Here is a 144,179-nt window from a genome sequence, read left to right as displayed (position 1 = left end):
ATGTTGTTTGCGACACTGATGATCTCAGCCTCAGATTATTCAGTCCTTGACTGACATTACTGCAAATGCTTATTAGCTGCAGCAGCACATAAACAACGCTGAATTCATGAGTATCTCTGCATTATTGGACAAAATATCTGACCTTGCCCAATGCAGTGATTGCCAGATCAATTCCCAACTGATCTGTACTTTGTGTGCCTAGTCCCCTAGTTTATCCCCACTTTCCTATTTCTCTCTATATCCTGTCAAGTAAAGGCAAAAATGTTCCAAAAATTAGCTTAAAAAAAGAATTATATATATATATATATACAGCACGCGTGCTGACGAGGACCAGAGGGCGGGAGCACATTACACCTGTTTTAAAATCGCTGCATTGGCTCCCCGTGCGTTTCAGGATTGATTTTAAGGTTCTTTTACTAGTTTTTAAGTGTCTTAATGGTCTTGGGCCTTCTTATTTATCTGCATTACTTTTACCCTATCAACCCTCGCGGACCCTGAGGTCCTCCGGCGCTGGCCTTTTAACAATACCACAAGTTAGAACTAGAACACACGGGGAGGCGGCATTCAGTTATTATGGCCCCCGACTGTGGAACAGCCTCCCGGAGAACCTCAGGGCCGCAGAGAATGTTGATGTTTTTAAAAAGAGGCTCAAGACCTCAAGATCTTTTTAATCAGGCTTTTAATTGACTCGTTTAACTCTTTATAATTTTTAAGCTCACCCCTATTCTTACATTTTTTATTATTATTCTATTTTATATTAATTTTTAGTTTAGTTTATCCTGTTTTATTATTTTATTGTTTTATTTCAATGTTTTAGTCATTATTTATGGTCTATTTTATACATTCTATTGTTTTATTCCTTCAGTTTGAGCTTCTATACCTTTTATCTTATTTGACTGTTTTAGCCCCTCGATTTTCCAGTGTTTCCTCCCGGGGCCTATACCACACCGGGAGTTGTTTCTGGTCCACCGATGGGGGTGCTGTCCCGTGGACGGCCCTGGCCCAGGTGGCTAGAGAGCTCTACACCTTGGGGTATGTATGTCCGTATGTCTATGTATGTGCGTGAGTGTGTATGTAATTGTGTATCTGTGTGTATATTTGTGGGGGTGGGAGGTTTGGGGGTTTTCACGGTGTTTTGTATTGTTTTGTTTTGTTTTGTTTTTTTTGTTTTTATCCTCTGTGAGGCACTTGAATTTGAATTGAATTTGAATTTTTATTTTTGCACAAGTTAAAAGAATACAACATAAAACTTTGTGTTACAATGTATGAAAAGTGCCATATAAATAAAGTTGATTTGATTTGATTTGATTTGATATATGTGGCTGATCTCAATAACTGACACAGCAGTCACCTGTCAAACATTAATCACTGTGGACATCCTGAGACGTAATGTCATCTACTGCAACCCTGCCCCGTCTCTTAACTCAGGAGTTCCCCCCCAGAATAAATTCTTATATTGTGTCTCATATGGTGTACTACTAACTCACATTGCTACTTTATTTTATTAATTTAAAGGTTTAATAATAAACATGCCAGAATTTTACATCTGCTGTCCCAGGACTGATGTTAAGTAGTCACCCTAAAAGAGAATAAAATGATTTAGTTATAAATGATTTAGTTATAAACATACAGATAATACATTAAAGGATTTGAAGGCTAAATCTGAATAAAGATTAAAGGGTAGAAAACTAGGCAAATGAGTTCACACTGACATGCAGGGCAGTATCAGTACAAACCAGTAAAAAGCCAAACACTTCTCACTTTCAGTTGCAATCTATAGGCGACATAGCGAGGGGACACGTAGGTAAAACCAATGTGTTTCTGGTGAAAAGAGAAACAGTGGAAGGAGGACATGTTGTAACTGGTGCAGCGAGTTCAACCTGCCAAAACAACCACAGAAGTGTCTTCTTAAACACCACGCCGAGAGCGTCACATAAAATGGACTATACCTGTGTCATGGTTGTCATAATAAACACACGATTGTGCTGGCATAGGTATCAGCAACATGGTTACTAAAATAACAGTGATGATGGCTCATCATGATGAGGCACTAACAGTTCTTTGTTAGGGTCAGATCATGATTTTGTTTCACCCCTAACCCACTGGCCTGCCGACAGGCACAACATGCATTAGGAGCAATGGGACCCACATGCAGGTGGGTTTTAAGGGATAAAATATTTATTTCCTCAATATTTTATCTATTTATTGTAGAGGGACCATGTACAATATTGCATATAATGCATTGTACCAGAGATATGATAATGAAGTGATCACATTGTTTATATTAAGAGTCTTCCATAAACAAAGATAATGCAGCTTGTGGGAACTGCAAACTTTTAAGTCCTGTGTTTCATTGGCTAACAACAACCAACTCCTTTTGTGGAATTTATTACCTAATTTGCAACTTCACTTTTTAAGCAACATCACTGCTCCTGTTGTAATGATTACATCCATTTCAAAACAAAATGTAAAGATGGGTCATAATTTCCTTCATATCGGCTGATGGCCTTATTTTTTAACTGTTGGTCACAGTGTCAGTCGGTGGTGTCACTTCCACATCACATGACACGGTGCCGGTCATTTCCTTTAATGGTTCAAACCTGTTGAAATACACGATGGAAATTTACTATGTGAAGAACACTGTGATCTGTATGTGTGAGCACTGAGTGAAGTGTGTGAGACGACACAGTGTCACAGTGTGGTAAAGATGAGACACTTTTCTTATTCAGGATCACTACAACAAGACAATTAGAGTTTTGTAGCTAACTAACATATCTGCATATATTTCAGGATGCTGCTCCCAACAAACAAGCAGAATGAGTGTAAACATAACTGTTTTGAAAATATAGCATGTCTAGGTGGTCTCGTCTCCCCCCTCCTTCCCTTCCATCCATTCCTACCTCCCCCTTTATTTAATATTCCACCTGTCCAGGTTACAGGTGAATACAAACTGCAGGGACTTCCTGCTGAGCCATTAACTCACTGAGGTATGGGGATTTTTGTGATTGCATCACATCTTGGGAAGAATCCCTCATCTTTCTCCTAGAAAGTAAAGTTTGGCCTCACCATAAACAGCTTTTGCTGTTTTCAGGAACGTACTTACTGTAATCATAAACATCCAGAATCCTGATTTAATAATTAAGACATTAACAGCCAAAATACATTCAAAGTGTGTAGGGCGGGTGGCTCGACTTACCCCACAGCTTCCTTATTGACTTTATTAGTCCCCACAGCTAAAATGGTGCACTTTCATGCTAAGTTTACTACCTCGTGTTGTAGCTCATAGATACCACAACTGACGTATAAAACTAATTTATAATTATCTCTTTTGGTCTAAACATAATTCTCATTAACTTATGATAAACCAAATTCACTTTTGAGAGTGAAAAATGTTTTTTTTTGGACATAAATGTCAAACCACTTTACCCATGTGGTTCTTACCTAAATATTTGGTCATATGCTCAATTTCTCTTATGGTTTCCTAGAACCAAGGCGTGTATCAACTAACCCTGCATCTCATCTTACCCCGTTCTCCCCTACAGCTCCTGCCATGGTCCACTGTCCACAACCAGGACACAATCTGCCCTGGGAAGGCTATGCAATAATACCCACTGATAATATTGCAAATTGCTTTTTAATTACAGGACAACAGAAGCTGCTGCTGTCTTAATGTCAAAGGCCCATGAGGCCTCCTTCACAGACCTCCACCTCTCTAGTCCAGCCCCCAGAGTGCAGGAGAGAGAGGGAGGGTGGAGATTGTGTAAGTCAGGGGTCTCTCAGATGTCCCCAGAGTGTTTTATTAGCAGCGTGTGCACAATTTTGACATCGTCATTCCTCAGCGCATTAGTAAGCATGTGAACATCAACAAACGCATCCCCCTGTCATTTTCACACATCACAAACACAGGACGTTTGCTTGATTTCAGCTCTGCAGCTCTGGTAAACCACAAGCTATGGAAAGACAAATGTGTGAATACTGTGATAAGACAGGAAGCAGTGTCTGTGTTTGAGATGTGCAACATGTTTGTAATGCTTCCCCTTCTGTTCTCACAAACTCGAGATCAATAAACAACAGTGTTTCATGTTAAGTCAGTGCTGCCAGCAAACTGAGACGGAAACTATTACAATGCAAATGTACTGAGACGCTCAGCGTTACACTAACAACTTAGAATGACCTCATTTATGATGTTGCACATTATAACAGATTTGAAATAGAAATGTAAGCTTGATCAGGTTGAGAATGGTCTCTTTAAACATGAATGTATTCAAGTTTAACAGGATCTGTCATCTCATCTGCATCTGAAAGTGTGTCCAGGCGGCTACAGACGGTCTCTCAACACAGACTAAATAAAGACAGAAGAAGGGGAAGTGGTACCAACAGCAAAACTACTTCTTCTGTTTGTGATATTTCTTTCCAAAGTCTTGTTTCGTTAAAAAAACACAAAAAAACAAATTATCTTCTAAGTTGAGACATCACCATAAAAACTCCTTATTCCCTGAAAACATGACTAGGCGTTTGACTCTTGACCTGGTAAAGGCTTCACATTCCTTTCATGTTGCTCATTTTAAACATGTCATGTATAGTGTTAAAACCTTGCAGTCTTACCCAGAATTGACCTCAGCATGTGACCTTGTAAAAGTGACTTTGGGGAAATCCAACTCCTCCATTATTTTACACAACCTCAGAATTCCTGAGATAATTTTGGTTGAGAGACAAGGATTGAAAAATGTAAATATGGGCCTATTTTATCTCTTTTTTAAGTGGGGAAACTTTAGGTATCTAAGTAAAAATCTGTCTACTCCGTGTGTAAAACCCAGACAAAAGACCCCTTGTGTTGCAACTGAGAATGAGAAGTTGGGTGAAAGGAAAGTAGGAAGGAAGTTTGATTTATTTTAGTCTCCAACACTGACAGGCGATGGAACTGAACCTTGTGGTGTCTCATGTGGTCAATGAGAGTTACATACTGTATGTGTATATGCAAAAATGAAAAAGTGTTCTTCACAAACAACATTTCCATGAACTTATTTGACTGATAATTAAAACTGCTCACCAGAAATGAGTGATGGAAACACATTCCTTGGAAAAACACTCAAACCTACATGCTCTCTTGTTTCAGACTATTTCATATTTTAAAAAAGTGAAATGAGCAAACTTCCAACCATAGTGACGACCCTCCATTTGCCTCAGATTTCTTGACTCTTCTTCATTTTTCACACACATATATACATATATCAAGATGTTAACCAAGATATAAATAAAAGAAGCAAAAACAAACCAAAACCAAAATGGACGGACATAAATGTTGTGACATTGCAGAAGCTTATTGAAACGATGACACAGCAAATGTATTCCGTAATCAAAGCTAAAGGCAGCCCAACGAAATGTTAGAGTGTGTGACTTTATTTTTGGACAGGTAGTGTATAACTCCAACTATTAGTGAAAATTCATATCATTACTGTATATGATTGTCAGACATGAGTCCTAACTAAAACGATAAAAGATATCAGAAAAATAACACAAAACATCTGCATGTAGTATAGCTCCTTAACCCTAACCACCCCCCACCCCCATTTCACAACATGCTGGATATTTCAGATAATAAAATACAAAATAAAAGTAAAGAGTTAAATCATAGTTTGAGCTATGCTAGTGCAGTGCTTCCTTCCCAGCTTTGAGTACAAGCTGGCCTCCATTCATCCTGCCAACAGAGAGCTCCAGAGATAGCAAAGCGTAAATCCACTGATGCATAGAGAGATGCCACCTCACCGCAGTTGTGGCCCTAAACAACCACATGGAGTGTTTATGCCAGCAGCTGGCCCTGGTTCTGGACACTACAATATGTCTTTTAAAAGAACTTGATGTTTGGAAACGCAGGTTAACTATATGAGCAACTTGGTCTTTTTGTTACAGTAAACTCTTTAATACTAGGCCTAGTAATGGTATAAGAAATGAAAAGAAAAAATGAAATGTTAAATATTACAAAAATGTATTACAGGATACAGTTAACTTTCCTTTAGGGGTGTAGTGGTAGGAAGTCTTGACACCTATGGGGTCACGTAAAATAACTTTTCTATTTTACACAAACAGCAAGTTTATTTTTATTTTTTAGAGGTTAAACACGTTACACATCAACTTCATACTACAGATTTCTATCAATGCACAAATCAAACCTATTCATTTTAATCTAAAATAGCAAACCTCAGATAGACCTACACCTGCTGTTAACTACTCAGATAAGTGCAATGACATCGTGACTCAGAGTAAACGATGATGACAGTTTCCTCAAAATATCTTTCGAAAGAAAAGTATATGCAGCTAATTACTAATCACCAACCAATAAATCACCCTTAAACAACCACCCAAAACGTTATGAGGAAGGGCTTGGCGCCATTTGGACTGCTCAGACCCACTAACCAGTTCCTCTTCTTATGGACAAAATACCAATGAAATATTAAAACAGCCTAGAGGAATAAAAGTCAAGAAGTGACTTGGTTTCAATCTCATAGCTCAAACTGATTCACTGTGAATGGATTCTATCAAAACTCAAGAGTCTTTAAAAAGTTTTTTTAAAGTTTGCATTAACATTCTTAAGTTTTGTTTTCTGGTAAAATGTGCACAGTGCACACAGATACTTTTGGTTTCAAAATCAAAACTTACAAGAAAACATAAAAGTGACTCTGCAGAGAGCAGAGGCCTGTTTTTTTGTGTGTTTTTTTTTTAACCCTGATGCAATCGCTTAGTCAGTTCCTGTCTCCTTTCTTTTAGTGTGTGTGTGTGTGTTAGGGAATGGCATTTCCCTGCCCAGCCTCACATCTGTGATTTCTGGATTTCCCAGTGTCAGAGTCAAACACACACGACAGTAAACACAGACAGCTGTGGGGTTTGTTTTGGTGCAGATGTTTGCATACCTGCTCTGCATAGTCATAGTTCAGCAGCCAGTCTGTGGTGGTTTCTGTTTCACTTTTGTTCATCTCACGATTTACTCTAACAAAAGCATCTATCAGACAAACTTGTTTACACTCCAATATATAGATAAGAGTACTGACTGTTAAATGAAAATGTCTGTCTGTAGATCACCAGTGATGTGTCAGTTCACTTGTGCAGCTTCACACCGACTGACAGTATTAACTTTCAGGAGGGGCTGACTGTTCTCTGCACTGTAAACAGCCAGGGAATAAAATAAATAATAATTCTGTTTGTTCGTCAACAAACAGTATCCGTATCTTTGGTGTAACGTTTAATTACTATTAAATGTACAACAAATAGGAGCGACATCACTGTTTAGACTGGAGCACACAGTGGGTCTCATTCATGAAACGTGAGTAAATCTGTGTGTAGATTTGCACATAAAAGCTCACTCTACTAAAACTCTACTCCGGATTCATGAACGGTGCGGGAAACTCAGATTTGATCGTAAACACGTGTGTAACTTCATGAATGCCAACCCATCGTAAACTAACAACACACCCCCGGTGATCAGCAATTAGCATAGATCTCCATACATGAATAGCCATATAAGGAGATCCTGACCACCATATAAGGAGGTAGGTGCATCCTGCTCACCTGCCGCCATGACGCAAATGAGGAAAGAGGGAGAGAGAGAAAAAAAGAGAGATCACGGATCAAAGTCATTTTGGGTGAAGTGGAGTCCAGAAAAAATATTTAATTCTCTTCTGTTAGTGGTGGTGTGACTGGGACAGGTCAAAGGCGTGGAGGGAAGAAACAGATTTAGTGAATTAAGTAGGCCTATCCTTGGTTGATTAAAGAACCGTTTAAGAAGTAAAGCCAGAATAGTTCGATATGAAACATGAAAAAAAATTAAATAAAATTACACACAACTCCAGAGCTACAGCAGCGACGGGAGGAGGAGGCTCTTCACAGCCTCAGCTGTAGAGGAGCATGGTTGTATCAACACATGAAGTTATATAGGCAGGTTATATTGTTACAGAAGCACCAGCCGTCTGTCACAGCTCCATCCAAACCGGTGCCGACTGCGCTGCTGTGCAGGGTGAAGTGTGCGCCCACCAAGCGTGTAGCAACACAAAAAAGTTTTTTCCGATTTTATATCAGATTATTATCATCATTAGATGGAGCCTTGACGTGTTTGTGCGTGTCCGATCCCTAAAACGTCTCTCTCTCCAAATATTTCTAATTGTTTGTCATGTTTAAATTACGTGTTTCAAAGGTGTCGGCGTATTTTGAACATGATTGAGAGTAATACGGATTAAAATTGTAATTTTCAACAGTGACAAGCAGTATTTATTTGCATTCCTACATTTACACAAGCGCTACACACAGTCCGGAGCAGGTGTAGATTTTGTGAGTAGCTACGAAAAAATCAGCACTACTAAAAGAATGATGAATGCGGAAATCCACGTAAATTTGCGCTGCTCAGGGTTTACACAAAAATCCGCGCTGCTCACGTTTCATGAATGAGACCCAGTGAAGGCATCTCACAGCAAAGCAATGCAAGATGCACTCAGTGTGCAGTTGGGTAAAACAGATTTCTTGAGAAGCTGATGTAGAGAGGAAAATAACAGGGTCATGAGTTGACAACCTCTGCCCTTCTGCTCTTCCCAGCTGCACACAACTGCATGGCCACTTGCTGCTTGACGGAAGATGTGGTTGTGAAAGATGGATTTCAGAAACGTACAGAAAGAGTCTGATGCAACAAACCCCACCAATCCAAGTGAAATTAGGGGAGAAAGTTTTGAAACCACAAATGGGATTGGATGGATGGATGGATGGATGGATGGATGGATGGATAGATAGATGCATGGATGGATGATGGATGGAAAAGGTTCTTTAAGCTATTTGACCCTCCAACAAGCACACTTCTATGTGCTTGTTGTGCACATTGTGCAAGACCATAAGCTTGAATACTATGTATATGTACAGTATATGTACGTATTATGTAGGTAATTGTATATGTATAGGCAGAATGTCATACTGTAGCTACACTCTAAATGGAATTTTACCAGCACTTCATTAAGGGATAACATCTAAAAATCATTGGTTTACATTGCAATTGCAAACATAAAATAACTCTAATGATAATAATAAATCATGTGATAATTCCAGCAACTTACTTGTAACTGACTTCAACTGTGATGTGTCTGTAATAATAATACCTCTCGGTGTATTAGAAACACCATCAGCATGTTATTGCAGACTTTCCAGCATGCATTTTGTTCAGACCCCGACCCATGTTACATATGGGTGGGGGCTCATGCTGTGACGTGTGTGTGTGTCACTGGGCTGGAGTACACTGTGACTGCATGTCATAACATGTCCTGCCCAGAGCGATTGCCCAACACTGTGACAAAAATGCTGCAAACTTCCTTAAATGTTCTCGTTCCATTTTGAACAACAAAAAAAACATAATGTATTTTTTATTTTTACATATTTCATCTTTAATTAATTACTTATGAGAAAAAAAATGTATTCCAGTGAAATGAGGCCAGTTTTCACTGAACTGTGACCAGTTTGCATTTCATGTGATGACTGGCTCATAACTGTCTGCATACTGAAACAAACTGATAAGACCAGTTCTAACTTGAACCCGACCTCAGGCCATCCAGGGCTCAGTGCCCCAAATAATTAGGAAAAACCCCTGACTTCATTTTCCAAACGAAACCCCGATGAAAGTGTTTCCTGCCGGTGAGAGGTTGACCATTTCATGGAAACCCCCTGTAAATTAGCCGGCCATTCACAAAGATGAAGAAAGATGATGGAAAAAAGGAAAAAAAAAAAAAAGAGGAAGAATGATGACTAACCGGAGGCGTTACTTCTGCTTTTCAGACCTTAAATATCTGGACCCTTCAGACACTTGTCAGTTCAGCAAGCTCTCTGGAGAGGACAGCAGAAGAAACCCCAACAAGAGACTACTCTACTCGGTCAAAGCTCTTATCTCTTATCCTTTCTGAAAAATGGCCAACTGTGGATCTCTGCTTAAATGTGCGCTGGTCGCCATTGTCCTGGTGGCTCTCACTAAGTCTGGATCAGCAGGTAAGATCAAGATTTAAACAAGCCAGCAACAAGTATACAAAGTCTGAAGAGGTGTTAAGATAATCATTATTATCATGATTGTAAATTAACTTGTGCATTTTTCTTCCCACCTTCAGCTGAGAAGCTGGCGTCCTGCTGTCAGACAGTCACCACCCAGGAGATCACTGAACCAGTCTTGGGATACTTGATCCAGAGACACAACCCACCCTGTGTCAGAGCTGTGATGTAAGTAAAAGGATTGTTACAGTAAGCGCTGAAACAACGCTGCAGCATCGGCTATTTATGTACTGGTCTTTTAGTACCAAACTAAAGTTGCATTTCATTCCTGCAGCTTCCAGACAAAGTCGGGTCTGTACTGCGCTGCGGTCAAAGCTCCCTGGGTGCTCAACAAGATCAAGGAGTTCAGGTGAGTCTCACGTCACGTCAGAGTTCATCACACACTCACTTTGTTCCGTATTCATTCAGTCACGTCTGTAAGCTTGAGGTCTCACACATGTTTTTGTTCTCCATCTCACAGGCAGTCACAGACTACCACGGCCCCTCCATCCTCCACCTCCCTCCTCTCCCTCATCACGTCCTCTGCTCCCCTTCCTTCATCCACTGCCCCCCTTTCGACCTCTGCCCCCCTTCCTTCATCCTCTGCCCCCTTTCCTTCATCCACTGCCCCCCTTCCTTCATCCTCCACATCACAAGAGGACAGCGAGTAGACCGGCACCACTTCCACAACACCTGAATTTTAATAGGAAGTTCACTATTTATGATCCAAAACATGTTTAAGAGAGCACTTGCAGAATAGAATTCTGTTCAATCTTTTATTTATACTGAATATTTAGTTTCTTTCAATGAGTGAAAAATATTTATTAGTTTAATTTAATTGACCTGCTGTGAGAGGCGTATTAGTTTATTTATTGGAAACTTTATCTTTTTTTTTTTTTTTTTAAATGTTTACATCTCTGTGAAACCTTATGAACAGTGTCATGTTAAAGAGTTCATTTGTGAAATTGTAACGGGTAAAATGTTAAGAGTTATTTATTTATTTTAAATCTTTGTAACGATGGAAATATTGCTCAGAAATAAAAGTTGCACCTTCGATCTCACAACCAGTGTTTTTCTCTTCTTCTTTATCTGTGTATCTGTATCCGACCTGACTTCCTTCCACCCTTAAGGGGTTTTTTTTCTTCTTTTTTAAAAATGTTATCGAGCTAAAGATCAAACATGAAACATATCATGTGGCTGCTGTGGTTAAAGCAGAAGTGAGTGATATATTTGTGTTAATATAAGTCTTAAATAGTTATATCTTCCGACAGCAATCACTTACATAGAGTGTTTGGACTGAAACACGGGTCTCTCAGTCCCTCTGCTCTGCTCTGAGCCGAAGAGAAAACATTTATCGTATCCTACAGTTTTTATCCAATGAGGAGAGAGAACAGCATGCAGGGCTGTGTGTGCAGCCAAGGGACGCCGTGAATGTGGTGACGTAGCGACGAGGACTGTTATGGTGCGTTCAAGGAAACTCGTATTTTTCCGACCGTGAAGTGGTACCAGTTCGATCTGGTACGAGTTCACCGGTCGGAAGTTACGAGTGGCCGTTATAGTGACTTTCACCGGTAAAACAGGTCGGAAAAACACCAGTGGGTTGCCTGGAACGCTACAAAGTCGTAAGTTGTGACTTGAAGCTGTAATTTACGATTTCAAAAGCCTGCCTGGAACGCAGCATTAGCGAAAACGACCGGATCACTCACTTCTGCTTTAACGGTTAGGGCGTTAACTCTCCCAATGTGAACATTTCACCTCCAAATATTTCAGTGCAGAGGAAACAAAAATAAGTTCAATTCAAACTCAAACTCAGTAACAGGTTTCCACCCCTAATAATTCACACACTGATTGTTGTTGGGTATGTATGTATGAGAGCACGCCAAATTAAAAGCAACTTAGGACAAATATTGTTTCGCTGCACAGGAGCGATGCTGATCAGCCTATGTATAATACCTGTGCGGGTTTATCATGCTCTTGGCTTAAAGGCAGCAGGGTGTCTGTTTTTACAACAGTGGGAACTTGGCAACATTGGAGCTGGGAAGGCCCCAAAACTACCGTGATCTCACACAACCAACCATGTGACTGGCCCCTCCACTTTAAATGTGTGTGTGAAGATGAGAAAGCAAACAAGTGCAGCATTGTGTCTGACTGACACTGTCTATGTATCCTGAGTAAAAAAACTCTACTCTTGAAAAGTGTTGAAACTAGCACAAAAGAAAACAAAAAGTATTTAAACCTCGGGTTCAAGACACAGTGATCTATCAGGTGTCAAACGCTGCCTCTCTTGCATGTGAAGAGGAAACTGAGATGTAGACATTTTCCTGTTGCATGTGTGGTCTTTGTGGTTGGTGAACCTATCTGAAAACGTGTTAACACTCAAGTAATGAATGTCTGCTCAGTGTTGAGGACATAGCTACTGAACGCCCCTCCACCGGTCTGTAAAATTTCATTCAGACTGACAAAGTACCAAAGTCAAGGATCAGAAGATAACGACAAGTCCTGATAAGAAAAAGCCTCATTATGACTAAAAAGTTCGATGTACCGCTGGTTGGAATAAACATACAACTTAAGCCATTTTTAACTCAAGGGTAAAAACATTCATCGACATTAATTCCTGTGATGTTTCCAGGAGCAGAAATTCCTTTGATTTTCACATTTCTATTTTTATCCTAATGACTGAGAACCTTGCTCGCCCCCGCCTCTGTTTCAGTGTTAAAACATCACGCTGCCTCTGAACTCACCACCATCCTGCTACACTGGCCCACTCAGTTTGACACCTGAGTCAGACCCAGAGCATGTCTTACATACATCTTGTACCGTAAATCATGTGACACGTACGGCCTTCATACGAACCAGGAGGTGGCTCCTGTTTGAGTGAGAGCGTCCCACCCCGTCTGGTATAGTCACCCACCAAAACAAGCAAACATTCTCCTCTTTTATGTCTCTCAGGTTTAACCATGGTGTGACCACTGCTTGTCTTTTGTTCACCAGTCAACACTCACAAACCGATGCCATGAAACCACAGTGTAAGGTGCAGGCCTGATGCCCCATGACGGTTTACTGTCTTATCTGATTCAATTCATTCTCCTGTCCAAACTAGAGCCATAAGGACCCTCCTCACAGACCCTGAGGACAGATGCTCTGATGGCCTTGACATCATGAGAAAGGAGAGAAGACAGTTCGAATTTATCGGCGGGTGAAATGCTGCAAGAACTCATCCAGTCATAGATCACATCCTGACCACATCCTAAAAGTTCCTGAACCTTTGAGGAAGTACTACCGCTACTACCAGGAATTAAATTTATGTTCTGTTTCCTGTGGTCGAAACGTGTGTAGAAACTACTAAGGTTTCTGTGGTGGACATGCGCGTTCCCGTCGGGGGCAGTTTTCCAACAAGCAGTCTCTGCGTTTGACTCTGTCTCATAACGTTCCGTTATTATCTCATAGCGTGGTGAATGTGCAGGTCACAACTTGTCCATAAGAACGTTTTGGAGTTGTTGGATTGTGTATTTGATGAGTTTGATGAGGGAAACCAAGAAATCCCATCAGCCTCCGTAGCGTAGCTCTGAGCAGCTCCCGGCTCTGCTCCGCCGTTCTAAAAAAGCTTGCACCGACAATTAAACCTAACGAACCTACTGCTATGACTATAGGGATTATGGCAATGGGCCAATTTGCCAAAATGTTGAACCTCAGTTTTTTTTATTATTATTATTAAAGGGATGCAGATACAAGACAAGTGGAAAGCAACAGAAACCAACAAAGATGAAGAACAACCGAAATTCAAAAATAAACCACCGCACACTGAAATTACAATTAATTACTGAAGTTTTATTGAGTGAGCAAACGGTGTGTTTCGCATCAGGTTCACCGAGTTAAGAGTTAACTGGATGAACTTCAGTAAGTATAATTTCAGTGTGCTCTGTGCTGTAGTTTATTTTTGATTTATGATTCATATACTCCTGTAACTGACCAGACAAAAAATGAAGACAAATGCTATATTGGTGCAAACAGTGCTGTACACTGATGTTGTGGTGGAAGGTGGTCTGTGCGTATGTTGATGAACTTCTACAGAACCATAAAAATGAAACCTGAGGTCAGTGTTTGTGGACAAAAAACAGTGACTGTGCCGAGAGCATTAAAGCCTGAGTGGGTTTATGTTCCTGTTAGAGGTTAGTAGAGAGAGAGCAAAGGTTTGACACATTTTACAACATTCATATTACATGGTTAAATGACAGGCAACTGGTTCAAATACCTCGTCATACATGCTCGCGGTTCTGCAGGTTGAAGGGGTTTTGGTGGGTGGTTTACTTGTTTGTTTGTTTTTTTTATCTTATTTATAGTAACTATGAGCAAAGTTCATGTTTCATCCTTCATATTTTCATTGAGTGGATAACCTTTTATAAAACACAACCATTCTCTTTAATCCCTTCTCATCTTTCTTGTTTTCCATGTCACCCCCTCTCTCTCTCCCTCCCTCCCTCTCTGTGTAGATGTGTACTGATCAACAGAGATCCTGCCCTCAAAAACAGACCTGGTTAAACACATAAAATCACAATGTGGAAGTTTTATATCAAAAATCAGTGTTTCTCTGACAGAAAGGGGGAATCCTAGTCCGGCCCGGCCGTCATGGGTTTGGGCAGAAAATCCAAATTATGCTCTATGAAAACCAACTCTATGTGGTTTATGAAAGAAGTCATCTAAGTAACAGATGGCGTTATCTCAGTGTGTACATCTGGTTGTTCATTGAGTTCAAATAAAATCTAAGATTCATTTTCTCAGGGTCCTTTAAATCATGAGGCAGGTTGCCCCTTATGCAACAGTCTGCACAGAAGCTGTGTGAGCCGGTAGTAGTGAAACCATCATCTTATGACTAAACCGTCTCTCTGACTGCAAACCTCTGCCATCAGGAAGACGACTTACGGTGCCAAAGTGCAAATGAAACTGCCTCAAGCTACTGTTTGTTCCCTCTAACATCAAGTTACTCAACGCTGATGGTAAACCTCAGGACCGAAAGAGCAATATAGCACACGGGAAAAACTGAATTTTATAACTGTAATGCAACTAATGATGTAACTGCATAAGAAACATTCAGGCCTCGTGGTTAAGTCCACTGGCGAAGAGGCTTAAAACATTTTACATGAGGGTCAAATTCCCTCAGATTCAAGAGACCAACACAGCGCAGGACTTCTATAATAACAGAAACCAAGCCTTGAGAGAAAAGTGAGAGACGCTTCAAAGTGTCAGCACTTCTCAGCTGTTGTGTTGTGTTACTTTCATGATGGACTGTGGTCGCACACATGCACACAGCGGCATGTGGCTCAAATAAGAAACACTGAATATAATACAGTAAATTCACCCACTCTCAAAGACCCATGCCTTTTTCTTTTTGTGCAAAAACATCCAAGAGTTAGTTTTTTCTCTCTCTAATTCACAAACGATGTCAAGAACCCCACAAGATGGTGAAAATATCACAGATGCAAATCACTGAATTAAAACAAACTAATTCAACCTTGAGGTCACAAAGGCAAATAAAAAATAATTTCCAGTGACGCAGAGTCCAGTTATGGCCTTAATGTGGTTTTGTTGCTAATTACTAAAGAAAAGCAGTCATGACACCCATGTGTGTGTGTGTGTGTATGTGTGTGCACTTGTATGTTGGGTTTGTTTCCAAGAAAGATGCTACGTGGTTTAAATTTGCGCAGAGAGCAGAAAAAGATCTAATGATGGGTGGAGGTGTGATAACCACACACACACTATACATACATATAGAAGTGCGTCATCAGCGCCAACAGTCAAAGCCAGCCCCCAGATGATCTTGGTGGCACCAATAAATAAACCCATATGTCTATCAGCTTCTGCAGACGCAGCCTGATCAGTGAACCAGTCAACAGGTCGACCAGTCAAGCAGCCAGTCCATCGTCCAAGATGTCCATCAAGATCATGTCCATCGCTCTCCTGCTGCTCTCAGTGTGTCTGTGCACACAAGGTAAGCACCACTACAACATATTATATATGACATATTCTGTGTATCGCTGTCATATATATTCACTGCATTTTACAGGAGAAATACTGTATGTACATAATTCTGTGCATAAGTGGAAATACAATCATACTACATTTTATTTCCTCAGTTTTCCCAAGATAAAGAGATAAATATCTAGAGCGCTCAAGAAAAAGAAAACTTTATTTTTGGGATTTAACAACATAAAAGCTGTCTCAACTAAAATAATCAGAGCCAGAGTCAAATCTACAGATGATATGGAGCCCAGAGAGCAGCGACATGACCTCTGGTTGCCCGGGTGATGAGGCCTTGATCAAGGCCTCATCACTGATCATCACTGATCCACATCAGCACCAGCACAGCAGGCCAGTGTGATCTGCTTACACCTGTTGTATTTACAGTCTGCCCTCTCTGTTTGTGTCTCTCAGGGCGATTCCCAACTGATTCAATAGTCTCCCCGTGCTGCACAAAGGTTTCGCCCACTGACATTAGTGCAATTGCGAAAGAGAATCCGGTGTATCAACCTGCCCGTGGTAGATGTGTGGAGGCTTTAATGTAAGAGCAAACACAGTCTCTTCTACACTCACACATACAGATTCATCATCATTTTCAACATGTCTTTTATCTTTTCTTCTTTAGTTTCCGCACAAGCAAGGGAAAAGCTTGTGTTGACCCTAAAGCTGAATGGACCAAGAAATGTAAGTTCCCTGAGTGTTGTTTGGACCAAAAGAGCAATGTACTGTAGCACTCACTGTTATACTATAGGAAAAACTAAAGTTTATAACTGTAATACAACTAATGATGTAAGAAACATTTAGGCCTCATGGTTAAAGCAGAAGTGAGTGATATATTTGTGTTAATATAAGTCTTAAATAGTTATATCTTCCGACAGCAATCACTTACATAGAGTGTTTGGACTGAAACACGGGTCTGTCAGTCACTCTGCTCTGCTCTGAGCCGAAGAGAAAACATTTATCGTATCCTACAGTTTTTATCCAATGAGGAGAGAGAACGGCATGCAGGGCTGTGTGTGCAGCGAAGGAACGCTGTGAATGTGGTGACGTAGCGACGAGGACTGTTATGGTGCGTTCAAGGAAACTCGTATTTTTCCGACCGTGAAGTGGTACCAGTTCGATCTGGTACGAGTTCACCGGTCGGAAGTTACGAGTGGCCGTTATAGTGACTTTCACCGGTAAAACAGGTCGGAAAAACACGAGTGGGTTGCCTGGAACGCTACAAAGTCGTAAGTTGTGACTTGAAGCTGTAATTTACGATTTCAAAAGCCTGCCTGGAACGCAGCATTAGCGAAAACGACCGGATCACTCACTTCTGCTTTAAGTCCACTGAAGAAAGATCTGAAAATACATTTATACATCAAAATTCAAATTCAAGAGACCAACACAGCCACGCTTCCCCCAACCATTTGGCCACAAATAAATTAATGAATAAGTTAAAGCAGAAGTAAGCGGAATGTTTGTGTTAATATAAGTCTTAAATATTTATATCTTCCGACGGCAATCACTTACATAGAGTGTTTGGTCTGAAACACGGGTCTGTCAGTCACTCTGCTCTGCTCTGAGCCGAGGAGAAAACTTTCCTTGTATCCTACAACCTTTATCCAATGAGGAGAGAGAACGGTATAAAGGGGCGGTCCTCTCTGTGTGTGCAGCCAAGGGATGCGCGTAAATGTGGTGACGTAGGGACGAGGGCGGGGACTGCTAACTCCATCAGCTGACAAGAAGTTAGCCAAAACGACCGGATCGCTTACTTCTGCTTTAATTAGCCCATCTATAAAGATTTGCTGAAATTATGAATTCTCTAAAATTCAAGCAGGTCATGTCCTGTAGAAACGTTTCTGCTCTGTTTCACAAAACAGAGGAAACCAGTGAGATGCAGATGCCGAAACCATGAGCAGTAACATCTGGAGGTGTTACTACTCCCTAGATCAGAGCTTCTGTGGTGTGTGAACCGTAGCACTGATCTGGGAGCGCTACTTGTGGAAAACCACATTATAGTAACACAGGAAATGCTGCAGCATAGTTAAAGATGAAGAAATAAAGGATTCATTCAAATAATAATGATTAAAACTAATGAAGTGTTAATTCTCATTTTCTCTCTGTTTCTACCCTCTAGTCAACTGAAGCAGCTCTGCCTGTCTGAGCAACACTGACCTGCTGCTCTCCAAGAAACTCCACAACACACAGAATATTGAACCACATTTCTCTCTTTCACATTTTTCCACTGTAACAATCTCCTTGAAATACTTATCATGTCTATGTTAACTTACTTAAACATATCCTGTATTTAAATGTGTATGTGCATTAATTATATAAATATAAATATAAATACATATGAATATAAATATATATTGCTTCTCTTTACTGACTGAACTCCTTTTGATTACTAAGGACTAACCTTTGAATTCAGGGGATAAACACAACAACACTGATGTGACAGTGGAGTTTCTCTTTCTGTGGTTGTTAGTTGAGACTCTGAATCCTTGATCCTGTAATAAATCCTCCTTTCATGGTTTCAAGGTTACATGTGTTCAGTTTTTATTGAAACCATCATGGTCTGCTGACACAACCACCTCTCTGAGGATGCGGTGCAACTGGATTAATAACCACTTTCCTCAATGTTATGTAGGTTTAAATTAGTTTGGTGGTTATTTCCCTCTAGTGGCAGATGTATGAAATAACACTGGTGGTTTGTCAGTACTGGATTTACGACTTATGAACATTAACTTCTGTTTAATTGAGATTTTCTTTGTTGAACGTAACATGTTTTTAAACTCAATCAATATACCAACAAATCAGTGTGTATTGTTTGAAGCTGTCCTGTTTAAAAGTTTGAGGAACTGGATCATGGCGATAATCATTAGTCGCAGTCAACCAGCTCAAAACCAGTGTAGGCAGGTGGAAGACATGTTAACTAAACCCATGAACTCTATTCATTTCTTTATCGAACAAAACATTTAAAGACTTTCAAGAAGGAAAAAAATCAACTCTGATCAATAAAGAAACAGAACAGTGCTTAATCTCAATTATTCATATGTAATACTTCATGGTATGCGGCAGTATGGCTGTATTCAAACGCAAGCTAGGACACTTTTCATCTCCATTATGCTATGTTCTCCCACATTTGCCATATTTCTTTTCAATTGCCCCCATTTTCTGTCCTTTGACTTTGTTGTCATTGTGGTTTCCAGTTCATTTAAACTGCACCCCCTGTACTGGACCCGCAGTGTCCTCTTGCAGACTCACTTGTGCCGCGACCTCCACTGATTATAATAAATAACATGATCATTCCTGCAACTTTCAACTATCTTGTAACTAACTTCAATTTTGGTGTATTAGAAACACCATCAGCATGTTATTGCAGACTTCCCAGCATGCATTTTGTACAGACCCCGACCCACCAATGTTACGTAATGTTGGGGGCTCACGCCGTGACGTGTATGTGTGTCACTGGGCTGGAATACACTGTGACTGCATGTCATAACATGTCCTGCCCAGAGCGATTGCCCAACACTCTGACATAAACGTCACAAACTTCCTTAAAATTTTCTCATTCCATCTTAAACACAAAAAAACTGTTTTCACATATTTTATCTATAATAAATTAATGAGAAAAACTTTTTTTTTTCCAGTAAAGTGAGGCCGGTTTGCACTGAGCTGTGACCAGTTTGCATTCCATGTGATGACTGGCTCATAACTGTCTGTACTGTATACTGAAACAAACTGATAAGACCCCCGTCACCCTTCCAGGGCTCAGTAGCCTACCCCTAATAATTAGGAAAACCCTGACTTGATTTTCCAAACGAAACCCCGGTGAAAGTGTTTCCTGTCAGTGAAAGGTTGACCATTTCATTGGAAACCCCCTGTAAATTAGCTGGCCATTCACAGAAATGAAGAAAGAAGATGGAAAAAAGAAATAAGAGGAAGAATGATGACTAACCGGAGGCGTTACTTCTGCTTTTAAGACCTTAAATATCTGGACCCTTCAGACACTTTTCAGTTCAGCAAGCTCTCTGGAGAGGACAGCAGAAGACACCCCAACAAGAGACTACTCTACTCAGTCGAAGCTTAACCTTTCTGAAAAATGGCCAACTGTGGATCTCTGCTTAAATGTGCGCTGGTCGCCATTGTCCTGGTGGCTCTCACTGAGACTGCATCAATAAGTAAGATCAAGATTTATTTGAATAAACGAACTACAAGGATTCAAAGTCTGAAGAACTGTTAAAATCATTATTATCATGATTGTAAATTAACTCGTGCATTTTTCTTCCCACCTTCAGATGAGAAGCTGGCGTCCTGCTGTCAGACAGTCACCACCCAGGAGATCACTGAACCAGTCTTGGGATTCTTGATCCAGAGACACAACCCACCCTGTGTCAGAGCTGTGATGTAAGTAAAAGGATTGTTAAGTGTTGAAACAGCTCTGCAGCATCGGCTATTTAAAACTATAGGAATTCATGCACTGGTCTTTTAATACTGAACTCACACCAGCTTGTTGCATTTCATTCCTGCAGCTTCCAGACAGAGTCGGGTCTGTACTGTGTTGCGGTCAAAGCTCCCTGGGTCCCCAACAAGATCAAGGAGTTCAGGTGAGTCTCACGTCAGAGTTCATCACACACTCACTCCTTCCTTATTTATTCAGGTAACTTCTGTAAGCTTGAGGTCTCACACATGTTTTTGTTCTCCATCTCACGCAGGCAGTCACAGACGACCACAGCCCCTCCATCCTCCACCTCCCTCCTCTCCCTCATCACGTCCTCTGCTCCCCTTCCTTCATCCTCTGCTCCCCTTCCTTCATCCTCCACATCACAAGAGGACAGCGAGTAGACCGGCACCACTTCCACAACACCTGAATTTTGACAGGAAGTTCACTATTTACGATCCGAAACATGTTTAAGAGAGCACTTGCCGAATAGAATTCTGTTCAATCTTTTATTTATACTGAATATTTAGTTTCTTTCAATGAGTGAAAAATATTTATTAGTTTAATTTAATTGACCTGCTGTGAGAGGCGTATTAGTTTATTTATTGTAAACTTTATCTTTATCAAATGTTTACATCTAACTTTATGAACAGTGTCCTGTTAAAAGTCAGCGAGTACATTTGTGAAATTGTAACGGGTAAAAGATTTAGAGTTATTTATTTATTTTAAATCTTTGTAACGTTGAAAATATTTGTCAAAAATAAAAGTTGCACCTTCGATCTCACAACCAGTGTTTTTCTCTTTTTCTTTGTCTGTGTATCTGTATCTGATCTGACTTCCTTCCACCCTTTGTCTGTGTGGTGCAATTGGGAATAACGGCAAAGTTTAAAGGAACTTTACTGAATGTGCTCAACAGGAAGAACGAGCATCACAACACCACTTCTTCATATGTATATGGCCCTGTATTATTCAGTGGTGCCTCCTAGTGGCACTCGTAATAGACGTAATAACATAACGTAATAGAATTACAGAACACAACATCTCCTCTCTCTGTAAACAATACAGCTTTACATCTTAACATCTGCTGTCATGGCACTGTGGGAGAAGGTAAGCTCAGGCCATTTAGTGTGGTAGTCCATTAGTGTTATGGCGTAACAGCAGAGGGAGCTGTTTTAACATGATGTATCAACATGATGTATGGCTGTGCAACCCCCATCAGAGATCGCTTACAAAATGTCCTATTAGCATCCTCTCAGTGTTTTATCAGCATCATCCAACTTGTAGAGTATTATTTTCTATTGATGTATAGACTCATGCAGTTGTTCACTGAGTTCAAATAAAATTTAAGATTGCTTATTTAGTACAATGTATGTACACAAGTACTCAATTGTATAGTTTGGAGAAATCATACAATACATTTTATTAGCTCCTTTCCAGCATCTGTTCACTGTTCTCAAACAAACTCAGGGTCCTTTAAATCATCAGGCAGGGGGCGGTGTTTGGCTCGGTTGGTGGAGCACCCGCCCCATGTGTTGAGGCTGTGGTCATCACTGCAGACGGCCCCGTCTCTCTCTGAACTGTCCTGTCAATTAAAGGCCAAAAATATACTTTAAAAAAAAAGAAAAGAAGGAGGAAATCATGAGGCAGGTTGCCCCTTGTGCAACAGTCTACACGGAAGCTGTGTGAGCCGGTAGTAGTGAAACCATCATCTTATGACTAAACTGTCTCTCTGACTGCAAACCTCTCAGGAAGACCACGGTGCCAAAGTGCAAATGAAACTGCCTCAAGCTACTGTTTGTGCCCTCTAACATCAAGTTACTCAACTCTGATTGTAAACCTCAGGATCGAAAGAGGAATGTAACAAGGGCTGTATAGTACTGTATATGCAAGGAAAAACTGGATTTTGTAACTGTGATGCAACTAATGATGTAACTGCATAAGAAACATTCAGGCCTCATGGTGAAGTCCACTGAAGAAGAGGCTTAAAACATTTTACATCAGGGTCAAATTCCCTCAGATTCAAGAGACCAACACAGCGCAGGACTTCTATAATAACAGAAACCAAGCCTTGAGAGAAAAGTGAGAGACGCTTCAAAGTGTCAGCACTTCTCAGCTGTTGTGTTGTGTTACTTTCATGATGGACTGAGGTCAAACATATGCACACAGCGGCACGTGGCTCATATAAGAAACACTGAATTCACACACTCTCAAAAAAAGAATCATGACACCCATGTGTGAGTGTTGGGTTTGTTTCCAAGAAAGATGCGACTTCTTGTTGGTGGTCTAAATTTGCGCGGAGAGCAGAAAAAGATTGTCCGAGGGGTGGAGGTGATAACCACACACACACACACACACACACACACACACACACACACACACACTATACATAGAAGTGCATCATCACCGCCAACAGTCAAAGCCAGCCCCCAGATGATCTTGGTGGCACCGATAAATAAACCCATATGTCTATCAGCTTCTGCAGACGCAGCCTGATCAGTGAACCAGTCAACAGGTCGACCAGTCAAGCAGCCAGTCCATCGTCCAAGATGTCCATCAAGACCATGTCCATCGCTCTCCTGCTCTCAGTGTGTCTGTGCACACAAGGTAAGCACCACATAATTACTACAACATATTATATATGACATCTTCTGTGTATCGCTGTTATTCACTGCATTTTACAGGAAGAAATATTAAAAAACTGCATGTGCATTAATTCTGAGAGGCAGCTAGTGCTGAGATGCAAAGAATACCACTGTAATGATTTTTTTAAGTAGTAAGTATTTTTTTTTTTTTTTTTAACTTTTTGCGTTATGTTGACAGGAAAGTAGAGGTAGGCAGGATATGGGGAGACTGGGCGGCTTGCAGCAAAGAGCGCACTTTGGGATTCAAACCGGGGCTGGCTGCAGCGAGGATTGTAGCCTCTGTACAGTATAAGGGAATTCTGATCAAATAAATAAGGTCTGCTTTTAGAAAAATGAATCACAACAGAATAATTCAGTTTTGTCATTCCATGGGAAATAATGCAAAATAAATCATAAAAATACTTTAACTTAAATGTATCTACATCAGCACCACGGCACAGCAGTGTGATCTTACAGTACATCTGTTGTATTTACAGTCTGCCCTCTCTGTTAGTGTCTCCCTCAGCGCGATTACCAGTCAAAAAAATATTCCCCCCGTGCTGCACGAAGGTTTCGGCTGCTGACCTCAGTGCAGATGTGACAGGGGGGCAGGAGCCCAGGGTGCAACATGCCCGTGGTCCATGTGTGGAGGCTTTAATGTAAGTGCAAACACAGTCACATACTGTACATACAGATTCATCATCATTTTCAACACATCTTTTTTCTTTTCTTTTTTAGTTTCCACACAAGTAGGGGAAACATCTGTGTTGACCCTGAAGCTGAATGGACCAAGAAATGTAAGTTCCCTGAGGGTTTTTTTTTAGGCCTCTTAAGTCCACTGAAGAAGGGGCTGAAAACACATTTTACATCAAAATTCAAATTCCCTCAAATTCAAGAGACCAACACAGCCATGCTTCCACTAACCATTTGGCCACAAATAAATTAATGAATAAGTTAATTAGCCCATCTATAAAGATTTGCTGAAATTATGCACAGCAAGTAAAGAAAAAAAGTCACTTTATTAAAGGTTGAATATGTAGAATATTTATTAAAAGCTATATTTTTTCAAAAATAATACATCCATGGGGCCTTTAGAGGGGTACAGAATGAAAGTATTGCTTTTCCATAAAAAAATGTTTTTTAGTCTGAATTATTATTTTTAATTTTTTTGACGGGCTTGACAATGACTTTCTGTCAACGTTCTGTTTACATTCGTACCTGCCTGTAGCCGACACGTGACTCAGTTCTCCGCTGTTTCCTGCCTCCTCCCGGTCCTATGCGTTTGTTTCCAACCAAGCCTTTTTAATAATCAATCGGTGGATCAATGGATTATCATATACTTGTTAGGATGGGTGTATTTGTGTAGTCTTATCTGTCATAAACACGTTTATCGGACTTTCGGTGCCACGGAGCTCCTTCTTGTTTTTTTGTTTTTTTCCAACTTGACGAGAGCAGTGACAGCGGAGGCTCTGAGCAGCAGCGCTGTGGAAGGCAGAGAGCCTCCACTGTCCCTGTAACAAGCTACAAGTCATTTATTATGCTGTTAATGACGGTAAAAATGAAACATAAGGTAAATATCCTGCTTAGCTCTCCTCCTCTGCTGTCCTCTGTTCAGAGCGGAGTCCCTAGCAACAGCCCGTTTTACCGTTTGTTTTTCTTGTAATTCTACATAGTCAACCTTTAAGTTTTAATATTTTTTCATGTGAGAAAGTTAGATCTCCAAAATCTCACCTGAGTAACTTGCCAACAGATTTTCAGAGGTTTACCGCCGGCTGGTTAAATTCTTTTTAGGAGATAAATGCTGGTCTCATTGATGAAATATAACAACTGTGGCAGTCACATTAGTTTGTTTGAATGTACAGTGAAGCTTTAGGTGTGTATTGGACAGAAGAGCAGCGCTGCCTCGGGGCTCTGTACTGTACTGTATCCCACAGTGCAGACCTCTTACCCCTAACCAAAGACGCTTTAGAGTTGTGAAGTATCTTTGCCGTGTACCGTAATCATAAATAAAATGATCGGTTCATTGTAAAACATTTACCGGTATTGATTTATTGATGTAAATGTGATGCTTTCTGTACATAACTACATATTTTAGACTGGTCAGATCGGGGTCAGATGCACACTGGGTATATTTTGCTACATTTTGGCCAAATCAGTAGGCTACGTATTTGCAGTATAGTATGCGGTGTCTGCAGCCAGTGTCACAGCGGCTGCACTGCTGTGAAAAGTTCATGCACGCTCCCGCAATGGTTCGGTTGATGGCAAGCTGCAACGGTCATCGTGTCAATAATGAGTCTTATTTCTTGATCCTGCCCCAAGTTCCTTTAAGTCACAAAGGTTTCATTCAAATAATGATTGAATTAAAACTAATGTCATGTTAATTCTCATTTTCTCTTTCTGTTTCTACTCTCTAGTCATCTGAAGCAGCTCCGCCTGTCTGAGCAACACATCTCCTCAAAGTACTTCTCATGCCTGTGCTAACTTACTCAAACATATCCTTATGTGTGTATGTGCATTAATTATATAAATATAAATGTAAGGGATAATGTAGAGTGAGGAGGTTGTTATTGATTCAATGTTGTTTCTTATCTGTAATTCAGGATGTATGAATCCATATTGTACATCCTGTCGGGGTTTATTTCTCCATAACAACCGGCTAACTCTACATTATCTCACTTATTACAGTACACGGCTTACGAGTGCATAATATTGATCAAAATACGACTTTTATCGCTTTTTAAATTGCATCATTTATTATTAGCGCATCTGCAAGTCCGGTCACTTCTCTGCTGTTTTGCTAACCCTCCTTCCGGTCGTGTGCATTTGTTTTCAACAAAGCCTTTGATAATCAAGCAGTGGATCGATGGATTACCATATGTTACCATGTGTGTATTCGTGTAGTCTGTGTAGACTTTCAAGACAAAAAAAACAAACTCTGATGAATAAAGAAACAAAACTGTGGTTAATCTCAATTATTCAGATGCAACGCTTCATGGTTTGCAGCATGTGTGTATTCAAACAAGAACTAGGAACAAGGCTGAAGTGGAGAAGGGTTCAATGTGAACAGCATGGGTCGGTACTAATAATAATATTCATAATAATAATAATTCCTCCACAAAGGCAGGCTGTATAACTCTGCCTATCAGCTGTTTGGATCAGCAGGCTGTGGTAGAGGCGGTGTGATTTTTTTTTCCTTTTTTTTTTTACTTACTACCATTATTATTATTATCATTACAATTAAAAGAGATAAAGACATGAAATATTTCAGCCTGTGTGTAATGAATCTATTTAATGAGTGTCACTATTTGAATTGAACTACTACTACTTTTCCAAGATATTCAAATTTATTGAGATGTACCTGTATGTCTTTGTATTAATGAATGAATATTGCAAAGATTCCAACCTGACGTAGCAGCTAATCGCTGCGTTGTCCTGCAAAAGCGGTTGGCTTTTAGTCAGAGATTAACCAGTAACTGTAACCATAAACACTCAAAGACTTTAGCCTGGGTACAGTTATTAAAGAAATGTCGTTTGATGATGTTTTTCTTATTTCATTTATATTTAAATATTTTTGTGTTCAGTTCAAGAGCTGGAGCTGTGATCTCAGTACAAAATATTTATGAATGTTGACCCGATAATGAAATTGTTTTTAAATGTTATTTATGATGTTTTTCTTTGCAGCATTTCCTCCTAAATCAAAGGGATTCCAGGACTATATGTTTCTTTTTTAACAGACTGCAGTGCAGGGGCGTCAAAACCGGCCTGGCATAGGGTCCATCCGACCCTCAGGATGAATTTGCTAATGTGAAAATTACATAGAAGACAGAAGAGGCATAAGATTGTTGAAACTGCACATGTGTTTTATCCAGAAATTTCAGGTTGTTCATAATATCCTGTGTAAAAGGATAGCTCATTAACTGTAAACATCTTAATAATACTAATACAAAGGGAAAAAATCAAAGTTCTTTTTATTTATAGGTAATTATGTTATTATTTACTGGTCCGGCCCACATGAGATCAAATTGTGCTGTTTGTGGCTCCTGAACTAAAATGAGTTTGACACTGATGCTCTAGTGTGAAACCCATTTTCACGACTGTTCCCTCTGTGTCAACTCACAAATAAATTCATAATCATAATCCAGGCTCTGGTTATATCTACTTTTCTTTTATAAAGAAGCATCTTATAGAGCTAATTCATTCCCTCATTCTGGGGAAGATAACTGGTGTGGGCGGAGTTGTGTTTTGTTTAAGATGTTAAGATGTTTGTGTTAAGATGTTCTGCACAGGTTATCCCACCATCATAAGTAGATACTATTAAAACCTAAGCACTCACAAGTCCTAGGGAGCTCCCTTCACCTTTATTCACTGAGCTCACCTTAAGGTGCGTTTCCAGACTTCACTCTGGGTTTAGTCTTTGCTGCTTGTTTTTTCTCCTTTGCTGGTGTGTCTGAGCCTCTGCTGATGCTTCCTTTACTGGAAGTCACAGGAGTGTGGAGCCTCCCGGTGGCCAGAGCTGCCTGCTGCAGTTTGAGCTGCAAGATGTCACTGAGCAGGGAGGCCTCTTGCTTCAGGCTCTCCACCATCTGGCCTTCACTGGCCCTCAGAGCTCCACGAACTAGCTCCAACACACCCTGCAGAGAGCGGCGGACACAATATAAGACAGAGATATTGACTTTTTCTGCTCATGCAAACACATTTCCCGGTGTTTACCTCTTTGTCCAGTTGCACATCCTCAGGAATATCCCCTATAGAAACCCTTGAGCCATTTCGGAGACTCGTCAGCTCTTCCTCCTTGTGCTGCAAGGTAGAGGTGAGCTGGGCTCGACGGCACTGACGCTCCCACTCGTGCACTTCTGTGCCCTGCGACACAAGTACAGGGCAAAGATGAAATAAATGCGGCAGCTGAAATCATCACGCTTTGTTAACTGGTTCTTACCTGTGCAAGAGGGCAGGGTGTAGGTGGCAACTGCACCTCCAAGTGCAGCTGAGCGATGGACACGGGAGCAGCTCCACTCACCACAGCCTGGAAAAGTCTCCGCCGGGTGGAGCAGGTGTCTGAGAGGAACTGGGTGAGTTTGTGTCGGTGCACAGAGGTGAGGTGAGGTAAACATTCAGATAGTGAATCTCTCAGCAAGACCAGGAGGTTGGGTGTGTCGAGACCTGATGGATAGATGATAATAAAGACTGAGAGGAGGTTTATTCACTCAAACCTCAGTAAAACATCAGATTTGAGATAGCAAGCAAAAGCTTAAACGCTAAACAACGCCCAAATCTCATAACACATGTCTTCTCACCATCCAGCTGTGGGAAAATGCGTTTAGCAATCCCAGCGGTCTGGATTACAGCAGGCCAGGGGAGGCCACAGTCTGTGGCAAACATAGCGACGTCGTACACAAACTCTTGATGGAAGCAGCACCGTTCATCGCAGAACTCAGGCCATGAGAAGTGACAGCTGAGCCTCTGCACTCCAGTATCCCTCTGAACAGAGGCACAGAAAAGAGCATGTGCATGTTTTGTGTCAAATCTGACAATTTGATAGAAAGTACACTGCTCTGCACAAATCAGTGTATTGGGATGAAATGAATAGCCAGAGACCCTTAGAAGTGGTAGCACTATAATACTGTATTGCATTTAAAACTTCCCTTCAGTAAAGAAGGTATTTGTTTTTGTTGATACAGGCAAATTAACTCATAATTCATGTTTGGTGCATGAACTAGTAAGCTTTATTTTTTGTGTGTGTTATTTTTATTTTTCATCTGTTATTTTATGTAGGTTATTTCATAGCTGGGTCATTCCGCCAAAAGAGTGCCATTTAACTCTTAAAAATTAAACTTCATTTTTCATTCCATTTCAGTATAGAAAATGTTATATAAGTGTAGATATAATATGAAGTCACACTAATATGCAAAAAAAATGAGATTTTAGAGGGATTTTAATCATTATGCATTGTGGTAAACTATAGCGTTTGGCTCTGGGGACATGCAACAAAGGCTATGTTTTCAGTGTTTTGAAAGCCTTTTATATATATAATATAATAATATTATATAATATATAATAATATATAATATAATATATATATTTATATTATATTATTACATGTTTTTATAAATTTAATATGGTGGGGACAGAAATGGCACTCTTTTGGTGGAATCGCCCAGCTACTAATATAACAATATAGCCTATCTGATTAATGCATTATAATGAGTCTGCGAAGTGTAGGCTAGCTATCAGATAAAGCTACAAAAGTAGTGTACACTGGCACGTGAATACAGTGGTTCAATGCTTTATTAATTCAATTAGTTGTTTTTCATTTTAAAAGTTTATATTGAAAAACAGCCATTATAATCTCGATAATGCACCTGAAAGCGAAGGTATTGTGCAAATAATTTTAAATAGGACGTGAACCTCCGGTTACGTCGTGTTTGGTTTGTCTGTGTTCTCTAGTTCCTGAACGCACCATCAGATCTCCAGCTGTTTGTTTACTCCGCGCCTGCCTGTCTACCCATGTGTCTACATTTTTTTTTACAGTCTATGGTCTACCTACCTGGAGTCTCGCTATCTGCGCCATCTCCCTCTCTGGAAGACAATCCATCTTCTTCTATCCTTGTTGAGTATCGACCATGCATGTATAATCGACCTACAGGCAGCGAGTTCACCCGGTTGCCATTGGAGACGGACGCTGCTGTTACGTCGTGACGTCGCGTACGTAGCACAACCAAGAACGACGTAGATGGTGGAGTCTCCTGTCCCACAAGCTCCACGATGTCTGTGAGGGGACAGACAGACCATAATCTAAACAGAGATGATCCAGCTCATCCACCTGTAGCATCCACTCTCCAGCAGTTCATCCTCCATGTGCCACACACATGCAGGGAGAGCGGGTGGTGGTGTGACAGAAAGACCTGCCTGTAGTAATTTGTTCAGCATATATTTTTTGTCACTATGCGTATTCACATTCAGCTGAATACTATTACTGAATACTACTCAGAAGAATAATTTCACTGACATTATAATGGAAAAGTCAACCAGAGATCCGATCATTCCACATTAACCCAGGTGGGAGGCGACCGCCATTCCGACATCCCTCCAGGCCTCTAGGCTGGATTGCACCAACAGGGTTTAACTTTAAAACCAGATTAAATCATGGTTTAAGTTTAAATTCTGTTGAACTTTCAACGTAGTTCAAAATTCAGACAGATTAGATTTAAACCTCCCTTTAAACCTCAGTTTAACCAGAACTTTAAACTCCAGTTTAAACTGTGATCTAGGGCAGGGGTCTTCAACGTTTTCCAGGCCAAGGACCCCCAAACTGATGGAGAGATGGAACGGGGACCCCCTACTTATATAAAACTGTGTTTTATAGCCTATTTAACTGGTCCTAATTGTCTATGGCAATTGGCAACACTTAATTTTCTATAAAACGTCCCATCATTCTGACAATTCTTGCCTCCTATGGTCGGAATGACAGTATTCTTTTTCTTTTTTTAAACATCCTGCCTTTCCGACAATTCCTTTAATAGCTTATTTTTTCCCAAAAAGATTTTGCACTGGTTGGGCTTAGGCAATTGTGGAGTTGGATAAGTTAAGTAAAAAAGACCAGGTAGAGGCTAGACAGGCCAGATAGATAAAGTCCAGAAGTAGAGAGTCTAGATAAGTAGGAGGGAGTCACCTGTTGAGTAATGCACATTTCCTTATATTGAAAGCCTTTCGGAATGGTGGGATGTCGGAATGACAGCATATAACCATTCCAGGTGAACCAGGTTGTCACTGCTTTACCCTCCTTTACCTTGCCAGTATTTGTTTTCTAATTTTGTTCCTTGCCATTCAAATTTTCCAGACATCAGTCTTGATTTTCTTTGGCTCTGCTGAGTGAGTTTTATCCCTAACCATTTACCATTGAAAACTATGCAAGCATATCAGTGCCTGCAATCCGCTGAAATGCTCCACAATCCAAAGTAAATACACCCACTCCATGGAGGAAAATAAAGTCTTTCTTCAGTAAATGGGTTTCACTCTCAGGTTTTTGTTTTTCTATTTACCAATGGAACAACATGCTATCTTCCTCATTGACCTCTGACCTTTGACAGCATGGGTCAGTGTGAACTGTCAAGAGCAGATAAACACACATGGCAAAAATGGGCCAATGGAAAAAGACATAAGAGCAGGGACGTGTCGGTAGACATGGTTAAAACTAGTGCCTTTTAGGTTTGTGGCACAATCACAAGCAATCAGGTAAAATGCAACAAGAATGCACTCTTTCTAAAAACCATTGCTACAGAAACCCTTGAAATTTTCACTGCTTTAAATATCCTGTATGTTAAATACCTACTTAGACCCACACAGGCCACCATTACCTCACTCATTAGCTGCACTCATTTTGAGATGTGTTCAAATTTAGATGTCCTATAAGAAAAAATAATATGGCAGTGTTTCTTTATATGGCAGAATGACATTTTTTTTTAACATTTATTTATTTTCCTGTCACCAATCACATTAGTATAAGGTGAACCACTCCATGTACCACCCTGAAGTAAACACAGCTGAGATATGATGCTGCTGCAAGGGGCAAGGGTGCGCTAATGATCACCAATCCCCTTTGTTGCATGTCTATGTCTACTTTAACTTATCTATTTTAACCAGTTTTTCAAATTTCTATTTTTGAACATCCTGTTTTTAAAAGTGTTGTGAAGCCATGTTTAAAACCTCATGGAGCAGAGTCCATAAGACTTTCCGACAAAGACCAGTGGCTGTTGAGGAGGACTAACTGGTTACATGAAGGCTGTGTTGTCAGATGTTCTCCCCTCTGTGTCACATTCAAAGCAGCACACAGAGATCAGTGAAGCCAGCACATGACACGGAGAGACCAGCCAGATCCCAGATCATTCTTCAAACACAGCAGTCTCCACATTTCAAATAGTTGCATCATGGTACACACACCAGCAGTGTTCAAATCCACCATGAATTGAACAGCCTATGAAATTCTAATCAAAGGGTAGGCGTTTCATGGATTACATGGTATATGAAGTAAATAACACAAATAGCACCAGCAGAAATCTTGGTAACTTTAATTTACAGGCCGTTAATTACGTGATAATGTCAAGAAATAATTGCATATTGTCCAAAAATAACCTATAACAGCCATTTTAATAGTAGGCTAATGTCTTTCTGGGCTATTTCTACACAATCAATCGTTTCTCGACATTACTATGAAATTGACGCTTTTTCTAGGCTATTTCTAGACATGACACAATTGTTATGTCTTGACTATTTCTTGACATTATCACATAATTAAAGGCCTGTAAATTAAAGGGTTACTGAAACACACTCATGTGAATGCGATCAATTAACAGAAAAATGAATGCAGGGAAGCTATTTGGTATAATCCCAGACATTTTAAACCTGCTAGAAAAGATTACAACATACAAGATTACAAATGACCAGAAATCTTACATGACAGATTTAGCTGTAATAAAATACCGTTCAACCTATGTCACATACGGTATAATATAAAGTAATACGGTATAGTTATATACACTGTGCTTTTGTACATATTTGTATGGGCTTATTATGTTGTCTCGTTGAGTTTTCACGTCATTGCGTGGATGCATTTAAGGGTCTTGTTATTCTTTTTTGTTGACCATCATTATCATTATTTTATTCATCATTATTGATCACATCTAGTATTATTTTGATATTCCTTTTACTGCTTGTTGGTCCTTTTTGACTTTTGTTGCAACACACACCTTTAAACTGCAAATGCACTTTGGATTTTTGGTGATGAAGATGAGCACTAACTCTTTCAGCAGCTTATATTTTGAGAAATAGCGGCTACAGTACTTGATGTTTGACTTGCCTGTTGGTCTGCTGGCTCTCATACACATCTGGAATGAACCGAGATCTGTGAATATAATCAAACCAAACCCATCAGCATCGTGTTAGGGTGTTTTACTGTTTATTCCCCTAAAGAGCAAACGGTGAATGGTATTATCTCTGACATCAGTGCTGTTGGAATAGGTTTTCAATCATAAAACTAAATTGGAATGATATGTTTACCTAGAACAGCTGCTGACAGGAATTCCTCTCCCGCCTCCATGTTAGTTTGAAAGATGTCGTTACTGTTGTCGAGTTCATATTAAAACTGAAGAGGCTGAACTGACATTTTCATTTTGTTGCGTCAACACTTGTGATGTCTCTACCCAGACTGCATTGCGACATATGTTGAGTTTTCCTCATAGAATGTTTGTTTCAAACTACAGCCTGCTATTGAAATGAATTAATAGCTAGCTACCAATACATTCAGGTGTGTCTGAAAAGTATTTAATAACCACTGTAAATATACATGAATAAAAACTGGTGCAGTTGCATTGTATTTTATCTCAACAGTCTGAAAGTCTGAAATAAAAGACAGAAATAAAAACTCGTTATTGTTGGAGGATCCAGCAGGTTCTGCTCCATGCGATGGCTGTGAGGTTGAAAAAACGCTGAGGACCACTGCAAAGACGGACTTGACAGTGATAATAGAAAGGTCCAAGAGACATGTCCTCTACAGTGTCCACAGGAGCAGATGATATGTCTATAAAAGAGTACTTGAGTATGATATCCTGTGTTCGGAGGCGCTGCAAAAAGAAGCAGAAGTTCTGAACGTCTTTACAAGAACCAAGCGACTGTGCCCGGTCACAGCATGAGGGTCTCCGTCTGCAGGATGGACGGGGCTCGGGAGTTCCTGGGAAACTGGGAAGAGTTTTCGGTGCCGTTGCGGCTGATGGACATGGCGTGAAGCCTGTAGTCCCGCCCTACGTAACGCTTGAGCGATAAACTCCTCCACGTCCTCCTCAGCTCGCTCTGAACCTGTTTGCACACGAAGCAAAGCAGTCTGTGAATTCAATGACTACTGTAGAATTATATGTAGAAGCACATGTCATTGTAATTGTTGTTCTTAAAGATTTTAAACTATTGTTTCTGCATTTTAAATATTTATTGACAATTTTTTCTTTTCTTTAAAGGGACTACGAGGAGTTTCGGAAAGCAAAGTGTTTTCACACTACATTTCCCATGAGCCTCCACGCACATGGTGAATTAATCAAGAATGAAAGTCGTGGGTTTGAAGGGCGAGTCGACCACTAAATAATAATGTCAAAATAACTATAAAGACAAAACAATATATTTATCGAAAATGGACGCATTAACGAGTGTGGGTAACGTAGATTCATCCACTTTAATAGGAGACCAAACAAAACCAAACTCCTCGGGGAATGTTAATGTTAATGTAAAATTCTGGACTTTTCAGTGGATCCTTCTGGTACCACTGCTAGCAAGAATTAAATAAATCAAATCATATGTGTGTGTGAAGACGCACCTCGCTGTTGAGGAAACAGTACAGCACAGCCACAATGAGACCCTGAAACACAACACACAACTGTTACTGATGGATTTAGAGGAGGCTCTGTGGACACACTCCGCACTGCTCAGAAGAGTATCACACAAATCAAGCACATGGCTCCTACAGCTTTCCATGAAAAGATTTTATCAAAATAAATATCTGTCAGGGTCATTCTCTGGTCATCAAATCTCACATCAAGGCTGAAGTTAAACGTTAATCAAGTCTCAAGACTAAGTTGCGTCAAGATCTGAGTAAATCAAGAAGAAATCAAAGACTCTTCAACAAGATCAAAACAGGCAACAAACTGTTCATGTCTTTCCAACGTGAATATGTATTTTTCCAAACATCCCATCAATCAATGCAGCAAAAACATTTTTAGTTCTTACATTTAAAATAAATTTCAAAGACGCTTTCCTCCACTGTCTTTCTCCTCTTGGCACAACAAATCAGTTGAGATGTTTTATTTATTTGTTTGTATACGATATAATGTGTGGTCACTGTCATGCGGTACCTGGAAGGATCCAAGGCCCAGATCAAAGAAAATCTTGATGCGATGCATGTTTTTATTAGTCGGCTCCATGTCCAGGTAGATGAACACCATGTAGTTCACCCCGAACAGAGGGATCAGCAGGAGAGTGGACTTCGCCAGACGTCTGGTGAGAAACACACAGGCACAGGGGTGAAGAAAAAAAGAGCAACATAAAATATGGGACCAGAAAGACTAGAAAGCACTCTGAGATTGTATCAGTCAAATAAAGAATAAACACCTCAGCTACCACAGGTCAGAGGTGAAACAAGATGCCTCAGCGTACCTGTACTGGGATTGTTCGTTTCCTCCCACATCAGTGCAGCGCAGTTTCTGCACCAGGATGCGAATGATGCTGATGAAAAGAATGAAGTTGATCTTAAAGTGGAGAAACACAAAAGTATTAAGACAGAGCCAAAACAGGGATTTTATTTGAGAATAAGAACATTTCTGTTCTTTCTTAATTTCTGTTTTTACAGCTTCATCAAAGAACATGTTAAATTGGGCTTTTTACAGTGTTACAAGTCTTTGCTAAGTGCATTCAAGCTCCACAGAATGGTAGACGAGCTGTAAACACATCATCTGCAGTGAGCCACACAGTAAACATGCCGCTCAAATCAGAAAAGTAAAGTTCAGAGCAACAGCTTGTTGTGATGGATCATCTGTCGGACGACATGTTTAGAAATAAATGGCTGAATGATTGAACCTTATCTGAGACTTATCTCTGTAGCCTTTACATGATTTATACTCTGAACTGATAAAACATGTTCCCAAGTGTTTTTTTGCAAATACATAGTAGGCTACAGTTGTGTGGAAACAACAGTGAGGATGTTAAAGGTCGAGAAAAAACAGAATCCAGCATCTGTAAAACATGACGTCAAAAATACTCCAAAGAATTCAAAATTATTTAAGTTAAAAATAAATACTGTGCAAACAAACAAAGTCAATTGTGAATAAGGCACAGCTGCATTATGATACAGAGTTCAGAGCAGGAGGAAACTCACGATGACAGACACCATGATGGGCCAGTTGATCAGTCTGTTGGGGATCGGCTTTTCATTCATCTCCCAACACCTGGAAATGAGTCAGAGAGGATTTTTATTGGTTCTCAGCATTTTTAAAATCAGAGCTAAGAAAACTAACCAGCAGCAAATGAGAGGCTTCAGTGGTGCACATGAAACTGGGAAATCTCTTGTCAAATCTTGATACCAGTGGGCTTTAATGGTTAAAGTAATGGACTGTGAAGCGTTGGAAGATTCAGATTTCATGAGAAACAACAAAGAGACAAAGAAATGGGGAAACTAGTGTTTTCATGCAAGGATCAAATTAGAAAGACAAAAAACATCTAAAGCTGAAGCAGAGAGAAGCCTCAGGCCAGGGGAGCAAGAAATAAATCATGACATTAATGTTGTTAGGAATATTTGACAGTAGCATTTCAATTAACCTGACTCCATTTGTAAATCAGCTTATTAATAAAGATTAAATGCAAAAAGGGTTGTAGAAAATGCAATGGAGAGATCTGTAGACAAACATATGGACAGAACATGATGTTCTATGTATCACAGTGTATTACTGCAAACTATACTGTTTTATATTTTGTTCCTTGTTCATTTCATATGACATTTGTTTTGTAGCTCTTGCTGCAGGGAGGAGTGGAGGCCACTAGAGGTCAGTCAGTCAGTCAGTCAGTCTGCCTGTTTAGTGAAACATCAGAGGAGCAGACTCACCATGTGTTCTCCAGGTTTATCCTACATCCAATCCATGCCACCAGGAAAACAAAAGGGATTCCTGAAAGAGAGAGGGAGAGAGGGAGAGAGGGACGAGCACAGTAGAAAGTATGTTTAGATTCCCAGTCTGCCAGACACAGAACATCCTCACAAGCTGCTGTGCAGGAAATGTGACGTCTACGCAGACACACACACACACACACACACACACACACACACACACACACACACACACACACACACACACACACACACACACACACACACACACACACACACACACACACACACACACACACACACACTGATGTACATTAACCAGCTGGGGCTGAAAGGTGATGCAGTGGAGGAGGAAGTGTTGGTGAAGTGGTGATGGATGGTGGAGACTGGACCGACCGGACTGAGCTAAGGCAGAGGCTGAACCAGACCAGTGTTTACAACCAGACCCCCACCATGACACCCTGTCTGTGGGCCTGTCTGTGCCTCGGTGTGTGTATATACTATATGTGAGCGCCCATAGCCCAGCTCCTGCCTCTGCAGCTCATTAACGACATGTTACATGTTCACGTCTGTGCAGTAATGAGCGGTGAGAAAAGCCTGGGGAGAAGTGCTGCCATACATGTGTTTCTTGTCAGTCCATTCACCTACAGTATGCTTCTTCTTCCTTTTCTATTTAACAAGAGCCTGGGCCAATAACAACAAACAATAACAGACATGATCAACTGTATTACCTCCATGATTTAACACCTCCTCCCTTTTCGTTTCTCTAACTCTGTTTAAGGTTGAAAAAATCTTGTTCTGCTCATCATTCACATCAATTCCCCAGAGTTCAGCCTGCAGGGATCTACAGTATGTTGGCCCTGAGAGCTCTATTCACTGGAGTTTAAGAAAACACACGCAAACACATCCATTGTGTTATGAGTATTTTGCAGCACACGAGTCGTAAAAAATAATGTTTCCTGAATTTATATGTGTTTGAGCAGTTGGTACCACTGATGATGGTGATGTTAAAGGGATGTTTCAACATTTTGGCAAATTCGCCCATTGCCATAATCCCTATAGTCATAAGAGTAGGTAATTTACCTTTAATTGTCGGTTTAAGCTGTTTTTAGATCGGCGGGGCAGAGACGTGAACTCTGCACTACGCGCAGTACTTTCGCCTTTTCCAAATCAAACTCATCAAATACACAATCCAACAACTCCAAAAGATTACTGTGGAGAAGTTGTGACCTGCACATTCACCACGCTATGAAATAATAATGGGATGTTACGAGACAGAGTTGTTTTTCGAGGCAAATGCAAAGCCAGACATACATCCCAGACACGGCTGCTCGGCAGAGTGCCTTCAAAAGCACAAGTAGTTCAGAGTAATTGCTTCGTGTGTCGTAATGTTACATAATACGTTATTATTTCATAACGCGGCGAATGTGCAGGTCACAACTTGTCCACCAGAGCGTTTTGGAGTTGTTGGATTGTGTATTTGATGAGTTTGATGAGGGAAACCAAGAAATCTCATTAGCATCTGTAGCGTAGCTCTGTGCAGCTAGCATCTCTGCTCCGCCATTCTAAAAATGGCTTGCACTGACAATTAAAGGTAATGAACCTACTCCTAAAACTATAAGGATTATGGGAATAGGCCAATTTGCCAAAATGTTGAAATATCCCTTTAAACTGGCAATGGAAGACCTAAAACTAGAAGAACACGTCTCAGTATGTGAAAACAAAAAGCAAAGAAAATCAGAGTTTGGTGCAGCCAACCCCAGCCGATGAACATGTAGATGGAGAGGGGGGTGGAGTGGGCGCGGATGACCAGCAGCAGCATGTGCAGGTAGAGACCCTCCACCAGCAGCCAGAAGAAGTTTGCCATGATGAAGTAGTTGAAGAACACCAGGCTGGCTCTGCAGCCCACCTACAACAACAACAACAACAACATCACAGTTTATTTCATGTATGTTCCAACAGTTCATACAATACAACTGGATGTGATGACATGTGATGGAGTATCGGTTCTGACAGTGAATCAGATACAACTGATTGATTCACTTGAATCGGTGGTGATGATAAAGTTTGAACTCTGGGTCTTCTACACCACACGCTCACACAGACTCACGGGCCTATTACTGTAGGTGCTTTTCTTTTTAGTTCCTAGAACTAAAAGGTTCCTGTGGTCCATCGTTGTCTGTGTTTCCACCAGGGCCTAAAGTCCTGGGGAAATTATGCAAATCACTACTGAAGTAAATGTAGCCTATAGTCTTTAAATTACACATACAAAAACAAAGAATTTGTCTCAAACAATAATTATTTTGGTTAAAAAAAACAATAAGGATCTAGACGCAGTATTGGGCAAATTACTGATTAGTCCTTTAAGAAGTAGCCTAATCATGTAACTGTACTGAATACTTTATTTCAGAAGTTGATTTTTTTGTGTGTTACTGTCTTATATTGTCTTATACTCCTATCCCCCAACAAAAGAAACAAACAAAACAAAAAACAGAATAACCTCCTGAACCTTTCAGAAAGTACCACCCCGCAACCAGAGCTGTTTTTGGGGGAACTATTCTACCCGGGAAATACAATTTAGTTCCTGGTTCCTCTGGTTGAAACAGACATAGTTCCTTGAAAGTTCCTGCGGTGGAAACGTGGCTATAGATGTCAGGTCTGTCTCGTTTGCATATCACAACAGCAGCTTAACCTAGATCACCGTGAACCTGCTTCATGAAACTGCCTGCAAGCAGCGCACCGACAGCTCAGATGTCAGGTTCTTACCACATGTGTGCAAATACCCTGAAGTCAAAGATCCCCCTGCTCTCTGCCTCCATGTTTCCTGTCTGTCTTCTCTGTCCAATCAATAAAGGCACTAAAAGGCTCCAAAAATAACTTAACAAAACTGCATGCACAATAATCCAGGTTTACTGAAAATAAACCTTTATTATTGATGATTAAATCCAGAAAACTCCCACAGACTGGGCCTGAAAAGCCTGCAGATTATTGTATATGTAGATTAACAGGGATTTGTATACCAGTGCACATACCACACAGTCAATCAGTTGGCACTCACTGTTCTGCCTGCAGGACTTCACCACTACATGAAAATACATAGTAGTAATGTAATGTAGTGATAGATTAGGTTCATCTTTTGGATTATTGTGGTACATTATTGTAAAAAAAAAAAAATCCATCATACAGATGCAATTGAAAACCTAAAATATATGGTCTCTATGGAGACGGTTGCTCCAGGAGAAATCTGGTGCAGATTCAGGGAAATAAGGGCTTATAGTAGATTTGAACTTGCAGTTGCAAATGTAATAGAAAAGATGGCAGTGAAGGATCTCTTCAGTGTGTGTGTGTGTGTGTGTGTGTGTGTGTGTGTGTGTGTGTGTGTGTGTGTGTGTGTGTGTGTGTGTGTGTGTGTGTGTGTGTGTGTGTGTGGTCACCAGCGAGGGCTGCGTGCTGCAGTCAGTGTTCTCGTCGTCTGAGAAGAGCAGAGTGTCTTTGGTCAGCACGGCCACGGCTCGCAGCATGAACGACACAAACAAGTTCAGATGGATGTAGTTCCTCATGCAGTGGAGCCTCCTGCATGCACACACACACACACACACACACACCAAACACAAACACACACACACACACACACACAGACACAAACCCAGACAGAAGAACGTTGAGAAGTGTGTTTACAGACGCTGTCAGGGTGTGAACCCAGTGAGCGATGAGGTATCTAAACACGCCGATAGCAGCCGAGTGAACAGCTGGAGCGCGTCCAGGCCGAGCTGCAGACGTTTCATCAGTCTCACACGTTTCTGCAGCAAACTGTTCATGTGCGCGAGGAAGCGTGTGTGTGAAGTGCGCGTCTACACTTAAGTGTGTATATACAGATTTATGTTATATATCCTGAGTTAGTATATCCTAGCTGCAGTTGGGTTTTCAGGGTCATGTTTAAACACTTGAGGCCGACGCTTTCGCACGACAAATCTTCTGTCTATAGCTGTTGGAGCACAGCACACATTTAAATCTAAAATAACAACCTCTTTCTATCTGAAATAATAACAATCATTTTCCCTTCTTTCATTTTTTTTCACATAGTGAACTGTATTTATGAATTAGCCTCACCTGCAGAGAAACTCAGCTCTGGGAGATGATTTATAGGAAACTAAATGATAATAAATAGATTAGACTGGTTATTTTTCCAAATCTTGATTTTCTGTGACATTCCTGACACTTTCCTTTCCCATCAGGAGTGACATAATTATCAGAGCCAGAGGAGGAGGAGGAGGCTGCATGTAACCAAAGGAAAAGTTCACATAGTTTTTCAAAAGACGGATTAAAAGAAAACGTTAACTCCATCATTCCTAAAATGACGCAGGAGGAGTTATATCTACTTTTTGCTGTGTTTTTTTTTGTTATTATTCTGACTTCAGGGTCAATATGTGAGAGGAGAAGATGTAACACTCTTCCATATAAGGAAGAGTCAGGGAGAGAGGGCAAACGGACGAGGAGATGGACGAGGACGCCGGGACAGAGGCGGGACAAGTGACGTCAGACAGAGCAGATGGGCGGCAGAGCGCTGTGTTGTTCTCTCTGCAGGTTCAAACTAATGATAAAGTTTGAACCTGCAGCCTTCAGGCCAGAAAGAGAGCACACATTACTCCAATTTTAACATTTTAATTGTATGAAAAGTGCTATAGAAATCAAGTTTGATTGATTGATTGATTGATTGAGGTGTTGGTGGTGGTGGGGTTGACTTTGTTTACTTGAGACTGACCTCAGCTCTTCAGCCTTCTGGTCATTCCTGCTTCTACAAGTTATTCCTGATATCACGTTAAGAAACATGTCCGTCTGTGCAAACACCATTGTGCAGTGTGACACCTAAAGATGCATGAGGCAATTTGGTGGACGTCAGTGTGTCAGTGTGTGAGTGAGTGTGTGAGTGTGTTTACCTGAACAAGCAGATGATGATGGTGCTGGTGAGCAAAGCGATGAGCGACAGGCTGTGGCCCAGCGTGGACAGGATCCTCACCACTCTGTAGAAAACCAGCTGGACACAGAAAATACATATACGGTGCATTAAAAAAAATATATATATATATTAAAAAATTATATGACTATGAAATAAAGGAGAAAGTAAATCATCTCATAAATGTCCCTGCTTATATTACGGCCACTTAACTATCAAAACATTCATAAGAGAAGCAGTAAAATCCCTGTGTTGGATTTCATCACTGCACAAATAAAGCTAAGCTTAGGCAGGATGGAAAGATGATTCAGTAAAACATATGACTGTAAGCTATAGATAATAAATAGATTAAGAATAAATTAAACTCAGCTTAGACTGAGTTTGCCCCAGGGAGGTGGTTTCTGTAAAGACAGGAAATAAACGCCACTAGAGGGAGCTGCTCTCTGTTCCTTTATCACACATCACATGCAGGAATTTAGTGAAAGCTATTGTTTGTTCATATGAGAGGCTGCTAACAGTGAAGATTAGGAGTCATGATAATTAAGACCCACGGAAATAAAATCTAAATATAATTCAGGCTTTCTGAGGCATTAATGAAAAATGAACAGGCACTGCAGCTTCTTAAATATTTGATGACACACAGGAGGATTCATAAAACTAATGAAACTTCTTCACACCTTTCAAAAAAAAAAAAAAGATGAATGACTGAGTTCAAGTGTATTTATATTTTTAATAATATAATCTGATCAAACAGAGGAGCTTTTTATTCCAGTAGCTCCCACATCCTCCTCAGGCGTTTCTTAGAGATGCTCCTGCTGTGATCGGCAGCCTCGCTAAGCTGTGGCTCCTTTTTCCACAGCGGAGAGGCTCTTTCACAATAAGAGCGGGGTCAGGAACAGGATGAGCGTCTGGTCCATCTCAAGACCGCGCTCCACTCACTCTCCACGAACTCCTCGAGTCGGCACATTACACACACACACACACACACACACACACACACACACACACACACACACACACACACACACACACACACACACACACACACACACACACACACACACACACACACACAGGGGTGGCTCTGCTGTGGAGCTGTGTTATACTGCCCACCGCTCGCGGGTGTGTGTGTGTGTGTGTGTGTGTAATGTGCCTGGCGTTCATCGCTCTCTCATCATCTATAAACAACATTCCCCATGTCTGACACACCATCTGGCTATTAACCAAACACACACACACTATCTCTTTTTCGGTATGTACTATATGAAGACATACAGTATGATCACATACATCAAATACATTACTGTAATACACACTCATTTGTACCATTCAGTAGACAGACAGACAAAACGAACAAACAAACGAACGAACGAGAGATCGATCAATAGATAGATGCTCTTGGTGATGTGAAAGCTCAGTGTCGTCTCACCGCCCCGTCTGTCCACTGTACACATATGGACAAATATCCAGCTGTGTATCTGACGCTGGCAGCCTGGCATCAGCGTCTCATTCCTGAGTTTGATTCTCAGGCCTTCTGGCTGGGAGCTGATGACCTGCTGGCTCTGGTCTGCAGCAGCCACACTGCCTTCTATATCCAAACACATCTCCATCTCCAAACTCTGGCGCGCTCGCCCTCTCCTCCGTCTTCCTCCCTGACACCGGGGGAATTAGAGCGATGCTGAACTTCAGGCTGAGCTGCTTCCTGGCCCTGACAGAAGTCTAACGCTGGTGGAGCAGCTCTGTCTTCTGCTCCTGTAAGGTCGCTGGGGTTTTACATCAAGATCAAGTCATGACAGAGACCTGCATCTGCAGACTGTAACCGTATTCATTTTAGACTTAGGATTTGTGTCAGTAAAACCTGGACCTAGATCATCCACTGTGCACGATACCAGCTCCACAAAGAATGGTTTTCTTCAACCTGGTGGAAAGACTGAAACCAGCAGAGAGCAGCAGATTATGACAGATATGACGATCAGGAGTACAAGTTACCTGACATCATCAAGATGCAACCTACAGTACAAACATCCCATTACCTCAATAACTGACACATCTGCAATAAGCCACACAGGCTGGAGATAAGTCTTCTAAATGAAGAGTCAAAAAAGACTCCAAGTGATCACAAGAAACAACAAACTGCATCCACTGTGTTTCATCCTGTTTGTCACAAAAGTTGCACAAAAATGTGCTGCTTCCAATTTTTTTTTTTTTGCAATAATCTTGAAAGTGAAAAACTCCCATGATGGTACATCTTTCACAACACAATCAAAGTATATTTTCTATTATTGTTTTGTTATTGTATATTATCGTTGATGGTGGTTTTCTTTGAAGCAGATCATTGTAATGTAGTCAGTGTCAGGCTTTTTGAAGGATTTAAAAATATTTAAATTCAAATGGATTTGGGGGGAGGAGTCAATCAATAATCAATTAGATAATACATTTCAATTTAATTTAAATTTAAATTTCCTCTCCCAGCTCAGCTGAGCTGAAGTCAAAGTATTTTACACCCTGACTGGAAACTGGATGTTTGGACACAAGATGTGACCTGAGAGTCATCACTGAGGTCACATGGCATCAAGGAGTAATACCATTGGAAATGTTCAAGGTGAACAATACAATTTTGAAGTCAATTTAAAAAAAGGTGGAGGGTGGAGGAGGAGGAGGGTCCCAGCTGATACCTGAGTAAAGGTGTCAGATTTTAACATTGATTCAACAACTTAATGCCCACTGTGCACCGTTTCAAAATCAAATCACGTCATAGGCAATCTGTATTTATCTTAACCATTTAGTAACCACGGTGACACATGAGCATCAGCGTGTGACGTCTGGTCTCGGCCGAATGTTTTCCAGACGGAAAACCTCTGTCTCTTCAGCAGGAAACAAATAGAAGCTTCAGTGAGAGTCGGAGCGCGGGAGACCCACACCTGAGGGCTCTGGACAGGATCAGCCAGCTGTGTGTGTGTGTGTGTGTGTGTGTGTGTGTGTGTGTGTGTGTGTGTGTGTGTGTGTGTGTGTGTGTGTGTGTGTGTGTTCTCAAAATTCACCTTTACGCTCTGCTGTTTTCTTTCACGCTGCTCAGCTGGTTGTGTTGTTCTCTGCTGTGTTGTCTATGTGCAGGGTTCCTCACTCACTCAGCTCCTCATGTTTGTGTGTGTGTGTGTTTAACTGGTTTCATCTGTTTGTTTCTCTGGTTCAGACTTTATAAGCAACAACATTCACAATTACCCCGTTCACCACAGGCTGAAACACACCATCACTGTGGTGTCTACTGTCACTGCTTATATTCACAGGAGTCAAATGTTCCTGGTGTAGCCTCTTATAAAGAAAATCATTACTATACTATAGTTTTTTCATGGAGAGAGAGACGGGGGGAAGACAGGCAGCAAAGCACCATGGGTCGGATTCACAGCCATGACTGATGAAAGCCAACATGGTGAAACTGTTTCAGTAGAATCCTCTTGAAACTGTTTTCTCTCAAAATTCACTCTTGTGAGTTAAAAACTATCCATCTACAACACTGCACGTGTCCATCTTGTTCTTAGATGCACAAAATATGTTGCACTGCTGTTTTAACTTTAAAGCGCCTCATCATGATCATGCAGCATCTTGCTGTTATCACGGGAAAATCAATAATCTGTTTTCTCACTGTTGAGGGATCTTCTATAATGTAACGTGTGTGCTGCAGACTAAGTGCAGTGTGCCTGCAATGGAAAACTTTTTATAACACTTTTTTTTTGGATTTGTGCTGAGCACCATATGTGAACATGTTTACACACAGAGACGGAAGAAAAACAGAGCAGCGATGAGAAAAAGTTACTGTAAACAGAGAAATAGAGGGAGGTGACAGAGACTCTAGAGGGAGAGGGAGAGAGAGAGGAAAAATATACAGAAAGAGACTGAAACTCTTTCTGCAGAGAAACTGATGGATGCTCTCACTGAGGAGGAGAGGTGTTAAAGGTTTGGTTTCGCCTGCACAGGATCTAACATGTTGTTTAACAGTTTAGTTTTCCAGTGTTTGCAGCCGTTCATCCTTCAAAACACCTTCTCACTCTCAGTGAGAATAAACCTCGTGAAGTGGTTTGGAGACCCTGTGACTTTATTCTTAGCTGAGATCAAGTTCAAATATGTCACTGTATTTCTGTAATAATTATATTAATCACAATATAATTAAACACTAGTGTATATTCTCCTTGGCATGGTTAGATACATTTCTCATGCTCACACATGTACATTGTTTTTGTGGAAGCAACTGCAGTGCAACAGGTTTCTGTTTCTGTGGTTGGTAGATATGATATGAATGTTTCCAAATATATTTCTAAAAGATATTCCATCCATATTAAATCATCATACTGCAAGTATGGTGACATTTAAAGGGATAGTTCAACATTTTGGCAAATTGGCACATTGCCATAGTTTTAGGTTCGTTACCTTTAATTGCCGGTGCAAACTGTTTTTAGAATGGCGGAGCAGAGCTGCGAGCTGCTCAGAGCTACGCTACGGAGGCTAATGGGATTTCTTGGTTTCCCTGGGCCAATTTGCCAAAATGTTGAACTATCCCTTTAACATTTTTTCATGAGCTGATTCTCAAACATTTGTGATTTTCATAAAAATAACAATATTTTATATTATGAATGAACTTGACTGTCTTTATACACACTGTACAATGAAATTAGGTATGATGGCGGATTTGTCCTTGACACTTGTCTAATAAAAGGCCACTAATGAGTCACTCTGACTTCCCTCTGATTGTGAGAGCTGAGTGTGATCTCTGCTGCAGCGTGGACACAGTAATAGCTCCGGATATTCTCTCCGTGCTGGATGTTACTCGCTTATTTAAAGCTCAGTATGAACCACAGGGTCCTGGAATGCAGCCGCAGCCACAAGCAATATCTGGGAAGGTCAAAGAATAAGCTGCATGGCATCACAAAGGATGCCTGGGGTGGGGGGGGTGCGAAGGTGGGAGTGGACCCACACAGCCACCTGCATCACTCGCAGGGGTCAGATACTCAGCTGTGTCATTCTGCTTCATAAGCCTCTAAAGAGTTTATCTGAAGAGAGGAAGAAGAAAACATTTCCTCCAGTTCTCGTCCGTCCTGTGAGGAGGCAGATCTGGGAACAGACGGAGGAGGATTAGAGGGCAGCGAGCGCAGAGACCCAGAGCTGAACTCCACACGTCTGCTGCAGGAGCTGCAGGTCTAAGCCGGTGTCTCGCCACAGGTCCACACAGCAGACACCGAGCAGCTCCCCGAACACACTGTCACTGTGCAGCTGAACAACCTCACTGATGTTTACTATCGCAGCAGTTTTATCTCAGATAGATTTTGTGGTTTTGTGTTAATAAAAAGGAAGAAGGAAGGTCTCCAGGTTACTTGGCATGTCTCTGTCTCTGGAAGACTGCCAGGAGACGCAGTAAACAAAGTCAAGAGACAGACAGTTGTTGAGGGGATAGAGGAGTGAGGAGCACAGAAGGTTGAATGTGAGTTATTCTTGAACCTGTACCCTGGTGTGGGTGTGATCTCTGTCAACATGGGAATCTGGAGATCAGCAGTCACAGATTGTACAGACAGAGATAATCAGACCTTTTTTCCACCGAGCTGGTTCCAGTGCTGGTTCGGGGCCAGAGCCCGACTTAGCACCGGTACTTTGCTTTTCGACCGCCTAAGTGTTACAATTGGCTATATATTATGTACTCTGTTTTTATACTTGAATGCACATAACTTGATGTATGTTTTGAGATATCATGTAACTATGAACTGAAGACTTCTCCGGTTTGTTCTTGGGCTTCCAATAAAAGAATCGGGTTAACATTTAAGCACCGGCTCCTGGCTCTCTAAACTGGTTCCAGACAAGCACCAACTCCTGGGGGCGGGGTTACCCAGGACCAGCGCAAAGATATACACTGATGTTATCAATATCTTATTACGTTTGTTTAACTGCTACAGGGTTTCTGCAGGTACCAGCAAATCTAATTTAATGCTTTTTAATGCCCTTTTTAATGCCATTTCAAACATTTTTAATGCCCGTGACTGCAAATACTATACGTGTGCGTACATTTAAGTTTAATTTTACTGTAGATTAACTGTATAATCTCCCTATTTTTCTGCCCTTTGTGCTCTATAGGGATGTAATGATATCACAGACATGAAAACAGGTCATGGGTGAAAAAGGTGAGAAGGATACGACCCCTCTGGGGGGGTCCGGGGGCATGCTCCCCCGGAAGAAAAATTTGAATATTTCATATTTGAAAGCATTAATCTGATGCATTTTGAGAAGAAATTCAAGAAGAAGTACAAGACAGTATGAGTGTATGATATGACATTATGCTATATAACGTTATTAGTGTTGTCACGATACCAACATGTTGGTACTGGTATTGGTACCAACATGTTTTTTGATACTTTTCCAAATACAAAGAGAACACAAAAAATGTCATTATTGACTTTACTTTAATAGAAAATCTTAGAACTATTATGCATCAGTAAATAATCAATTCCTGCTGCTGCAGGATCAAAATTGAAATTTCCATCTATATTAATCTGAACTCTTCCTAAATTAAAACATTAGTGGTCTGTTTAAAAATGAATATCAACTTGTTCTCTTTGCATTATTTGAGGTCTGAAAACACTGCATCTTTTTTTGTTATTTTGACCAGTTGTAATTTTGGGGGGAAATTGTTATCAGTAGTTTATAGAATGAAACACAAACGTTCATTTTACTCAAACACACACCTATTGTTTCCCATACGTAGACCAATGTGGTGCAGCGCCACAGAATCAAGACCAAGCCACAAATTGACTCTGCTTTTTTTTTTTTCATCAACGCAATATCGTTGAAGAAGTGAGTGAGTGATCCGGTCGTTTTCGCTAATGCTGCGTTCCAGGCAGGCTTTTGAAATCGTAAATTACAGCTTCAAGTCACAACTTACGACTTTGTAGCGTTCCAGGCAACCCACTCGTGTTTTTCCGACCTGTTTTACCGGTGAAAGTCACTATAACGGCCACTCGTAACTTCCGACCGGTGAACTTGTACCAGATCGAACTGGTACCACTTCACGGTCGGAAAAATACGAGTTTCCTTGAACGCACCATAACAGTCCTCGTCCCTACGTCGCCACATTCACGGCGTTCCTTGGCTGCACACACAGCCCTGCATGCCGTTCTCTCTCCTCATTGGATAAAAACTGTAGGATACGATAAATGTTTTCTCCTCGGCTCAGAGCAGAGCAGAGGGACTGAGAGACCCGTGTTTCAGTCCAAACACTCTATGTAAGTGATTGCTGTCGGAAGATATAACTATTTAAGACTTATATTAACACAAATATATCACTCACTTCTGCTTTAATTCATCTCCGCATAGCGCTCCTTCGCTGTGTTCACTCACTCAGTCACTCACTCACAGAGAGAGAGAGAGACGTGTGCATGCATGCTAGTGGTGGTAAAAACGAAACTTGTCAACCAACTTGCATTAATTAACGAGTCTGTGGTGGCCCGTCTCTCTCTAGCGCGCTGGTGCACAGTCACACACACAAACGCAGGCACATGGACAGGTCGCGCTGTAACGGCTCAAATTACAATGTGGCGACTTCACGCAGCGGCGTCACCGCTGCCGCCGCTCTGGACTGCACAGTACAATTCACAACCACAACCCAATCAGGTGCTCTCGCGCTTGTGGGTGTTTTCCTCTTCTTCTACTTTTTTTCTCTTCTCAATTCAAGGCTCTTGTAATCTATATCCAAATCCCGATCACTTGTCACTTGACCCCCCCCCCAAAAAAAATATTTTCTCATCGGATCTGCACGATTCACGTAGGTCATCTATTTTGGTTTCAAAACGGCGAATTTCGCCGAAAGGTTAGTGATTCTCATGCCTGATATCAAAATCTCACTGTATGAATCAATCAATTTTTTAAATCAATTTTTTAATGCCTTTGAGAATCGAATTTAATTCCTTTTAATGCCATTTAAGGCCTTAATTTCAGCAAAATATATTTAATGACTTTTAATGCTTTTTAATGACCCGCGGAAACCCTGTGCTATGTAATCAATGCAAGCACAGTCAAAGCTGAGTGGCCGAGCTACAGGCCGTGGCTAACAACGGCTAGTGGCCATTTGCTGCGATAACAATGAAGACGGGTAGCCAGTAGGCCTAACAGTCTAGATCGCAAAATAGGCTTGCTCGATGTTGTGCTTTTGAACGTAACCGAGTAAGCAGAGACGTATACAGTTATGTACTTATGATTAACACTGACATAATGACGTGGCTCTGACTTGGCTCCTTGCCAGTGGAAAAGCAAACCGGTTCTTTGGAGGCACGGGAGTTGTGTTTGACAAACACAATATAAATGTATGGGAGACAGGAGTCAGCAGCAGATTAACAGCAGAGATATCAGAGTCCCTGATTAATGAATTGGTCTCAGCTGTGGCCTTTGTTTAATGTAACATTTCAAGTTGCCACACTCGTGTTGACATAATATCTCAGTGACACATAAACAGAACTTCTTTAAATTCAACAACAACATTCATTTGGACTTAGGAATGATCTGATTATATTTTGGTGGTTAAAGGTCGAAGGTCACAGGCAGTGTGAACACACACAAAAGATTTAACTCTAAGACTTCACGCAATAATCACGGGCAAACACAGATTGTTCATATGACTCTATATAAACAGGAAGTAACCTGAGTTGCAAGTTTTGTGTGCTTTTCCTATCCGAGTCTAATTAATTTGCAAAAAATAGTTTTTTTACTTCTACTTCTAATTTTATTTGTTTGTATTTGTATTCTGGAGAGTACTGCGATAAAACCATTTCATAATTTATTATTGTCATCCTCATAATGTTAAAGGAGTATTATCGCAAATCCAAATCCTTAATTCGGCCACTAGATGGAGCCAGGCGGAGCTTATCAGATATAAACAAGTGGGCAGCTGTCAGAGAGAGAGCGAGAGCAGCCTCGTTTAGTCCCCCCCCCCCCTCCTCCTCCTCCCCTCTCCCCCCTCCTCCTCCCTCACCAGGCTGAATGAACGTGCAATCGCGGGAAAAAGAAAACTCGCTAGTGGAAGCGGCAGCTCTACGTCGCTCACAACCACAACAACGACAACAACAGCAACTGAAACGTCCTCCTCCTTAATAACGCTGAGAGGACAGCTGAAGAAAGACACAGGGACGTGGAGAAAAAGTGTTCTACCAGCGATTCAGTGACTGTAAGCAGCCTAACACTGCTACGTTGCATATTTGTCCGGTTCGGGGGTCGGATTTGCGAGTTCCAAGTGCATTTGCTTGGATCATAACAAAGACAAATGCTGCATTTGCCCCACGGACACTATACTGTTGGCGATTTTTTTTGTAAATTTAGTTATGGCTCCCCCCGACCCATCTTTTGCATATTTCAGCTTATTTTATGCTGCTGTATTTGCGATAATGCTCCTTTAAAGGTTTAGTTTTGCATATTTTTTGTTTGTCTGTTGCAGTGCACATCATGTCAATGTTGGTCTTGGGAGGGTTGTGTGTACTTTTAAAGTATTCTCTCTCTCTCTTTTAGTATCTTCTCTATGTGCTTTTCAGATTGCTAGATACATCAGAGACTAGATAACATGGTGTGTGTTGTGATAAAAAGATGTTTGTCGGATGCAGTTCTTCTACATGGGGACAGTTTCTGGACAAATTTAATGGACTTGGTGCAGAACAACACCTAGGGATGAGGGGGTTCCAGAGTAACAGTGTGGACCAGTGTGCTACATATTAGATGTTATAAAAGTGATAGCAGCTCACACACACCAGGCTCCTTCAGCTTCTATTACACTTTGTCATTCACAAACACGCACCAACCTGCTCACCCATCTGTCTGTGTGCAGAGAAACACACACATCATCTACACACACAAACAGAGCGAGGAGCCGATGAGGGACCCGTCAGGTTTCACGGTGGCCTGACCCTGGCCTTCCTCTGTGTTTATCTGTGTCGCCCTCCAACAGATAAACACAGACAGAGATGCTGAACCTGCTGAGCTGACACGGGATCAGCCTTTTCTCCACCTCAGTGTGCAGGCGCTGAAACAAAGGCTGCTGATCTTCTAACCCATTTGAAACCAGGTCAGTGAGAGGATGTGCAGCAGGAACTGCTGAGACAGATGTTCATTATGTAGGTTTGTTAATTAACCTAAAAGCCGAACAACAAAGTGGTGGACTCAGTGAGAGAGATTACTGTGTTGCTTTTGTTGAACTTTTTTTTTCTGCACATCTTTGAATGATCTCTACAGATTCTTTTGTTTTCCTATTTTGTCCTCTGCTCGTCTTCAGCCGGAGCCGGTCCTGCTTCCCTGCTGCATTTTTACACCCTCAATAAAACCTACAGATTTAAATCAGTACAAACTAAGGAGACAGACTGGAGCTAAAGTCTACTGAGAGTTTTCTTGGTCGTAATAAGCTGCTGCACAAACGAGCAGTGGCCTTGTTCTTTACAGTCTGTCATCTTTCCCCCTGTTGGTTACAGCCATTAAAATTCCTACTGTGTTTCCAGTGTTAAGTGATGAAGCCAAACTCTACAGATGATTTAGCACAAAATTTCCTCTCAGTGTTTCTATGCCGAGCTGCAGTAGAGGGACAGTGACACAAAGGGAGAGTTCCCTACTAAAACTCATCATCATCATCTCACTCTTTAAAGGTCTAAAGTCAGCAGCTCTGTTTCTTTAACATTTTCAGCTTTATTCTACAGCTCATTGTTTTCTAATGAGCTCCAACACTGTTGCATGCACTTTCATGGAAACATTTTAGCTTGGATTTCATAAAAACCGGTCATCTGGTACCGCTGTATCGATGGATAGTCATCTGGTACGTTGGTAAATGCAGTTTTATCTTCTTTTAATGAATTTAGTTCACGTTTTATCCAATGCACAGCGGCTCATCTGATCATGTGGTTGTTGACCACACACGAGCAACAAAAAAAGAGTTCTCAAAGTTCAGTTTCGATGTTTCATTTTTCTGATTATGTGATATGACCAAAACAAAAGCTCTAGAAATTGAGCAATAAAATTTCCAGTAACAAATGACCTGAATTTAGTTCAGCTATGAGCACTGCACTGGAAATTCCGGTATGCACCTTTAGATAAGATAAAGTGTGCGAGCTGTTAGTGGTTAACACTGTTACAGCTTCTATATCTGTGGGATCATCTGTGATCATAGAGTGGTTTTTAATCTCATAGTTTCATGTCTCAGGATTGTTTATTTGAGTGATTGTCAGATAAAACTGTCACATTTCAACACAAGAAGAAAAAAATAAAAGAAAAATTGAGGTTGTGCATCACAGCATTTCTTATTCTTTTGAGTCTGTCCTGTAGGCCTATTAAACGAGCCCACTGCGGGTTGTTATGGTCCACTCCACAGTCCGTGGGTGCAGCAGTTATGAGGTGGAGGTGAAGGGACACAGTTTAAAGAGAGGCAAAGTCCATGTCAGGAGGACGCAGGGTTAGTATGACAGCGCAGAACAGTAGCCATGGCAACAAAGACTATGTAATGTCAAAGAAGTACTAATTTCAACCAAAATGTAACATTTTCTTAAAGCTAAACAAGCCATGATCATTATGAGAGTAACCACGGCAACAAAGGTAGGTGAAGCCTGGTAGCCTACACAAGATTTTATAAATCTCAACCGATTTTGTATCTGTGAGACCCCACACATGAAGATAAAAAATCTTTGAACAGTTTTGATCGTGTTGTGTGTGGTGTGCTCCGATATTCCAAATACAGTACACCACACACATAAAGATTTGTCTGATGACACACTAAATCTCCTCCCCCATGCCAGAAATCTCGCGTGATCAAACGTGATCTGACGTACTTTGTTGGTGGTAGCCATGGTGCCGTTAGCCACACTGGTTTGTTATGCTACGTGTGCTGCAGTCAGCTCGCTTCTTTATTGGTTACATTTAATTTCACGTCAAATTCTACGGATTCGGTGACTCGGAATCGTCGGGTTCCCCCACACACAAGCCGACTTTTGATCCATACGTTTACGAGCCGATTGTCGGGAGAATTTGACTCGTAACACACCACACACCACAGGAGAATCTCATAAGATAATCTTAAGAGCCTAAGATAATCGGCAGATTTTCGTCCGTGGTCGGAAGGGGGAAAATCGGGGCAAAATCAGCCAGATTATCTTGATGTGTGTGGTAGGCTTAACCCACATTGTAGTTGCAGCATCTCATTGAAGTGTGGTGCCCTCCAAGTGAGCTCACACAGACACACTGAATATGACTCGTGACCCCATTTTGACATCACAAATTTCTGGCGACCCCTGATCACGTGCAGTCATGTAATCACAGTTGTCAATCAAGATGCGTCAGCTCAGATATTTTTCTGCATTTTATTTGAACTGGATTTATATTTGAGAAAGTGAAATTATAGAAAACAGTGGTTTAAGATTGTGTGTATCAGTATTTTTTTTTTATCAATTACTAGACATTCCAGGCGACCCCATGTGGGGTCCCGACCCCAAGGTTGAAAAACACTGGTTTATATGTACTGTATGGTGTATTATGTATATGAATGTTAGCCTGCATGTGTGAGTGTTTAGACTCAGTGTACATGTTGCTATGTGTCAGTTCTGCTTCTCATACTTTTCACCACTTGTGATAAAACTTGTTTGAAAGGTTTTGTGGCTGATATCACTTGAGGTCTGATCTGCAATCAGCGGCACAGAGAATGTGAAACTGAGCATAAAGAGGTCAGACCAGATAGCAAACACACAGCCGCTCCAAAGTGGAGCTGGAGAGAGGTTTCTGTGCAGGTGGACTCACCTCATGGGGTTCTCCTGTGTTGTTGGACCAACAGGCGGTGGTGATGACGGGGTAGACTTCCGACCAGCCTCCCTCTGTACAGTTCCTGCTCAGGTTTCCTGAGACACACACACATGTGGTTTGTCATTTTCAGATCTGAAAACTTTGATTAATTAGTTTTTAAGTAAAAAAAAAAAAAGTCCTTTGATTTGATTATTAGTCAAATATTGAGACAACAACATGATCATTCACTTGTTCCTTTCTCTGTATATACAGTACAGTATATACACACACACTGTATATTATTTTTTAGAAAAGTTAATCATTTTGATGAATACGTTGTAGCTATAACCTTTAAACAATGTTTGGATCTAGTTTGGAACTGTACAATTCACAATTACATAACATAACATCTTCATGGGTATTTTATAGGCTGGTTTTCAGTGATTTCAGCGTCTGTGGTTTTTCCCAGCAGAGTGAACACATTTGTGTTTGATACAGAATAAATTAGGAGGTGACCGGTCCACTGTAGAACAATATGAGATGTGGTTGGTGTCATTGGGTCACTTCATGGGAAGATGGTGCTGACACTACTACGTGGGAATCTCAGTGTAAATACAGCGGAAGACGCCTGGAGAGGGTCGGCCATGTTGACTGCATGTTGGCAGCAGATTGTGTTTCTACGCGGCCTCACTGTAAATACACTTGATGTTGTTGTCCTCCACAGTCCACAGTGTGTTAATGAGGCTGCTGGCCGGATGACTGTCTTTTCAAATGAACTGAGCATCCAACGACCTGAACTACAGCTGACACTGAAGGTCACATCCACATTTCTTTGTTTGTTCTTCATTGTGTCTGTTGTGAAGAAAGAAAGTGCCTGTCTTCAGTGTGTCAATACATTTAAATAAAGTTTTAATGCGATTGGTGTCTCGGGATGCAGCAATATACAGTATATGTTTTTTGTTTTTTTTGTATCAATCTACTGAATGAGAGACGGCTGTAAGAGGTCATATATTATTGTATGTCCAACCAGAAACAAGAATGATGTTACTCATACTGCACACAGGCTCAGTTAGGAGGCCAGACGACACATCCAACATCTCCTGCTACATTTATTGAGTCTGTTTATCATTGACTTGTACTAGAGCCCTATATTCTGTATTTCTGTCACGTATTGCCTTTGTTTAAATTAATCATTATTAGTTTGAATCATTGCTTTGTTGACTTTTACAGTCAATGACGTAGTTATCATGTGTCAAGGTCAGTGTGGCCATGCAGACAAGGCAGCTTTATTTGTACAGCACAGTTCATTCACAAGGGCAATTCACAGTACTTTACCGAACACTAAAATATACGTAAGCCTACATAAGGCTACAGATTATATATAAATAAATAAGGATAAAAAGTATAAAGGTCAAATCAATCTCTCTAGGTTTACAATACATAACAACAGCAGAGGTGCAGACAAGAGATGCAAAGATACAGTAAAAAAAAAAAAAAAAATTAAAATTTAGACGTTCGTTTCATATATATAATGTGATGTTGCATGCTGAATGTCACGTTGTGTAATTTGTGGAAATTTTGAGTGATTTCTCTGAGTGACAGGAAGCCAGTGTAATAACTGGGGTTATGTGGTCATGCTGTAATTGCAAAGTTTTGTCAGGACCTGAGAAGCAGCAGCACCAGATGCATCAAGAAAAACACAATTCACTGTTCTTTAATAAATATAATTACATTTAAAAAATGATCTTATGGGTTTAAGTTGTGACTATGTATTATGAATCCTGAATCCTGTGCGTATTAAGGCACAAATCAAACACTGTTTCATGAAATTTTATGTATTTTAATATGTTGCACCCGTCCCCAGGGTTGGGGTCGGGGGCTGCATCTGAATGAAGTGATTTATTATGTGTAATCATCTTTAAATTGTGTTTGTAATGAGTAGATAGATGTAAATTTGATATGTAGACCTTGAATTTGTCTAGTTGGTAAAAACATAACACATTTTATAATAATAAAAAACAAACATCCCCAGTCCTTCTTACAGATGGTGTTTCTGTTTTTAACAAGTTTATCAGTAAATAAATTAAAAGTTAACTTCCCTCTATAAGCAGAGTGTCTGTTAGATTTATTTGATGCAGTCAGCAAAACAATTTGTAATAAATCACAGATTAAAATTTTGAATTCATACCACGATTCACTTAACTTTTATGACATTAACTTAAAGTGTTGTTACGATTTAAACTGTTACTTTACATGCTGATAATTTAGCTTTCTACATCCAAACAACTCATGGGTTATCAGTCGTCCACATTCAGAGGCCGACGTGTTGACGGACAGGAGAGACAGGATGTTTAATAGTCACAGTCTCAGTCAGTGACTTCCAATGTTGTGCCGATTACACGGCTCATCTGTTAACCGGGGGGTGGGGGCAGTGAGTAGATGAACCAGCTGCCGACAGATGCTGCCGCTGACGGAGAAACAGGCGAGAAAGTCGGCCGGCCCAGATGCTGTCAGCCGCCCCGTGAATAATTTGACTCATTAACAGGAAGAGGCAGACAGAGGAGAGATCAAAACACAGCGATGGAGGGATGGAGAGGGTGGTGACGGAGGAGAGATCAAACACAGATGGAGGGAAGGTGAGGGAGGGGGGCAGAGAGAGAGAAGATGAGATGAGCACATTCACAGCTTTTGCACCTGAAGCTGGTTTAGTTTAGTTTAGTTTAGTTTTTAGAATGTGGTCAAACGAGGAGAAATGAATGAGACAATGAGATAAAAAAGTAATCACCATTATTTCTCTTTAGAAAATAAAACAACTTGATTTCTCTTTTTCATTCTTTTTTTAGTCTCATGTTGTATATTGTTATTCTCTGTGTCATTCTTGGGATATTATGAGCTAAGCTTGTGTTACAGGTTTATGCCTGTGGCCTGTACACTCAAACTGAGTCATGTCAATGTAAACACTGTGGTTTTATTGTGAGTCTGTCTGTGCTCTGTGTGTGTCAGACAGTACACACACAGCTCATTCCTACTAATGGTTTATTTCACAATCAACAGGTGGTGATAATAACGCCACAAGAAATACAACAACAAGCCATTAAAAAGACAGAAGATGAAGAAAACTGCCAGGCACTACATGTGTTTTCCACGTTTTGTTTGTATTTTGTGTGTAAATCAAATTGTAGGAAATACAAATGTATGAACTTGAAGGTTTGATGTCGTGTGGCTGTTAAACACGGTGGTTGTGATGAGAAAATGACACACAGCACCTTTAACGTAGAGTGTAAATCCATCTTCTTCTGTATCAAGATGTTTGATTATTCATCTGTTCTCCCTCACTGTGTAGACCAGTGATGTGCTGAGCTCAATTCAAATTAAAAAGGACAAAACTCACTCAGCACATTTCAACATCCTGTTGCTCTATTTTCTGGCCAAATTGGCACAAATGCACCTCGCACCGCAACATTTTACATTTACAAGACGATCTCAGGGTTTGTTTACAGTGATTTCTCAAACTAAACCTCACACAGACACTTTTCAGCTGTTGCATCACCACCAAACCACTTGTTGAGCCAAGTTTTTATCTTTGTTCTTGTCAATTCCAAGAAATTCTGTCTTGATAAAAACATTTCAGAGATCTCTTCTAGGAAACTGTTGATTACGACTGAAATGTAATAAGTGAAGGGAGAGAGATGAAATCAGAATTGAAGACAGGAACTAGGAGAGAAAGTGAGTGATGCACAGAGCGACAGTGAGGAAGGTTAAGATGGCAGCAGGGTCAGAGCAGGAAAGGGAAGGAGGTGGGGGGATGAAAGAGTTGGCGGGCTGCAGCGTGCACCGACGACAGAGGACGGAGAGGATCAAAGGCAGAGCGACAAGAAGTAATCAACGTGATGGATGAAGCAAAACGAGTCGACTGAAAGACGAGAGTTTTGTGGAATTAACTGTGAGAGGAAGCGGCGGGGAGAAGGAAGCGGACACGAGCGCAGACACACACTCAGCTGGTTCAGTCCAGGACGAACCATCGCTGGTCGTTATCACTGCGCTTCAGTCTGGACTGAAAAACAAATACACAGGAAGTGGACACCAGACACTAAAAGTCACACTGTCATCACATCAGCTTCAGAGCAGATCACTGATCACTGATCCACCTCTGTTTCTAAACTATTACTTTTGTTTTGGTTTTAAACTATTTAAAGGGATAATTCACCCAAAATTCAAATTTCACTAATTTTCTATTCACCCTCATGTCAACTAAGTTTCAGAGTCATCCGTGCATTTTTGGAGTTACAGGGGGGGTCCGTGCAGCACTGCACTGCCATATGACGGTGGCGAACGGAGCTCACTTTTCTTCGTCCAAAAAGTCACACCAAAAAACATTCAAATACCTCCATAGTGCTCGTCTGTAACTGTCACTGCTCTGCCAGTGTCTTGCACTGACACTGAACTGAGACACTGGGAGCTTCCGCTACAAACAAGCTTAAAATATAGACTATTTAATTTTTTTTGGAACAATTTCTAATGTTGGGGCTTCAATACAAGAGGGACATTACAGACGAGCAGTATGGAGGTATTTGGATGTTTTTTGATGTGTCTTTTTGGACGAAGAAAAGTGAGCCCCGTTCGCTACCGTCATATGGACATGCAGTGCTGCACGGAGCCCTGCTGTAACTCAGAGAAGGCACGGAGGACTCTGAAACTTCTCCCAGCAATGAAATTTGAATTTTGGGTGAACTATCCCTTTAATCCAAGATCTATCAATGAATTTATGTATGTAATTTTTTTTTAATTGATTGCTTCGCAGTCTGAAAAATAGACTGGCACACATTAGAAAACCCATAGCAACCATCATAAACACCATAGTAACCACCTACTGTAGCATCCAGCAGGATACCACTAAGCAGGAGCATCCACACATCACTTCAACACAGTTTCCTCACAGAATTAAAACAGAAGAAGAAGAACACACTTTATTTACATATTAGGTAGGCTACGTTTCCGTTTGCTAAAGTGCTGCAGTGACCAAAAGACAGTGCTAATTTACATAAATAAAAGTGATAAATGAACCATAAGGCTACTCAGAGAAAATATGTGCAAATTGCAGCTCATCGTTAACAACAGTGCAAAAACTGTTGTCATGACACCAAATATTTTTAAAACTGTCCAAATCGTGGATCATCTTATAAAACCTGAACTCCAGCCTCAGTCTGCACTTCACACTGCAGCGCCAGACTGAGGCTCCTGACCCGCTCCGTTCTCTAGCTTACTTTTTCTGGACAACATTCGTCAAAAGAGTGAAGAGCTCAGTGAGTCTTGTACACTCGCTAAAAGCATGAAACACTGGAGGTTGGCCGTGCGTTTTCTGAGGGGGAGGTTTATATAAAACCCACTCCCCCCAGTCAGAGGGCGCTCTGCCACTCACTCCTCTCTTGTTCAGCACTTTAACACAGTTCCTGTAGAAAGCTTTCCTATCTGCTGCCTGCAGGATGAGTGTGTTCAGTTTTTTGAGGAGCCATAGAGTCTGATTTAGTTCACCACCAGTCAATCATGTGTTCACTCCTCAATATTAAAGTTTCAAAAATCAAATTTCATCAAATAATTAGACACAATATCACCCCTCAGTTCTTCAGACCAATGGATTAATCCACAGTGTTGGGACGCCCTGCTGGTCTGTGACTCTGTCTGTCAGCCATTCAACATCACACTGTATCTTACCTGATGGGTGACACAATTCCAGATGTGTGAATGTGTGTGCGTGTGAATGTGTGTGTTTGTGTGTGAGAGAGAGTTAAAGCTCACCATTTTTTCCAAAAAGCTTCAGAATGGGGGAGGGGCAGGGGAGGGTTTTCACCTCGCCAACCACTGCGTTCTGCCAACAGGACACGTGGCTCCATTCACCATGACATCCTGCACACACACACACACACACACACACACACACACACACACACACACACACACACACACACACACACACACACAGGGCACAGTTATTCATGTTGGGACGTTACACTGACTTCCCCTCTCTGTGGGCAGTTGAACACAATCTGAGACCATAACTAGACATGATGTTGAGCTTCATTAGGGCTTTGGGCCCCATGAGGACCACTACACTGGTGTTTACTAGGGGTGGGGGAAAAAATCAATTCACATAAGTATCGCGATATTTTTTTGATGATTTTTAAATCTTTTTTTTTTATTATTGATTTTTTATTTGAATTTTTTTTATTTTTTTTATTTTTTGTGCAATGTGCATTTGTTTGCCTTTTTTACATACAGAGGTTTTGAAAAGGGTTTAAGTTCACTTTCCAAATCCAGTTTAACAAAGCCAGACTAGTAATTCAAGTTCTTTGTTTGTCAAATGTATAGGCTCCTACAGTCTTTGTGTGCAGATAAATGTTAAAATGTAGCAGTTTACCTCAGTCTATATCTCATTTGGTCAGGAGGTTTCAGAAGCCTGTTTTTTCTATACTCTTTTATTTTTGCCTCTTTTATGCAGTCCAGGCTTTTGAAAAGAGAGTAAACATACAGTATTGCTGCTGAATAAATCTTAAAAACGGACTTACATGTGATGTGTATTTTTGGGGGGAAATATGGTTCCTGGAATAGTCTGTAGACAATCATAATCATTCAACTGTTTCACTGGTGTTAGAAAAGAGAAAATCTGCAATATCGTAGATGATTTAAAATCAAAATCGACATCCAAAAAATCGTAGAAGAATCGAATCATGGGAAAAGCATATCGTCCCAGCCCTAGTGTTTACACTATGACACACACACGCACACACACACACACACACACACAGCAGCTCTGTTTTTCCTAAGAGGCTGTGCTGTGTTTCACCACAGTGATCATTAAAAGCCTTTGTTATCTGTGTAGTTTACAGCCTGTAGACTATGGGTTCTTTCTCACGCCTGTCTATTGACATGTACGTGTTTCTGTGTGTGTGTATGAGTGTACAAGAGTGTAAGTGTGTGTGTACATTTCCTGTACTCCTCGTGAATATGGAGCACTTGGCCCGAAAGGTAAATAAATGATTGATTGTGAGTGTGTTACAACACAGGTTGAAACAGCGTCCAGACACACCCTCCTCACATAGCTGACCTCAGTCAACACACACACACACACACATCTGTGTTTTTGGCATTTTTGTTACTGCACATGCCAACATTGTTAAAGTTTTCATGATGAATTTGTCTGTGTGTGTGTGTGTGTGTGTGTGTGTGTGTGTGTGTGTGTGTGTGTGTGTGTGTGTGTGTGTGTGTGTGTGTGTGTGTGTGTGTGTGTGTGTGTGTGTGTGTGTGTGTGTGTGTGTGTGTGTGTGTACCTGTGCTGGGGGGCGTGTTCTGCTGCAGCTGTGTGCGACACTCTCTCTCTGCTCTCTGGATCTCCCACTGGAACTTGCAGTTGGGAAACTTTCCATCAACCTGTCGGAACCAGAGGAAATAAATATTATGAATATTATCTCCAACGTGAACAAACCTCCTGCGTCAGTCAAAAGTTCAGCGTCTGGTTTCTCCGAGTCTCGGCCCGACTCTCCGCTGTTTGATTAACATACAACCTCTGAATTTCTGGACTAAAGTTCATTTTTCCTCAGTCTGACAGTGTGAGATAAGTCGCCTGGAAACACAAAGAAAAGCCTGAGCAGTTAAACAGGGTCCAGGGTTTAGTACCACACAACTCCTTAGTTTCTACAGTGCAGCCTGACTTATCACTGTTGGACTGATTATGCAATTGGAGTCGTTATTATGAGAGGAAAGTTTGTTCTTGTGTGTTTATATTAATACTGAGAGCTTATATTTGTGCAGTCGTAGCAGCATCCTGAGAAAAGTCCAACATGAAAGTGTGAACATGATACACATGATACATGAGTTTGTATTTCTAATTAAAAGAAATAAATTCAAATTAATTTGGAGGACAAATGTTTAATTTGTTAAGAGCCACAAGCTGTACTATTTCTCCTTTCTATAAACACTATCACTATAATCTTGATTAGATTTTTATTTTATTGTCAATAATTCATATCTTTAACTGGATCATTACTCAGTTCATAACCTCCAATAAGGGCAACACAATATATAATAAGCATCTTATTATCGGATCAGATCACCCAGGTTCTCACGTCTTTACTGGTCTACAAATCACTGAATGGTTTAGGTCCTGAACACATGAATGACATGTTAGTAGAGTATAAACCCAGTAGAGCTCTGAGATCTACTGACTCAGGTCAGATAGTGGAGCACAGAGTTCAAACTAGACATGGTGAAGCAGCATTTAGCTGTGATGCTGCACACAACTGGAACAAACTACCAGCAGAACTTTTTTATTCTTTTTTTAATGCTGTTCTCTTTAAATGTTTTGTCTTTATGTAAAGCACATTGAGTTGCCTTGGTACAGTATAAGGTGCGCTATATAAATAAAGATGCCTTGCCTTGCCTATTATGATTACAATACTGTGACTGATCATCTCCAACTGAATTTCCATGTTACATCTTATACAAATAAACAGTGGAGTTTATGATTAGTTGTCCAGGGAGTCTCTGTAGCAACACAACACTTATGGTGCTGACAACACACAACAATCTTGAGTCACTAAACACCTGCAGCTCCTGTGATTTGGATATTGAACTTCACCATACAGACATTTTGAATGACACTGTGATTCATGGTGCAGCCCTGCCTTCATATCTACATCATATCACATCACATTATACCATTATCATTATCATTATGTGAACCCATAGAGTGACAATAACTCTGAGTAGTGGAAAAAGAGGGTGTGTTATTAAAAGAGTGATAAATTAATTCCTGTTTACAGTTACACATCTGGAAAGACAGGAGAAAATATGATTCTGCACAAATCTATATGAACTATGGAGTTGTTTTCGAGGCAAATGCAGAGACTGCTGCCGAAAAACTGCCCCCGACGGAAACGCACATCAGCGGTTTTGCATGAATTTACCTCGACAACAACTCTGTCTCATAACGTTCTGTTATTATCTCATAGCGTGGTGAATGTGCAGGTCACAACTTGTCCACCAGAGCGTTTTGGAGTTGTTGGATTGTGTATTTCATGAGTTTGATGAGGGAAGCCAAGAAATCCCATTAGCGTAGCTTTGAGCAGCTCGCGGCTCTGCTCTGCCGTTCTAAAAATAGCTTGCACCGACAATTAAAGGTAACGAACCTCCTCCTAAGATTCCCTTTAACTGCAGATCCAGTCAGCCTGTACTCAGCAGCCGGAGCACAGCCAGACTTGAGCCGACACTGAGCCTCAACTGGCTCAACTCTGCATGAAAAAAGGCAAAGGAAGAAGAATAACGATCTTCTGTTGGAGCAGGTATTTATAGCTGTGCTTCATCTATTTCATTATCCTGGGCTCATTAAAGTCGACTGTGCCGCCTCCTCCACTGAGCACCGCACGTGTCCACCAAACTTTTTTGCGCTGCTGTCTGATAAATGATAAGTTTCCCAGCGGCGGACCAGCGCCGGTGCATACGTGTGCCCTGGTACAGCTGACGGTAACCAAGGACACACACTCAAACAGAGTGTACACAAAGGGCAGCACGAACAATCTACACAAAAAGGAACACACTCAAACAGAACGAGTCCCATGTGTCAACTTGACTTCATTGATATACTGTACTGAGAGTGTGTGTGTGTGTGTGTGTGTGTGTGTGTGTGTGTGTGTGTGTGTGTGTGTGTGTGTGTGTGTGTGTGTGTGTGTGTGTGTGTGTGTGTGTGTGTGTGTGTGTGTGTGTGTGTGTGTGTGTGTGCTGGGAGGTCTGTTTACATTGAGATATACTGCGGCGCTCAGCAGCATTTCAGACCTGTCAGTGTGTTTATATCCCTCACTCTCTCTCTCTCTCTCTCTCACACACACACACACACACACACACACACACACTTCAAGCTTTCCTCACTTCCTGCTGCTCGTCCCGACACTGAGCCGTCGTTTTCAGCCAAACGCTCCATCACCACGTCGAGAAATCAAACATCACCTCGCTTCTGTCTTCAGCTGACTCTCTTAAAGTTTCTCAAAGTAAACAACAACTTCACACCTTGCAGAGGCTGGACACTTGACAGACAGACACAGCTAAATGTGTTTCTGTCCCACAATAAGACCAAAGCCAAAACAACCCATCACACACACCTCACAGATCTATAAAGACTCACTGTTAAACACCGGTCACTGTTCTATTACAGATTAATCCACATGTGGTGAGGTGGGACAGCAGCACCGTTGTGATTTAATATGTTCAGAAATATAAATCAGGTTCTATCAGGATCAGTTCTTTGCTGGTTTTCGTGTTTTCATGGCGACTGTTGACTATAAGAGAGAAATAAAATACAATCCATCTCCCAGTATCTTTACAGTTTTAGACTGATGGCTGCTATACTGAAACCAGCAGTTACTGAGTTTCTGGTCAGTTGTTCACAAATTGAAAGTTTTGAGGATGAGTTTGTGAGCAAAATGTAACTTGATTATTAACGTCTAATCTGTCATCTGATTGATTATGTTATACAATCACATTTTACTTGTTTACATGTACATATTTTCTACTGGTCTACTTGGTCTCAATTAATGGTTTTCAGTTATGTGCTATAATACGAATAAAGATTTCCTTTTTTTGCATAGAGTCCACTGTTCCTGCTCTTTTAGCTCTGTGTTTGGCCTCCACCAGCTCCAGAGGGAAACAACTGGCTCCTCAGTGCTTCTGAGTGCTAAGTGAGTCTGTTTGCTGTTTGTTGCAGAGCAGGAAGTGGACAGTGGATTCTTTTTTTCTTTTTTCTTTTTTTTTTTTTACAGCTGCTGGAAACTTGATGAAACTGATGAAACTCAAACCAAACAATTCAAAAACAAAACAACAAGTTAAAAGAGGCTGAAAAACTCAGCTGAGCTGCAAAGGATGACATCTGAGTGAAGACTGTCTTCATTTTTTTTTTTTAAATAAAAAAACAATCCTGATTAGCAGATTTTTTTTTTAAATTGTGCATTCATGTGCAGGCTGGAGACAACAACATAGGAAGTGTAGGAGCAATAATTTATAGATGTAGAAAGAGATTGAGATTTAGATTGAATTTCATTATTTCATAGTTAGTATTTTTGATCTATGTGTTGTGTATCTACAGTATAGGGCAGAGTTTGAGGGATATTACGTCACCGACAGCCTCAGTTGGACGTTAGAGCAGTGATAGGGAGCACATAGTTTTTCTATTGTTATGGATGTAAATTGATTTTTCTTCAAATAAACTTTTGTTTTTGAAACGGATGCATCTCGTCGTTCATTCTTGCACGAAACCCTGCCTTTATGCCTCTCACGTGGCTTTGACACCACGAAGGAAAGCCACAACAGGAAGCTTTAATATGAACTGAGAGCAAACAAAACAGAAACAACTTAATCTGCTTCTTTCATAAAAGGTGAAGTTTTAAAACAGGAAACAGATTCATCTTTTGTCTGTGGGCGACTCATTCATTAAATAAAACAGAAGTGTTCTGCAGTTGTTTGGCTCCATCACACTTTAGCTACAGGAGCTGTTTCCTGAACATCTGATGAATATTTCATCCTGCTGTGTTTTTGGACAAAGACGTTTGGGTTGGAACTATAAATGTAAACTCGCCGTGTGTTTGGTTTCGTGCCGACTGTAATGAAGCCTGCGCTGACATTTGGCTGAGATGATGACAAAAGTGGATTTTCATTTCACAGCAAACAACTTGGCTCAGACTGACATGAAACAATAACTTTTCATTTTCCCTCAGCGTCAGTAGGTAAACAGCTGCTCCTCACGGGGGCGCTGCAAATTTCAGCCTCTGATTCCAGTTCACATCTTTCCTGTTTCCATTTTCTGCTTCTCAAAACAAGAGACTATAAACAGAAAGCAGCAAAGGGCAAAGGATAAACCATTTGACCTCATTTAATCCACCACCAAACAACATAATCTCTGACATCTAATAAGCTCCAACACACACAAACACACAGAGAAACACACAGATCCATTATGAGGTAGAGGATAAAATGTTCTCAACTAAACTAAACATCGATCTTTTTTCTCTTTTTTTTCTTTTGCAGTTTGTAATCCTGGACCTGGTCTGACCTGCACTCGGATCACACTGGCCCAGCTCTAGAGCTTGACTCCATCACTTCCTTTCTGTGGCAGCATCATCCTGCATTTATGTTTCATGCATGTCAATTATTGGATTATTGTTGTACTTCAGGACAGGGAAGTGTCTTTAAATTAATTTCACTCAAAGCAAAACAAATAAATTCGGATCTGAAACTGAAGCCCAAGAGCTTTTGATTTGCACAGAAAATTATTTTTTAAAGACGTGACATTGGGAATTATGGGGGATGTTGTTTGTTTGTTGTGACATTTTATGGAGGGAGCAGCTGATGGATTCACTGAGAAAACAAACAGCAGATCTATTCTGGTTTGTTTAGTCTTCATGTCACTTATCAATAAACATTGGACATGTTTTAGTGATGAATCTTACTACAGTATACCTGCAGATCACAAAACCAGAGTCTGAAGAGAGCACTGAAACAAAGAGCACATCTGGCCAGAGGTGATTTAAGGGGGGACACTACAGGCAAATAATGTAAATATTTAACTTGTTATATATAACAGATATCACCATGAAACTTCCCAAGTGTATCACTTACATAAGGCAATTATTTTTTGTATTACAAGTTTTGTCAAGTTTTATGTTTAAATATGCAAATGAGGTAATATCTAATGAAATATGTCCTAGTTTGCATACATTTCCAGAGCCAAAATCTGAACAATGGATAAAGCCCCTTTCAAAATTCTTGTTTTATTTTATTGACGTATTAGAGTCAGAAGTTTTTACAGAGGAAAATCTCTTTTTATCACACGTAATAAAATTAAAAAAAAAAAAAATACTGTCACCAGCCCTAAAAAAAAATCTAATTTTGCCATGTTTTTAGGAATAAAATGTTGTATAAATCAGGCTGTGAATGATATATCAACAATCCCCTCTGTAAAAACCTTCAGAATATAGAAAGGGATCAAACTGGAAGGTTTGGTGTCTCTAAGTGCTGCTGAAGTGGAGATTTCTAGCTCAAGAGTCTGAGGAAAAACTCATTTTGAGAAAACAAAGACTTGTACTGTTAAATTCCATAGATTGTTAATGTAAATCATACTTTTGCGATTGGTTGCCGATACAGAGGAAATGACCATTTCTGGAGCCTACATCATTGTTCAGGAGAGAGAGAACTTTACAATGACACCTGACATGACATTGGTCAGACAACAGGCACAGCAGTATGTCACAGTACCTGCTAACTTTTGGTGAATTTAGGAGAAATCTACTGATGAAAGAGACAAAATGAAGTAAAATAACCACCTCAATGTGGATTTTCTACCATTTCTTTCAACCTTCCTGAAAGAATACATTTTAAGGAAGAAAAATAGCCCAATATCTCAAAATTGAACAGTGCATAAAACAACAGTAGTGTCTGTAGTGTCTCGCCTTAAAAAAAACAAGGAGTTTTCCTCAGGTGGAAAAACAGCTTCACATTCTCATATACAGCTCATTTGCAAAAGTAACATATACAGCACTGTCCAAAAGTTTGAGGCACTTCAGATGTGTAGATTCTTATACTTTATCCGATACCATCTGAGAACCCTCTGATTGGCCCCATATTTATTCTGCAGCATGACAACGACCCAAAAATTACAGCCAGTATTAAAAATAACTATTTTAATTCACAAGAACACTGAGTCCTGCAACAGATGGTAGAGCCCCCCCACAGGGATCACTTCACATGAAGAGACAGAAGACACTGAGACAGCCTCAATCCACAGAAGGGTTAGGGGATGACCAACCTGCCACTCAAGTACCCTGAAACACTGCTGCTGAACTTTGGATGAAGTTAATCAATGAATAAAGACTGTTCATGGCATTATTTTGGAAAGCATTTCTGCACAGTACTGTACTGTATACTGTATAGTATATTAGATTTCACTCAACAGGATGAGAACATGTTAATTGAGATGAGTTGATAAAAATCAGTGTCATATCTAGGACAGAGCTGCTCTGTCTTATCAGATGAACTCATGATTACAGTAAGGCTGCAAAGAGCAGAAATGAGCTGCAGCATTTCCACAATTTCAGCAAATACAAGTCCACACACACACAGACAGATGAGGTGAAGCTTCAGACTGACCCTCCTCCTCCTCTTCCTCCTCCTCCTCCTCCTCCTCCTCCTCCTCCTCCTCCTCACAGAGCAGCTGGTTTGTTGACATGTTGTCAGACGGCAGCAGGAGGATTTTCATGCTCAGGTTCAACAGTTAGCTGCGCGGCCGACTCCAGTCAGTGTGGACGATGAAACCGGTTCAGTTCATCGCAGCATCACACACTCACTGAGGCGTCACACATGCAGCTCTGATGCTTCTGTCTCAATACTCTTGTTTGTTTTTCCACAGTCGTGTACAGTCAAACCTGAGCCGTGTAACTGTCCCTGTCTCTGCAGCTTCCTGATATTAACACACACACAGCAGGACTCTGGTCTCCAGTCAGATCAATAGAGGAAGCAGAAGTCATTAACCTTTAGTGTAAGTTACACACACACACAGAGACTGTGAGAAAAAAAAATGCAGAACTGAAACTATCAACAGGAAACCAGTGGAAAAAAGCAAATTTTCCAATGAAGACGTTTCAGTTCAGATGAAGCTTTGGCACCAGAATCCGGCCTCGATGGATCAGAACTTCTTACAAGCTGCATCAGGGACTTTTCCCTCAGAGAAACGTCTGAGCGGAGCCACTTCTGCTCTTTATTCAGAACATTCTTGCAGCACTGACGTCACCTGGACTCAGACTCTGGAGTAAATCACCCTCTTCATTTATCTGCTGTTGCGATCAAAAACCCCACTCCAGCTTTTCTAAGAGATGATAATAATTTATATAAACTAGGTGACGGCCCAGGCTGAGGGGGTCTATATATAGAGCCCCAGCTTAATGTGTGAATATTAAAAATTAACCAGCAGCAGGAGCAAGAAAGTGAATCTATAATTAACGTTTTCACACGGTTGGACAAAAACAAGAGGAAGCAGCAGCACAAAATCACCCACAATGTGAAGATGCTGCTGCTGTTTGAGCTGCTTCACTCTGAGTCCCTGGAAGCAGCAGGTTGGAAATTCAGATATGTGATCATCAAACAATCCATCAGCAAGATTGAAATGAAATAAATTTAAAAAAGCATAAATATAAATGTCCCAGGAGGAATATTCACTAGAATAAACATAAATCAAGCAGCATATGGTTCCTGTGGGGCTGTTTGGAATATTGTGGCCAGATTAAACCATAAAAACATGAGATAAACAAGCAGAGTGAAACTGAAAGAACACTTTAAAAGTTATTCAAACACCTTCACACTTTCTTTTTACACTTTATTTTAAAAGAACACGCAGCAGTCAAACAGCTGGTGGAGGAGACGAGGCACTGACCGTGTGGAAGCCGCTGAACCCGAGCAGGAGCAGAAGGAGCCGGTGTGTGGAGGACATGGTGGCATCTCATCCAGTGGAGGGTCAGACCCACCTGAACGGACTGCTCATCCTCAGCAGGAAGCACGTGCGTTCAGGCGCTGCTGCGAGTGCGTGAAGTGGGGAAATGCTCGTGCGTAAAAAGAAAAAAAAAAGAGGTCCGTTTTGGCGCGTGTCTTTACGCACGGATTCACTCCAGTCAGAACTCACTCAGCGTCTCACACTGAGGACGAGACGTCTCTCTCTTTGACTCTTGACTCAGAAACAGAAAACTGAGCTGAACTCACATCTGGAGCAAACGCAACCACACGAGCTCAGCGCGCGGTGTGTGTGTGTGTGTGTGTGTGTGTCTGGTTCCGGACGGTCCGAAGCTGAGTGGGGGGTCAGCAGGAAGAGCCGCGGTGAGCCGGTGGTGGTCCTGGTCCTGGTCCTGCTTCACTCCCTGTCAAATCAATGCGCGCGCTCGTTCCACGTGTCCCTCAGGAGGAGGACACCTCGGACTCAGGCGTGCGCGCGCTCTCTCCTCTCCAGGACCTGCGGGAGTTGACTGGGATCCTGCTGAGCTGAGCTGAGGTGTGGTAGTGAAATGAAGCAGTGACCTCTAGTGGCCGCGCTCACAACCTCCGCCTTTAAAAACTACCAGGGGTCACAGGTCAAAATGAAACGAACTTTATTTAACTTGTGAGAATGAACAAATGTGATCTGCATGATCACATGAGGTGGGAACACAACAGACTCCATGCTTCTTAATGTGCCACTGTCATTTTGATATACAGTATTTGACATTTTTGGAAAGTTTTCTATCAAGTTTATGCTTCAGTTCTAGTTCTGTATATTTGAATGTAAAATAAAGACATAAGGTGAATCTCAGTAAATGAGAATATGATGGAGGTCAGCAGTCTTCTACATGCAGTTACTACAGTACCATTTAAAGGCTCAGGAAACCGCTGCAGGTGTTTGTGTTTTTATTAAATGTAAGCCATAATCACTACTATTAAAAGAAATAGAGAAATGAAATATTTCAGTGTATGTGTGAATCTACACTGTTGCCCATGAAGTTGCAATAAAATATTGTTTTCCTCTTTTCATTAAATGATTGTGACAATGTGATTAAGTGCATATCTTCTAAAAACTTTAAGATCAATCTCTTCCAAACATATCACTGTGAAAAAACACAATAAACCTTAATTGTAGGAATAAAAAGAGGAATGTGTCTGAAAACAAAATTATTCCAACTTTATGGGCAACAGTGTTTATATAGTATGTGATGAGTTGAATTGAACTACTGAAATAAATGAACTTGATATTGATATTCTAATTTACTGAGATACACCTTTAGATAGAAAAAAAAAAGTTTTTATAACCGCCTGGGCAAAATAATAAAAAGTTTGAAATCAGCTTTTAAATCCATTTATAGAAAAAAATTTGATAATATGTCAATGGTCACTGACCGCCACTTGTCTTCGATTATATCAACAACTCTGACCTTTAAAGCAGGTGTCTGACATGAAGCCCCCTCCCACTGACACTCTAATCCTCACTGACCCACTTACAAATGTCATTTATCTCAACAAATACATATCAATATATCATTTAATTGATTAAACATGTTAGAATTCTCCTTTAGTCCCTGATCATGTGATTGAGTGATATTGATCAACCCTTCAAATAAAACACAAAAAGGAAAATATGTCTAATATATATTCAGCTGCAGCTCAGTTGATAATAAGAACTGAGTCTTAATGAGGTGTAAATAAAGTTGCATGTATTTGGAATTGACCATGAATCATTTTAACATCCAAATAAAACCACAGATACTTTAACTAGAGGAACTTTACAGGCTTTAAGGTGAAAAGGTCCAGAAAACATTCAAGATCTTCCTCTGCAGACCATCATCATCATCAAGATGAAGATTTTTGTCATCAAGACAGAATAACTGTTCGTGAGCTGCAGTTTCAGCGCTGATCAACAAACTTGTGTGTTTTTCTAAACTGTGGGCTTCTTTAGTTTTTATCTTTTGTGCCAGGCTGTGTCTCTGTTTACCGACTGAAATAAACCACAAACATCTGGATACAGTTTATTAGCCGGTATCTGGAGAAGATTAAAGGATGAAGGATGAGAAAGAAAGAAAGAAAGAAGACGCTCTCCTCCGTCGTCTGACCCCACACATCATTCAGTCAGTTACGGCTCCGGATCCATAAATAACTGAGCTGAAGCTTTAACTGCACAGTTCAGATCAGATGGAGGAGAGATAGAAACAGAGAGAGAGATAAGGAAAAAGGAGGGAAAAGGAGAGAAAAGAAGGAAACTGGTTTGTATTTACACCTTCAGAGTTTGGAGTTTAAAGACAGTTTTACATCTGTTTCTCTTTTATGAGCTGCATTCCTGTGCGTTCTGTTTCCATATATAAACTGTTACTTGTTCGTCCTCAGTTTGTGTCACAACATGAGCAGGAGGACGAGGCTCAGCCGGAGCCAGTAAAACAACAGGAACATTAAATATTCAACTTTTAAACATCTGACTTTCAACAATATGACGTGTAACAGTTGAACTTTTGGTTAAGATGGAGAATATTCTGACAGGTTTCTGTCCTGACATTAAATATTTGTACTTTTTACTTTGTATATAGGGATGTCACGATTATAAATTTTCTTGGTACGATTATTGTCAGAGAAATAATCATGGTGTTATGATTATCACGATTATTATCCATTAATTAATTTCACAACACTATGAATGTGTAAAATCAAATATCTATTCATATATGACCAATTATTGGGAAGTGACAGTATTTAGGAATCTTTACGATTAGTTAATTGTGGCTTTTAATATCACAGTTAATTGTGAACACAAGTAATCGTGACATCCCTAGTACACACAAAAATATACTATTTTTTAAGCTGACTGAAAACATTGTACGTTTCAGTCTGCATCTCCTGTCAAGGCTGGAATAAAGGTGTTAAAAGTTTCCGGACACCATCACAGCTTCTTATCCTCCAACTTCTGAGGTGGATTATGTTTGTATGAGCAAAGAGGAAGGAAGGATTATGGAAGAGAAAGAGAAAGTAGGAACATGAAGACAGATCAAAGTCAGTGAGGGGAGTGTGTTTGTGGCTCCTGGAAAAGTGAAGAAAGTCACTTTGTTTTTCTGACCTTCAATAACCTTCAGTACCCAACCTAACGCTCTGTTTTCTGAATTTCAGGAAAGCAACATTTCTTTAAACCTGATCAGACCCGAGACAAACTTTACTTCTTCATCATGAGACTCAAAACCACCTGATGATGTTGTTTGATAAAAGTAAGATTTAATATTTCTGTACGTTTTGGCACCATTTGTTTCCCATTTGATTTTGATTGATTTCTCAGCTGATACCCTCCTGCTGTCCTCCTGGGTCAAGTAAGGAAGGACAAAAGGAAGGAAGGAAGGAAGGAAGGAAGGAAGGAAGGAAGGAAGGAAGGAAGGAAGGAAGGATGGATGGATGGAAGGATAAAGGGATAGAAGGAAAGAAGGAAGGAAGGAAGGAAGGAAGGAAGGAAGGAAGGAAGGAAGGAAGGAAGGAAGGAAGGAAGGAAGGAAGGAAGGAAGGAAGGAAGGACGAAGGAGGGAAGGACGAAGGAGGGAAGGACAAAGGGAACGATGGGAGGAATGAAGGAAGGAAAGATAGATGGAAGGAGGGAACAGATTGGGTCAAAAAAGAAGGAAGGACGAAGGGAAGGGAGGGAGGGAGGTTAAAAGGATTGTGGAAAGAAGGAAGGGAAAAGGGAAGGAAAGAAAGATGGAGGGAGGGAACAGACAAGGTCAACTGGATCAAAAGAGGAAGGAAGAAGAAGTAAAGACGAAGGGAAGGAAGGAAGGAAAGAAGCAAAGGAAGGAAGGAAAGAAGCAAGGGGAAAATGATTGTGGAAAGAAGGAAGGCAGAAAGGAAGGAAAGAAGGAAGGATGGAGGAAGTGAACAGATTGGGTCAATTTGACCCAGAAGGACAACAGGAGGGTTAAATTAGTGTGTTTATTGATTATGTTCAACACTGAAAGTTTTTCCCATGTTGTGTTTTTCCTTTGACTCAACAGTTGAGCTGTGATGTGTCAGTCACCTCTGACTCCGCAGAACAAACCACTCATGTAGAAATATTGATAATATCAGTAATAATAATAATGAGGACTAGTCTGAGTTTTAGCCAATCAAAGCACTTTATTGCACTGTATAGTGTGACGGTGAGCCAATAGCAGGCTCTTATAAAAGTGGCATTTAATCTTTTTATCATGTGTACAAAACAAGTCACACACACTTGTACCGTACAAAATCAACACTATTTACATACAATATACATACACACACATACACACACACCTAACACACGCACCCAAACACACAAGACACACACACACCATGCAGTCTCTCTCCCATCCAGCCCTGAACACACGGATGAGTCCTCTGGGTTTCTGATGGGAGCTCCTTCTTAACGAACGTCCTCCGCCTCACACACACACACACACACACAGACACACACTCACACAGGGACTGGAACATGACCGCTACGCTGCTACCAACAAACCCAAACTGCTAAGATAGCCAAACAAGCGCTAAGCAACCTCTGATATGCATAAAGTTTTTTTTTTTTCCTTCTGATAAAAAGACAAAACGATGACAAAAGTGAAACAAAGAAGAACGATAAGGTGACGTCATGAGAGTCTTTATCCACAGGATGTAAACGAGCCGCGCAACTGCTCATGACCGACTCCAGATGATGCTGAGGAGAGTTTCCTCTAGAAGCTGCAGCGTCGCTCTCACAGGTTGATTCATTCTGATAACTCACAGCTAAACAACAGCTACTGATCTCTACACTAGTCTGGGGATAAACCTTTCATATAGTTAATTCTCTGTATTTATCAATCTTTTATATATCCTCTTCTGTTAGTGCACACAAGGTGGTAGCTGCTGTACCAGAGCCCAGAGGACGTTCTTCACTGACGACTCAATGAAAAGCAGATTCAGTGGTTTGGATTTGGCATGAAAAACATGGATTGTTTTATAATGTGATTCTGATTTCTAACGGTTTTATTTGTGAAGTTTTATCCGTTGGACCACATTCAGATTTCATTGAGCTGTTTTTAATACATGTTGGACTTTTTAACGTTTTTACTCTTTGGAAATTTAAAGTGTCAAAGTCTTGAATATCAGGATAAACAGATGTTATGGAGCTAAACACCGACTGGTCAGATTAGGACTTGTTTCACTGCGTTAGATTCCTCTTAAAACTGAAACGAGAGAATCTGGTTGATAGACACAGAAACATATCTGACATGTTCAGACCCTGCACAGATAAAAGCTTGTCGGCGATAAAAGATCAACATCAGATCATCAACTCCCACAGTGAAACAAAAAGGAGCAGAAGAGCCGGAGCTCATCGTTTGTTCGGCTGGGTCGTCTCTGGAAGTAAATCTACCATGTGAAAGATAAGGATAAAAATTTGGTTTAACTCCTTCAACATCTCGCATGTGTTTTTACAGCTCAGCAGGGCCGTTGCATAGGCGAGAAAGGTGATGATAATTCTAGGGGCCCAGTGCCCAGTAGGGCCCCCCCCCCCAAAAAAAAAACAGTAGTCTGATCTTTGTATGACTGAATTATTCTGCATAAGACCCTGACAAATACTCATAGTAATGCTGCATTAGCATCAAAACAAAGTAGGCTAAATAAAAAATGATAATACGTACGTAGTCTAAGAAAAAAAGTGGAAAAGTCAGGGGGCAGGGGCCCACTTTAGTATTCTTTCAGGGGGCCCAGAATTCCTAGCAATGGCCCTGCAGCTCAGACCTACAGAGTTCATCCTGCAGCTCCTCTCACATCCAGAGCATCGCTCCACAGAGGTTCAGCTACAGGCTGAGGGACAATCTGATGAGAAACAAACTGGGACTTTATGTTCTAAAGGAGTTTTAGATGATGATGATGATGAGTCTCTGCAGTGAAGAACGGCCTTGTGGACGTTATTGCTACAATCAGAGTTCTCTGTAAACTTTATCACTCCAGATGCTGCTGCAGGTATCTCTACGCCTCCTCCCTTCACCTGGCTCTCTCGTCTCTGATTGGCTGCGTTCTCGCGTGAAGCAGCTGTAGCAACGCCTCACTTTGATTCATGTCCGGGAGTCACATCGCTGCGCTTCCCATAAACTCCCTTTACATAAGTAATAATATTCTGTCTTTATCTTCTATTTACACACAGTGCACTTTGCTTGATGAGCTTTGGATGTTCGAGGGAGTGAATCTCACACAGTCACAGTCAGAGGAAACAAACTGAACCATACGATGGAGGAAAGATCCAGTTCAGTCCTAACTCCATATTTCCCTTTGCATTGTTTTACTTTATGGCCTCCAGTAATCCTCAGTAAAGTTTGAAGCTCGCGAAACAAAGATCAGAAATAACTGTAAAGTCTGTAGGTCTCCGTTTGTCAACCTGTAAAAAAGATATGAATGAGAAATTGAAGTTTGCGATTGTGTGGTAAAGATTTGTAGACAGTGTCCAAGTTATTATCCACATGTCCATGTCAAATAGACAATATTAATATATTGAATATTTCAGTCCAGCAACTTAAAGTTCTGACAGTTTGATTGGAAAATATTTGTTGTGAAGAATTTAAATTCAAAGGGACAAAACTATTGTGTTTCTCATATTATCAGGACATTGCAAAAAAAGATAAGAATAAAAAAGGAATGTAAAGTTGATGCTGATGCTGTTTTTCACATTATTTTTGGAGTAAAATCTGGATATTTTTATTATTATTATGTGTCTAGGAAGAAAAATCTCTTTAAATACTTTTGGCTGCTGAAAAAAACCTCAGGAAGAAACGATTCCATATGAACAAAAAACCGCTGGACTCTAGTTATTCATTAAATAAACTGTATCAATCTTTGTCTTACAGCTTCGATATGAACAACACACTGGAATAAGAATATATTCTACATCTGCCTATGAGATGTTATGACTGTACATGTCATTGTCCATATGAATCCAAAATATGGACAGAAACTGAGTTGCAAATGTAAATGTGAGTGATGAACCTCATCAAATCTTTTCTACAACTTGAATTTCTCTCTACAGGTTTACAAAGTTTTTTTTACAACCGCAAACGCAAAATATACTTTCATATTTAGTATGTTTTTAAATGTTTTTTTTTCAAAACCAAACCAGATTTGGAGAAGCTGCTCTGTAACACACTACTGTCAGTGAGAGTGTGTGTTGTTGTTGACCGGTTACATCTGGTCGACTCGATGATTTTTTTTTTTTCCTTATTTGTCTAAATGTTAAAAATCTGTTTGAAATCAGCGTTGGATTCACATTGAAACTAGGTAAAATGTCCCTGTCGCACATTAATAAAGACAGATGGACACACCCACAGACAGAGACACACACACACACACATACGCACATACACACACACATACAGGGTGCGGGTGGAGAGAGCTGCATACAGGGGCTACTATACCTCATTGTGTTTTAGGTACCTCTCCATATAGATTATTATGTCTATGTACAATATTTATATTTTTACAATAATCTGGCTGCCCCTGTTCTAATTGAAATAATACCACAAATCTGGGAGATTCCGATTGGACCAGTAAAACGTGACGTCAGATACAGTCTCTAGTGTTTCTCTCTCTCTACTCTGAGCTCCGACCGCCTCGGAGAGACGCCGGGCGGTGTGACGAGCGGAGCCGCCGCCCCCTACACAGTGTTCCCCTAAGGCTTTCTACAGTGACGAGCTCCTGGTAACGGTCACGAGATTGAGCGGGGGTGTAAAAATGGTCATACCACCACTGAGCAATCAATCAATCAATCAATCAGTCAGTCAATCAATCAATCAACCAACCGGCACAACACGACTTGAAAGAAAACGGACGACTTAAGACCACACCATATGCAGGTTCAAAAATACAGTACATCTTGATTTTGGGAAATAAATGAACAACAACGGCGATATGCACGGCATACAAACGCATGCTCTCTCTCTCTGTCTCTCTCTCCTACACACACTCACACTCACACACACACACGGACGCGCGCACACACACTCAGGCTACATGTTGTAGGCCACGTAGATGGGGTCTAGCTGGTCTTGTAAGAAGCCGTCGCGGAGGTGCATGCGCTGTTTCTCGCCGCGCGAGTTGATGGGGATGACGCCGATGTCCGTCACCACGACCACGCCCACGATCAGGTAGTGCTCCTCCAGCACCGCCTTGGTCACCATGGGAACCAGGTCCAGGGCCTCCTGCTCGGAGCCCTCCAGCTCCACCACCACCACCAGCAGGTTGGTCCAGGGGAAGACGGCGCTGGGGGGACAGAGACAAGACGGAGCTTTAACTGCAGTCGGTCGTTCGCTCTGCGGCCACCAGGGGGCAGCAGAGCCACACCGCCCCCATAGACCCTCACCACCTCCAAGTTGTCTGTGTTACGTAGCGTTCATTACCTCGGTATGTTTTGTAAATGAGTGATAAATAAAGCTGGAAAAATAAAAAATGGTTAATTACTGATAAATCCATGTGTGTTCAGAGAGTTGGACACATACCACTCCATGATGCTCTTGTGCGCGCGTATGACCGAGGTCTCGATGTCGATGGGGTGGTACCTCATCCCCCGCAGCTCCATGGCCTCCTCCAGAGCCCCCACCACGAACAGAGCGTCGTGTCTCTCTGTTCACACCAAACACAGAAGAACGGTTGATGTTGTTTTTGTTTTTAGTAGAGTCATGTTAATTGTCTCTTATTTAGTGCGATTGTCTGCTGGTTTCTGTGTGGATACGTTCTATTCTTGCGCTGATTTTTGTGTTTCCTGTGTCCCTGCTTTTATGTATTATGTTCCTTGTGTCCTAGTTGTGTATTTTAATGGCTTTTAACATCTCGCCGGAGGACTAGAGTTGAAAATTAGCCTCGGGCTAACACTGGCACTTTTACAGACATGTTTATTAATGTGCACTGTCCTCTCCAAATAAAAAAATAAAATAAGATGTTCTGTTAACACTAACTAGATACTAGAGGTGCAGCAAGGGGAGGCTGCACAGTTCCCCTGAGGAACGAGTTCAGAGCCACAGCCAATCAGAGAGTCTCTGATGTTCAGCTCGGAAATGTGAAAACTGATGTTGGTTTTACAGTATTATTATTCTTATATACAGTAAGATCATCATGTAATAGTGGATTTTTCTCTTCATTGTCTTTTAACTGTATATGTGTATATGATGTGTTCCCTTGTTATGTCTTGAATGTTGTATTTTATTGTTGCTATTCAGGCCTTTAAACAACCGGCAAAGGGACTTCTGATGGAAGTCACTGTCAGTCTTCCAACTCGGGTGCGTTTACATTTTGTGAAAATGTCTGATTAATTTAGATTGTCCCTTTTAAATAAACAAAACAAAAATAGAACAAATCCTGGGGGGATAAAGCCTTCTCCATTGCTGCCCCCTCCCTCTGGAACTCACTCCCCCGACACATACGGCACTGCACAGACTTAAACACTTTCAAATCCTCACTTAAAACCCACCTCTTCAGACTCTCATTACTGTCTCTCAGTGTTTGTTCATTTCTATTGTGTTTATCTATTTTATGGTGTTATTTCTTGCTGTACCATTTTATCGTGTTAGTTTTCCATGTAAAGCGACTTTGAGTACCTTGAAAAGCACTATTCAAATAAAATGTATTATTATTGTAGATAAAAAAATGAATTAATACAAAAAAAGGAGAGAGAACGAGCTGAGAAAAAGTAAGGAGAGAGAGAAAGAGAGATACAAACCTCCATTGGCGTCAGTGAGCTCGGTGCGGCGGAGGAAGCCCAGGTAGCCCGTCCTGGCCCAGACCGTCTGAGTGTCCCCGAAACTGAGTCTGGAGTTGAAGTGGTCGGACTGCAGGACCTCCTCGCCGTAGCCGCTGTAGTAGCCGCTGCCGTTATGAGCGCTGTGCACCCAGATCTGCAGCAGGAACACAAAGAGTTAAAACAGACGTCCTCACCTCAGCTCAGTCGGTTTATAATTTATATAAAGTGTAGATAGGCTGAGAGGGAACACACAAAGGAGATGCAGCGAAATAAAGCTATTTTTAGAGGACTTTAAAACTCCCAGAGGAGAGAGGGAGGGAGGCAGAGGAGGAGGAAACAACATGTCAAAGAATAGAAAAAAGAACAGAGGGAAAAAAAGGTAAGAGAAGAAGAAAAGTAGGAGGGAAAGATTTAAAGGGGGATAAAAAAAGAACAAATACTAAGGAGACTGGGAAGGAAAAAAGAACACAAAAAGACAGAAAAGGAACAAATTGCCAAAAAAAAAAAAAGCGGAAGAGAAAAGATAACAAGCTGGTGTCTGTCGACCTCTCCGAGGTGAGAGTCTCCCAGCGGCCCCTTGGTCTCTGGGTTGGCGATAATGATCCGAACTCCGGGGAGAATCTGAAAACAAACAGACAAAAAAAACCCCAACAACTTATAATCATTATATATTAAAAAGAAAATCAGTCACCATGGTTACTCAGCTTCAGCCTGAGTCACATCTTTGATTGCAGCATGAATACACCTCCAGAAATAGCTGCAGCTGTTTACATTGAACAGATAGCCTCGCTTTAGATTCATGTGTTAGTTCACGGCCCCGTCCCCCCTCAGAGGTGATCCCCCCGGTTCTCAGCTGGTGGTTTAATAAGACGGGTCCTGAACGCCACACCGATGTGATTACACCTCACATCCACAGCTGATCAGATTTACTCCCACTGAGATCCACCGAGACGTTCTGTTCGAGGAGAAAAGACGGACTTGACGGCTCAACGTGTTTTTTTCCCCTCTCTCTCTTCCCTCCTCCCACATACAGTGAGTCAAAATAAACAGCGGGCTGATCGATGACCAGCTCTCAAACATGACGTCCTCCTCTCTTTGTGTGTCAGCGTGGGGGACGGAGGAGAGGCAGGAGAAGAGGAAGGAGAAGAAGAAGAGACACCAACGTCTCATCAGGCTCCAAGAAAAGATCTGACGCTTTAATGTTTCCGTGTGCAGCTTCAAACACTTTGTTGGTCCCGTCCCCACACACTGCACCCACAGCAGCAGCACACAGGTTACTGTCCCACTGCGTCGTGGGAGGGGGAGGGAGGGAGGGAGGGGGCTGAAATCAGATCAGTATATTTTGCATAAATATGCATAGACATATCATGACTAAAGACCTATTTATTTATCCTAGGGTTTAGTTGAATCTCACTTTTTAATTATCTGACTTACTTTTAATTTATCTCCTGTTTTCTATGTATTTATTTCCATTACTCTTCATCCTTTTTCCTTTTTAATAGCCTTTCTTTTATTTATGGTTTTATGCCTTTTAATAATTCCCAGTCATTTATTTTCTTTTACTCTTTTGGGATGGGAAGTTTTTTTTAAAGCACATAGTGTGTAATTTTTATTGTATGGAAAGTGCTATAGAAATAAAGTTTGATTGATTCATTGTTTGATAATTATCCTCTGTGTCAGGGGCGATTAAGGTTCCAGAGGTTTTTCAGGTGCTTCAGTGTTACGTTATGTTATGTTATCTTACGTTATGTTGTTATGTTATGTTATATTATGTTATGTCATGTTATCTTACGTTATGTTACTGTATGTTGTTATGCCATGTTATCTTACGTTGTTATGTTATGTTATGTTGTTATGTTATCTTACGTTGTTATCTAACGTTGTTATGTTATCTTACGTTGTTATGTTATCTTATGTTGTAATGTTATGTCATCTTACATTGTTATGTTATGTTATCTTATGTTATGTTGTTATGTTATCTTATGTTGTTATGTTATGTTGTTATGTTCAGTTATGTTATGTCATCTTTTCTCAACTCAACTTTTCCATCTCAGCAGCGACAAAGAGTCGAGCTGAATTCACACGCAGCTGATTACACAACCGTCTCATTGTTTCATGTCTGCCAATCTTCTCTTGTTCTTCAAAACTTACTGATTCCACAGAAAACGTCAGCTCTCCCTCCTCGGGCTGAGACTCTTTTATATTTAGACGCTGAGCGGCGCGGCCATCACCGCTGCCGACCTCTCTGACGACTTTCAGTTAGTTGCTAAGAGATCGGTAATGAAACTGAAATAAGTGCTGCAGAGATCAGACGAGCACAATGCAATTTGCTGCTGGTTAGAAGCAGCAGAAGGACTTGGTGTTGAGTGAGAAGTCGCTCTCTGCTGCAGAGAGGTGGTTTTTAAAAGGCTTTCAGGGGCTCTGCCTGCGCTGGCCGGGCGGCTGCAGCTGGAGAGAGGAGGACTGAGGCTCATGTTGGTGCTGGGTTTGGTCTAAAACAGCTGCTACCTGTTTGATCAGCGGCGGCATCGTGCTCTCATCAAAGCATCTGATGCATCAGGTTTAATTCAGTTTTCTGTTTGATAGGCGACACTTTTGAAGGTCGTGCCTCACTGGTTCTACACATCTGAGGTATCAACCTCCAATAAATGAAAAGATTCATTATTTGCATAATGAAATTTCAGATAGTGAAACTGGACAAACAGCTTGTGAAATATCGTGTTCTAAGTTCTTGTTTGTAAAAAACTTAAATGAAACTGACCAGAGTTCAAGTTCTGCTTTACAAATGCTCTAATATGAAAAGATATTCATTGGTAAATGGCCTTTCATTCAGCGCTTTTCTGCTCCCTGGGACCACTTAGAGCTCTTTACACTACACTCACATCCACCTATTCACACACACACTCATACTGCGCTTTGATCTACATATCTAGATATATACACTATGTGTGAATGGTTAGACATTATGCGCAGTGCATGTCTAACCATTCACATTCACACACCAATGACACATCAGAGGTATTTGGGTTCAGTATCTTGCCCACGGACACTTTGACATGTCGGCTAGATCGAACCACCGGCCCACTGATTAGTTACTGCTCTACCTCCTACAGTATTAATTATGATCAGGATCAATTTTCAATTATGTTAAATAACTGTTAAAGGGATAGTTCAACATTTTGGCAAATTGGCCCATTGCCATAATCCCTATAGTTTTAGGAGTAGGTTTGTTACCTTTAATTGTCGGTGCATTTTTAGAACGGCGGAGCAGAGCCGCGAGCTGCTCAGAGCTCAGACAACCTAACAACTCCAAAATGGAGTTGCTGGATTGTGTATTTGATGAGTCCTAAAACTATAGGGATTATGGCAATGGGCCAATTTGCCAAAATGTTGAACTATCCCTTTAAAAGACAACTATGGTTAACCATGTTGTATATTTGTTGTCATATACTTGGTCAACCATGTCGTATATTGCTGCTCAGCAACAGGGAGATTTGAGAAGTGACCTCCTCTACTCCATCAAACCAGAGAGACAAAGTGAGCCTCTCTGTTCCAGTACAGTGAATGTTTGGTCTTTACCATTAGAGAACAAAGTGCAGCGAGAAGGTTTTCTGTATAATTACAGGGTCAGATGTTTTTCAGATATTCAAGTGGCCCATGGGTTAGAAGAGGTTGGACCACTGGTGAAGGTTATGATGTTTTGTGCCTGAGCCGTGTGGAAGCATCTGGTGAGAGGCTGCAACATTTTCATCTCTGTTTCCATTAAACATAACAAGATAATTAAAGAGCCACTCTGAGGCCGTGGACTCTGACTGAGCTGCCTGGTAGGAGACGGTGAGAACATACGTTCACACCTGTGAAGGCGTCTCACACAGTCAGTCTGTCTCTCTCCTGCCCCCTCCCTCTGGAACAACACACACACCTCCCGACCTTCAAATCCTGCTCTAAACTCACATTTTAAAGAACCTTTAATGTACTGTATATATTATATGTGTCTAGTACCGTTTCACTTACTTTATTTATTCTGACTTTGATCTATTTTATAATTCAATTTATAATATAAAGTGTTTTGAGCACCTATAAAAGCACTTAAATAAAATGTATTATTATTATTACTCCAGTACACTGTGACATCACTGATGGCCGTGGCCTCTAAGCAGAGACGACACCGACTCTCCTGGTGTGAACCTCAGAGATGATACGAGCTCTGAGCTTTTAGATCCAGGCAGCCTCGTCCTGATAAATGTGCAGCGAAGCCCACGTGTCCTCAGACAGACTCAGCATGGACTCCAACCTGCTGTCTGCCTTGACTCAGTAAATGTGGGAGGAGAGCGGGCAGAAATAGCTCCGGACTCTTCTGCGCTTCAGTGATCTGTTTATACTGACGGCTGCTGTAGAGCGCTGTGAATGGTTTCCTCGCCGTGAGTGGTGGAGCGTCGTGCGTCAGTGATTCTCCCACAGCGAGTTTCATCTCAAAGAGAAACGGAAACTTTTCCTCTCAAGTTAAAAACAAACTCAAGAATGTGACTTTGAGCTCTTCGTGTCGTAAAAAAAAAACATATTCAAATGATCAACAGGAGTTAAATCATTCAGCAGCAGGGAGTGGGCAGCCCGTTCCAACAGCCAGTGTTAAAAACCTCGACATACTGTAAATCTGAATGTCGGTGCTGCTCACCTTGCCAGACTCCATCAGTGGCAGACTGTGAGGGGAACCTCTCTCCACCAACCGAACCCTGAAACACAAGAAAGAAATGTGCAAATGTCAGACGTCGGTGCAGTGAAGAGGAAAACGGTCCAGAGCCACAGATGTCAGGTCAGAGAGTGTGTTACCTGTCATGGCGCAGCGCTCTCATGTCCACGTACACGGTGGTGGGGTCCGGTCCTGAAGTGCCCTGCAGCCAATCACAACACAGACGTGGTGAGTGTATCAGCACAGACCTGGGGTTTGTTTCTGTGGTTGCTTAATGTGACTTTATGACTGCATGATGACTTCTAGTACTAATAAATATATATAATTGATATATATAATAAAATTATTCCTAACTTTATGGGCAACAGCATATATATATATAGATTTACTTACTATATGATCTTTCTGTTTGTGTATACATGTATATACTGTATATATATATATAGTATATATACTTACTTTTACTACTACTTTAATTTTCACAGTCATATGTTTGGAAGAGATTGAGCAATAATGTTTCGAGAAGATATTTAATATATATATATATATATATATATATATATATATATATATATATATATATATATATATATATATATATATATATATATATATATATATATATGTATGTATGTATATATCCAGAATAAATCAAATTGTCACAATCATTTCATGAAAAGAGGTAGGAAAAATAATGTTTCATTCAAACTTTATGGGCAATAAATATAAACACAAAATATGTAAAGATAAAGGGTCCACATTCAGCTGTGACAGTGAATACACAGTGAATATAGATCATGTAAATAAATCATTAATGTCTTCCATATATTTGTTGTAGTCAATGAGTTGCATGTTTTCTGATGCTGATGATTATTGTATTGTATTACGGTGCTGATGATTGACTGTAGCTGTACTGTAGCCTACTGTGTTCCAGTGCAAATTCAAGACTCTATTTGTCATTTCTCAGAGTGTCTGCATACTCAGAAAAAGGTTGTTTCTCATCAGCATTAAACAAACATTCCCTATAAAAACACAAACAGTCCTTTAGCTCTGGTTTCCTCTGTACCTGCAGGCAGATGGCCAGGTTGACCCTGCAGCCGAAGGCCGTGCTGACGGAGCGCGGGTGGAGGCCGAGGTCTTTGAACAGTTTGGAGAAGGAGTGTGTGAGCGACATCCTGGGCCGCTCCTCCGCCACCACCACACAGGCCCGCACCCGGGACAGATCCAGACCCCGAGCCTGCACGACAAACACACGTTTAATCACATGGAGGTCTGAAGAGGTGTCATCACATCAGGCAGAAGGACAAAGTCAGTGTTCACTTCAGCTTATGGTTCTCACAGGAAGCAAAATAAACCTGTGAGTGTTTTGTGAAGAGAAAAGGTCAGTAAAGTGAGGAACACGTCTATTTTTCTCACTCTATGTGCAGCTTCCAGTTTCCATGGAGACTTTTAGACGGATAATCACTAAAATTAACTTCCGTCAGTGACCAATCAGAGGCTGCTGTTCCTCCGGCACTCGGCCGTGGCCTCAGGGTGAACAGACAGAGACGGACTGTGAGTTTATTACACACGTCTCCTGTAGAGGACGAGTGGAGTCACTTAGACCGAGACACAGTCTGCAAGTTCCTCTCTCTCTTTATATTTATCAGCTGTAAGACCAATGCTGGGGCCGCCTGACCTGATGCATTGTGGGAAAAGTGACCAGCCACCAGACCAGAGTTTACACCAGTGGCTTTGTGATTAAATATTGTATTTCACATACACTGTGACTGTATCTACTGTACAATATGAGCATACTGGTATGTTTATTGGTATCAGCTGGAAATAGTACATGACATTATTCAAATTTCTAATTGGTTCTAATATGTTTTTACATTTGTGCCTTTATTTTCTATGTATAAATAGAGTATGTCATAAGAATTATTAAGAAGTATTAACATATCCTGCATTTACAGACAGTCTGTTGACAACATGGATAACACAGTGACACAGCTGTCTGCACCACAGAGGGCTTCTCTCTCATTTCACACATTCTTATTTCAAATTGGAGAAAAAAAATTGTTGCTGTGGGTTGAATCATCAGTTTTATCAGCTTCATGACTGAGCAGCTAGAAGGAGCTTTTTTCATATTAGACCAGGAACAGTCTGAAGGTTTAGAAACAAATACACTTATAATATATGTGATATATAACAGATATTTTGTATGTTTATATGAAATACATATGGCATTAAAAAACTGAATGTTTCCCTCCTTCTGGGTCTTCCCAGTGGCCGTGTAACTGACATATATCAGAGAAAACTGTATGTTATGACTCTGGATTTCAGATAAAACCCATTCAGTTGGGGGACGGCATAGGACAATAATAGAATACGTAAGGGATAATGTATAGTTCGGAGGTTGTTATGGAGAAATAAACCCCGACAGGTTGTATGGAACCCCGACGCGAAGCGGAGGGGTTTCATACAACATGAAGGGGTTTATTTCTCCATAACAACCGACCAACTATACATTATCCCGCTTAGAACACGGCCTACAACTAAATCATTCAATAATGTAACACAAAATAATGATAAAAAGAGATTTTATTCATGTAAAATTAGACCGTTGCTCGGGACGCCGCTCTGACCAGCGCAGCACAGAAAAGATAAACTATGCAGGATATTTACTTTATGTTTCACTTTTACCGTCATTAAACAGCTTCGGACTAATTGTGATGTTAGATAAACGACTTGTAACCTGTTACAGGGAGAGTGGAGGCTCCTTATTTCCACATCGTGGCTGAAAAGTAAACTTGCATCAGAAACTCTGACCGTGTCACAGCTCCTCTCCTCTCTGTAGCTCCGCGACACAAACGCACCCCATAATCTCTTGTTTATGACAGATACGACTACACAAAATACATCGTAACGTGTATGGTAATCCATCGATCCACTGATTGATTATCAAAGGCTTCAAATGCACGAACGGGAGGAGGCTCAGCAAAACAGTGTCCGTGACCGGACATGCAGAGTCGGCCGTTGCTATGGAGTCCCTAGCAACGGTCCGCTCAGCGGTGGTCTATCGAGAAATAAACACCGCAGAATATTGGTGATTGACCAATCAGAATCGAGTATTCAAGAGAGCCGTGTTCTAAAGTAGTATATACCTCTGGACTTCCTGTCCAACACTAATGTCTATGAAAGAATATGGAAACCATTTCTTGACTATATTAATGTGAATATTTCTGCTTTAATGACAACAACAGCATTTATTTATTTAAAAAAAACTGTGTGTATATATACAGTATATATATATTGTTTGTTTTTCTTTTCTTTTCTTTTCTTTATTCAGCTCCCATTGTATTTCACCCTATACTTTATAATGTACCTGTCACATTTACTTGAAACTGATCTTTCTGTATGTGTTTTTTTGTTTATTCCTGTCTTGTGTTTGTTTGTTCATTGATATTAATATTAATATTATAAAAAATAGAATGATATATATATATATAAAACAGAATATGCTGGCAGACAGAAGTTTCTCCTCTTTCTTCATCATCAGGAGCTCATTTCAGAACCAGCTTTCTCTTATATTGTTAAGTGAGCGGTATCACCTCAGTTTGCTGTGTGTTGTGTCGGTGCGGTGCTGACCTTGAGCGCCTCGGTCTGCAGGCCCAGTCCTTTGGTGCACAGCTCCATGACGCTGTAGGAGCAGAAGGTGTCTCTCACCCTCAGCTGGCTGACGGCCAGCAGCCACAGAGCCGGGTTGGACTCCAGCTCCACCGGAGGGATCAGGATGGACTGGTGGCCCGAGTACACACTGCAGAGTAGACACACACACACGGACCGACACACACGCCTCTTTGTGAGTTTTGATGATTTTTAATGCTTTGAGAAATTCAGAACAACATATGTGCGTGTGGAGGACACATCCACCAGCTCCTCCCACTCACAGAGGCATCAGAGGACGATGAGTTCTGAGGATCCGTCACACTTCTCTTACCAAGGTGATATTTAATGATTACGTGCAATAAAATCAACATTCATCCTTTATATAACTGATCTGTCTCGAACTCTCATACCGACGGTGATTTGCAGTCTGTTTTATTTAGACGACAGCGTGTAGCCGCTCGCGCCAAGATGAGAATTTATGAGTGGGGAGTTTAAAAGTATCCAGACCTGAGATGTGGAGCCAGGACTTAAGATTTAAAGACAGTGGAGCTTCAGAGTGTCGCAGATAAACATCGCCGCAGTGAATCTGTTATTAAAGGAGGTCACACAACATCGATCTGGACTAGAACATGAGCCCGAACATCTGCGATGTAAAGAAGGCAGCAGCATGGAGCGGAATGAGCTTTTAGCATTTCTCTGTTTTCCAGTGGTGAATTTCTAAAGAATGTCAAAGTGTGTGAACACGGCTGCTGCACTCTGTCCCCTCCTCTCACAAACCATCAGACTGCTCATTGTGCAGGCTCACCCTGTTTGTAGAAGCAACAGGTACAGAGAAGAAAAATGTGTGTATGACTGTTTTCTGACCTTTTTCTTTTTCCACCCGCTCAGCAACACTGGACTATTTGTATTTTATTCGTGTATTTAAGCCAAATTTGTATTCTATTGCACTTCACTTATGTTATTTAATTGTTTACTTAGATGCTCTGTGCTGGATAGATAGATAGATAGATAGATAGATAGATAGATAGATAGATAGATAGATAGATAGATAGATAGATAGATAGATAGATAGATAGATAGATAGATAGATAGATAGATAGATAGATAGATAGATAGATAGATAGATAGATAGATAGATAGATAGATAGATAGATAGATAGATAGATAGATAGATAGATAGATAGATAGATAGATAGATAGATAGATAGATAGATAGATAGATAGATAGATAGATAGATAGATAGATAGATAGATAGATAGATAGATAGATAGATAGATAAAAATACCGTAATAAAACTAACCATGTTAGAAAACCAGAAGAAAAATATATAAATCAAATATAAATTCTATAAATAAAACCTGAGTTGAGTTTGAGTTGAGTTGAGAATTATTATTATCTGCTCTCAAAGGCAAACTCAGTATAAAAAAGTAATGGCTGGCAGAAGCGGCGCCAGAACAGCGACAGTGTTGACACCTGAGTGAGGTAGTGTCAAACACAGGTGAGGTGATGGAGACCGTCCATCTGCTCATTATCTTCATGTTTCTGTCCGACTTAGAGATACTTTATTGATCCCTGTTGTGTTTCTCTATAGATGTGACACAGAAACACAGTCCACAAATGTTAAGCTACATAGCAAACTATAATAACAGGAAGTTATGATGTATTTGTCACTAACTCAGTCTCTTTCAAACCGAAAACATATGTACTGGTGTGCAAGGAGGTGTGGATGCATTTTAAAGGTTGCACCGACCTGCAGAGACACCAGAGGACGAAGCCCAGGCCGCAGTATGGATCCAGACAGATGGCAACCTCCCTGGACGGGTACAACTCACACTGCAGCTTCACCGACCGACAGAAGGCTCCCACGGCATTATGGGACATCTGGACAGTGGGGAACAGGGAGAGAGACGCAACGACACGCACAGAGACAAACAAGGAACAGGACGGAGGGGTTGGACGGTTATTACACAGGTTATTCAAGGTGCATCAGCTGACTGACATTTTCTCAACCGAAAAAACAAAACACAACACTTTAGTCAGGTTTGTAAAGTGCATGAATGTGTCGTCCTGCGGCTCCACACTGTAGCAAACATGTATCTCTGGGGGGAGATGAAGCTCTGCCTCTGATGTTTACTACATATAAAGTCTCCTGTATGTACTCTACTGTACTATAGTGTGTGATGTTTATTGCGGCGCTGACGACTGAATTTCCCAGAAGGGTGAAAAAGTAATGAATAAATAAAACGGGAGAAGGAGGGAAGTGGGTCCAGGCAGTGGAACGAGCGGCTGTAAGCGGTTTGGGCTGAGCGACCGGGATTAACGCTGAGCTGACCTGAACCCCGGCCAGCATCCCAGTCGTCGACACGCTGAAGTCCAGATAGGCCAGGCCATCAGGGTTGGTGGGCTTATAGAGAGCTGGAGGCTTCTTCTTTGGCAGGTCATCTGCAAACACACACACACAAACACACACATTTCTTTTTTATCATTCTCAAGAGGACCGCCTGTTCGGTTCCATCCATTTCAGAAACACTGACCCAGAGTTGAACCCAGAATATTACTACAGCAGTCATGGAAATAAATCTTAGATGTCCTGTGGTGGTTGACGTTTTCTCAGACAGACACATGAAACATCTCTTTTAAATTGCACTAATCTGCAAACATGCTCGGATGTTTGTCTTGTGATTCTCAAGGGACAAAAACACTGAGTTCAAACCAGAACAAGAACCAGGTTTTTTGTTTTCTCATAAAATGGAAACACTCACCAGGTTAACCACTGTTGAATTTATAGTAGATACTAAAGAAGTTTTGCTGTTGCTACATAGCTAGCATTAGCACAAACAACTGTTAACTCATCAGTCACTGTTGCATTTACAGTACAGAGGTTACAACACGTCCTCTGGGCAGCTACTTCTTCATTGAAGATGAAACTGCAGTGACTCGGTATCGGAAAATGACCCGACGGGCTGCTCAGGTTGTAGCTAGCTGGTTAGCTTGCTACTGTAACTTAAGTGATGAAAACTGGTCTTGATGAGTAAAGGAGAGAAATCTGATGCTGAACTCACAAATTCTCTTTGGACTTGTCAGTAAACAGCTGTTAGCGTGAACGTTAGCTACGTAGCAATAGCAGAACTTATTATTAGCAGCTAACTGATGCACACAGACATGATCCAGGAAGTAAATGTAAGTCATTTTGTCACACAATGACACTTTAAAAACACCACCTGTGTGTGTGTTTACAGTGTTTTGAAGCAGGTCCCATTGGGCTAGTGTTTAAGGGATTTCACATCAGTGCCTGCTGCAGTGTTTGAATACGAGTGGTGTCACGGAGAAGTGTGAGCATTAATGTGCACGTGTAAGAGCAGGTGCATGTGACATGACAGCTTCATATCACAGTTTGTGACACGAATGCATCATGAATGTAGTAATGTGTTGGGATATAACAATGCAGGGTGTGAAGTATTCACAAACACTGCTCCCTTTGTGTTACATGTGAGACTGTAGGTGGTAAAAGCTAGATTAGTTGGATTGAGAGCTGGGGTCCATGTTTGTTTGTGTTGGAGAGGCCACAGTACCAGTGTCCAGGACGGGGGGCCAGTTCCTGATGTCCACCGTGGCCGTGGCCTCCTTGGAGCGGAGCAGCTTACAGATGACCGCCGTGGTCATCACACAGGCCGAGTGGCTCACCTGGAGAGAGGAGGGGTCAACGGTCAGTGGTGCGTATCGTTGGATAAATATCACTTCTGTGTCTCAAAATCTGTCCAATCTCTGACCTCCACGATCATCTTGACGGTGGGCAGGGTGGTAGAGATGTTCTGGGGGTGAGGGGGCCGCACCGTGATGGGGACGCAGCCCGCGTACAGGCAGCCATAGAAGGCTGCGATCAGGTCTATACCTGCAGCACACACACACACACACACACACACACACACACACACACACACACACACACACACACACACACACACACACACACACACACACACACACACACACACACACACACACACACACACACACACACACACACACACACACACAGAGAGACAGAGGTGTGAGTATCCAGATGTGTTTCTGTAAGAGACATCATCACTATTATCGTCATCGTCACTGACCTGGCGGGTAGACCAGGGCGACGTGGTCTCCCTCCTGCAGACCTCCTCGCTCCATCAACAGAGCAGACACTCGCTCCGCCCTCTTGTGCAGCTGCAGGCAGGTGAGAGAGCTGGACACGGCCCCCTGGGGGAGGGGAGGGAGGCCAGAGGCTGTTAAAGGTGTCTGTCACAATATGTCTCTCTTTTTTGTGACAAACTATTTATTGAACATTTTGAACACTATATACAAACATAGTGCCATTGTCTTGCAGGGCTCCAGACTGCCCCTACATGTAAATGGGGGCATTTTGCCCATAAAATTTGGGACAGTGCAAGTCAATTTTTCATCTACTTGCACATGTGAAACCAGTAAATTTGCCTCTCTTCTTTATTTATAACGCTGGTGAAACATGGAGGGGGAGACTCAAAAAATCTGATATTTGTCATTACAGATGGCAGGTCAATGTGTGTGAGTATCATGAATAGTTTCTTTGCAAGTCAATTTACAAGTGTGCGCCCCGAAATTTTCTGCTCGCTCTCCTAAAATTTTAAGTTAGGGGCCACTGTGCTCCTAGTGAAAAATGTTAGTCTGGAGCCCTGCCTTACTATTAAAGACTTTAAAAAAAAAAGAAAAAGAGAGAGATAATTCATTAAATAGAAATATTGTACACATAAGTAAATAGAAGGAGGAGAAGTAGAGGACAGGAGATGAGCTGACCTACAAAGATAAAGTAAGCTAAAAAAGTACAGACATTTTCCAGACCCACCAGTGGGGGCTCATTGCATTATGTGACATGTGAGGAGCGTCTTGCAGTCAGACAACATAATTCACAGTAACACCTTCTATGCGAGCAGGCAAAGTTATGTCAGAGAGAAAGGTGATGAGAGCGTTCCAGGCCTGCGCTTTATATATGACAACTAATGACCTTTCTAAAAGAGCAAAGTCTCTAAAATGACTGAGCCATTCTTTTATGCCACTCTTCTTTACTTTTTTCTGGTGTATAACTAAAAAATATAATCAAAGACATGTTGATGTCAAACATACATATCCTGTGCATTGGTTCTTGAGCTGTATTGAATTCCTAATTATCGTTGAGATACTTTGCTGTCTCTGGTCTCTGATTTATTATTTCTTGTAAAAATCGACACCAACTTTATTTAGAAGATTTGTGCATTCATTCAGAAGGGCAGAAGTGTGTGTGTCCTTACGCGGGAGCTGAGCAGGGTGTAGAGGACGTGGTCTGGTGTGGTCTGAGCTCTCCACTGCAAAACCTCAGACAGGAACAGGAACTGAAAGACACAGTTGTTACAAACATGATTTTTTTTTTTGACCACAGATTCCCTCCTTCCTCTCCAGAGCTCCATGTGCTTCCTGTTTTCCTGTTGAGGGTGAAGTTCAGGACACAAACTGAATCTGTCTGATCCAAACGGACTAACAGCAGAGACTCACTCATCTATCTATCTATCTATCTATCTATCTATCTATCTATCTATCTATCCTATACTAAAACGTGACGTCAACCTATGAGTGGCCATAGTGTAACTGGAAGAGTCACAAGAGCGACGTCCAACACGAGAATCAAACCCGCTAATTTTAAAAAAAGAAGGGAGGAAAAAAGGAAGGAAAGATAGATGGAGGGAGGGAACAGATTGGGTCAATTGGGTCAAAAAGGAAGGAAGAAGTAAGGATGAAGGGAAGGAAGGGAAAAAAGAAGGAAAGAAAGATGGAGGGAGGGAACAGATTCATTCGAGGAAGGAAGAAGAAGGAAGGAAGAAGGGAAAGAAGGGAGGAAAGAAGGAACGGAAAAAGGAAGGAAAGAAAGATTGAGGGAGGGAGGGAACAGATCAGGTCAATTGGATCAAAAGAGGAAGGAAGAAGAAGTAAGGACGACGAGAAGGAAGGAAGGAAGGAAGGAAGGAAGGAAGGAAGGAAGGAAGGAAGGAAGGAAGGAAGGAAGGAAGGAAGGAAGGAAGGAAGGAAGGAAGGAAGGAGGGAAGGAAGGAAGGAAGGAGGGGAGAAAGGAAGGAAGGAAAGAAGGAAGGATGGAGGAAGGGAATTAATTGGGATTAATTGAACAGGCCTAGTTGATCCGAGTCATAAACTCCAACAGCAGAACTGCAAACAACACATGAGAGATAAAACTCCACTCTAGTCAATACCTGAGCCACCGAGAGGACGAGTGAATCGATCATTAGTTTTAACCATGTTGGATTCATTAATATGGTTTTAATCGATACCACAGGTGAAAAACAAGCTGCTGATGCCACAAACCAAGAGGACAAGTGTTGATGAAGCTGTTTCCTGATTGGTCAGTTCAGAAAAAACCTGTTGGCTGATTATCACCCTACATCGATCGGTCCTTCAGATCAAGATGGTCGGCTGCGCTGCTTCTCCAGAATGTCAACTTTTAAATCAATCATTAAGGAGGCAGGGAGAGCTGACCTTCACTTCACTCACTGCCCAAATTATTCATGAGAACAAGACATCAGACATTTCCCTACAGGCAGAGGAGGGAGAGTTTGTAAGCCATCAGTTATCAAAACACCACACAGACACACTCACACCTCTGCATGTGTGTGTGTGATGGTTTGACCCAGGATTGTTTTCATTTTGAGCTGTTTTTTTTGTCATAAAAATGAAAAAACTGTGAAATTTCAGACAGTTTTTTCCACATCAACTGTCCAGAGCTCAAATAAATTCAGATTACAATGAATAAAGCAGAGAAACACAGAGATGGATGATTATTAATGAGCTGTTGTAGCTCTAATCTTGTTTTTAATCATTTGGCCACAGACTTTAATTTATCATGGGTAGTCCAGAGGTCACTCTGGATTATGTTCGTCATTACCATCGTTATTAGTCGTCTTATGTAAAGTCAGTGTGTGTGTGTGTGCGTGTGTGCGTGTGTCACCTGGTCATTGTCGTCAGTCTGTCCCAGATCTCTGCCGCTGGCCTGAGCGATCCTCTTCCCTGACACCAGATTCCCCACCATCACAGAGGCAGGTCCAATCTCTGCAAAACACACACACACACACATTTAATTTTTTTTTTTTTTTTTTAATTATGCTCCTGCAGGCACTTTGCACTTTACAAAGTATGCATTTTGTATACGTATGTACTGTACTTTTCTTAGGTGACCGTCAGCCAATCAATGGGGGCAAATTGTCCATTTTTATTCTATCTATTGTATCTATTTATTGATTCTTTCTTTCTTTCTTTATTGGTTGTCTATTGCCCTATTGTCTTAAGTGTTCCTGTTTGCAAATCCTTTTCCAATGTGGTCTCCCTCCACAAATGGCAAATAAACTGACTCTGACTCTGACATGTACAAGCCCCCCCCCCCCCCACCCCCCACAGGACCGTGAGTCTCACCTGGCTGTTTCTGCCGTGGTTTGGGCATGTTGGTGACGCAGGTGTGGGGGCACATGAGGACGTTGCAGGGGTGCAGCCCCCCCTCCAGGTACAGCTGCTTGATCTCTGAGAGGTGGATGCCGCCCAGAGGGGTCTTGGGGAGCGTGTTGGCCGGGACCAGCGCCAGGCAGAACACGCCCGCCCCGTGGATACTGTCGATGGCCTGAGAGAGAGGAGAGAGGAGGAGGAGGAGGAGGAGGAGGGGGGGGGGGGGGTTCAGAGGACAGTTAGAGGACAGACGGACAGACAGAGGAAGGGGAGGATTATGTTCTGATGAAGAGGTGTTTTTACTCGTGACTGGCATTTTGAAAACTGTGGTTCTTCCAGAGCAGCTGAACAACGACACACAGACGTAGTATTATGTAACCAGGAGCGACTCCTCTTTGAGTTTTCATTTATGGACAAACAACGAATAACAACTAATAATCAATCAGATCCAGCAGAGCAAGAAGAAGAAGAAGAAAAAGAAAAAGATAAGAAGAAGGAGGAGGAGAAGGAGAAGAAGATGAAGAGAAGAAGAAGAGAAGGAGAAGAAAGAGAAGAAGAGAAGAAGAAGGAGAAGAAAAACATAATGAAAATGAAGAAGGAGGAGGAGGAGAAGAGGAAGCAAGAGAAGAGGAAGAAGAATGAAGAAGAATAAAAAGATAAGAAGGAGGAGGAGAAGGAAGAAGGAGACAGAGAAGGAGAGGAAGAAGAAGAGAAGGAGAAGAAAGAGAAGAAGAGAAGAAGAAGGAGAAGAAAAACATAATGAAAATGAAGAAGAAGGAGGAGGAGAAGAGGAAGGAGAAGAAGAAGAAGAGAAGTAGAATAAACAGAAGAAGAAGAAGAAGAGAAGAAGGAGGAGAAGAAAAAGATGATGAAAAAGAAGAAGGAGAAGGAGAAGAAGGAGGAGGAGGAGAAGAGGAAGAGGACTGAGCTGTCCAGGAGCTGTAGGGTGTGTGTGAGGCGTCCCACCTGCAGCACGCGGCTCATCCACTGGAAGCTGTCCTCCTCGGTGGAGTCGGGCCGCTGCTCGGCCACGACCACGATCCTCTCGTCCCTCAGCACCGTCACAGAGAACACGGCTATCCTGCAGAGACACACACACACACACACACACACACAACCCTCAGTCAACTCAGTCTGCAGCCATTTTACCTCTCATTCCCTGTTTCACAGCTTCATTTATTTCATCTATGACAGTAACACGGGATCTGAGAAGTTGTTTTGACCAACATGATATTAATGATTCATTAGCTGAAAGAGAAAATAACAAGCAGGTTAATTGGGCTCCGAACGGCTCTGAACACGACTCTGCCTCGTTCACCGAGCTGACAGTTTGGATCAGATCCTCTGAGCTGAGCGACGCCCCAAAACTACTAAATCAGACCTGAGCAGAAAAATCCTTCCTGCAGCCTGGAGGGAGAGCGCGCGCGAGAGAGAGAGGTTTTTATTCAACAGCAACAGATGAGTCACTCTGCGAGCGCAGCAGTGAAATCTGCCTCAAGTGTAACCCTGACAACATTTCATCAGCCCGGCTCTCAGCGGAGAGGTTTGGACTGCTGTCATGGTTGTTAAAGATGCTGTTTTCAGAAACAACTCCAAATCCACAACCCATACAGTACATTTAAGAGAGAGAAATGACAACGACGATATTATTAGCATATTATTACCACAACAATCCTGGCCATAAAGGGGCACCACACTGTTTACTGTTACTGCCTTATCGTGTGATGTAAAGTTCCTCTCCAACCATGCAGAAAAACATACATGCAAAAATGTGATAATTCATATTTTGTTAATCATGGTTTCCTAAGGGTTGCAGTGTAGTTCTCAAAAGCTGGAAATCTAACAACATGTAATAAAAGGCTGGAGGGAAATGACCAAAATGGCCTGATAGGAGCAGCTGATTTTTAGGTTGAACGACAGAGAGGACGTTTTACATGAATGAATTACTGAATGTCTGACTGGTGGAGCTCTGTCAATGTATTTACTTAAATGATAGGTCAAGTTTGTGTGTGTGTGTGCTGGTATTGGATTGATTTCCATTTTAGTTTCTTGTATATTTTGGGCCAGGTCTTTTGTTCTGGTCCAGCCACCATTCATATTCATATTGATCTTCTTGTTCCATTGTTAAAAAACAATAAAAAATGTGCCTTGCAAAACAAAACAAAACATGGTTTTCCCAAAAACCATAAAAAAGGTGAACAAACTTAACTTTTAAGAGTAAAACTTGCTCTGCTTGTAGCACTTTCTGCTCATATTAGAGCACTTTTACATTTTTTACGATGGCCATAACAAGATGCACTGATTTTCTTCATCTAATGTAATGTGTTGTTCGTCTACTGTTTGTGTGATGTATGTACAGTATGTTTTGTAATCCATGCCAGTGCCAAAGATAATTTTCCATTTTATTTAAAGAGGAACTATTTTCAGCTTCACTATGCTGCATTTTTACCTTAATCAAACAGCTTTGGAGTAAAAATAACGTGTGACAGGGAGAATGGAGGCTCCCTGCCTTCCACCTAGTGTCTCTTGGCTGAAAACCAACTATCAGCTCTCGTCTCTGCGGCACCGCGACACAAACACGCCCCATAACCCGTAATCTATGTTTATGACAGATTAAACTACACAAATATACACGTTGTAACATCATATATGATATATAACATTATGTATCGCTCTATTGATTGATTTCTCACCGGCTTCGTTGTCAACAAATGCACATGGCCGGGAGTACGGTTAGCAAAACAGAGGAAAAGTGACTGGACTTGCATAGTTCCTCTTTAATTCAATGGACAATAAAGTAGTGTGAGAATGGTAAAACTATGACTGAGGAATCGTCTCTTGTTTCCTCATCTAAAAATCTGGATCAGGCCTTGAAGCCCGCTGCTAGTGCTAGTTTTATGTTGTCTGTTAGCTTGTTAGCTTGTAAATGGCAGTAGCTGACACAGTAACTGAGCTAATATAAGGTTTTGCTCACTCGCAAAAGAGCAGTGCATCTTGGGATAGCTGGGTGTAGAGGACACATCACAGAGACCTCAGTCAGACGTATCACGGTTAGCGGGCGCAGTTAGCATTTTGTATTTGTGTGTGTAGCTTGTAACTTACACACACAGAGTTAGTCATGTAAAGGGTTAAAGGACTTACAGTTACAGTATACACCGGTAGCTCTTTTCTAGTCCGGTAGTTCTAGTTTGTCACATTCACACAGTGCTAATGCTAACTCTGTCTCTGCACTGATATGGTCCCAGGTTCATGTAGCCCCTCCCACTATCTCTACAAGTAACAGGATTGGCTCCTTAGATTTGTGATGTATGAAACTCTGCCTGTCTAAACCTGTTTCGAACACTGCCATTGGTTCACTGCAGGTTGACAGGATAATTTCACTTCTTATATGTCCTGTATTATCTAAAAACATCACGTACACGTTAACAAGTTTGAAGGCTTAATTTCCATTGTAGGGAGTTTTTAATATCCACTGCACACACTCATGAGCTCAGACCCTGGACTGCAGATCCAGGCTGTTACTTTTACTTAGTGAAACTTTTTTGGTTAAAAGAGCTTCAGAATAAATAAGTTGACACCGGTAAGAGGGAGAGTGTCAGCAGCAGTTAGTGGAGCTTCTGATTTAAAGTGTGACTCCTTTAGATCCTCAGGTTTTAGGAGTGTGGCGTCACATCAGAAGAAAGCAGCAGGAGTTTGAAGCTGGTCTGACAAACTGTTTGTGTGTTGGAGGTTCATCTGTTTTCAGGTGGAAGCTCCACTGCAGGTGGATTAGAGTTTGTTTTCCCTGCTCTGGTTCGGCGGGAACATGAAAAACACAATAACACAATCAAACTGTACAGTTTGTGCATACGACAGGAAGGACGCCATCTTTCATCAGAGCAAAACAGACGCCACTTTAGCTGTGGCGGTGAAATGTAAACACAGAAACAATAGACACACGTACGCAGTAAATCCTAAACCTTCATCATCAGCATCAAACTTTCATCTTGGTGTCTGAAGTGCAGGATTCAGGATTTTGTGTTCACAGTTTCTGCAGCAGCTTTAAATAGCTCGTAAGGACGTCACCAGACTCTGTCAGGTGAAAGATGGCTTTTGTCCTCGGTGGCCGTGGACACAATTAAACTTCACTCTGTTACCGTTTCTGGATTCATCCACTATTGCTCTACTTTATTAGATTTATTACGTGTGTGGGGGGGGGACTGCTCATTTATCACCGTGACAGTGACGGTGCCGGGGTGGGATGTCTGACCGCTGTTCAGCTGCTGTCGATGGGAACGACGTTAGAGACCGTCGGCCTGCAGTAGTAAGACACACCCACCTGCCCCTGTAGACGAACTTCATAGGCTCCACCGCCAGCGCCGTGGCGACGATGTCGTCGGCGTTGTGCCTCCGCCCGCTCACCATGATGAGGCCGTCCATCTTGCCGGTGATGAAGACGAGGCCGCCGGGGCCGATGAAGCCCAGCAGGCCGGTCCGCACAAAGGCGTACTCGCTGATCAGCCCCCCGCTGGCGCTCACCGGGTACACCTGCAAACACACACACACACACACACACATACACACATACAGGTTTTCAGCCGCAGAGTCTCCATGGCAACCAGCCAGCACTGGAGCTGTGCGACACAGTCGAGATCAGATATGGCAGTATTTTTAACTCAGAACTTTAACGTGGTGAATGTCAAGCTGCTGGGCTTAATACAGTGGATCAGACAGGTGCTGTGGAGGAATCTCACTGTTCTCCGCCGAGCTACAACACACTAATGGATAATTTAACACGCGAAAAGATGACAGTGAAGAGAGTTTAAAATGTCATGATGAAGGTTGATATCAGAGATCGTTATCACTGAGTCTAGGGTTCTCGGCTTTATCTTTCATATGTTATTAGAAAACATACAAATATGAAGTGATGTGATTCTCATAATCTCAAGAGCATTTTGTGAAAGTGGTGAGTGGAAAAGACAATTTTGGCAAAGCGTTAAAGGTCTCAACAGGCCTGTGTTTTATCTTCAGTGCTGATCTGGAAGATATATTTTCGGTTTTAGGAACCAAATCATCTCAGTCTGGTTTGAAATCTTCTCTCTCAGGCTTCTCTAGAGCTCTGGTATCGACGGGTCAGAGGAGAGGAGGCTCTGAGCGTCGCCTCTGATTGGCTGACTGTTGTCCTCTGAGTCAGTGGGAATAAAAATATCTCAGATAGATTTCAGGTAAAATACTCAGAGACAGCAAATCCTGCAAGGTTGGATGGTGGGTCCAGGTGGGCGGGGCTTTCACATGGCTGAGAGTGGTGGCTGCTTCGTTGTGACATCACAAAGCCTATAACAAGCCGTTAGTTCCTCTGCAGGAACTAACGGCTTGTTATAGGCTTAGTTTCTGAATACTTTCACAGTATCAAACAACTCACAGGACAATGACTTCATCTTGTTAATAATCAGGTAAAATGTCTCACATTACGTTTACACCTAAAGTCCACACTACTCAGAGTCAGAGAAAACAGACACTTCTGGAAAAGTTGCTGGACCTGTTTTGGTCTAAAAACTCCAGGGCTGCGTTGGAGCGTCGACAGACTGACAACCATCTGTTTGGAAAAGATGGTTCACACCACTGGTGTACTGCTCCCCAAGGGTCCCAATCCTGAAGAAGATCAAAATGTCAACTATGTAGTTCTATTCTACAATTAACTTTGGGGAGCTGTACACCAGTGGTGTGAACCTTTTTTCTTTTCCACTAGATTCTGCATTTTGTTCTGCACCTGGTCTCCAGATTGGATTGGATGTGCATGAGCTACTTTCTTCTAACTTTGGAAAAGATAACACAGAAACGGGCATTTTCTCCTGATTGGATCTCATCCGCTGTGTTTACCAGGTAGTGGTGAATGTAACTTGGATAGTGACCTAATGTAACATCCAGGCATTTTCACCTGGGGTGGCCAATCAGATTTCAGGGGTGGCCTGTGCCACCCAAGGCCTCTGAACACGCCACTGGTAACATCATCAACTCATCTAATCACCTGAACACAATCACATCAATGAATATGGATACCAGGTCAAAGTTTATGGACATCTGGACTCCATATCTCCATTTTTCCAACTCTACAGTGGCTTCAGTGTTGTCCTCGGCTAACCTTTGGCTCTTGTCTTGCCGCTGTACTTGCAACCTTGTCATTTAAGACTCTAAAAAATGCAATATAGGGTGCATTGTTTTTTTATTTTTTTATTTTCTTATCTACTGTATTTAGTTTTTCTATGGGATGTTGATGTGGGCTGTTTCCTATTCATTGTACTGGTGAGCTGTATGTGAGATGTATATGTGTATGGACTGTCTAGACCAGTGTTGTACTGAGTGTTTTGTTGTCTTGTTGCTGTGGTTGTTCTGTTAATGTAAAACAAAGGAAAAAGCTCAATAAACATATTTGAGGAAAAAAAAAAAAAAAAAATCAGGTCAAGTTGCTCAGCCCTGGTTCCAGTGCTGCTGAAACTATTGGGAAAAGATCTCAGATAAAAACGTGAGCTGCGTGTGTATTTGTGTTGAGCTCCCTCACCTCGAAGGTGTTCTTGGTCATGCCTGTGAGGCCGTAGTAGGACGTTCCCGTGGCGATGGAGCACACACAGAGCTCGCCGATCTCGTCCGTCTGACAGAGCTGTGGGACGCCCTCTGGCTTCACCACACACGCCAGGCCTGGGTCAGCGACACAGAGGAGGGAAACACGGCATTAACACAGTTTTCGGTTCCAAACTGATCCATTATTCACCCCCACGCTCACTGCGCCTGTTCAGAGACACCGACCGACCACACATCAACTTTCATCTTAAAGTAGCTTCTTCTAACCCAGTTCTTACGTCTGCTTAACTCTCTGCTGCCTCAAAACCAGGTTAGTTCACTAACTGGGTTAAAACTGAAAATCTACAGCAGGTAACATCTGAAATCAGTTGATTCTCTTTATACTGTTTTGCACAGTTTCATTTGGGATCCTGATCAGTCTCCAGTGACTCAGCGATAAGTCCGTAGCTTTAACTTCGGGGGTTTTAAATCTCACTTTGAGGATGATGCTCTTTCAGAGGAAAAGCTCCTCGCTTATGAAAGAGCGGAGGAGAGGAGGAACTCCGCGGTCGGAGCTGACAAGATTCCTTTTAATTCCCCCGTTCAGCAAGCGGCAGTGTCCTCGGCCGGTGCTGCAGGTGTAGCTCCTGCACCGACCACCGGGTGGGGTGAGTGCACGTGAGAGCGGGTGACGGTGGTTTGGTCAACAGGGTTTACACAACCCTGATGCAGATCACTGAAAAGACAGAGCCTCACTCCATCCAGTGAAAATGTCCTCCTAACACTGAGCTTCTGTTACATGCTTGATTTCCATTGTTTTCATTTGTCCATCGGCTCACTTGATTGATAAAAATATTAACAAGGTTTCTCTTCAAAACTAAATGTACACTCCCATCTCTAAAAACTCTCAATAAAAAGAGATTTAAATATATATATATATATATATATATATATATATATATATATATATATATATATATATATATATATATATATATATATATATATTAACAAGGATGTAGCAACACAATCAGCTCATGGAGGAGTTTTAATTACTATGAAAATAGCATAGCTGAGGAAAGGATGTGATGATCAGTTGTCTTCTATTATTATTATTTTGCTCTTGTCTCATCTTACACTTAACATCACAATCAATACGTTTTTTTTTTTAATTTTTACTTTATTTCTGCTGATTTCCACTGCTGTTATATCTGTACTGTGACTGGCTGTTGTCATGACACTGTACAGTAGCCTACATGCTCAACTAGGAACAAGAGCTGTAGATTATAAATAGCTCTAAACTCTCCAGCTCTGAATTAAAACCGTGTTGATCTGCATTGTTCCCTAAATAAAATAAAAACTGTAGTTTTACTTTATTTCGATTTTAAGATTGGCCTCTTGATCATTTCAAACATGTTTGTGTAAATACGCAGCCAGTCAGCGGTGTTATTAGATCTTGGTCCAACCATGCAGTGTGCAGGTGTTGAATTTGTTTTTGCTTTTCATCTTCGACAGGATCAAACTGATTTGTTCTGTCCTAAATAGTATGAAAACTTGATATCCTGAGAGATTCCTCTGCAAATCTTACATGTTGTAAAGATCTGACTGAAACTGACACGATACGAAAACAAGGAAGTAACTGATCAAAGGATAAAAAACAGAGATTATCAATCGGACCGGATAATTGATACAAGGTTTTGATGCCTAACAAGAGTCTTCACTGTCTTTCTCTTTCTGTTTGATCCAGTGTTCTACACTTTCATCTGCCTTCAACCGTCAACACGTCCAATCATAAATTACAGTTTTCACTCCAAACCAGAGACAAGCGGAGCTGGAAGGTTTTAGCTCTGTACCTTTCACTTATGCCACTACACACAGACACACACACAGACACACAGACAGATAGATGTGTACCTCCTGGTGTGACGGTGCCCACATCTTGCACGGTGAGCACCGACAGACGCTCCTCCGTGTCGACCCTGACCACGGCGTAGGTCAGACCCTGCATGGACAGGACGCCGCGACCCGGAGGCAGGCTGCTGTCCTCCACTGGCCTGCACACCACACACACACACACACACACACACATCAACATGGCTCTTCATGTCAGTACACCACAGGGATATCAGATCACGTTTCAGTTTGTTTTTCACTGACTATGTTTACTGTACATGCAGTCAATACCGCCTTCATAACCAGAATATGAGCAATAACCCGGTTGCCCATGGCCATTTAAACACCAATAACCCCTTTGAAAGGTTTTTGAAAACCTGAAAATGACCCCCAGGTCCTTTTCTAACCCAAATATTTGGTCATGTATACACCTATCGGGATATCCCCATCCAAAGGAACATTAATTTGTGTTCTGCGCATGTTCTATTCGCAAGGAATCTTGGTCTTTTGAGTACGGGAACTACTTGTTGTAAACATGGCGAAACGAAAGATAAGACCATCCTGTCTTTTGTAGACGGTAGAAAGTACTGGGATAGCGGGATCTACAAGAAGGTGAGCGGAAAGTTACGTGAAGCAAGGTTTGGAAGCGGAAATGGCGCACATTGCATCATGGCGTTGTCCGTGTGTCGCTGTTTTGATCGGGATATCCCGATTGATTACAATTACCATGGATACAGGAATAACCCTGTTTGCTCACGCATGTAAACGGGTTATTTCGAATATTTCAGAAACCAGAATATTGACCTTAACCCGAATATTGACTGCATGTAAACGTAGTCACTGAGTGAATTTGCACATGATGTCTTGGGCACGTTACTATTAAAAAGTAATTATTCATTCATTCATTCATTCATTCATTCATTCATTCATATTAAAAAGTAATTAGTTATAGTTATTAGTTACCAAAAAGTAACTGATTTAGCAACTGAATTACCCTTAACCAAAACCCTAACTTCCCATTTATCTGGAACTAACCAACTCACTCAGTATCCCTCCGCACAGGCGATCTTGCCTGTGCGGAGGGATACTGAGTGAGTGGGTTAGTGTATATAACATACACTTTAACAGGTGTATCATTTTGTGACGGGACATCTTGAGTCAAGTAACGGTGCATTTGACTGTCAGTAACGGTAACGGCGTTACAACGGGGAAACAGTAACTTTTTGGATTACTTGTTACTGAAAATAACATACATGCTTGTGTTTGTGTGTGGACAAAATGAAGCCTGGTCTTTGTTGTAACTGAAAGCTCAGTAATATCCTCCATCCTCTCACATCTATTATAGTCGCTCACCAGTTCTAGTGCAGCATGTGTTCTCTCCTCAGTTTGATAATGTGTTGTGTTGTTGGCTTTGATTGATCAGTGGCTCTGCAGCTTTGATAAGGAGCTGTGAGCTGGAGAGGGAAACAAACCGGACCTGGCTTCTCTCCTTTGTCTGGATTGTTTACTCTGTACCTAATTATGTATTTACCGATCGTCTCTGTGTGGTTGTGTTTGCAGAGGTGAGTGCGTTCGTAAAGCCATTTGCATATTTGTGCGCGTACGTTTGCATAATCTTTGTATGTAAAGCAGGATCGAGAGCACGTGTGCGGTAAGTGTGTGTGTGTGTGTGTGTTTACCTCCTGATGGCCACGGTGAGGGCCTCGGGGGAGCTGGCGCAGGGACAGATGACCTCGGCCCTCAGGCCTTTGGTCTGAAAGACGTTGAGGAAGGCGTCGCAGGAGGAGATGGACCCTGAAAGACACACACACACACACACACACACACAGTCACAAAGTGTCCCATATGTGTGTGTACACATATTGAACTGCCATTAGGTCTGTCATTTGAAGGAGGCGGTGTCCTGAACGTTTTTTTTTTAAATGACTTAAAGGATGAGACTGATGTTTCATCCTCAATAATCTCATCAGTGGAAACTGTTTCGTACGGCTCCAGCTGCTGAACTCAGGTCAGTGGAGTGCGGTGTCGGTGTGAGGTCCAGCTGATCCAGCACAGAGCAACCTGCTGTCTTTGTGGTTTCTGTTGAAGTGGTGGTGCATTCAAGGACACTCCAACGTTTAAGAGTTGCCTGCTAAAAACTGTCCAGGTGTGTTGTCAGAGAGCCGTGTGTAAATGTACTGAAACTGTTCTACAAACTCATTTTCATACTATTTTTAACTGTTTCTAGGTAGAATATAAAGAAATCTGTATTTTTCATCAGGATGTGATACAGACACATCATATTTAAATTAAACTGTAAATTAAACTAAAATGTTTTAACAAAGATTCTGAAGCTTTGAAAACTGTTCAGCTCAGTACAATGGGTGTTTGGGCTTTCAGCTGTTCAGATAACTCACTCCCACTACACATTTGTACTCTGGACTCCATTGATAATTTCAAGTCTCCCCTCAAGACACACCTTTTCAAAGTTGCTTACCCCCTGTAACACCATGTATCCTAACTGTTTATCCTCTATTCATATAGTGGATAGTCATATTTATGTATTTTTTAGCTTTTTTTGTATTTTTATTCTTCTTATTCTTTTTCTGTGAGGGGACCTTGGGTGTTTTGAAATGTGCCAACAAAAAAAATGTATTCTGATTATAAAACAGTTGGAGAGGGACATTATCTTTGATTTAGAGTCACTTAATGAATCTAAGTCTAATCTTCTCTCTCTTTTAGCTCTGGGTTTGGTCTCCACCAGCTCCTGAGGGAAACATCTAGAGTTAACCACGGTAGTTCAGTCGTGTTCAGATAAATATTGAGCTCACAATGAAGCTCTGTGAGGTGGATCCAGGAGACTGTTCCAATAGAAATATAAATTATAGCTGCTTGAACCTGCTAGGGTTTTTTTTAAAGGTTAAATTATTTTATCTTTTTGTATCAAACATTTTATTTATGACTATGTAGTTTCATTTCTGTGAAAATTCTGTATTTTATACTTTTTCAGTTTTACCTGGTATATATACAATATATATATACTATATATAGGATAATGCTCTTTGTCAGTCCATATTGTTTAATCTCAGAAGTTTGATTAGTTTAAAAAAGGTTTATTGCATTTATAAAAATTTATTTTTGTGTTTCCTTAAATATAAAACTGGCCCTCTGGTGTCACAGTGCAAAAATAAAAACAGAATTAGTCAGGAAAGTTGTAAAGCTCTCTAAATTGATTCTGACTTGCACTGACACCACAGTCTGCGTGGGAGAAAAGGAGAATGACTAGTTGTGGTTGACAGTCATTTGAAGTTGTTGGACTAAAACGAGCAGAACTGTCCCTTCACTTCCTGGTTTCTACTGTTACATCTCGCTCATTTTCACTCTACTTGGGTTGAAAATCATTTATTTTGCCAAACGCTTGTAGTTGGACACATCCCGCTCTATTCCTGTAAAATGACCCAGTTTCCCGCCTTCCCAAGGGACTTCATCCATTTCCCTGACATTCTCTATCTCTAATACTCTTTAAAGTGTCCTGGCTGCGGAGGCTGGGTGTGACCTTACAGGGGTTTGATCCGTCGGCCACCAGCAGCATCCTCAGCGAGCTCAGGTTGATGTCCTTCTGGTCTTTGTGGGCCACCAGAGCCCAGTGCATGTCTCTGGACTTCACACAGGCTACCTTGGCTGCAGGGGGAGACACACACACACACACACACATATATATATATATACAGACGGAGGGGAAATTAGCATTTAATCTATCTGACCGACAGGTGAGTGGAGTGAATTGAGTGAGCTGAGTGACAGGTGGAGTGTGTGTGTCTGACCTTTGTACTGGCAGACTTTCTGGATCCACGACAGAGGGTTGACCTTCATCAGCGAGTAGGGCACGCTGATCACGTGCATCATGTTCATCACGCTCTGCACACACACACACACACACACACACAAAATGAGTTGGTATTTAAAGCTGAAAGAGCTGTTTCACATTTTTATCATGTGTCTGACTCTGTGTCTGGATTTTGTTATTGAAATATGAAAACGATTTTACATCTAAGACATTAAAGACATAATTAGACTGAAATTGATCAGTGCTGCTGACGGCTCTGTGTCTCACCGTCAGGATGCCGTGCCACAGCCCCACGTCCTTCTTAAAGTCAAGAACGTTGACGATGGTCTCCGCTACAGCCAGAGAGGAGGAGAGAGGAAGCTGAATTATTAAATTCTGACCCAGACATTGAGCCGTGTGTGTGTATGAGTGTGTGTGTGTATGAGTGTGTGTGTGTACCCTCAGTGTAGCTGCAGGACTGGGTGAGAGCCTGGCAGTGTGTGAGCAGGGCGATCCTCGTCACCGTGACTCCCAGCACGCTGCCGTCCTTACAGGTTTTGTACTGAGAGCAAAACAACAGACGGAGGGTTTGGATGAGAGGAGAGGGAGCGTCAGTCATCCTCACGCTCGCTGTGCGCCGCCGAGGAGGAGGCTTTATTAGATCAGTTCAAAATGGCTGCTGCTCGACATATGAAAGGCCAGCCGTTAGAATAAAAGGGAGCGCGTCGTTTCAAACACAATGTTAACGTTTCTTCATTTGTCTGAAAGCAGCAGATTTAATTAAATAGCTGCTGATTCGATTTCTGTCCACTGACGAATTGATGAAAAACACACATCTTTATTCAAAACGCAACACCAGCATTTCAACGCAGGCAACAGAAGGACATGTCTACAAATGTCTTCTTTTAATACGAATAATAATGTAACCAGTTTAACTCATCGAGTGCCGTGCTGTTTTCCAAAGCTTTAATCCTGGTGCCAGCAATTTAGACCATTGTTGACGATGTCTGTAGAGCCATAACATATTCTATATTATAGCTAGGGACACATACTATGGCTCGTTTGAAAGGTGAGACTTTCTGCTTCCAATGGGGACAAACCGTTTATTTAACGTAAAATTACGTTTTTGCAGTTTAATGATTTAAAACTTAGAAAAACAATTAAACAAGTCACACAATTTCTCTACTGTATTTGTCTTGAACAGTGAAATAAGTCTTGATTCATTTTCAGTTTATTTACCAATGACCTCAACTTTAGTATAAATTTAATAGTTAAAACATCAAAGTGATCAGCGTCGGCTTGACTTTGATCATTTCAGTGGTTACAGACATAACGACAAGATAATTAAGATGATAAAAACACTTTTAAATCCATACAGTAATGATGAGATCTCAGTCAGATGCAGAACAGGGGGTGAACCAGCGAGCAGAGGAACAGAGAGAGAGAGAGTGTGTGTGTGTGTGTTTGTGTGTGTGTGTGTGAGAGAGAGAGAGAGAGAGCTGACCTCTATATAAGCAGTGTCGTTGTTTGCATCTTTGATGTGAGGGAACCAGTCTCTGGGAGGTTTGGAAAGGTGCTTGGACTCTGTTACAAACCAGAGCAACTTGGGCCAACCTGCACAGAGAGGGAGATAGAGAGAGAGACATGGTGTGACTAGCAGTTCACACTCAGCTGTTTGTCATCTCACCCAAACTGAGGAGAGAAAAAAAGAAGAAAAAGTGCAAGAAAAAGTGCAAGAAAGGAAAAACATGTTTTCCATAAACACCCCTCGCTGATCGTTAAATGGTTCATTCCCACATTGTGACACCAGTTGACACCGGCGCTGAACTCCTGACAGCAGCTCAAACATCTGCTGTCTTCAACTTTCTCCTCGGTTCTCTCCGGTCTGAGCGCTCCGACGTTTCACACGTTGGTGTTGAACTAAACTCCGCCCCCTGCTCCACTTCTCATTATGTTGAGTGTGACAGAGCCGCCCCTCCCCCTCCCCCGCGGGGAAACCCTCACCACCCGCACATGATGGATGGTCTTTGCTCTCACCTTTGAACTGTGGGATCTCTCCTGTTGCACTCTTGGGCAGACCCTTGTGGCAGGCGTCGCTGGTCAGCGCCACGGTAACGCCGCAGCTGCCCAACAGGAATCCAATCTGCTGGCTGCCGGCGTCCTATTGGACGACAGAGAGAGAGAGAGAAAGACGTTTGGTTTGTTTGATTCTGATTCATGAGAACAACGTGAAGACTGAACAGTTGTCAGGAGCTGCTTCTCTGTGGGAATAATCCCACGGACACAGGACACACCCACACCAACACACACACACACACACACCACTCTATTTTCTTTACGAAAGTGATTCCTTGAGTCTGGGTAAGGGCGTGCACCCCTGGTCAAAATGTCTGTTAATGTGAACAGTTCAGCAAGTGGAGGATGAAATGATCTCCAAAAGACATAACATTAAACATGAAACACTCTTTTTCTGCATTTTAATCATTTTAATCAGTGTATTATTTTAGTTTTCTACAGTTTCAGGGTGAAAAAGGAAAACAAAGCAGCAGCCTGCAGAAGAATGGGAAACCCAGGAGACTTGAGCTCTCAGGTAACTTTGACAAATCAGACAAGATATTTACTATTTACACACTGTGATTACACCGGGGGGGGGGGGTCAGTTTGAAAATGTAAAAGTTGAAAAATAAAATTGTATTGTACAAAATGTAAGGGGAATGTGTCATCTGTAACTTTATGCCTTTTGGAGATCATTTCATCTTCCACTTGCTGAACTGTTTACATTAACAGACATTTTGACCTGGGGTGCCCAAACTTTTGCATGACACTACAATATATGTGTCACTTTAAATGTAGTAGACAAGACTAAAAGAGCAGATATAACATTCACTGAACTCTTATTGGTTCAAAAAAGTGTGTTGGAAAATTGTTTTCATTGTCATGTGACCTCAAACACAGATGTTTCTGTCTTATGCATGTACATTTAATTTAAACTGTTGACTGTGTTTCTGAGTTGTTTATATGCAATGTTAGCTTAATAGGTATTAAAAACAATATTTAAGATGAGGAGTAAATAGTCACATAACTTCCTCTGAACATACACACAAGTACACACACAGGTACACACACAGGTACACACACACACACACACACACACACACACACACAGGTGACAGTCCAGTAACAGAGGTTTGCTGCTGCTGCTGCTGCTGCTGCTGCGCCTCGTCTCCCAGTGAAAACAGAAATTTTATGGAAAATCCTGCAGCACAGATGCAGGATGGGGGGATGGAGGGGGGGGTTCAAGAGCAGCGACCAGCGTGCGGCTGCTGCAGCGTGTAACCGTGCCGACCCCGGCGCTGCGTGACAAACCGCTGTACACACAGCTGAGACCGCTGGGCTGACATGAAGGAATACAAAAAGTGACAAAACTGACATTTGGGGGGGGGGGGGGGGGGGGGGGGGGGGGGTGTGCCGGGAGATCAGCAGATGCAACAGTTGGGGGAGGGGCTTTGTCAGAAATGTTGACTTTCCTCTGCTGCCTGTTCTGATGGGACGGGGTTGTTTCTCACAGATACTTGTGGCAGGCCGAAAACACACAGTTTGGACACTGACAGGGCCGGGCTGAAACGCAGCAGGGGTCCGGGCGGGGGGGGGGGGGGGGGGGGGGCTCGTGGGTACGAGGTGGAAAACAGATGTGGCCGAACCGGGGGAGGATTGATGTCACAGAGCAACGCTGTGAAAAATTAAATTACCTGACCTCCCCGGGAGAAGTGAAACGAGAGGAGCAGAGCTGCAGGGTCAAAGTGAAGACTAGAGAGGAGGGAGCGGAGACGCCACAGATGATAGATGAGCCGTTAAGAGCTCTTTATTTACTGTAAAGCACAGCCAGGGGACAGGGCGGCGCTGCTGCTCTCTCTCTACGTGACAAACATCAAGTACCTTGCGGCTCAGGGGAACCTCGATGGGGACGGGGACCACCTCGGCCAGCAGACAGCCGTAGAAGGCCACCATGAAGGCCACTGGGTCGTTGTTAGGAAACACCAAGGCAACCTGAGGAGGAGGGAGAACAGTTCAGATCAAGACGGAGAAGAAAGTTTATTTAACTCTCTCGTTTTAAGAGACTGGAAATCATTCTGTTTTGTTTTTTTACTGCATACACACACGTCTGTCACTGCAGGTTCATCACAGGCTGAGCGGACTGACCACACAGCTGCAGTGAGAAGCACAAAGACCAGAAACCCAAAACCTCTGTGTGGTGGTGGAGCGTGACTCACCCGATCACCCGGTCGCACCATGGGCTCCTGCTTGCTGCCCAGTTTGTGGAGGATGTTGTAGGCAAGCTTGATGCTGCGAGACCACAGCTTCCCTGCAGGGAGCAGGACACAGGATAGGAGGGTGAGAGAGAGAGGGGGGGAGGGCGGAGGGGGGGGTTCACAGGATGCAAGTGTGTGTGTCAGCGTGTGTGCTTGGACTTCTATTTTGAGAATGTGAAGTCGATAAAAGAAAAAAATGATCTCCGAGGTCATCGTTGATTCATTGATATTGTTTTATCACTGATTACAGTTGAAAGTAATGGCTGTCTGATGCACAAGTGGAGGAGGGAGAGGAAGAGAATTAAATAATGTTAACAGAAACTTTATCGACAACAAAATGTTGTTCTTATGGACAACAGAAGATTCAAATTCAATGTTTGTGATGTAAAAATGTTGAGATGAAACATTTTTATCCACCATGATTTAATTTCCCTGAACAGTTAAATGGATATTTCAACATTTAGGCAAATACGCCTATTGCCATAATGACTATCCGGTTGTTAAGTCCTGACATCACGACTTTATTTCCGGGTCCACCGGCGTGGCCAGCTTGCACCGACAATTGAAGGTAATGAACCTACTCCTAAAACTATAGGGATTATGGCAGTGGGCCAATTTGCCAAAATGTTGAAATATTCCTTTATTGTCAGATTCACCTAAAAAATAAAAAAATGAAAGCAGTCTTCATGGTTACTGATGCATAACATTTGGTTAATGAGTTTGAACATTTTTCATACAGACCCAAGTGAACTGAGAGAATGAAATGTCTTTTCCAATTATTTTTACTTCCTGAATAAACTGATTGTTTCATTATGACACAGAAACTAAATTAAACCTGGACTCATTTATTGTGTTGAATATAAAAAGTGCATATATTTTTGGTAATTGGCTCCACTGATGTATAAACCAACACCAGCATGTGTGGGACTTCACAGCTCTAATTCAACCCAAAACAGGACTCGTTAACCTCAAACTAATCACAGTCTCATCATGGTCTAATTCAGGAGTTGGCAAGTAACTTTGGCCTTGAGCCATTTTTTTTCGAATCCATTAGATGGCAGCCAAAACATTAATCAAAGGCTAATTTAGGATACTGATTAATTAAAATACAATTTACATTGTTACACTGTCACAGTTACATATTAAAGACCTGACAGACTTACTGAGCTGGTGTTACTGACTTCCTGAAACACAACCTGTGGAACTTCCTGTCACAATTAAAGCTCCCAATATCTTGAAATAAAGAAAAATTCTCCCATGCTTTTATTTTGTAGGGTTAGGTTTAAAGGGATAGTACAGCTTTTTTGAAGTGGGGTTGTATGAGGTACAAATGGCCATTAAGTATGATACCTGCAGTAGAAACGGAGCTACACGGACACTGTTGTCAATGAGGGACAACTATCCCTTTAAGGCTAAAGAAGTGATTGTCTTGCTCCCATGACAGATCTATTTTAGCACTAGACACTGTGCACTGACCAGAGATCAGCCAGCGGCCTGATGTGACTGTTTGTGTCCGTCACAGTCTCTAAACTCTGAATGTGAACATGTGTGTGTGTGTGTGTGTGCGTTGATATCAACCACATGAAGAAGACGAGATGTTTTTGTCTACAAGTTCCTATAAAGTTGCAGAGCCGTTGGCTTCAGCTCTTCCTCCTGATCTCTGCATCTGGTTTGCTTCATCAATAAATGATGTAAAGGAGCGTGTGAAGCGCCGGAGCGAGCGGCTGCGTACCATATGTGAGCACGTAGAGGGGCTTCCCTGCCGTGTCCAGGCTGGTGAGGCAGGGGGCCTTGGGGGAGATGGTCCCCCAGCGCTGCAGCGCCGCCTCCAGGGACGGGGGCCAGTTGGTGACCACCCCCAGGGCCTCGCCGCGCACCGGCATCATCTCCGCCCCCTCAGGCCGCGGCTGGTTGGGGTCCGGCTGCTGGACTGGAGACGAGACAAGACCCACAGGAGGGTCGTCTTCATCATCATCATCATCATCATTATCATCATCATCATCATCATCATCATCCTCATTATCATCATCATCATTATCATCCTCATCCTCATTATCATCATCCTCATCATCCTCCTCATCCTCCTCCACATCATCATCATCATCATCATCATCATCAGCATCATCATCATCTTCATCATCATCATCATCCTCATCATCATCATCCTGACCATCATCATCATCATCATCATCATCATCATCATTATCATCATCATCATCCTCATTATCATCATCATCATCCTCTTCATCATCCTCCTCCTCCTCCTCCTCATTATCATCATCATCAGCATCATCATCTTCTTCATCATCCTCATTATCATCATCATCATCCTCATTATCATCATCATCATCCTCATTATTATCTTCATCATCATCATCCTCATTATCATCATCATCATCCTCATCATCATCATCATCATCATCATCACCATCTTCATCATCCTCCTCATCCTCATTATCATCCTCCTCCTCCTCATCATCATCATCCTCATTATTATCTTCATCATCATCATCCTCATATCATCATTATCATCATCATCATCATCATCATCATCCCCCTCCTCATCCTCCTCATCGTCATCTTCATCTTCATCATCATCATCCTCATTATTATCATCATCATCATCATCATCCTCCTCCTCCTCCTCCTCCTTATCATCATCATCATCCCCCTCTTCCTCCTCCTCCTCCTCCTCCCCCTCTTCCTCCTCCTCCTCCTCCTCCTCCTCCTCCTCCTCCGTGTACAGACTTGGCTGTTCACAGTTTACTAGTGGAGACGACCACACATGGAAACATTGAGCCGAAGCTGTGAGGAAGTTGTAATCACACTAACAAACGACTGATAATTAATTGGAGCTTTCTGTTATTAACACAGATGTAGCGTGTTAATATTTGGACAGCGGATTCCCTTTAAGGCTCCAGCAGCAGCCAGCCTCAGACCAAGGAATCCACTACGAAGTGAGGGTCCGAACCACCACATCAACACTGAGCTCAACACGACCGCAAATATTTACGGCCCACTGTGATGTGCCCAAACTGAGGAAACACTTATTCTTCTAAGGTTTCCAAAGACAATGAGGGAGAAACATGGAGACGAGGACCAAAGACAGAAAACGCAGCCAGATGGTGAGAGCTGAGCAAACGGCACACAGCTCTGAGATCAGGACTCACACGATCTACATTTTAAAATCCTTACAGAGGATTTAGTGCCCTGTAAGAAGAACTAGACTGGAAATCATCTGGTCTGTATCATCTATTCCATGTGACTCTATATGGAAATATTTCTTTACACGCACATGTTTCATCATGTAGGAGCCTTTTATTACAAAACACAAACATTTCTATTTCTATTATTACTAACTGCAGTTTAGAGTAAGAGTAAATCTTCCTTCAGCTCAGCCCATCATGCCCCATCCTGTCATTTACCTAAAGGTTTTGACTTCAGTCCATTGGGGGGGGATTTAGGAGTTATTAGAGAGCATTAAATGCCCCACATTGTATTAAGTCATATTTTCATGTCTTCTTTGATTATAAAGCAGGACTAGGTTCCATATTAATACTGTGAAAGTATCAAAGCTTCAGTCCACAGAGAAACACACAGTCTGTATTCAAAAACCAAGCTCACTGTAAAATGAGCCGTCAGGACTTCTTGTATTTTTGTGATGTCACAACAAAGCGGTCACCACTCTCAACTTTGCAGAATTTGGTTTCTCTGTTAAACCTGAAATCTGCTGTAATTTTATTGGATCAGGCTCTGAGCCTCCTCTCTCCTGATTGGCTGACTGACCTGTTGTTACCAGAGCTCCAGAGGAGAAGCTGATAGAGGAGATGTAAAACTACACTGAGGTGGTTTTCGGTTCTTAAAATATAAATATATCTTCTTAGGGATCAAAACACTGGAGAGAAATAAATATAGCTATAACTGAAACCAGAGTCAAACACGCAGGTCCAGAGACAGTGTCTTACCCTCGAGCAGTTCGTCAAAGTCATCGACAAAGAACTCTCGTAGTGGAGGTCTGCGGGGCTGCTTCAGCGTGTTCACCAGCTGCTGGATCTTAGCCGACACACGACTGCTGACCGGGACACCTGGAAAACACACACAGACACACACATGGTTGCAGAGATAATGTTTTCTTTTAGGGCTTATTCCTGACAGTGGAAAGAAAAGCGGTGGCCCGAGCAACATGCAGAGCAGCAGCCCTGGTTACCTGAACAATAACATTTTATTTTTTTTAATAAAGTGCAGAGCCAGTTTCTTTTAGATCCCAACAAATTGAGATAATGTAGAAAAGCATAACAAAAACTGGGAAAAATTTAAGTTTGATAAAATGCATTTTGTTTTGTTTTAACCTTTTCTGTTTTTTTGTGTGTTTTTTTTCTTCTGTTTGTTTTTGTCCGTGGTCGTAAGTATTTTTATTTTTTTTGTATGTCATTGACTTTCAATAAAAAAATTTAAAAAAAAAAACTTTGGGTGTGTCTGTTGTTGTGTTTGTCTTGCCTATGGACCTTGAATCTGAAATAAAGAAGATATATATACATATATTGGAGCAATGGTTCTCAAAGTGGGGTCTGGGGACTCCCAGGGGTCCTTGAGAGGGTTCAAGGGGGTCCCCAACTTTTTTTTCAAAATTTTTACCACATTTTTTTCCAGAAATGTTCTTGAAATTCATGAAAACGTAATTTGAACGTACATTGACTAAACAAAATGTAACGTTATTCAGTCTCAGAACAAATATTTGTGTATGGTGTTTTTTCAAAATGTTGTCCAATAGGGGGTCCTTGGTCTAATTTGTGTCAGTTTAGGGGTCCTTGATGTAAACAAGTTTGAGAACCACTGTATCAGAAGACAAGGACTGCTGGACTGGCTTTCAGGGGAAAGACCTAAACACCAAACAGTGAACTGCTCTCTGGCTGCTAAGTGGACGACAGACTGTGTGTGGTTGATGCTCTCTGAACAAAGGTGCTTTGTCAGCTCCCTTTAAAAGAACTCCACTCCGTTCATCCAGGGGAGCGACACCAACACTCGGTGTAATTGGTCAGTTCTCTAAGGTGGTGGTCTAATTTGAGTTCAATCCTCCTGATTAAAGAGTTTCTATTTTCATCTGACTGTCTTCAGCGTCTGTATTCAGAGCGGGTTAGAGGTGTCGCAGCGTTTCAGCGTCGCGGAGGCGGAGGCTCTCACCGTCGCCCGTCTCCATGCGCTCGGCGTTGCCGTACTTCTGCGTGTTCCTGGCGATGGTTCCCATGTTGGCCATGTGGTGACGCTCGGTGTGCGAGTGGGACGAGTCCGACGAGTAGCCCGTCACGTCCGGGGGGGTCGAGTGGTTCTCTGGGAAGGAGTAGGAGGAGGGGGGAGCAGAGGACAGAGGGAGAGGCAGGCAGACACAGAGACAAACAGTCAGCGGTGACTCAACGTTGATATTCATCACTGTCCTCGTCTCATTGTTACACACTTTGATGCTCATTTTGACTTGAATGTGAATTTGGGTCACATCTCTGGCACGCACAGGAAGGTCTGAGGTCAGTTCAGTAAAATACCTGTTACAGGACTCCCTTTAAACAGTGACAGCACATTTTAGACATTAACATTTTTATTATTAGAAGCTCATCAATAACCGATTAATATCCTGAAATCAATACCAAACAGACCCAGGCCTAAATATTTTTTTCTTAAAGACCCCCTAAAGAGGCATTTTAAAATTTGTAAAAATGTTTTGCTATGACTATTTTTTGATTAAAATTGCTTTCCCTCAAAAAGGTTGTTTAAAAAAACTCTCAAAGAGACTAAAAACACTATTTGTCCCTCATTGAAAAATCCAGGTTCTATAGATATTCATGAGTATGCAAATGCATCATGACTTGAGCGAGATTGGTTGCTAGGGATTCTGACGTGAAAACTGAATCCAAGTTTTTCAGACTTTGACTTTGAAACTGCATTTTCAAATGTAAAATGCTCAGTTATGGCTGCATTAGCCACTTCGTTGCTGAACACTACATTGACATGTTAATAATTTCAAAAAAATCAATTTTTGGTTTAGGGGGTCTTTAATAAATCAGGGCCCGTATTCACAAAGATAGTTATTAGCTATATTTATTTGCTTATATCTAGTCGCCATGCTGGTCATTTCACCACTTAATCTTTTGTTCTGTTAATGGGGGTTATTGACTCAAATGTCAACAGTTTACTAAAACTAAAACAAATCTTTTAATCTCTTAAAAGTCCTCCTCCGTCCTCTTAACAGTCACCTCAGGAGCTCTCCTAATGGCTAAGATGCTTTGTGAATAACTTTTATCTGACCATGGTTCTGCTTTTCTACTTCTTCTCTTCTACTTAAGGGAAGACTTTTCTTAGAATTTGAGGAATTCTAAGATTTTTCCTAGAGTTACGTCACTGAGAAAAAGACACAGCATACTTAGGAATCTTTGTGAATACAGGCCCAGATTTGTCGTGGTCTATCAACCTCTTCTATCATAAATCAACGTGGAATCATCGGACTCTTATTCTGAAACCACTTCCTCGGCCGGCACAGATGAGTGACCGGTGGAGGTGCTTCCGGCCTGGACCTACCGTCAGACTCCAGCGGCGGGGGCCACAGCATGTCGGAGCCAAACTCACAGGATCGCCTCAGAGATCCTCCGTTCTCGGCGACGCTCAGCGCTCCCTTCCTCTTCAGGGACAGGTGGCCGATACCTGCGCTCACACGGACACAGAGCTCAAGGTGACTAAATAAAATATAAAGCGGCGCTTTAAGGTGAACGTGGACGACGTTGTGAGAGTTTCATCGATAGAGTTTAAATAAAAGTGATGAAGTCAGTGTTACAGGAGGTTAAGTAGAGAGAGTGAATGAATTATGAATGGGAATTGACTGCAGCATAAAAGTGGCGTCAAAGTAGACGCTGCATTGTGAATATTAACTGTTCTGTGCAGTATGAAACAAATAGAAAAACTGTTGGAGACGCTGAATAACAAATGAGCCTGAAATTCGGAAACAGATGCAAAGACATACAATAATCTAAAAAAGCACATATATTATGTAAGTGTTTATGTTTATTTATGAATTGACACCTCTATATTAAATAAGGAGAGCTCCTATCTTCAACAGGAGCCAACAAACAAATCCATTCACACACTGTTCTTTTTTTTATACTTTATTGCAGGATTGCACAAATTATTTATCTGACAAAGTTTTCTTAAGAAAATTCTTAAGAATTACTTAAAGGGATAGTTCAACATTTTGGCAAATTGGCCCATTGCCATAATCGTTGTTTTCAAGGAAAATGCAGAGACTGCTTGCAGAAAAACTGCCCCCGACGGGAACGTGCATCAGCTGTTTTGCACGAATTTACCTCAAAAACAACTCTGTATCATAACGTTCCGTTATTATCTCATAGTGTGGTGAAAGTACAGGTCACGACTTGTCCACGAGAGCGTTTTGGAGTTGTTGGATTGTGTATTTGATGAGTTTGATGAGGGAAACCAAGAAATACCATGAGCCTCTGTAGCGTAGCTCTGAGCAGCTCATGGCTCTGCTCTAACGTTCTAAAAATAGCTTGCACCGACAATTAAAGGTAACAAACCTACTGCTATGACTATAGAGATTATGACAATGGGCCAATTTGCCAAAATGTTGAACTATCCCTTTAAGAATGAATTAAAGAGAAATTTAGAAGATATTGGTGACTGAGGCCCAATGTTCTCTTGGTTGTTTTAGTCCATTTAGCAGCCTAATTGGAGATTTTGATTGTATGACATGGTCTTCTTAAACATATAGACTGTGTCCCGTTGTACAAATTGGTCTTTTTTCCATTACTTCCTGTTTTTCTGTTTTCACCACCTCTCATTCATGCTGGGTTATAAACACATCTGATGAGACAATGTTAGACATAAAAAGCTCCAGGGCGGCTAATAAACAAACCCTGTGATGTTTTCTTACCTGCTGATCAAGAATGAAGTTAACTATTCTAAATCATACTGTGTTCTCAATAAAGTTGTGTTGATAAAATAATTAACTTGCAGATACTCGGGTCTGTTGCTGTGTTTAATCTGCTCTGTACCTCATGAGAGGGCGGTGGGTGGTGGGGGGGGTCAATAGGGGACAAAGCACATTTTTTCCTGAGGGCCCTTAACAGGTAAATATGCAGCTGTAAACTTGTGTCTACTGTACTTAAGCACTTTAATTAACACACTCCTCTCAGGACTGAACAGTGAAGCCTTACCGTGGTGCGACTGGGACAGGTGGCTCTGCTGGTGGTGCGACTGGCCCAGGTGCGTGTGCGCCAGGTGCGTGTGCGCCAGGTGCGAGATGTGCGTGTGCGCCAGGGAGTCGGCCAGCCGCCCGGCGTTGCCGCTGCCTCCGCTCTGCGTTGACGAGGACGAGGAGGAGGTGGAGCCCAGGTGGGCGGGGCCTAACTGGGAAGGGCGGCTCATCCAGTGCTCCATGCCCGACATGTCGTCGCCCGGCCCCGCCTCCTCCTCTGAGCCCGACGACGAGTCTGAGCACAGGGGGGACAGGCCTAGTGAGAGTCAGTGACCGCCGTTATTTGTTGAGAGAAAAGCTTCACACAACAACAACAACACAGTCAGTTAGAGACTTAAAAACATGCATCAACATTATAGAATACAACAATAAAGGAATAGTTCAACACTTTGTGGAACCACACTGACTTTCTTTCTCATAGTTTGAGAAGTTTGATGCCTTAACCTCAGCCACTTCTCATTTCACACTTTGATTGTTGTACAATTTAAACGAGCTGAATTCAGTGTGTGAGGTAATTTTTTCCTTTAGCTTTATGCTAAACTAAGCTAAGCTAACCAGCTGCTACGGTAGCTGTAGTTTTTTTATTTATCACATGGACATGAGAGTATTTTCCTTTAACATTCAATATCCCAGCTCATGGATTTAGTCACTTAGCTTCAGATCGGCTGCATCAATATGTTATGTAACATACATAACTTCATGACACATGGTGCCTTTAATAAAAAGCTCAAGTGACAATTTCCAAATATGGAAAATTATATATTGGTTTATGCTGTAATATTGTAGTAATAGACTAGAATAGTACACATATTTTAATAATGATAATGAACAGTTGATTACCAGTTAATGATTTACAACATTGAGGACTAATAAAAATAAAAGATAAAATGCTAAGATTTAAAAACACTTTGAAGATTTTACAGAGCTCCAAAAGAGATACAACAACAAGGCATATTAAAAATGAAATCAAATAATAAACAGTAAAATTTTCAGTGTATTATAATGAAGCCATAAGTAGATTAGTAGACACCCTCAGCCCTAAGAGAGTGCACACATAGAAATACATCTTTACGTTTAACTTCTTATCTGAGGCTGTAAACTGTGACCTATGGCTCATTATGGGCCATGTTGGTTAGACGGCCTCTGACACCTCTGACCAATATGTTTATATAAGTTGAGAAAATGATACTTTAGATGTGTGACAGTAGTGTGTGTTTTCTCTGTTCATGTTTTTTACATGACATCCAGCTCCACAGGAGAAACCGAACAGGCCTGCATGGAGCGCTGGGCGTCACCACACCCGACACCAGAACTGGCACCGGAGCAGCGACTCTGATCCAGACCTCATCTACCAACACTGGACCCGACTGATGCTCATGTGGCTTGTTTGTATTTACAGATGTCATGCTGGCGTGTCCACACTCTTTTGGCCACGTGGTGACGGTAAATGCTGCGCTAGCTCGGGTCAGTAAACACTATTACATAAAGAGAACAATAACACTACATTATCATAGTTAAACCTCCCTTTATAATCCCCACAGAGCTTCAACGTCCCATTCAATCAAAAAAATCCCTGAGCCCACTGTGACTGTGGCTCCACATCTGAGCCTGGTAATAACAAACACCGTCTGAACCCGAGGCTTCTCCTTTAACCGCCTCGGCTCCGTCAGACGGGGCTTCAAAAGCACGGCAGCGGACCAGGATTCACCGCTCCTCGTGACCTTTAAGTGGCAGCGGCAGCGGCCTCTCACAGACCCCAAAATGTCAATAATTAGTCAGCTAACGTGGAACAGCCACAAGAACCAATTTAGCCCAAAGTGGCCTCAGGCTGCACGAGGGAGAAGAAGCACAGGGACGGGAAATGCTCCTTTAAATAAGAGCTAATGGTGTGAAGGCAGAGAGGGAGGGAGGCGGTAAACATCAAGGTGAGCACAAATGTTAAGGTTAACTAACACAACGGGCAGATTCATCAGCCTTCGGAGGAGACGTCAGGTTCACTTAAGGATCCCCTCCGAGGTTAAAACGCAAATTAGCGTCGAACAAAAGTTATTACATTCCCTTCATTAAAATTCCATCAACATCTAAACGATGGTATCAGCTCCGATTACGTTCCATCTAATGAGCTCATATCTGAGGTAAAGGTCGACCCCCCGTCGGCCAAGTTCTGGTGGTCACCGAGTGCAGCGGGAAAAACTTTTGAGGAACACTCGGGGTGTTTTTCAGCCGCAGCACATCAGCTGTCTGTGGTTTGTTTTTACTGTAAATCTGTCGCCTCACGCCTCAGAAAATGTGCGCATTGGCAGTTTTTACTTTTCGCTGAAAAGAGTTGAGTTTCTCTGTCGGAAACCGAAATGTCTGAGGAGCAGAGACATGTCGTTACAACATAATCCCGTCTGGGCACAGGGCGGCCTCTCCAGGGTCAAATTTTAGGCTTAGTACAACCCAGTTCAGCAGAGATAACCACAGTGCGAGCGCGCTGTGTGTGTTTTTCTCTTTCCAAGCTTTTTTTTTTTTTTTTTTTTTTTTAAATCGTACAATTATTTCAATGTCAAAGGGAAAATACAGAGACTGTGGATTCTCTCATTTTCTCTCTGACTTCATGATCCTGCTGCATCGCTGCAGCGACACCCAGCAGGTCACGTGATCCGCTGCAGAGCCTGGTGAACAGTTGACGTAGTGTGTGTATGTTTTGTTTTTGAGTGTTTTTGTGCGTGTGTCGTCACCTGGAGGCGTGTAAGCATCCATGGAGGTCTGCACCACCAGAGAGCGTCTTTTGGACGGCATGGGCACGGCCACCTTCCTCTCCACGTGTCGAGCCAGCACGGCCTGCACGGCCTCGGTGTGGACGTCTGACGGACAGAGAGAGAGAGGGGGAGTGAGGGAGGGAGAGGAGGTACAGTAGAGGAGGAGATTTTCCTGGCTGAGGTCACTGATTTACTGAATTTGTGTGTTTCTGTTTGGATCTGATTGGATTTGAAGTCTCCTGTGATCACTGTGAAGCAGCTCGATATCAGTTTATCAAGTGCAACATGCTGCAGATAAGTGGTAATGAACAACAGCAGCTAAATATCAGTCCAGTTAGGAGTAAATGACAGTGACTAGTAGTGACTAGTCCCAGTGGACACTCAGCTCACATCAACAGAGAGTGAAATCCACTTTCCCCCTTTTTGAAATTTTTAATTTTTAATCTCTTTTCATTATCATTTTTCATGGTTCACGTGTTAATTAACAACAATTCACCATTCTCATCCATTCATCTGTAAATTACAATTGAACCAAACAGCAGTATATTTTGGATTCCATAAATAGTACAGAGATGAATGACTGGTCCTTCCGCTATAATATAAGAGATGCAATCTATAAAATACAAAATAAGAACTAAACTCCCTACAACAAAAATGCCGGGCTGCACCTTTATGAAACTAAAAAACCTTTACAAAAGGGTTAAAAAGGTTAAATTAAACTTAGCATTAGATACATAAAAGATGGTCATACCAGTGTGACATACATAATCAATCTTTCCCATCTTTTCAAAAACTCATCATGTTGTAGTCTCATGGCAAAGGTAATTCTTTAAATCTTAGAAATGTCATAAATGAAGTCATTCCACTCATCCACCATAGGTTTTTCTAGTTTTAACCACTTCATCGAAATGGCTTCTTACAAGCAGCACTGAGAATATAATAAACATTTGTCATTAGAGGTGACATTTTCTGATTAAATTTGGATTTTAATCTGCCTGTGTGTCCCACTGTCTGAGCACTTATTTAGTTGTTATATTTTTATCATTGTGTTTTTCTGTGTTGCTGTATGTTCTGTACAGTATGTGTGTTGACCACTTGTAGCACAGAAAATTGCCCCTTGGGGATAATAAAGACTGATTGAAAATTGAACACTGCTGCAAACTACGTGATTCTTTTCTGTTGTCTTTGTAATTCACTCTCTAGTTGTCAAACAGCCGGCTGGTCTTTAGTTGGTGATTCAGTCTTTCACCTCAGTTTCTTTTCACTGAAACATGTTAAATCTCATTCAGCCTCCTCAGCCTCAGCTGTTGGGGATCTGTCAGTACTGGTAAACTGGCATTAAAGTCATCAGACCTGTGGGAAAAAATCATTCAGTGACACAAACATCCAGCCGGCCACACACCCTCCTGCAGCGAGCAGCTTCATCAGCTGCTGCTCATCCTCCAGGAGGAAAACAAGGAAGTCACCATGTGAAGGAAACACATTTTGGTTGGAGTGAGCAGGTGTCCCACACAGAACCTTCTTCTCCTGTCCCGTTTCCCACATTTTAATTAGCTCTAGGTTTGTTTGTTTTTTATAATTGATGTTTTTATAACTGATGTTTTATGATGGAGGTGCGATGTCATCGTGTCAGTCAATCAGCGCACACAGGTGAAGCACAGGTTAGCCTGTCACCCTCTTCATCTGTCCCTACTTACTGTTTTTGGAAACCCAATGAATCTTTAATGATGGAGGCAACAACAAAGTAAAGTAGATGCAACAGCTACAACGAAGAATGTTAAGATAGTTACAGCTGAGTGAAACCAGAGTTTCTGTCTTCTCTGCCAAGAATGTTACACCTCTACACCTCTACATATTTATATTTATTCATTAATTTATTGCTTAATTTGCAATGCAGTCTTGCATTTAGAGGATGGAAGCACCAGTATTACTGAAATCTGTTTATTCTTTAGAATTTAGATAGATTACACAATCTCTCAACATTTAAAGGGATAGTTGAGGTTTTTTTTAAGTATGGATGTATGAGGTATAATATCTGCAGTAGACAGCTCTCTGCTCTCCTCCAGTTAGCCAAACCAGCTCAGAGTGCTGGACAGAGATAAACAGCTAGGAGTATTTTCGCTGCCTACAAGAAGTCCCATCTCAAAATAATTCATCTGTTTAAGTGTAGGCTGTATATGTGCATCAATTTGTCAGAAAAACAGCAAATTATCTGGAACTAATCAAATCATTTAGTATTCCTCCGCACAGGCAGGCTGCACGGTGCGTTGTATCACTCCACCTATCAGCTGCACCAATAGGCAGAGTGATACAGCGCCTTGTTCCACATAATAATTGTCTTTGTCCCACTTTTTTATTTTAAGGGGGGTGGAGTCTATTTACCCTAATTTTGGTAAATAATTCAACTGTAATAATTGTGATTTCAGTTGGAATGATTCTCACCAGAAAAAATGTGAGAATGATGATTTTGGTTGGTCTTTTGTACCAAACAAACATGTTCCCTTCTGTCTGAAGAATATGATTTACAGTATATGTCTCTGTTGCAACACAACGTTTATAATACAACAATGCTGTGACTATTTTGATATTAACTGTGTTGCCCTCCTCTCTTTATTGAATATTCCCGCTGTTGAATGACATCTGTGTATCCGTACCTGATCTGTAGCGCTCGTCTCTGGTGCCGGAGGTTCTCCGCCGGTGGAAACGGGCCGCAGAGGGAGGGCCCAGCGGGGCCCGGTGAGACATGGGCCCCTCCATACCTACAGAGGCAAGCAGACAGGCAGGCGGACAGACGCGCGCACACACATATATATAGACAGACACACACACACACACACACACACACACATACACACATATATACACCCACGTTTGACAAAAGCAGTAGATACGCAAGTGCATGAAAAGAAAAAACAAACATGGAGATGATTTGATTTGGCAGAAAAATGACATTTTTCTGACTTTACAGAACAAAACGATAACGAAACAACTCAAATGAAATTATAATAAGGTGGTATCTGCATTTGCTGCTGTGACAGAACATCTCTCAGTATCCCGTGACCCGTTTGCTACTGAAGCTGCGTCCCCTGTGGTGCTGTAAATGATAAGGATACACCAGATTGCATGATGGATGTGTGTGTGTTTTAGCAGCAGCGAGGCCTTGCGGGGGCCGGCGTACCTTAATGTGTGTGTGTGTGTGTGTGTGTGTGTGTGGAGGCGGCGAGCGACTGCAGCGACTACAGCGCGTTCAGATACAGATACAGAGGAGCAGGCCCAAGCTGAGCTCTAGGGAGTCTTAACCTACATTCACTAATGGCGGCGGCTGAGGGCTGAATCGATAGAGGAGAGTACAGTATCATCGCAACTGTATTTGTCATGATCCCAGGTCGATGCTCCGGTGCTGATATGGGAGTACTTTAGCTGACGGTGGGTGTGTGTATGTGTGTGGAGGAGGGGGCGGGTCAGAGGTTGCTAAATTACCTCCAGCATGTGGGACATATGCCCTGATCAGCTTGGACCTCTTCTTCTCATAACCCTTCTGAGTGATGTCCCCTGCAAACAGACAGAGATAAATAGAGAGTGAGAGAGCCGGCGGCGGCTGCCTGGGCCCATTCTGTCATCAGGTTTGCTTTAAGGAAGGTGGTGGCGCCTCGTTTGTGTAAACACCACACGAGTGGATCGGTTCGGCCTCCGGTTGAGTCGCCCAACCTCTTCTGTCTCTCCCAACTGTCTCTGTTTTGACTGTCAATTAAAGATTTTAAAAAAAAATGTAAAACTGAACTTAAACAACAGAAAAGTACGAATGAGATGACGAAAGGTGGAAATGAAGAAAAACAAAGAAAAGAATAATATTTACATCAAGTTACCCAGCTGTATACATGAAGACATGAAGTCTTTCAATGTAACGTGATCCCATCCATACATTAGCAAGACAACATCCTTATGAGGTGGTGGGGAGGGAGGGAGGAGGGGAGGGAGGGGGGCAGTGGTTATCCAAGCTGTCAGTATAGTAGGTGAGAGCGGGCTTCATCCATCCTGGACAGATCACCAGTCTATCACAGGGCCAACATATAGAGACCAACAACTACTCACATTCACACTCACACCACTGTGGACAATGGGAGGAACCTTCTTGTTGGCAACCCTATTTAAAGGTCCTACTGTAGGTGTAAAGGTGGATGTCCATGTCCTCTTTGATTATGAAGGTTCTCTATCAATACTGTGAAAGTATCAAAGCCTCAGTCCACAGAGAAACACACACATCCTGTATTCAGAAACTGAGCATTAAAGGAGACATATTCTGCCCCCTTTTCCATAAATTAAAAACATTCCCAGGTGTCTTAAAGACATGTCTGTGACATGCTTCGGTCAAAATACCCCAAGGATCAAACATCACAGCTCTTTCCATCTGCTCAAAACAGCCCTGTTCAGAAAGTCTTCAGTGCCTGTCCCTTTAAATGCAAATCAGCCACTGCTTGCCCCGCCCCACCAGGCAGGGGTGGTATTATGCAAATTCGAAAACATCTGAGGGAACAGCTCGTAAAACCACATGGATTTCAACCTAGGGAGCCAAACTGCAAACTACAGATTTTTTTTGTCAATTCTCACATTTTGCAGACTGAAAGCCAAGACAAACACCCAAATATATATATAGCCTTCAAAAAGTGGTATTTCCATAATATGTCCCCTTTAAAACCAGCCGTGAGGACGTCTGTAACTTTGTGATGTCACAACTAACCACCAGTCACCGTTGGTGCCTCCTCGTTTCAAAAAACAGCTATAAACGAGTAAACCAGTAAAAGAGGAGAGAGTTGTCCACTCAAAGGAAAACCTGGAAGAACAAATGTGACCAAATCTCTGTCTCCGGTGACAGGTGTGTTTGTGTTACCACTGTGGTATAAGACAAACAGAGTTGTCACAGGGAGATTGAAGGGACGGTCTGTGTGGCCATCTATGTATAAACAAGTATAAACACTTCAACCACTCTGTCTCTTGCTGTATATTATGGGTCAGTCAGACACTGTTGTTCCAGCTGGTGAATACCGGTGATGTCACAGCAATGTTAGCCAATCAAAAATTGGCTTTTGGCCGCACCCAGCTGAGGTCCCACAGATATAAGTCCAGTCATCTGGGATGGAGAAGATCCCATGTTTATGAATGAAGTCGATCTGAGCTGAGTGAATACAGGGGAATGGTGAGTTCTGAGCAACGCTGGGAAACACATGGTGGTAACACCTCCATGTTTGTTTGGCTTTTACAGGCACTTTCACATCATTACAGAGTCAAGTAGGGAAATCCAGTTCAACCAGGAGCAACACAAACCCCTCTGTTGATCATCTCCTGTGTTTATGAACATGTGGCTTTCTGTTCTTACTATTGTTGCGAACGCTAACCCTCCTGCTCTTCTTCTGTGTTTTCCTGACAAATAATTCCTGTGACCACCCAGTCTTTGACCAACCACACAGAGACTTGTAGAACTCTGTCTCATATCTGTGTTACTTTTGTTTTACATCGGTCCCACAAAGTCTGAGGACGAGTGGACGGACCGACAGCGGCCAGTGTGGACACGCAGCCAAGAAGGAGCTCATTACAATCCCCTTGGTGGGGGGAGGGGAGTTCATCTCCTTGGAAACCACTGAAGCCTGCCTCTCAACATCACCGCCACCTCCTGTCAATCACAGAACCCCAGGGTCCTCACAGCAGGGCTAATATGAGCTAATCGCTCCCCGTTTGTCCCCAATTAAGTGCCGTTAACCCGGCTCGCCCCAGTTCACTCATTACTGGTTGAGATTTATTTGTTTAACCCGAACGAATCAAATCCAGAGGTGGAGGAAGAGTGAGGACTGGTCACACACACTTTGAAAACAACTCAATGTCATGTATCAATGATGGTTGGACATCGTCCACTAATGTGTTTGTTGGGGACTATTTTCAGCAGCGTATTCATCCACGCTCGGTGCAGCAGGACGGTGTGTGTGGGACTGAAACAAGAAAAACTGGAGTGTGTGTTCTATGGATGTCACAATTATAGATTTTCTTGGTACGAATCGATTATTGTCAGAGCAGTAATCACAGTATGCCGAGTATCACGATTATCACTATGGATGTGTAAATAGTAGGGCTGTCAGAGTGGGTAAGTGTACCTATTAAGCCCACCAAATCTGCTTTTCAGCCATTTTTAATATATACCACCCCAATTTAAGTGAAAACATTTTAGTTCAAATGATAGTCTAATGTCTAATTTGAAGTGTCAATCATTCATTTATACCAATTTTTTATGTTTTTATTGTTTAATTTGTCAAAATATACCAAAAATCTGGCATGGGCTTAATGGGTACTTAATGTACCCTTTAAGCCCATGGGTGTTCCAAATAAGCCCACTTCATGATTTGTTGATAAATACATATATATATTTAAAAATCTTAAAAATCCAAACTTATTCTATTAAAATATGTAATCTCTTAGCTCTCAATAGCTATTTTCATTTTGTCTCCACTCCTCTCCTCGGCCCTGTAAATGGCATTTCAAATAGGCATGATCGACCTATTTGCTGTGTTGTCAACACAGAAAAAGCTAAACTTACAACATGTCTTCTTTGTAATGTAGCCAAAAAACTATTCATGAACAAAATAAAAAATTAGAATGGAAATTACTCTTCAGTACTTAAGCTTTCAATATCTGTTGTCATTTTGTCTGTATCTCTATCCTACATTATACAATTGGCATTTACATTTGGCCAAATTTTCTGGTCCAGCCAGCTAGTTGAAAGTGTTTTTATCTAGATTTCTGAAGACCCAATGACTGAGAGAAAGACAGTTTCCTGGTTCAATACTATTTTAAGGATAATAAATGAATCAATTTCAGTATTTACAACTAAACAAATAACTTTTTAAACATAAAAACACAGCTTAAATAGAAACAATTAATAAAATGAATGAATTGGTCGATGCAATATCACTAATATTTAAATTTGGGTATTTAATTATCTGAATTATGAAGCTGATTGATTAGGTGAGGTCAAATTTAGGCAGGAAAATGGTTCAAAAGTCGAAAGGAAGAAACTCTCCATTGAAACACAGCCGGTGGGCTTAATGGGAGCAGGTGGGCTTAAAGGGAACATCAGTGAATTACTGGTTAAAAATCTGAATATTTTTATTCTACACACATGACATTTAAAAACAACTACATGACATGAATCTATATAAGCTGCACTAACATAACATGAAAAGTATTAATTGATCATGTATTTAAGTAATTAGCTATACTCATTTACATCTGCCCTAAATGGTGTGATTTTTTTGCTACTGTCCCCTTTAAGCCCACTTGGTAAAAATGTTAATTAAAAAATAAATAAAGATAAATATTCATATGTATTATCAATTTAACAATACAATAGGATATTCTGCATACAAAAATGTAAACTATCCATGTTTATCATGCTTTATGTCATGGCAATGAACAATGCTATGCAGTGGCTGTATTGATACAGCATGTGTGCTGTTTGCTAGCATGCTAAAATGCATATTTTGAATTCAAAAGAAAAACTATTTCTAATTATAATAAAATTCTAACACATGTTTTATTTAAAGCACTAATCTCTTAAATTTTGATAACAAATGAGTACTTAGCTAAAGTCGGAGTAGAAATATGGAATAAATATTGTTTTTTCAGGGCATCAAAATCACTGAAGTTTTTTTGCAACTTCTTCAGGAGCAGCAGGCACATGTCACACATATGCTTCGATAACTCAAGATTGACAAATCTGATTTGCTTAGAATAAAAAGCATAATTTATGTAACAAGCTGCTTCATTGGAAGAACCATGAACCAGCAAAAATGGTGATGTAGTTTTTTTTTAATTTGACTCAGAAGTCACAAGTGGGCTTATATGGTACGTGGGCTTAATAGGTACACTTACCCTAACGCGTTAATCGCGATGCGATTAATTGAAAAAATTAACGCGATTAAATCTTTTAATCGCTGTTAATCGCGGCCGAATTTGTCCTCTGTCTGCTGGACTGGAGGACTGGAGTGTGGGACCTCCAGTCCAGTAGGTGGCGGTAAGGCACCTTCAAGTTGGTTGCTACACAAATATACACAGTCTAACATATATCCACAGCTCCATCCATTGATTTTTTGACGGCTTCGTTGTCAACAAATGCACATGGCCAGGCAGAGGTGTAGCAAAGTAACGGGCAATTTCCACTGGATGCAATTCGTTTCAATTCTGTGTGAGTTTCATGCATCATGTTTTATGATTAGGTAGGCCTGCTAGGTCTGGTCTAAAAGTTGTTTGTCTAGAGATTATAACACTTTGGAGTGTTGAAAGTCCAAAGCGCCATATATAATATTTTTAATAGAGATTAATCGCGAGTTAACTATGGAAAAAATGCGATTAATCGCGATTAGAAAAATTAATCGTTTGACAGCCCTAGTAAATAGTTAAATTATAATTACATTACTAATTATATACACACATAATTTGTCAATTAATTTAAATAATTGCTCATATTAATCAATATATCTATTAATATATGACCCATTATTGAAATATTAAAGTCATTAATTGTCATCTATACCAAATAAGTCTTCCTCTGCCAAACGTCACCACTTGGGCGTGTCTCTGTTCTGCAACTCGCATGGAACAAAAACAAAGTTATTATTATTATTTTTTTTTTTTTTTTTTTTTTTGTTCCATGCGAGTTGCGCTCATGGTTCTGGCATTATCTTTAGTTTTTTTGAAAGTGACTGCGGTTAATTGTGACATCAAGGTGATGCGGGAACCAGTGGCTGGATGTGTAGGATATAGTATAGCATATATCCACTATCATCACTCTACCTGCTACTGAAAAGTCCCTATATACAAACATATTTAACATCCTCTAAACCTAGATGGCAAAAAAACAGCTGATTTATTTCTGCCACTGCTTCTGCCACAAAAATAAGGGGGAACACAAACGCCTTGGAGACACATATGCAGCTATGCTTCGGAAACAAATTACGACTGCAAACAAATATTGACACTTTTCAGATTCCACACTGGAAAAGCAGTAAATCCACGACCACTTTCCAAAAAACCACTCACTTCCTCCAGACGAAAACATTTTTTTTTTTTTTTAGTCAAATTCCTCAACATTAATATATTCCTGGGGAAGAGTCTGGACGACAGATCAAGTTCACAAATCACCAAACTCCTCTGGGTTCGCTCTGTTACCAATTTATTTTCCACAGGCCGGTGGCGTCTCCCCCCACTCCCCCCACCACCCCACCCAGCAGCACACGCTGCAGCGTCGCAGGGACTTTGTTGTTCGCAGCTGCAGGTTTTAAAAAAAATGCTTGACACCAGCGCACTGCACCTTTAGACTGGTGTGGGGGTGGAGCGGCCTCGGCCTCCCCAGGTAGGGGATCCCACTATCCCACTTCCGCCTCACAGCTTCCTGTTCCCTGCGGTGGAAAAACCTTCGACGCCGACTTAGCGACGTGTTCTGTGCACGTTTCTATAGTGACCGTGGTCTCCCGTCTTTAGAGCATCAGCATCAGGAGCTGTGTTCAAACGTGTCATCCACCTGTACGGCTGTGGACAGATGCAGCAGTTGGCACACGCGCACACACACACACACACACACACACACACACACACACACACACACACACACATACACACACGCACACACACACACACTCACACACACACACATCCTTTGAAAACAGAGTGAGACACAGAGAGAGAGAGACTCTGCATTTCACAATCTGAATATGGAGAACGGCCAAAACATCTGGGTCCAATCTGTTCATCTGTGCTGCTCAACTGCATGTGTGTGTGTGTGTGTGTGTGTGTGTGTGTGTGTGTGTGTGTGTGTGTGTGTGTGATATCTGAGTGAGGCCTTTTCTCAGATCAACCGCAGCATAACAACATTCTTCCCCCTCTCTCTCTCTCTCTCTCCCTCTCTCTCACACACACACGGTCTGTGGGGAGACGCCATCTTCCACTCGAAGCGCAGCAGAGCAGGGAGGGAGTTGCCTAGCAACGGTTCTCCTGGAGAAGGGCCTGAGACAGCCATCTTGGATTTGGAGCGTCAGATATGAGACGGGGGAGCTGACGATACCTGCCAGGGCCGGGGCGTATGTTTGTGTCTGCGGAGCGGCGTCGGTCGGTGTGTGTGTGTGTGTGTGTGTGTGTGTGTGTGTGTGTGTGTGTGTGTGTGTGTGTGTGTGTGTGTGTGTGTGTGTGTGATAGCAGCCTGTGTATAATCACTCATCACTTCCCCGGCTCTCCCTGCTCCCTGCTCCCTGCTCCCTGCTCCCTCTCCCCTCCGCTGCCTGACACCGGGCTGTTTTAACGGCAAACAGCTGAGAGAGGATCGATAGCGGCCCTGACTGCAGATTGGAGTTTTTCCGCCCGCTGAGCGGTCTGAGCTCTCAGCGCCGCCGAGGAAACAAAACTCTCTGTAAAGTCGTTCTGGCAGCTTCACTGCAAACCTGTGATGTCACTGCAGCGACAAACACACCACTCATCATGTGTTTCCTCTACAGGACACGGCCATCTAACATCCTAACGCTGAGGAGGCTCTGCTCCCTGATGTCAATCTGTGGAACATTCAAACTTGTGCTCAGTTTGTGTTTTACAGATCTGCGCTCTGCAGCTTCAGAGAGACGATCACACCATTTGGTGACTGGTTAGTCATTTCCTACATTTCCCAGAATGACCTGCACCTCTCATTCAAACCCCCAATCTGTCCTTTTACTGTCTGCTGAACACTGGTAACTCACTCTGTTATCTATCTATCTATCTATCTATCTATCTATCTATCTATCTATCTATCTATCCATCCATCTCTCTCTATCCATCCATCTATCCATCCATTTATCTATCTATCTATCCATCCATCTCTCTCTATCCATCCATCCATCCATCCATCCATCCATCCATCCATCCATCTATCTATCTATCTATCTATCTATCTATCTATCTATCTATCTATCTATCTATCTATCCATCTATCTATCCATCCATCTATCATCTCTCCATCCATCCATCCATCTATCATCTCTCCATCCATCCATCCATCCATCCATCCATCCATCTATCTATCTATCTATCTATCTATCTATCTATCTATCTATCTATCTATCTATCTATCTATCTATCTATCTATCTATCTATCTATCTATCTATCTATCTATCTATCTATCTATCTATCTATCTATCTATCTGTCTGTCTCTTCTTCTTATCACATCATCCTAAACAGCCAGTCCACCCACAAAGCCACCATGGTAACCAAATCTACCTCCAGCAGACGTGCTGCTCACACACACACACACGCAGCGACAGAGGACTGAAGGCTGCGTCATGCGTTGGGACCTTGGGCTGTCACATTCACATGCAGGGACCCGTGTGGACCGCAGAGCGTCCACTGGCTCTGCGACGCATGTGTCCTCAACAGAGCCAGGGGCCACACACACACACACAAACACACACAGTTGCAGTTGCAGTTGCAGCCAAGTGTCACGTCCACAGCGGCACAGAGAGCAGAGATGCGGGGCGTCCTGGTGGTTCAGTGGGTTAAGATGCCACCAGTGAAAGTAGAGTACAGCGTCCTGGGCTGTGGGAGCTGCTGACTGCTGGTCTGGTCATCAACTGAGTTATGACCAAATCACTGCAGCACGTCAGCTCTACGTAATACTGAAGGACCTCCAGGTGTGATCGCCTGTTAGAGCAACTACTGGAGGTGAGTTGAGAAAATATATGAATGACAAATTTGGTCAATAAATACTCAACAGTTCTGTTTCTTCCTTTCCTCTTACATTCTCTGTATTTTAATATTTTTGTCAGTTTGATGCTCCGATAATTTGCCAATATATCATTATTGTTAATTAGTAGAATATATATACGCACACACACACAGCTTTATATATAGCTATATATATACAGTATATAGCAACATATAGCAATATATGTAGGATATATCGCTATGTATTATATATATATATACTGTACATATATATAGCGATATACAGCTAACTATAAAGCTATATATAAACAGTACAGCGATACTGTATACAGCTAGCTATATAGCTATATATTTAAATATGTATAGCTCTCCCCATTTTCTGTCTCTCCAGCTGTCCTGTCAAAATAAAAGCCTGAAAAACACTGATAAATAATAATAATAACATTCAGTAATGAATCAATATTAGAATAATCCTGTTGCAGTCCCACCAGCAGCAGTCTGCTGCTGTGAGTCTGAACAAAGTGAACGTGGTGTTTTCTCTCTTTAAGTGACACTCACAGTTTATCAATTACCAGAATTAGAGCCAGTGTTCAGCCCCACGTCTGATCCATTCACTGCTGCAGCACGAGTGACACCTCAGCTCAGCGTCTCTCCCACTCCTCACTATCTAATTAAAAGGTTAAACACAAACACACACACAAGGAGGAGGAGAATCCTGAGCTTGACACTGACATCTTCACTTTGTTTGTTCTCAGTGTCGTCACCGTCAGGACTGTGAGACTGTGAGTACAACACACAGCAAAAAAAAAACTACACATTCTGTATCAAGCTTCACAATGGTGTATGTATGGTATTTGTGTATTTGATGTTAATTAAATTAATTTTTGAGTTTCCCCATTAGCTCTTGGACTTTAAAATTGATTTTTTTCCTACTGCATCATCAGGACTAAATGTTGTGTTCGAGACATCTCGCGACTCGGAATCTCCCAGTGGAAAACTCAAGAGTTCCGACTTCAAAGCGTTTGAGACGCACCATGCCAGAATAACTAAAACATGGCTGACCAGGATAAACTCTGCATTCAAAGGCATTAAAAACGTTTCTTTAAAAAAAAAAAAAAGAACGTTTCAATGTATTTTGGATGATATTCTGAATGCATATTTTGAGTGCATATTTTGAATGCATTTTAACTGATGTGTTACCATTGACAGTGTGGTTCAATTGCACTTTTTCAAGTAGCAGGTCGGAAAGATCCAAGTTGTCTCCAACGCAGCATGAGTTTGAACCAGGAAGGACAAAGGTCAGACTTTCCCTCAGCAGGTTCCTAACAATGCCTGTGAACAGCCTGTAGTCTTATAAAGGATATAAAATAGCCTCGTTAGCTTTTAAAGCTCTTTATGGCACGGAGCTTTTCCTGTTGGATCTCTACTCTAATTGGCTCTCTGACCCCTGCGCCCTGTGACAATCCGACTTTACTGTTTGTATTGATTATTGGGGCTGTGAAGGGTGGAGGAGCTGCAGTGGAGGAGAACATTGAGTGATGCTGCAATTCCTGTTTTCCTGCTGCAGTCTGTGCAGCCAAACACTTCTCCTTCATGTCCTAGGACTCTAAAAGGTCAGGGATAATCGAATCTTACAGCTTTACTCATCTTAAGAAGCAGAAAAACACACAATATCCTGCAGTTTATCTAAAGATTTCAAAAAGATCTAAATTGGAGTTAGTTTTGTAAGTTGAGGAAAGAATATTGGATTCTTTGGTCTTGTAATAAATATTTGGTGACATCTTTAAGGCAAGAAGAACTAAAAATGTCCGATTGTCAACTGGACTAATTAGCATGTTTGGTGAAAGCTTGTTTGCGATGTCTCTGGAGAGTTGTTCCTTAAAAAAACAACCAGCAGTCGTCATCCAGTTGCCTCCTGCCGCCTCGTTTCATCTTTGTTCTGCGCTGTAAGTCAAAATGAAACTGGTGCTTTCATATGTTAGCAGATATAAAACGTGTCCCTGTGGATGAGCTGAGATAAATCTGTGTTCTGTGGTCATTAAAACTACAGCATGTCAAGGATTTCTTCATCATTAACTACTGATTTCCAGTCCCTCAGCCTTTTCTTCTTCATGTTTCCTCCTGTGCGAGCGGCCTGATGCAGCAGGACGCCCACGGGCCCGGCCCACGGCCCACGGCCCGGTTCCGCTCATTGTGGTCTGATGGAGCTCAACAGGCGTCGGCCGGAGACGAGACGTCATCTCAAACAGGCTGCGGTGACAAATGACTGACAGCTGCTGTGTTTTCGGAACACGCCGACGCCGTGCCACTTGCTCAGCTGTCACCGGTCCGCTTCCGATTTGAAAACCGGAAGCCGCGCGGCATTTGTTCAGTAGCTGCATTCAGTCAGATTTAGCACAATTACTGATCATTGGGCGGGAATCAAACCTACTTGTCTGGTTCTGACCAACATCTCTCACAGAGGGCAGAACACTGGGGAATGACAACGCTGGCTGCAAGACAAAAGATTATTCTCATTTTCATTTATCTGCCAAGTGACTTCCTGATTCATCATCTGGTCAGGAAACTGTTCAAACTAAAACTGAACTGTATGAGCAACTAAAGCATTAAATCTTCAGATATGAGGAGACTATCAAGGTTCTTGTTCTGATCCTTGCAGATCTGCAGTCCCCTGTGTCAGCGTTACCTTCTGACCAGATCACAACCAGCGCCGTAAAGCAGCAGCATCAAGGTTGAATTTATAGTTTCTAAAACCTCCTTTAATGAGCGGAGGTTTATGAGGTTTATGGCGTTCGTTCATCATCATGTTACTCCATCATCTAAACCACTCCTCAAAGAGACGGCTCCAACCTCCAGCAGGCTGGACTCACCAGATATTTTCCAGTAGCTCTGCAACTACTGGTAATATTTTATTTTCATCATCAGTGAGCCCATCTAGGAACATTTCAATGTCTATTTGGAGTCCAGTTGAGTGTTGAGTCTGATGATGACATCCACCGGTTTAAATACAGGTACATCTAAATAGAATAGTTTCACTTTTGAAGCTTAAATATACTGGAAAGATCTTGAAGTCATGAAACAGATTCTACAAATGTGTTGATTTATCTCTCATGGACACTTTGTCTGATGGAAACACTGTTTCTGGAATCTGTCATTACAGGTGGCATGCAGGCCAATGTGTGTGAGGATCATGAATGAAAAGAAAATGTGAATATTTTCCTATTCGCAAGTCGATTTACTTCCCTACGTTTTCTTCTTGTGCTCCTAAAATTTGAAGTTAGGGTCCTCTGTAGTAAAAAACAAAAAAAAGTTAGTCTGGAGCCCTGAACTTTTATCTTGTAGTGTAGCTCTTCTTCAAATGCTGTCTGATTGTTTAAGTCACAGAGATATAAAACAGGAAGCAGCAGGTCCTCACAGCTGGAACCAGAGAATGTGACTGATGAATGACGAAAACAATAAACACAGAGAACTGTTGTCAATTCATTTTCTGCTGATTGACTAATCAATTTAGCAATTAACTCTTTAAGATTTGTTTTCCAGATTAAAACTGGCCTCAGTAGATTCATAATCAGGACTGATGTCTAAGCAGCAGCAGCCAGTGGATCCATACTGAATGAATACTCCATACTAACATTAGGCAGTATACAGTCAACCCTCAGTGCTATCAGAGCTCTGCAGGCCTGAGATAATATCACTGATAAAGGATAACTGGAGATTCATGTGCGGAGCGTCGCTCCTCAGCAGCTTCAAGGTTTCACTCATTAGGTTTGATCAAGATCAAGTGATTACTCATAGATAATTAATGAAAATCCCTGTTAATTGGTGGCAGTTTCTGCAGTGTGAAGCATTGCAGATGGAGAGAAACGTGGCCACACTGACCTGAAATGCACTGCTCCAGGCCACACATGCCCATATGTACACATTCAGAAAGCAGAGCTGCTCTTATGACAGGAAATATAGAAATCTGCAAGAATTTGGAGACGACCACGCCCCCCCTCGGCTGGCTCAAAAAGCTTTGATATGGTGACATGAAATATTTACGAGAGGAGAAGATGTGCCGACAGATTCACACCTGAGCAGCACTTTGTTGATAAAATATGCATGCGTGGACATTCCCTCATCTTCTACCAGTGTCTCTTTGTTCCTCCCGGTCACACAGTTCCACATTTAAACACCTTGGGCTCGTCCCGCAGCACCACACAAAGCCTGTTCCAGCAAAAAACAACCTGCAACAACATCTCCAGAGGACATTAAACACACAAACACCGGGCACCGCTTCAGCGTATGAGACTATAAAGGATAATTCGGTGTAGAAGAGGAGCTACGCAAGATTTGTACCTTAATTAAACAGCTTTGGAGTAATTGTGATGGTTAAATGACTTGATCGTCCATGGAGAATGGAGGTTCTCTGCCTTCCTCCTAGCGTCTCTTTTAACCTTGTAAGATCAGCGCCTCTGACCCCGTGTCCCAGCTCTCGTCTCGCATGGACTGCTACACGGCACTACGACACAACAAACACGCCCGGAAATCCGCAATCTTTTGTTAACGTTACCGACATCGCTCCATGGATTGCCTTCTCGCTGGCTTTGTTGAAAACAAATGCACAGGGGAGCTCCATGGAGACGAAAAGCACCGAAACGGCGAAAAAGCCACCGGACTTGTATAGTTCACCTTTGATTTCTTTTAAGCTAAATGTTAAAGGGGCTTATGATGTTACTGTTTATATACTGCTCGCCCCACACAACAATTTTTGACAATAAGTATTTGATGTACTGCCTTCAATTTAAATCCTTGTAACATAAAAAAAGGGGACTATACTGGTCACTTTTCCTCTGTTTTGCTAACCCTCCTTTCGGCCATGTGCATTTGTTAACAACGAAGCCGGCGAGAAAGCAATCCATGGAGCGGTGGATAACGTTATATATCATACGTTGTTACGATGTGTATATTTGTGTAGTCTTTTCTGTCATAAACAAGAGATTACAGGACACGTTTGCGTCGCAGAGACGAGAGCTGGGACACCGGGTCGGAGGCTCTGATCTTACAAGGTTGGTTTTCAGTCAAGAGACGCTAGTGGAAGGCCGAGAGCCTCCATTCTCCCTGGAACAAGTTACAAGTCATTGATTTAACCATCACAACTACTCCAAAGCAGTTTAATTAAGGTAAAAATGTAGCATAGTGAAGCTAAAATGTCTGCATAGTTCCTCTTTAAGGGAGCTCTTGGTTTGTGAAAAATTAATCGGCCAAAACAGTTATCGGAATTTTTCATTCCCTAACTTCGGCATTGGGCCCAAAATATCCATACGGGTTGGGCCCTATTTTGGTGTCTGCTGGATCTCTCAGTACTGGAGTTTGTGGCTCCTGAACCAGCGATGTTTACAGCTGCTGACATCCAACAAGTCCATCCACAGCTCTCTCCGTCCATCTGCAAGTCACGCTGCATCAAACACCGGCTAAATGCTCCAAAACGCTCAATACCAGCGCCTTAATGCCTGGAGGTCACAGCAATATGGCAGAGATGATGAGATTTGGTCGACACTGAGAGAGGGAGCAGGGGGGGCGGGGGCTTATCTTGAGAGAGCTCAGCCGATTGGTGGGTTTATCTAATAAACAGGTGGAGCTCTGGATCGTCTCCTCCAAGACGAAGAAGTTCCATCCACCAGCACCAGCCGTCAAATGTGACAGAAAGCTGTTGCCTGAGGTTCATTACGTGGCTTTTTACCAACGGTGATTTACTCAGTAATCTGGGAGCAGATGTTTTCATGGAAACTTCTTCACCAGCAGCAGTTTTCTAGAAGAGAGTCTCCTCTTCTTCGAGCAAAAGACTTGATATGTATTTAATCAAGTGATTAGTTACTTAACTGGGGATTAATCCATCTTATGTCAAGTAAAAAGACACAAACATTCTCTGATTTCAGCTTCTATGTGAGATGTTTTCTCAGACACTTTCTGTCTCACATCTGTGTCTGAGCATCTGGATTTCCTTGAAATGAAGGCCAACACCTGCGTTCTTCATTTTGCATGTTTTCAAGTCATCATTCATGTAAAAAAAAAAAAAAAAAAATTAAAAAAAAAAAAAAATCAGGAATGCAGCAATGTGATGATTCATGAACAACATTCTCTGTTTTAAGCGTCTCGGATGTGACAATTTACTGCATCTCTCCTTTAAAAGCTGTTCCTGACATTCTGGATTCTCTGGATTTAAATGTTCAGAGTCAGACGCTTTAAATGTCTCAATCTCAACTGGGCATCTCGTCGGCAAAAGTGCGTAAGCTTGAAGTGATGAAATATGAGGATGTGACTGCAATGTAATGAATCTGCAGATCTGTTTTCCAAGGTTAAGTCCTCAAATCCAAAAAAAAAGAAAAGAAAACTGACAAATATTCACATTTTGGAAGATTTTTTTTTTTAGCATTTTTGGATTAAAAATGAAACATGAAGATTAATTTACAGCGTGTTTCCCCTCCTTTCTGATTTTTAAGCCTCTTTGAAAAGATGCCATCCATTTACTCACCACGCTCTGCAGCACACCACGCTCTTATTTTGTAATGACCACACACACACACACACGGGCCCAAAGCCGTACTCTCTCTAAATGATTGCTACGCAAAATCAACAGCAGACACTTTCTCACCCTCCGTCTCGATGAGCACCAGTGACAGACACACAACAACACACACACACACACACACACATCCATCACACGACCAGGAGGCCTGTCAATCTTCATCCTGCTATGATCCACCAACAGCCCTGTCAGTCCTCTGAGTACACACACACAAACACACACACACACACACACACTGAGTGTTTGAAGTGTTTCACGCCGTCCATGGCGTTTCAACTTCCTCTCGCCGTTTCCATCGTTAATAACATCTGCCAGCAGCAGGTTCTGCTCTGATAAACACCCTCGGCTGGAACAGGAGCTCCAATGGGCCTGCAGCTGCCACACTTTTACCTCAGTGTGTGTGTGTGTGTGTGTGTGTGTGTGTGTGTGTGTGTGTGTCACTGCAGTGGGAGAAAATAAAGGCTTTTATGAATGATGAGGCTGATCAGAGGGGAACGGGACAGTTTGATGTGTCGACTGCTTTCGGAGATTTCAAAGAGCAGGACTGATGTTTTAGGGGTTTTAAAAGCTGCAGATTCCCTGATTGGTCTGAAGCGATAAATACAACTGAAGCCTTTTTTCCTTCTTTCTTTTTTTCTTTTTTTAATGCTGAATTATTCTGCAAGTGCCCCAGAATTCACGGCATCTATTCTGCATCACCCTGAGGAGCCTGTGACAGCATTTTCAGCTGCAGGTTACAAGTTTCACTGCAGCTCCGACAAAGTGACAGAGTAAAAAACAACAAAGGGAAGAAAAAAAAAACCTTCAACTGCACTCAATCTGGTTTTTACTGCAAAGCAACGTAATTAACCCAAGTCTGCTGTCACACACTTGCAACCACGCAAATGTGTGTGTGTGTATCTACCACGTTATCCACAACAAATGGACATTTGAGGCAACAAGGTGGCTCGCATCCAACATGAATCTAGGCTTCCTCCCTCACAATGTAGGCCTTCCAAGGCCTGTATGAATAAAATATGCCATCCCCATTATATAAGGCAGAAATATGCCCTGTTCCTGTTTGAGATGTATTGAAGTAACAGCAGGGTGGATTGCTGTGATTGAGATTCAATGGCCCATAGAGAGAGATAGAGAGAGAGAGGGTGAGTGTTTGCTGCATCTGTGTGTAAAAAGAGAGAAGAGGAAGGAAGAGGAGAAGGAGGAGGAGGAAAATATTCCCAAGCATCCTCCCCATCCTCAGCTGCTCGGCAGGCCTGAAAACACAGAGGCAGGAGGCTGAGATCGCGGGCATCAAAAGCCCAACTGCCCCTCTGTGCTGCTCTGTCACGCAGCGTTGCATCGCGATGCTATTATTAAACCCGATCACACCACACGCACACATTCACGCACACACACACGCACACACAGGTATGATTGTGTCAACATCTCAAGGTCAAACAACCGGCTGTTTTTCAGCCCCAGCACCGGCGGACGGGGCCCGGTTGGCCGTTTTTATCTGGTTATAAACAGCACCGCGGCGCAGCCGAGACAAAGAGCAGCGGCCGAACCCGCAGTCCCGTTCCCGCTCTGCACGCATCCTCTCCCGGCTACACGGAGCAGCACGGGCCGGTCCCTGCCTGACAAACATCTGGATGGGAGGAGCAGGAGGGGACGAGAGGAGAGGAGGGAGGAGGAGGAGGAGGAGGAGGAGGGGGCCGCAGGAATGAACGGTTAGATTCCGTTAGTAGGTAGGAAGGCTCCCGGTGTGGATGGTGGTGATGATGATGATGGTGGTGGTGGTGAGATAACGGGATAACGAGGGGAAAAGAGGAAGAGGAGGAGGAGGTGTACTCACCCTCTGACAGCTCCAGCTCCAGCTCCGCCAGCCGGGCTCGGATCTCCAACGGTATCGGCGACGCCTCACGGTCCGCCATTCGGCTTGTACCTTAGAAAACACCTCCCCGGTTCAACTGCCTCCTCCTCCGCCGCCGCTGCCGCTGCTGCTGCTGCTGCTGCTCCTCCTGCCTCCTCCTCCTCCTCCTCCGCCGCCGCTCGGTAAGGGAGAGCTTCTCCTCGGCGGCCCCTCCTCGGCGGAGGCGCGTAAAGACTGCGAGGCGTCGAGGGAGAACAAAGAGGATAAATGCGGGGCTCGTTTTAACGGGGGCCCGCCATGGCGCCCGCGGCTCGGCTCCTCGAATCGGCAAAGACCCGGTGGCTCGGTCGGTTCTCTCCGCTGCCGCTGCGGTGGCTGTGGCGGCGGTAGTGGTGGTGGTGGTGATGATGATGATGAGGCTCCGAGTCAGCGCCGTTTGCAGCTTCTTGCCGCTGATGTCACGTGACTCTACAGAGGCAGGAGGGAGGGAGGAGGCGGCGCCGCCCATCACCGGCAGGGGGCGCAGCGAGCAACCACACCTACACAGGACCATTAGACACTGCGTTTATTTTATTTACACCAAACCCCATTTTAACTAACGGATTTATTAAAAATAAATGATCAAATTTCCCTAAATTTCTCTTTTAAATCTCTATTTAGCGGCTTTTGAAATAAAATGAATTAAAAATAAATCTGTTTTGTTTGTTTCGTTTTGGTTTCTTGTTTTTTTTATTATTATTATTTTCATTATTTTATTTTTCATTATTAGTTTGTAATTCTTGAAAAGGAAAAAGAAAAAAGAAGACCACTACAAGCATAAGCTATGAACCTGTACCATTCCACCTGTGAAAATGTAATAAATAAAATAAAATTTAACATTAAACACA

At 41.8% G+C, this 144,179-nt stretch overlaps 6 protein-coding genes across 7 annotated transcripts; 3 read left to right on the top strand and 3 right to left on the bottom strand.

Moving 5' to 3' along the window:
- The first annotated feature begins 9,840 nt into the window (after positions 1-9,840).
- LOC311003313 (uncharacterized protein) lies at positions 9,841-11,025 on the top strand. Its single transcript, XM_083995036.1, has 4 exons — positions 9,841-10,008; positions 10,125-10,233; positions 10,340-10,414; positions 10,526-11,025. Exons 1-4 carry the CDS (start codon positions 9,930-9,932, stop codon positions 10,713-10,715), a joined length of 453 nt encoding a protein of 150 aa, XP_083851162.1. The 5' UTR covers positions 9,841-9,929; the 3' UTR covers positions 10,716-11,025.
- A 4,823-nt stretch (positions 11,026-15,848) lies between these two features.
- LOC311003315 (uncharacterized protein) lies at positions 15,849-25,557 on the top strand. Of its 2 annotated transcripts, none has more exons than XM_083995039.1 (4): positions 15,849-16,030; positions 16,474-16,600; positions 16,685-16,743; positions 25,521-25,557. In XM_083995039.1, the coding sequence occupies exons 1-4, from the start codon at positions 15,886-15,888 to the stop codon at positions 25,526-25,528; spliced, it is 339 nt and encodes a 112-aa protein (XP_083851165.1). In that variant the 5' UTR covers positions 15,849-15,885; the 3' UTR covers positions 25,529-25,557. The 2 variants fall into 2 exon arrangements, with proteins under 2 accessions (XP_083851165.1, XP_083851164.1); XM_083995038.1 differs by lacking the exon at positions 25,521-25,557 and adding an exon at positions 18,179-18,553.
- Positions 20,071-21,190, top strand: LOC311003314 (uncharacterized protein). The gene is made up of 4 exons (XM_083995037.1): positions 20,071-20,225; positions 20,343-20,451; positions 20,577-20,651; positions 20,760-21,190. Exons 1-4 carry the CDS (start codon positions 20,147-20,149, stop codon positions 20,887-20,889), a joined length of 393 nt encoding a protein of 130 aa, XP_083851163.1. The 5' UTR covers positions 20,071-20,146; the 3' UTR covers positions 20,890-21,190.
- A 1,925-nt stretch (positions 25,558-27,482) lies between the features above and the next one.
- Positions 27,483-29,698, bottom strand: cUnh8orf74 (chromosome Un C8orf74 homolog; the record flags this gene model as incomplete). Its single annotated transcript, XM_083995285.1, has 5 exons — positions 27,483-27,737; positions 27,817-27,966; positions 28,043-28,266; positions 28,401-28,584; positions 29,651-29,698. 5 exons carry the CDS (start codon positions 29,696-29,698, stop codon positions 27,483-27,485), a joined length of 861 nt encoding a protein of 286 aa, XP_083851411.1.
- Positions 29,699-33,543: 3,845 nt separating this feature from the next.
- On the bottom strand, positions 33,544-70,465 carry LOC311003644 (vasoactive intestinal polypeptide receptor 2-like). The gene is made up of 13 exons (XM_083995435.1): positions 69,928-70,465; positions 61,790-61,889; positions 60,261-60,368; positions 54,483-54,580; positions 41,677-41,774; positions 40,174-40,312; positions 38,498-38,648; positions 36,740-36,800; positions 36,017-36,086; positions 35,299-35,390; positions 34,998-35,139; positions 34,463-34,504; positions 33,544-33,954 (listed from the first exon to the last, which is right to left on the bottom strand). The coding sequence occupies exons 1-13, from the start codon at positions 69,982-69,984 to the stop codon at positions 33,781-33,783; spliced, it is 1,332 nt and encodes a 443-aa protein (XP_083851561.1). The 5' UTR covers positions 69,985-70,465; the 3' UTR covers positions 33,544-33,780.
- Positions 70,466-78,034: 7,569 nt separating this feature from the next.
- LOC311003643 (disco-interacting protein 2 homolog C-like) lies at positions 78,035-143,353 on the bottom strand (the record flags this gene model as incomplete). Its single annotated transcript, XM_083995434.1, has 38 exons — positions 78,035-78,287; positions 78,524-78,647; positions 79,741-79,915; positions 80,308-80,382; positions 84,437-84,494; positions 84,592-84,653; positions 85,518-85,688; positions 88,082-88,250; positions 89,854-89,984; positions 90,436-90,545; positions 91,676-91,787; positions 91,874-91,995; positions 92,216-92,339; positions 93,404-93,484; positions 95,107-95,207; positions 95,568-95,769; positions 96,561-96,675; positions 99,913-100,121; positions 102,133-102,269; positions 104,046-104,185; positions 105,704-105,818; positions 107,565-107,684; positions 107,828-107,921; positions 108,118-108,182; positions 108,289-108,391; positions 109,334-109,443; positions 109,867-109,990; positions 111,766-111,876; positions 112,101-112,192; positions 113,872-114,069; positions 116,105-116,224; positions 117,321-117,467; positions 118,707-118,829; positions 120,356-120,652; positions 123,120-123,245; positions 125,795-125,899; positions 126,621-126,692; positions 143,275-143,353. The coding sequence occupies 38 exons, from the start codon at positions 143,351-143,353 to the stop codon at positions 78,035-78,037; spliced, it is 4,872 nt and encodes a 1,623-aa protein (XP_083851560.1).
- Between the last annotated feature and the right edge of the window lie 826 nt (positions 143,354-144,179).

The sequence above is a fragment of the Trachurus trachurus genome, assembly GCF_905171665.1.
Source record: "Trachurus trachurus genome assembly, chromosome: 20".
Classification (NCBI taxonomy): domain Eukaryota; kingdom Metazoa; phylum Chordata; class Actinopteri; order Carangiformes; family Carangidae; genus Trachurus; species Trachurus trachurus.
This window is presented reverse-complemented; position numbering and strand designations above follow the sequence as displayed.

Bases quoted from the DNA above. Each gene is read 5' to 3' on its own strand.
- LOC311003315 (XM_083995039.1), top strand. From the start codon at position 15,886: ATGTCTATCAGCTTCTGCAGACGCAGCCTGATCAGTGAACCAGTCAAC. The intron at 16,031-16,473 runs GTAAGCACCACT...TGTGTCTCTCAG, and splicing joins AGTGTGTCTGTGCACACAAG to GGCGATTCCCAACTGATTCA. The intron at 16,601-16,684 runs GTAAGAGCAAAC...TTTCTTCTTTAG, and splicing joins AGATGTGTGGAGGCTTTAAT to TTTCCGCACAAGCAAGGGAA.
- LOC311003644 (XM_083995435.1), bottom strand. From the start codon at position 69,984: ATGTCCTCCACACACCGGCTCCTTCTGCTCCTGCTCGGGTTCAGCGGC. The intron at 60,369-61,789 runs GTACACACACAC...GTGTGTGTGCAG, and splicing joins GAACACGCCCCCCAGCACAG to GATGTCATGGTGAATGGAGC. The intron at 36,801-38,497 runs GTTGGCTGCACC...TCTCTCTTTCAG, and splicing joins CTACATGTTCATCGGCTGGG to GAATCCCTTTTGTTTTCCTG.
- LOC311003314 (XM_083995037.1), top strand. From the start codon at position 20,147: ATGGCCAACTGTGGATCTCTGCTTAAATGTGCGCTGGTCGCCATTGTC. The intron at 20,226-20,342 runs GTAAGATCAAGA...TCCCACCTTCAG, and splicing joins CACTGAGACTGCATCAATAA to ATGAGAAGCTGGCGTCCTGC. The intron at 20,652-20,759 runs GTGAGTCTCACG...CATCTCACGCAG, and splicing joins AACAAGATCAAGGAGTTCAG to GCAGTCACAGACGACCACAG.
- LOC311003313 (XM_083995036.1), top strand. From the start codon at position 9,930: ATGGCCAACTGTGGATCTCTGCTTAAATGTGCGCTGGTCGCCATTGTC. The intron at 10,009-10,124 runs GTAAGATCAAGA...TCCCACCTTCAG, and splicing joins CACTAAGTCTGGATCAGCAG to CTGAGAAGCTGGCGTCCTGC. The intron at 10,415-10,525 runs GTGAGTCTCACG...TCCATCTCACAG, and splicing joins AACAAGATCAAGGAGTTCAG to GCAGTCACAGACTACCACGG.